General features: G+C 38.3%; 2 protein-coding genes across 3 annotated transcripts; one reads left to right on the top strand and one right to left on the bottom strand.

Annotated features, from left to right (window-relative positions):
- Positions 1–5,900: 5,900 nt before the first annotated feature.
- Positions 5,901–84,629, bottom strand: smchd1 (structural maintenance of chromosomes flexible hinge domain containing 1). The gene is made up of 49 exons (XM_077201894.1): positions 84,200–84,629; positions 84,033–84,108; positions 83,256–83,414; positions 75,919–76,001; positions 75,046–75,179; positions 74,050–74,164; positions 73,198–73,317; positions 72,946–73,112; positions 71,666–71,756; positions 71,325–71,541; positions 66,889–67,006; positions 66,400–66,583; positions 66,225–66,296; positions 65,470–65,592; positions 63,260–63,373; positions 60,499–60,605; positions 58,661–58,743; positions 58,393–58,500; positions 56,202–56,279; positions 55,897–56,016; positions 55,131–55,275; positions 53,807–53,900; positions 49,397–49,469; positions 49,175–49,314; positions 48,382–48,516; positions 47,125–47,358; positions 46,839–46,984; positions 46,654–46,739; positions 45,710–45,828; positions 44,012–44,173; positions 43,805–43,933; positions 43,157–43,236; positions 42,201–42,358; positions 42,000–42,115; positions 39,111–39,172; positions 37,273–37,360; positions 37,050–37,181; positions 26,691–26,837; positions 25,942–26,068; positions 25,280–25,399; positions 25,004–25,089; positions 24,747–24,869; positions 21,996–22,177; positions 21,166–21,275; positions 19,580–19,650; positions 19,318–19,492; positions 17,253–17,411; positions 16,536–16,634; positions 5,901–6,107 (listed from the first exon to the last, which is right to left on the bottom strand). The coding sequence occupies exons 1-49, from the start codon at positions 84,368–84,370 to the stop codon at positions 6,100–6,102; spliced, it is 5,946 nt and encodes a 1,981-aa protein (XP_077058009.1). The 5' UTR covers positions 84,371–84,629; the 3' UTR covers positions 5,901–6,099.
- A 954-nt stretch (positions 84,630–85,583) lies between these two features.
- mettl4 (methyltransferase 4, N6-adenosine) lies at positions 85,584–94,844 on the top strand. Of its 2 annotated transcripts, none has more exons than XM_077201891.1 (8): positions 85,584–86,019; positions 86,142–86,207; positions 87,357–87,711; positions 89,913–89,982; positions 90,103–90,277; positions 92,730–92,836; positions 92,928–93,013; positions 94,138–94,844. In XM_077201891.1, the coding sequence occupies exons 1-8, from the start codon at positions 85,750–85,752 to the stop codon at positions 94,311–94,313; spliced, it is 1,305 nt and encodes a 434-aa protein (XP_077058006.1). In that variant the 5' UTR covers positions 85,584–85,749; the 3' UTR covers positions 94,314–94,844. The 2 variants fall into 2 exon arrangements, with proteins under 2 accessions (XP_077058006.1, XP_077058008.1); XM_077201893.1 differs by having other exon boundaries at positions 92,730–92,806; positions 94,138–94,440.
- Positions 94,845–122,453: the final 27,609 nt, after the last annotated feature.

Raw genomic sequence — 122,453 nt, 5'->3', positions numbered from 1 at the left:
AAAACCAAAACGTTTATTTTAGATTTTGGAATAGCACTCTAAACGAAGGTGGTTATATGAGGGGGAACATGTGTATAGACAAAAAAGTACAAATAAATAGCCTAAATAAAGTAGGTCATTGATGGCTGACGTTGATAAGTTTGGCCCCCTTCATTCATTCCCTATATATAGGCCTATATAGGGGTTAAAGTGGGCCGGAACGGTCCGGAACTGCGTTCCGACACCTCAGATAAATTAAATATAGATTAATTAATCACAACGAATCTCGCTGGTCCCGAGATGGACCGACTGACCGACCAACCTCCCTTCCTCCCCGCTGAACGCGAGTGATTATAAATGCGTGAAATGCACTCACGGTGGTTGAGCGCGCTAAAGTTAGTTTAATGTTCGATATTTCGCCGGACATTGTTTTCCCTTGCCACTGTTATATGGTCGACAGTCTTACAAAGATATCAATAGCAGGATTAGTTTTAATATTATGTAACCATTATCGACATTAAATATTCGTTCAAAATCACCGGTCCGTGCATTAATGCTGCATATTTATACCTGAGAAGGCTTTGACGCGTTTCCACAACGCATGCCTAATGCCTGGCTCACACTACAGGAGTTTTAAAATCCTAATCGATTTTGAAATCTGCTTGCACCACACACTTAAGGAGAATCTTTGCAGATTTTCTTCCCTCAAATCTTAAACATGCTCACACTACAAGATTTGAAAATCGTGGCGCATCACACACTACAAAATGTTAATAAGATTATCATGCCAGATATGATTCCACCATGATCACGTGATCTCACGCAACAGATCGGAAGCGGAAAAGTGGATGTAAACTAAATATCTGTCCTTCAGATCAAGTCATATTTGAAAAATATGCCGTGACCAAGGAAAGCGAAATCTTTAAAAAAAAAAAAATCATCCTTTTAACATTTAAGGATATTTCTAATGAATGGCGTCATCTCTATGAGGTGACTTGTCAGCTTCAGCGTTGCCTTGCCCATGCGCCGGAATGGGCAGCTGAGCCTTATAAAGAGGAGCTCAAAGTTAAAATTAAATGTTAAAATAATTAACAGCTTGTTTCATTACTTATATATTAGAATGAATCCGAATTTCTTGTTATGACTCACTCAAAGGCAGTATCTTGCCGCCACCTAGTGGCCTAACTGTGTAACTGGACTGAGTGACAGCCTGTCTATAACACGCAGAGACGAGCAATGACGATACTGGTGAAATATCAGCAGAAAGCCTCTCGTTTGGTGAGATTACAGGATCGGAACTAACTGTTATATAACAATGATCTAACAAGCTTGTGTCAGGTTTATGTTCTGTTATACTATGTGGACCCTTATTTTGACACTGTATCTTCCGTTTACTCCACTTTCTTTTGTTTCGGTTTCATTACTGAACATGTACTAGTCTTCGTGCCTGCCGACAACAGTGTAACACTTTTATTTAGCAATAAATAAATAAATAAAGATAATAAATAAAGATAATACCGCATATCCTTTTTTACAGTCTATGTGCATATCACGCTGATGAGTCACTCAAAATTACCTCATTCCTTCACCACGACAGCCCTACTTGTTTCTTATTGGCTATTGTGACAGTACTGACGTAATCACCATCTTGCTCATCCCGATAAATATCAAACATGTTTGATATGATCGGGGCGACCCCGATTTGTGTGAGAGCAGATCGGGAGGTGCAAGATTCGATCTGTGAACGCCTCACATTACCAGATAATCTGCGCCGAACATCGGAACCGATCGAGGTCCTCGACAAGATATTTTCTCCGATTCTCAGGAGGGGGAAATCGGGCATAAATCGGCCTAAAACTCCTGTAGTGTGAGCCAGGCATAAGGGAACGTCTGCCAATTCTGTCAAGTTATTGGTAAAGAAACAAAAGAGGTTCGTACCACGACGTAGCCTACTTGGAATTCCACCAACAGCGTTAAACGTAGCCTATAATTTGTATTATTTAAAATTACTTTTCAAATTCCAAAGCTTGTAGAAGGTTCCTATTGGCAATGCTGATCTGTAGCCTTGAATAAATTAACTTATCTAAGAAAATGATTCATAAAACCCTCAGTTGAGACTATGTTTACTTTCTTCACTGACACAGACGAAAATGAAAAGACTATCAGTCAAAGTTCAGCTTTAGGAGGGGAAGAAATACGGCAGGATAAGGAGACTGAGAGAAAAAGAAAGATTAAGATGAGAGAGCAGGTATTGACAAATAATCGAATGTACACTGACATGGTTTTAAAGCTATTTATTATCCATGTTTTTGGCCTTCAAAAGTAATAATAGGTCAGAGAAATCAAAATTTTCTCGGGGGATGTCCCCGACCCCCTAACTACCTCAGATTTAAATGCACATGGCTGTGGGGGGTAATGTGGGCTGATGTGGCTACAATGCCAGGGCTAAATTTTTGGCCCAGTGTTCAGCAATTTTAATATAATATCGTCATCATATCAGTGTTGATAGACCAAAATAAAACCATTAAAATATCAAGTAAATAAGTATTGTGATATGTGGTGCCACAGTGACACTCTTGTCCCAAAAAGTATTGCTATATCACGATACTCAATATGTTGTCCCACGGTGAGTCATTTTTCCCTGTTGCACCTACACAAAATTTGAGGGTTCCCCCACCTAGTAGGGAGGTTAAGTGACCTTTGACTTCATGTCATGATGCAAAGGCCCCCCTTTGGTATGGAAGTACCTTAGGGCCAAAGAAATACATTTATCCTAAGACACAAGTGAGATCACATTTTGTATCTTATATACACAAATTTTTTAAAAAATGGCCGCCGACCATACTTGAGAGGCCCATATCTTTGCTTCTGTTATAGCTATAATGACAAATTTGGTATCAACGGGTACATTTTTGTGGTCAAGGAGTCCAATAAAATAGGTTCCAAGACTAAAAAACAAAAATGTTGTCCTTAAAATGACAATTGGAGGTGAAGTATGCAATTTTTTATTAAAAAACGCATGCCAAACACACAGTCCATTCACAACTTAATAATTTCTTCGTTTAGGTCTGCTTCGCATGCGCCCTTTACAGCACTGACTGAAGACGCGGGTCCTGCGTCGAGCATGGGCATTCGGTCGTTTACGTCTCAAGGTAACTCAGAACTGTGTCACAGCTCTGGAGCCCTGGAAGGCGGTCGACTGGTATCAGACAGGTGTAAACCTGGGAGTAATCTCTAAACTGATAGTGGTTTCTACAGACGCCTCCAATTCGGGCTGGGGCGCCCTCTATGAGGGCAGACCGACTTTTGGCCTGTGGTCAAGCCAAGAAAAGAGCTTGCACATACACTGTCTAGAGATGAAGGCGGTCGAGAACACCTTGCGGTTCTTCCTTCCCCTTCTAAAGGGCCACCATGTCCTTGTCCGCACGGACAACATGTCGGTGGTTTCCTACATAAATCGGCAGGGCAGTCTGAGATCACGGAACCTTCATGCACCGGCAGAACGCATCCTTGTATGGGTTCAGCGCAACCTACTCTCGCTGAGAGCGGTGAATGTGCCAGGCCATCTTAATGTGCGCCCACACGGCCACTTACGTCACGTGCAGTGCCTCGATAGGTTGCAGCAGTTGCCGCATAGCATCCAATAGGTGCGGGAGCTGCCTCGCCTAGGTCTGCTAGCTGCAGCAAGTGTGTTTTAAATTAATAAAAATTATAAGGATAATTTTTGGCTTCAGTATTCTCGAGAAAAGAGGTTTTCCCTCTAAGGTTTTTTTTCCTTGAAACCTTTTAAACTTGAAACCAATTTTATTGGATTCCATGACCCCAAAAATTTACACTTTGAAACCAAATTTGTCATTATAGCGATAACAGAAGCAAAGATATGGGCTCTAGAGTATTTTCGGCACATTGGCGGCCATTTTTGACAAAACATGTTTATTTCTGATATAAAGTGTGATCTCACTTGTGTCTTCGGATAAATTGATTTGTATGACCCTAAGGTACTTCCATACCAAAGGAGACCTTTGCATCATGACTTGAAGTCAAAGGCCTATTTTTTGGGCTTAACCTCCCTACTAACCTACCAAATCCCACTTTAAACACTGTGTGTATATATATGATAGATAGATACATACACACACAAAATTGCATACTGTATAGTAGGTTTGTAGCTACTTTGAGACCATTAAAAAAGTATAGTGTGTGCAGTATGCACGAAATTCGGACATACTACATCCGCCATTTTGTCATTATCATGTGCAAATTCGCTGAATGTTTTGTTGAAAGTTATTATTTCCATTATTTTACAAGTTGTTGTGTTTTGTGGACGCGCAATCTACCACCAGATTCACACTACTGAGTGAGCACGCGCGTTTCATTTCAACACCAACATTACACTAGTCTGTCCACGGGCGCGGAGCAGAGCGAGTGTTTTCAATTCAATTTCAAACTGCCTCGCAACGCTCATGTATGTGTGAATCCACTACAGTATGGCGCATCAGCCTTGCACGTTCACGATGCACTTTGCGAAAAAGTTGCAGAAAGAGGCAGTGTGTAAACGAGTGAGGTTTTTAAATTTTATTTTCAGTTCAAACCCTCACAAAACCATATACCTATAGAGATGTTATTGCAAGACCAGTCTAAAACCTTGGCATGTTTGCATTTCATTTTTCAATTGTCTAGATTTAGTTTTTTTTTTTATTATAATATTTTGCAGCATGCTTTGTTTACATTTCTATCATATTTTGAACTGAAACAGAAAGTTTATTATATTATGCCTGAAACAGTTGGGTTCACTAGTTCTAAAATGTTTAATGTTGCATACTTGCATTGCAGCAGGTTATCTATAACATTTGGGTTCACAAGTTATAATTTATAGTGTACATTACAAAAAGTGGTAACCTGATTTTGTACGAATTTTTTCTACTTGAGCTAACATTGACGTAAATTTCTGTTGTCAAATAACTTTATTAATATTAATATAAGTTTAATAATGTCTTTTGAGTAAAGTAAAGTAATAATAATAATAACTGAATGTAAATTTTCACATGAAACTTTTTATTTATCTATTCTTAGCGGTTATTGGGGGGGGGGGGGGGGCTACGTAGATGTCAGTGCCGAAAGTTGTGTTGATGTCAGAACCCAACGTCAAACTGACGCCAACATCCGACGTCATACAGACAGATTTTAGTTGGAAATGAAAATTCCACCAAAGAGTCATGGGATAGTAAAGTGTCCATCGAAAGCACATTTCAGAATCTCACCGGAAGTAGTCCATTATATAGTACGGAGGTATGCATATTCTGACACAGCATCAGTCCACTTTAACTAGTACAGAATAAGGCAGTTGCTAATAAGTGGCTAAATGGGACTAAAGATGTTTTCGGGGACATTAAACATCATACTGAACAAGTAAACTCGTCAACTTACTAGTTCACTTTCACAGCCTCATTGTGTTTAACTCATGCTTTCAGGGAAAAACTTTTTTAAATACTGAAAGAGTTGTTAATGGTGGTGATGTTGAAGTCATGCGACTGCAGTATAGCCTACATTTAGCTTCTTTGAGAATCAAACTTTAGTTGATCAGAGCCAATAGAAAAAGCTACAGAAGCCAATAAAAAATCCTATTGTTTTTTTTCTCAAGGTAACCACCGTAATGCTAACTTCCGGGTTGGCCTATAAGAACTCATCATCACTGCAACACTCTATAGACATTAAATAGAGCATGCATTGAAATGCTAGTGTACACTGTATTTATATGTGTTCGTGTGCGTGCGTGTGCGTGTGCGTGTGTGTGTGTGTGTGTGTGTGTGTGTGTAAAAACCAAAGTATACATTAGGCTTGAGTCACAGGAAAAACATGGCTTCAGTATAGGTGGGATTGCTGGAAGGTTTGTTGAATAAAAAAAGGATGACAGGACGATGTTACTGAGAAAAAACATTTTTTCCTCAAAGAATGATACAAAATATATTACATTTTACTTTCTGCTTAAATCCTGGAATTTAAAACAATGTGTAATGAGTGTAAAAGTAAAAAAAAAAAGGATTTACAAAAGAACACAAAACAATCTTTGATACTCTGAATAAACTCAAAAAGCATTGCTTCAGCTGTCAGTTTGTTGCATCATGAATCTGCGGGGGGGAAAACAACAACAAACTATTAACTTCAGTGAAAAAGCAACAGACAAGACAGAAAAAAAACTATTGCGCCCATTTCACATAATTTGTTTGCAGTATAGAGTCCCTCACCTTCCGGTGGACCACCATGGGACCTTATTTTGGAAAAATATTGTATGGTAGTCAATGGCGAGAGACAACAAATATTTGGATCCCGTTTGAATTACCCTGAATTACACATATGATGTTTGTCAATTTAAAAGATACATTTTAAAGTCGCAGTTTGATGTAAAACTGTTGAGGTATAAGACTGAAAATACGTAATTACAAAGACTAAACCCAAAAAGCGCGCATGTGACGTCATACCTTTTCTCTCAATGAATGAAGCTTACTTTACTGAAGCTAACGTCTGTCATTTTTTCTATAGTCTAACGTTATAATCGTAACGTTACGCCGTCATACCTGCGTTTTGTACCAGACTGCACACATACGAGCTTGGTGACGTACATAGTGCGAGACTAGAGATTCATTGAGCGATTTTCACATAAAACTAAATGTTACTCTTCTGTTTTATGACAAACTGTGACTTTCTTGACTTTCATAATTATCTTTTAAATTGACAAACATCATGTGTAATTCAGGGCACAGTTCAGACGGAATAAAAAGACGAGTTGTGTCTCGCCATTGACTACCATACATATTTTTTTCCGAAATAAGGTCCCATGAGCCGGAAGCGGAGGGGAGGGAGTTAGGCTCTCTATGCGGTACGGAAGCAGCCATTGTGTTTTCACACAAGATGCGTTTGCAGTGGGTTCTGAATCAATAAAAAGAACTGCAAAAAAATAAAACTGTTTCATGGCACAAAAATAAAGTAAACAATATATACTTATACTGATATATATACCGATGTACTTACAAGCGAAATTGAAGGACTGTTGTGACAATTTCTAACAAAATAGGGCCAAAACGAAATTCGGTTGGAGTTAGAAACAGCTTGACAAAGCAAATTTTGTGGAAAAGTTTGGCTGGTAAACACCTTCAAACTACAATTTGTCCATGGTAATAACGTAATAGGTAGGTGTGGCTCTGAAACTCTGCCTTCTTTGACTTGTAAATCTCTGATTAGTTTCTTCTGTTCAGTCAAGGTCAAGTTTAGACAGAAGTAAAAACTTTTTTTTCCCATGTTTAACACTGTAAAGCTGCTTGCTTTAAACCATCCATTGTATAAAGTGCTATATAAATAAATGTGACATGACTTAATATCCACATCACTATGATCAGATGCTTTTTTTAACTGCCATTTTCTCACTGCAGACATTTTTGTGGTATTTTTATTTGTTTTTGAGAGGAAATCATGCAGCACATATTTACATTATAGCAGTGTGGATGTGTTTTTTAACCCCTTTTTTGTGACATAATAGTACTTAAATACACCAACAAAAAAAAGTGGGACCAAATAGAAGATGTAGGTGACATTAAGATAAAAGAAAAACTTTAGACCTACAGAATAACTTTAAACTACTAACCTATTTTCAACAAAAGAAAAAAATAAATAAAATGAATTAACAATAAATTAATAGCATTTAGTGTTATTGAACCATGTAAAACTATAGTATTTAGCGGTTCACATGAGTGGAATCCTATTCTGATCCATGCTGATGGTAGGATGTAGTTAGAGGAGGTGTTATAGTGAGCATGATGAGTCTGGACTTCATGGGAAGAGGTGATGGGGTGGAATGCCAGAAATCCTGTTGTTTATGGGGGCTGGGTACGTGTGGCTTGATGTCGCTGATTTGCATCCGCTAACTCCAGATCTGAAAGGTAGCTGAGGTTATAAATGTGTGCCCAGTTCTGGTTCCTAAGGCTGTTAACTTCAGGCACTGAGGGCAAAATAGTAAATACCATCGTCCTGTCACAGTACATGTGGTCGAGCTGCGGTTGTGGGGTGGGTTATAATAGCTGTTTGTCTGCTGGACTTGGTGATATAACTCTTCTCCTTTTCTGTCTGTCAACCTTTAGACATTAGTGCCAGCGCTTTGGGATGTTTGATGGGGGTATCTGCTATTTGTGCAGATAATGGAGGAATGGAGGTGCCCAGAGGTGGTGTGGGAGTAGAAGATATTTGACCTTCTGGTGTTGGTGTTGCATGCTTCTGTACAACAGTATTGTCAACTTAAATGGCATAATTCTGGTTCCACATCCTCCTGAGTTGTTCTCATGTGCACTGGTTTATCAATATATATATTTTAATTCCACAATAGAGATTACATTTTTGATCATAGACTGTCTTGGGCAAAGATGGTTGTCGAGTGGACCTTTGTTATTCAACCATCCAGATGGAGAGTGCTGTTGAGTACTGAATGCTGTCTCTATGGTCACTGCAGTATGCATCCTAATAATCATAATTACATCCTAAATCCTTCTGAGAACCAAAAGTGGCTGGATGAGATGGAAGAAAGAGGAAGAGTCCTACCACATGTGAGAAATTCTGGTGCTTTGCACATTTTCAGCTCCCCTGTAGGGCGAGTGTCCGGGCAAGACCACATGGTCTAAGACTTACTACCAACCTACTATACTACTTACTACCAACTACCATAAAACAATGTTGAATGTACAGGACTTTTTGAACTGTAAATAGCTTCACTGTGAAAAAAATATCTGTGGTATATTTTACTAAGATAATGAACACAGCCTAATTGAATCACTTGTGTCTTTCTTCCATTCCCCTGCTACTTCCAGGACTGGGTTGTGGTGTTAGCAGGCTAAGTACCCCCCACATGCCCTTTTCCATGGCAACTTCCCCAGCTCCCCCTGAAGGATCCAAAGGAGTTCCCAAGCCAGCAGAGATATAATCCCTCAAGCACATCCTAAATCTGCCTCTGGGTCTCTTGCTAGATGGACTTGCACAGAACACCTACACCTGGAATATCACAGACAAGGGACAGCCATGGTGGTGTCCAACACTCACTGGGAACTTGCTTGACTTTCTACCTTCTGCTTGACTATCTAGAATGATACAGCTCTTGCACTGGTTGCACAGGGACTGGAATGACATGCATAAGCGGCACCGGTACCCCATAAACCAATAGTGTCCCTATTCTGCCATGCAAAGGCAAAAAACCGTAACTTTGTTTTTGGTCGAAAATGAGTTATTGATATTTTTGGCACATTCAAGACCTCCTTTATCATGTGGATAAGTATCTTTAGTCAAATCCGTTGTTTTTTCAAGAAAATAATGGGTTGTCTTAACCGTAACTTTCAAAAGCCCATGAGAAACCAAGGCAGAACACGTAACACCAGTTACGGCTCTTTGGCTTTGTTTTGGAACGCTCACACTTGAGTTACGGTACTCTGCCTTTGTTTAGCCAGGCGTCAATATGAAGTTACTGTGCTATCATTCTATCAAATAATGTTACCTATCAGATTATACTGTGTTCTGCCTTTGTTTTACTCTCCATTAAAATTTTTAATTACGGTGTAGCCTGTGTACTTTGTACAGCTGCCATCAGACCCTGTAACTTCTGATGTCCTCAGAGCTTTGTCCTGCACTAATGCGGTCAGAACATTGAGTGTGCTCTGAACCCCCTCCATCGACAAACGTGCGATATCGATCGCGAAGGATATATGCAGAGATGACAGCAAAATGTTACACATGCCATAGCAGGTGAATACAACAAACAACTAAAGCCCCACCTCACCCAGTTCGGATACCGGACCTGGTTGAAACAATCATCCATCCAGCTGGCAGAGTGCCAAAACTTCACCGGCGCCTTCAGCAAGCCGACGCGGGACTAACATATCACACAGGGAGTGATAATAATGAAGCAACAAGGGTATATTGGTGCATACAACATAAGGAAGCAAGAAGTGCTGGTGCATACAACATCCGACCAGCTGTTACAAGCAGGTTATACATACAATCACAGCGTCCAGAATAAATTTGCGGGATGAACGAAGTGCACAAGCACAATTATAAACCAGACAGCTGAAACCACTGCATACTGAAAAGACACAGAACACAGAAGGTTGTGCTATACATGCATTGGTCGTCCAGGTAGTCCAGAACGCGCTCCCTACTAAGTCTCAAGGGGGAAAGCACTGCGTAGGCTACTTTTTGTGAATGGACGAGGAGCGTGACACCTTTGAACACGAATCTCGGTAAGCATCTGTGAAAGTATGCGTCTTTCAGATCCACCGCTATAAACCAGTCTCCGGGTCGGGTGCGCGTGGATCTGTTTTATCGTGATCATTTTGAACGCATGTTTAGCAAGTCTTATGCCACTCGGTACCACTTGAAGATACTCTTTACCGCTTTGGAGGTATTTTGTCATGTCTAATGTAGGCTATTAATAGGACCACCAGAATGCAACATAAGCACAGGATATCTATAAGTAGATGGCTATAAGTAATTAAAATCATACAAAATAAATGCCATGATCACTAGATTTTATACAGGTGTTGCTATAATGATTTTGTTAATGGTGATCAGCAACCAAATATTGACAATGTGGAAGTTACTGCCTTTTGCCTTGGCATGAATTCTCATTTTTGCTGACAATACAAAGGCAGAGTACAGTCACTTAAAAATAGTGGTCAAAAGTTAAGTTTGAGCTCAAGATTTTTTTATGTGGATAATTGTCATTACTTCTAATTGCCCGATTTTCAGTGTCCTACCTATAATTAATTTGGCGGGACAACTAAAAATCTTTAAAGTAATTTTTCTCAGTTCCACACTCTAGCGAGCTACCGTCTTTAGCCTTTGTAGGGCAGCATTGCTGTCTGCCTTGCTACTGGTTTGTGTCTGTAAGCTCCGTATAGCCTCTGTTTTGAATCTCTATTTACTGTCATTCCTTGTTGTTTTTATTTGCTAAATTTAACTTACTCCTCAACATATATTAGATATTGTCTAATATTGCCTGTCACATTAATCTGACATGGCTACCTTTTAAATAAACTGTTATCGCTAGCACAACACTCTAGTATCTCGCTAGCCTGTTAACCTGCCACCTGTGCTTGGCGTCTTTTTTTCTTGCACGCACTCGCACCTTTTACGAGTTTATCAAACAACTGTGGTGAGTAGAAACAGTCAACAAACACGGTGAGTAATGTCTTCCCCTGTTATTGTCACTTGCACTTCTTGTCACATGAAGCGCATTCTCTGTCAGCAATGAGGGATTTTAATGTGATAAATGCAGGGAGATAGTCAGGCTGACGGAGAAGATTTCTGAACTAGAGACACGCATCCAAACTTTAATCGAGGATAGTAAGAGTGCAAGGGCTTTAGATGCTGTTTTGGATGTGACTAGCTTAGTGAACTCTGTACGTAGTTCGGTTCCGCCTGTAAAGCCCGCGCAGCAGGGCAATTGGGTGAACGTGAGATGCTGTAGTCGCAGGACAAAACACCGCTTATCCGTTCCTATTACCTTAACAAATAGATTCTCCCCACTCAGTGAAACACCCACTGTGAATCCTGTTGAATGTGCCCTAGTTATTGGCGATTCTATTACACGGAACGTGAAAATAGAGACACCAGCCACTAGTCACGTTTACCGAGAGCCAGAGCGCCTGACATCAAAGCAAATTTAAAAGAGCTGGCTAATCGTAAATTCTCTAAGATTATTATTCACGTCGGCACTAATGATGTTCGACTTTGCCAGTCGGAGATCACCAAAATTAACGTTAAAGAGGTGTGTGAACTCGCAAGTACGATGTCAGCCACTGTAATTTGCTCTGGTCCCCTTCCTGTTCACCGGAGTGATGAGATAGTTAGTAGACTGTCCTCACTCAATGGCTGGCTGTCTAAGTGGTGTCCGCAAAATAATATAGAATTCATAGACAATTGGAAAAGTTTTTGGGGCAGATCTGACCTTAAAAGAGGTCATCCGTCCTGGGATGGTGCTGCTCCTCTCTCTAGTAATATGGCACATATTCTTAGAGCTCAAACATGAATTGGGGCTCAAATCAGGAAGCAGACAGACTGGCTAAACTGACCGTCTGCTAACTGTCTCACGTCACTGAGGTCAGATAAATCCCATCATATAGAGACTCTTTCACTTAGATATCATCACATAGAGACTGTGTCTGTTCCCCGAATTAGTAAATACAAAAAACTACAGGCCACCAGGGCACCATACAGACTTAATCAAAGAATTAGCTTATTTTCTATCAGAGTTAGTACTGGCTGCAGATGAAGTCCTAATTGTTGGTGATTTTAATATACATGTAGATAACAAAAAAGATGCATTGGGATTGGCATTTAATGACATTCTGGAGTTAGACGACACGTGTCAGGACCTACTCATTGTTGTAATCATACTCTAGATCTAATATTATCACATGGAATCAATAGGGTCTTCCGCACCGAAGGAACTTTTTTTATAGTTCCTAGAACTATTGGCGGAAATACCCGGATTTTGGTGTGTTCGCACCGCAGGAACTAGGAACTATTTTAGTTCTAGGAGCACTTTTGGAGGAACTAAATTAGCTCCTGCTTCAGAGTAGGGTCTAAACCAGCACTATAGGAACTATCTGTGACATAAGTGAGGAAAAATTTGATTCATTCATTGCTATATGAGAGGAAGAATTTCTTAATTCGTTAAATCATCTAACTTGACAACATGTATGTTAGACCCTATACCGACTAAGCTATTGAAAGAGATGCTTCCAGGGGTCATAGATTATCTTAATTTCATTAATTAATCTTTGTCATTAGGAATACTGTCTAACACTTGATGGCTGCTCAGTCAAGTCTTTGTCGTTGGTTAGGAACCTGGGTGTGCTCTTTGATACCAGTCTTTCATTTGAAAGTCACGTGTCTAGTATCTGTAAAACCGCATTTTTCTATTTTAAAAATATATCTAAATTACGTCATATGCTCTCAATGACAAATGCGGAACAATTAGTTAATGCGTTGACATGACATCAAGGCTAGATTATTGTAATGCTATTATGGGTGGTTGCCCTGCATGCTTAATAAACAAACTATAGCTGGTCCAAAACGCAGCAGCAAGAGTTCTTACCAGAACCAGGAAGTAAAACCATCATATCAGCCCGGTTCTGTCAACACTGCATTGGTTCCCTATTAAACATTGTATAAATTTTAAAATATAGCTGATTACTTACAAAGCATTAATTGGTTTAGCTCCCCAGTACTTGAGCGAGCTCTTAACGCATTATAGTCCTTCACGTCTATTGCGATCTCAAAATTCTTGCCAGTTGATAATACCTGGCGACGGTAGATCCTTTTCCTATTTAGGACGAAAATTTTGGAACAATCTTCCAAACATTGTCCGGGAAGCAGACACACTCTGTCAGTTCAAATCTAGACTAAAAACACATCTCTTTGACCTAGCATACACATAACACATTATAAACTCTTATAATTCAATGTTAGGCTGCATAGATTAGGTCAGCCGGAACCAGGAACACTTCCCATAAATCCTGATGTACTTGTTACATCATTAGAAGGATGGCGTCTACGCTAATATTAGCCTCTCAGTTTATACCGCAGTCAGCCGGATCCAGGCCGTATCCAGATCTGATGAAGGACCTGCGCCTGGACACAACGAAAACGCAGTCCTGAATGGTCAATTAGTCTCTCCCCTGTGAAGGCCTCCTTCCCTTCACTTTACCTCTGTACCGATAAAACGTTGTCGGGATAATTCCGGTTCACGTGGCTACGCGGAATCGATAAATAATTCTTTATTATAAATATTTAAGGCCAGACAAGTAGTTTGTTGAGGGTTGGTTTGTAAAGAATCTATTTCAGGGTTTCCGTTCTCCAGCCACCAGGCACTGTTTTGTGCGGATGAGTGGGCTGGAGCGCGTTGAGTGTTTTCTGTTTGAACAGTGTCGTGTTAACGGCCCCTAAGTTGATAAATAATGGTCTTTGCATCGGAAGTAAATCAATCTATCAAAATTAACTTTAGCTAGACAATAACTTTATTCTAGAGCTGCAGTAAAGCCAAAACAATCTATCTTGCTGTAATTTCCTATTATCACCGTAAAGCTGCTTTGAAACATTCTATATTTTTAAAAGCGTTATATAAATGAAAGCGACTTGACTTGACAAAACACCCCGAACATAGTCGTAAGCCTTTTTCAAATCCACAAAACACATGTAGTCTAGATAAGCAAACTCCCATGCCCAGGATGTTTGGAAGGGTAAAAAGCTAGTCCACAGTTCCACTTACAGGACAGAATCTGGTTTGTTATTCCTCCAGCCGAGGGTTGACGATTGGACGGATTCTCCTTTCCAGTATTCTGGCATAGGTTTTCCTACCCTTGGTAGGCTGAGAAGTGTGATCTCTTGATAATTGGAACATACCTTTAATCCCTTTTAAATATAGGAACCACCAGACCCATCTGACAATAGCCAGGTGCTGTCCATGATTCCCATGCAATGTTAAACAGGCATGTCAGCCAAGACAGCCTGACCACATCCAGGTCATTCAGTATTCCAGAACAAATCTAGTCCAGTTTTTGACTACCCTTATGCGGAGTTCACATTGCACAATTTTCAAAGTCATCAGAACACTGTTCTTTTCACACTGCATGACTTTACAATAGGAAGAATCGCCAACAACTCTGTCTGGTCCGCAAACTAGGTTTCACAACCCGTCACACACAAGAACTGATAAGTAAACAACGCAAGTTCACGCGTGTGTGAGACCGGAATTCTCACGCGAGACTGGAATTCTTATTAAAAATGGTAGCACGCAAGAAGCTTGCGATCCAAATTGTCTGTGAGCTGATTTTCAGCGAAAAGGAGAAAAAGAAAAAAGGATTATGGAGGAGGAAATGGTTGGGGAGACGCAGGGAGCAAGGATTGTGTGTTCTGCATAGAGAGTTGGAGGTAAATAAATAATTTTGCAATGTGCTGCTGGTCAAAAGTTTGTGCTTTGTTTCTGTTTGATATAATTGTAAAGCTGTGTACGCTAATTAATTCTGATATTCTGGTGTATAACTCCTCCCTGAACTTCCCGCTGCCCTATATTGCTCTCTAATTGGCTGTAGGTCATCGCTGATGTAATTTTCAATCAGAACACATTTCACACAGCAGGATTTTGAATTACAGACAGGTCCAGATTATTTAGCGTGCCAAATATCTCACAGGCGTCAGCTACGCATCGTTGCTTCTCTCAGATTCTCTCGTCGATTCTCTCAGAACTAAGATTTGATAATTTCGGCATTTGTGGGCGATTTCCGAAAACCTGTCGGCGAGGGAGAACCGGGGCTAAAATCGGGCAGTGTGAACTTGGCATTAGTGACTTCAGACTGGGAGATGGGCAATGACTTTCCCAAGTCCTCCAACCCTGGCTCTTCCTTTGAGGGCATGTACTCAGGGTTCTGAAGATCCTCAAAGTGTTGCTTCCACTTCCAGACTTATCACCAGGCGTGGTCAGCAAGATCCTGTTGCTCCCGGCACAGAGGGCAGAGATTCAAGATCATGTTTGTTAGCAGCTGTAATTACCTCGCACAGACAGGCACTGAAATTTTTTAAAAAAAGTTTAGTCTTTATGTTCAAACCGGAGTCGGACAATCATGGAGAGATTCAAGATGATGTAACAACATGTACAATGCAACAGGACGTTTCTGAATGGATAGTTGATGAATTGTTGTACTGTGGTTGATGTGGAGTTAACTATCTTCAAGTCATTGATTAGCATATTCTGTCATAATAATCTGTAAATCGCTCCATATATGCTCCATGAAGATGGAACCGTGTTGACTGATCCCGGGGGAGGGGTTTATGTAAATTTTAGGGTTAGTGATGTCACTAACCCATAAAGAAGCTTGTTGGAGTCCCTACCAACCATTTGTTGTAGTCCTTAAAAAGCAATTTCTGTAAAAGAAAATAACTCCCTTTGCTTTGAACTTGAACCGTAGTAACTTTGCAGATGTTGTTTATGCTCAAAGAGCAACATTACAATAGACTTTCATAGAAAATTTATGTTTAAACAATAATTATAAAATATGAAATTTTGCATTCATTACTTTTATATATATGTATATATTAAGTTGCTTAGGCAAGTGGCAAAACATTCAAACATGGTACTTCACTAACGTGAAAATGTAGTATCACAAACTTTTTAAAATTAATTCTTGCCAACCAGGCAAACTGCCTCCCATGCTTTTTTCTTGGCAAATTTTTGTAAAAGAAATACTGCAGGTCATAAATATTTTTTTCGCCCCACTTCCACATTGTGGAATGGTGACATGAATGTGTCATTCATGTCACCTTGTTTCTTAGGTAATAAATGGTGTATTATATTTCACAAGGAAAAAAACATTATATAGAAGCCATGGATCAACTGCAAACTGCAAACGCATCTTATGTAAAAGCACAATTAGCGTGCAGCTTCTGCACCACATAGTACTGCAAACACATCATGTGTGAAACAGGAGTTATAGAGCAAACACTTCAGATGACCATTGATTTACCCAGCTTGCAAGGTTTGCGACGGGTCCGTTTAGGAGGGACTGAGGGCTCAGACGTTTCAGGCTCGAGGCTTCGTTTCACTCTTTTTTCAGGAGTTCTGGCTGCAAACATACAGGCACACATTTCAGTTAACATTTGTCAGAATTCACCAATTATAGAAATGATTGAATATGTTAGAAGGTTAAGGAATCATTGCTATCCCCATTTGAAGGAATATGTATTGCCATTGCTAAGGCACAAAAAGCATAAAATAAGCTGAAAGTTCACACACTTGCAAATACATTGCATTCAGAAAGTATTCAGACCCTTCCATCTTGACCACTTATGCTAAAATACACATGAACAACATATTTTTCACACTTTTAATAAAGTAATAGTAAAGTATTCAGATCCCTTAATTTGTTTTTAAATTTTGGCAGGTTGCAGTCTCATCTAGTCAACAAAAGTAGAAATGTCCATCCAGCCACATCCAGTTAAGGGTCTGGGCTAATGTTGAGATCCCCTTCCAGATCACTGTGATATTGGCCAATAAACTTAACCCCAAGTTTCCAGAGTCAGACTTTTTCTTAAACCTGAATTTAATTATATCATATAAAAATAGACTGTTGTACTAAGGCTGTAGTTTCTTCCTGTAAACTCTCCATAATGAAGTATACAGTATTGCATTACAAGCATGCTGTGCATGAGAAATACCAATCTACAATGGTAAAAACACATACCAAGGGTTTGCTCAAGTTCTCTTAACTCTTCCTCTTGCTGCTTGAGCTCTTGTCGTTTCTGTTTCATCTGAGGACTCTGCAGGTACTGAAAATGATTTTTATACTCTTTTTCGACATCAGAGGCCTTCTGCATTGCACCACTGTACTGCTGTAATAACTCTGCAAATAAACATTCAAATATAAGAGACAGGGATTACATACAGTTTTCATCCATTTATATGAGACACATCATCTTCTCTCACATAAGCATTTTTTATCACAAGACACCACAGGTGAATAGGGTATTATAATTTTCTTAAATGTTGTTTAAATGTGCAAAGTATGCATCATCTAATTAAATATGCACCAATTAGCATACATTTCCAGAACTGAAATCTGAACATTGAATTATTTTAATTTTCTTGTCATAATAGATCAAGGTTTTCACAGAGGGGATTTTGAATATCTCAATCAATCTTTAACAATTATGGAAATTTTAGCGCATGTAAGTGCTACTGAAGTGGATATTTCTGGTTCAGTGCAGAAAAAAAATCTAATATTGAGAAAAGAGCCAACAAATAATAAAGACAAAAAAGATATGCATTGTAATTGAAATCGGTCAGAAATACTATAGATAAAGTTTAAGAAAATAAACACAAAGGAATAGTTCACTTATAAATGAAAATTCTGTCATCATTTACTCAACCTCAAGTTGTTTCAAACCTGTATGAAATTCTTTCTTCTGCTGAACACAAAGGAAGATATTTTGAAGAACGTCAGCAACCAGAAAGTTGATGTACATCATTGACTTGCATAGTATTTTTGTTTCCTACTATGGAAGTCAATGGGGTCCATCAACTGTTTGGTTACAGACATTCTTCAAAATATCATCCTTTGTTTTCAGCAGAAGAAAGAATTTCATACAGGTTTCAAACAACTTGAGGGCGAGTAAATGACGGAATTTAAATTTTTAAGTGAACTATTCCTTTAAATATGCATTTTGTATGTTTTCTTTCCACTAGTCTGAAACAAGATGTTTTATGGAAGCAAAATTGCCCCAAATCTCTAAACTGACCAGTTAATGAAAAAACAGTGGTTTTGCCTATAGTGTCTTGCCTTAAAGGGATAGATCACCCAAAAATGAAAATTCTGTCAGTATTTACTCACCCTCATGTTGTTCCAACCCCATAAGACCTTCGTTCATCTTCGGAACACGAATTAAGATATTTTTGATTAAATCTGCGAGCTGGATCACTCCTCCGTAGGCTTCAAGGGATTTTCCCTGACTCAAAAAGTTACTAAAGACATCTTTAAAATAGTCCAAGTGACTACAGTGGCTCAATCTCAAGTTTATTAAGCGAGGAAAATACTTTTTGTGCACAAAACACCCCAAAAATAACTACTTTATTTCAACTATTCATTTCCTTTTCTGTGGGCCTCAAGTCAGTTCACGTACACTTCAGCGCAGCGCTTCTGTGTTGTACGTCACACGCATCACACACATGACCACGGAGGGCCAATAGTGAGCCTACGTGTGACGTACAACACAGAAGCACTACGCTATTACACTACGTCAGCAGCTTAGGAGAATGACATGGAAGAGAAGAGATGGTTGAATAAAGTCATTATTTTGGGGGGGTTTTGCACATAAAACGTATTCACGTCGCTTGATAAACTTAAGATTGAGCCACTGTAGTCACTTGGACTATTTTAACGATGTCTTTAATAACTTTTCGGGGCTGGCAAGTTTCAATCCCTCAGAAGCCTATGGAGGAGTGATCCAGCTCTCAGATTTAATAAAAATATCTTAATTTGTATTCCGAAGATGAACGAAGGTCTTACGGGGTTGGAACAACATGAGGGTGAGTAATTACTGACAGAATTTTTATTTTTGGGTGAACTATCCCTTTAAGTACCATAAGAATAATATATGCATTCCAACATTATACTGAAACAATACAATAAAGATAAACAGAACTTTTTTTTTTGGTTAACTGTTACGTTTAATATGAGAGAGAAATACTAAGTACAGTAAAAATTGTTATAATTTCTTCCACTGCACCAAGAGAGAAAATATGTTAGTTACCTATCTGAAGGCATTTATGGTTGTACTCTTTGGGTAATGGTGCTCCAAAGACTTGCCCTCGAAGTTTCTCAATGGATGGAGCCTTGTTCTGCACACCACCAAACTTCCCGTTGCTGCGTATCCGCTCCCCTTGACGCGTCAAGATCGTGGGACACTGCATCTTATTTTGAACCACCTACCAAATATTCACGTTTATACACGCTGTGGTAAATATTTGAAGATTCTTCAACACAAACACAAACACATACACTCAGTCTCTTACCCCCCGACGATAGTGATTAGCAGAATCCAAATCATCAATTAATATGGTGTCTCCAAGAAGGGTTGCAAAAACTGAAAAGAGTCAGAACACATCAATAGCTTCACTTTTTAATTTTGTTTGCCCTGATCATACTTACAAGTTTTAGAAATAATGCATGCCAACTAGAGATGCGGGGATGGGCTATTATTTCACCCGCAACCGCATCACAAAACTCATCATCCGTCAGCCATCCATCCCCCACCAACGTTTTTGACCAATTATCAAAACCGAACCCGCCCGCCATCCGCTGATACAAGGCCCTACTGATTACAGCCGCGAGACTAGAAACCGCCCGCCCGCCACCCGCCCGAATTTAAATCAAAAAAAAAATTGTCACGTCATCCGCGGCTATAACCACCAACCGCGCATCTCTAATGCCAACATCTACAGGAAGCCAATTATTTTAGGCAAATATGATTGTTCAATCCACAATACACACACATGCGCACAACCATTAGATCATTTGATACTGCTAATATAGCCGCTATGCCAAGACATGACTTATATGGTTGTGAAGAAAGATTACAAATAAGAAAATTCCATTACATCATTCCATGACACATTAATATGGCAGTATTCTGGAAAGATTTAAGATTGAAAGTGCAATGTTCATGCATACAAAACCATACAAACTAAGAATGCATGCAGGGAGAGGGAGGTGTTAGAGTATGTTTTCATACTCAAACTCATATTCATGCTCTCAAACTCCAAATAGTATACCCATCCAAACATGTAATTCATGCTCTGATTATTTTCCCTCAAATTTGAATGAATCTATTAATTTGTTAGTTATTTTCGGGAAAATCTGTTTTGCATCCCTGTAGTGAGAATTCATCAGTATAACCAGGATCCAAGATTGATACCCCGTGAGCACAAAATGAGAGTGAACATTGGCTTTGGTTAGTAAATGAAACAGATGGAATTGTTTTGGAAGCGCAGCAGGGGGTCAGGGTATGACAGTTGCCATACTTTGGTTGCCTAGTAAATGCCAAAATATTTATTATAAATAAGAGAATTAGGTTTTAAATGATTACATTGGTTGTGAATTAAATAATTGTAATTAATAACTGAAGTAAATAAAGAACAATATATTTAGTTCAAAAGCCTATAACACCTATAACATCTATAACAACTCCATATGTAATGTTCAATCACGTGTGTAATTCTGGCATTCTGGCTGCAACTATCAACCGGGGCACAACACAGATAATAAGTACACAAATACTTCTAGTGAATTTAAAGGCCTTGTGTTGTGTGTTTCTTAATCTTATTTTCTCATGTGTACTTTTTGTGCCCTTGATGCTCTCTTCAGCACACTGTGGCAACTGGCAACCATTAACAGGAGAGCAGAGGCTTAGGTCAAGATTTTTGCTAAATGAAACTTTGCTTTTATTGTATAATCATAAGGTACTTGACTTTGTTATATTTTATTCATTCATTTATCAGCTGCCGCATATAATCTGCCATTTTATGTCTGAATCTGGCATTTTTGACTCTAAGTCTACCATTGTGTTGTATGCTGTTGTCAGTGAGTGTGAATGACTTGCCTTTATTGCAGCTTTCTACATGCTCAGGAAAAATGAGCAGATCTTTGACAAACACAGGATTTCCAACTGGACGGAAGAGAGGCGAGCCATTCCTGATGTGAGGCAATGGCCTAAGACACATGGGAAAAAAAAGCATACAAAAAGCAAATCGATATTGTTAATCCAGCCCTGGCATTGGTTGCTTAAATTTCAGAGCAGCAAATCAGCATTTTTTTTAATTTTTCCAAACTTTTGACCAGTAATGTATATACTGAATCACTTCTATCATTCAAAACTAAGGTTGCCCGTTAGTCGGTCCGGTTAGTCGCAGAAAAAAACGTCCACAGGAATTGGTAAAGCCACGCAGTCCTTGACAGACAGATCGTTAACACAGCTGGTCCATATGGTAATTATGTCAGGCAGAAAAATCCAAACCTTTACCTATCATTCATCAACCTCAAATATGACATCATTTGAAGCATGTAAGTAGTAGCCTAACATTATCCACTTTACATGGCCGTTCGCTCAAACGTTAACTTTAACCTTGATAAATGTGTGCTATTATTAGGCACATATCCGAGAGTTCGTGTGGAGTGTGGAAGCTAAATTAGTACCGCTCTTACTGCATGCCTAACTTAATGAGCCTTCCTCTCTAAAGGCATATCCACTATACTGTGGAGATGACGAGTAGGCATCGTCAACTTCATCTTTGCAGCTGACATTTACTCAGAAAACACAAGTTTATTAATTTATTGTTAAAATATTCAATCAGTCTCCCAGCTGTTTTCCCGACACATTCATTTTTATGAATCCAAGTATCTGGAAATATTTGAGAATGTATGTATGTGTACCTGTCATTTGGTCTCCAGAAGACAGTCTCGAGCGGTAAGACTTGTTGTCGTCCTTGTGTATCATCATAGATTTTCTTGGCAGCAGATGTTGTTTCAGTAACCACACAGTCCATGTCACCAAGGATATGCCAAGAGAACACCTTTGCTGCATCATCATCCTCCACCTGTGCCAGATGAGCTACCTACAAATCATTACACAAAAATCATGACATTAACTAAAATGTCTTTGACAGGTTGATCGAGTGGTTCTCAACTTTTCTGGATTAATGTCCAGGGCCAGATTTAGGCTTGGGGTGAATTTAGACTTTAGGCACAGATAATGTTCTTCTTTTTTTTTACGATTTGTGATTTTATTCAAATCTGAGGTGAGCTATGTGTTGATGAAGGGCTGTAAAATGCACCAACATGTCAAAAAGTAAAATTAGAAAAAGTAAGTACTTTACTTTTATTAGCTAAAAGTAACGGCTCAACGGGTTATACACTCACAACGGCTTCATTCTGCAGGAAAAAAATTATAATTCAGTAAATTTAAAAAATCAGTCTACCCTTCACTCAGTTCACTTGAACTACCAGTTGATGGATGATTGTATATGCCGCTATGAGACACCTGTACCATGGTTTTGATACTGTAAAACTATATATATATATATATATATACATATATATATAAAAAGAACAAAAAAGAAATTGTAGCATTTTATTTAAAGTGCAAATAAGATAAAAACCCTCATATCAGGGAGAGGTGTATAAATAAATAGAGAATAATCACCAGTAACCAAGAGAACGGTCAACGGAATAAAGTGCTTGGGAAAAAAATGTGTCATTGCTACGCACAAGTATGGAAGCTCATTTCCACCACATATAGTTTGAGATTTTTGTCATAATTTTGACTAAGTTATAATTATGACTTATTTCAACTTTTTATGTCAGTGATTACTTAGTATCAGTGTTGGGAGTAACGCGTTACAAAAGTAATGCATTACAGTAACATATTACGTTTTGCTGTAACGCAGTAGTGTAAGGCATTACTAATCAATTTTCAGTAATATTTTACTCGGTACATTTTCGGTAAGGCTTGCGTTACAACAGACTTTTAGTTTTAATTGTAAAACAAACAAACAAACAAAACAAAAAACAGCAATACCGCCAGACATTAACGAATGAAAGATGCAAGTAGACTAAATTACCTGTTCGTGATCAGTCAATAGCCGCGTGTGGTGTCCAAGTCTGTAATTAAAGACTAAATGGCAGCGTCTGATATATTTGTATAGCGATTTATTTTTTACAGGAGTGCCGTGAGGTATGATTTCGGCCTCTGTGCTCACGCTGGCCAGTGGAAAAGCGGCTAATGGTGAAGATGGCATGAAGAAGATTCGCGAGATGGACGTTCTGTGTTTTCTTTCTAAACAGTTAGTCTATGTTTATGTGGTATTTTTCATGTTTTCATCACGCAATCATGTTTTTGATGCCGTGGTGACGCGTTCATGTAAGGGCGGCGGCGCTGCTGCCAAATAAAGCACCTAAAAGCTGTCACAAAGAACTGGCAAAAGCAATGATTTTGAATATGTCAAATATAGCAAGGAGACATGTTGATTTTTTATTAATAAAGTCAGGATGAAGTTGACGATGCTGACTCGCGATCTTCGCAGTAGTGAATGCACCAGAGAGAAATGCACATTTCATTTCATAAGCAGAGAGCAGTCTGTTTTCTTTCGTTTTGAATTGTTCTGTTTACAAGTAGACATTTCAATATAGATATATTTTTCAGGCCCGTACAATTAATACAAAACGAAATTCACTTTAAAGAAAGGCTTCGTGTCTTCTGTGTAAGGTGTCTGTGAAAGTTTTAAAGCAGTCTTTTAGTGCCGCTTCAGAGCTGTCGCGTCCGTAACGGAGAACTGTCACGTCTGTAACATAGTTTTTTCCTCATAAATGCGAACACGAAAAATAAAATGAAATGAATATTTTATGTTCTGTGGAGAGCCAACCCTTCTTCATTAGATTTGCGCAGTGTAATTCACAGAATTACAAAAAAAAAATCGTTGCCTCCTAAAAGTTAAAGATTTTTTTTGTCACACATGACTATCGATTTCCCTAATATTAAATATAAAACGCATGTGTAGACTGATATTTTTCTAATGTGTGGACTCCTTTCTGGGAGGAGCCTATGGATAAACAGACGTTTCAATATTTTGGTATTAATGCATTTTCTGAGAATTTATATAATTATAGTACAAGTTTTGACTGCAAGTCTGCAAATGTCATGTCCATAACGCTGGAATTCCCAAATTTTAAATAATTTATCCTCAACTAGTTTTGTGGTGTAGGTCTACATATTTTATAATGTTAAGTTAACTTCAAATAATCCTAATAGTAATTTAAAGATGTGGTATCTGGACGGTATGGATAACGCTGGGAGTTGGAAGGGGTGTGTCGCCATTCTGCATCCTTACAGCCCTAGTCATTTTAGAATGTTAACTTCTACTTCTGTATAGTTATTTTGGTGAAAGTAACTCAAAAGTAATACAGGAGTAATGTAACGCATTACAATTCTGAGACAGTAATATTGTAAGGTAATGAATTACTTCTAAATAACAGTAACAAGTAATATATAATGTATTACAGTTTGGAAGTAACTTGCACAACACTGCTTAGTATGTCGTAATTAAAATTTTGATGTTATAATTATGCATAACATGTTAACAGGCCAGTCCTGGATGTGCACTTGTGATACAAAAATCGAACACACACCTTTCCCAGAACGTGCGGACTGCCTTTGAAAGGGTCAGGAATGCTACATTTCCGTCTAGGTTGATTCTCCATCTTGATCAAAATTGCTTTCTTTTCATTTATTACATTCTTTATTGCTGATACCTTGACAGATACGAAAACAAAAAGACAAACAAGCATCTATGACTATTGGAATAAAATGCATGCTTTTACACAGACCAAACATCAATGAAACAGTATTTGTGTTAGTGTTCATGTGTGTGCATGTTCAGACTCACAGTGGTTAGTTCTGAGATGTTTAAACCATTTTTCATGAGCTCTGGTTTAAGCTCATTTAGTTTGTGGGATGCATCTCGCACTTGACCTGTAGGAAAAAAAATCACATGAACTTGATCCTAAATTAACAAATAAATGAATAAATAAATGCATTAATACATAAAAAAACACATATACATATATAAACATGAATGAATGAATAGAATAAATTCTTAAATTAATGAATAAAATAAATGCATAACAGCATAAAAGAATGAATGAATGAATGAAGTGCCTACACTCAAGTTCAGATTTCAGTTGTTCATTGGTCTCAAAGAAGTCCCGGTACATCAAAACGGTTCTGGAAAGGTGATCTTTCTTCTTACTAAGATTCACAATGACTTCCTGATATTCTGCATCTGGAATAGATCAAAATATAATTCGTAGTAAGAATTTAACAGTTGTAGTTTCCCAAAATTGTGACTTTATGGTGGCATTTATAGGTGTTCAATTCGTAAATCCAATCACTCCAGCAAGACTTCACATCATAATGGGTACACAGTAAAATCTCATTGGTATGAAATGGTATAAACTGTGCAGGACAGTGGCCCTCCAGGGGCTAGATTGGACACCCCTGCTATATAGTCTACTATGTATATATAAGCAAATATATTGAAGGTATGCAAATAAAATTAGATATACTTACTTTTATATCCAACTCTACATATAAATCAGTGCACAGCTACATATTAAACATAAATGTTACTTGCCGTAAGAAACCTGTCAAACTTCATTTGACTATAGATTTAGTTCATTTTTTTAAATGTATTTAATATTGATTTATTATGATATGGACTGAATTTGATCGGTTACAGCAATATTGCAATTATAATGTCCAGCTCTTAACTGTCATACTCATTAGTAATGTAACGAATATTGGGGTCTTTGTCTGCTGACTAACCATTGCAGAATCTGAAAGGCAGGCTGTATGGAGAGATGGTAACGCTAGTCTGCTGAAACTCAGGATGGAACTGGAGAATGTACTCAGCTCCATCCTCACCAGGACTGTTCTCCAAAAGAACCAAATCCTACAGGACACAAACAATAACACACATTTACCAACAATGACCGGTGAACAGGATAGGTTTTTCTTTTAAACCAGAATTCATGTCAATAATCATCTTTAGGCTGCTTTAATAACCAGTTTTAAGAGAAGGGAGAAATCTGATAAGTGTAAATTTGTGTGTATGTGCAAACATTATTTAAAAGAGTCTACCATTTTAAGATTTGAGCTATAAAATGCTAAATAAAATTAAAAGACTTTATCTGTCCTGCTGTATTTAAAAATCAAATGTTACAATAAAATCACAATAATAAATTTGGTATTTCGAAAAGTTTTGAATACAAATTAAACATATATATGTATATATACATTACTTTTTTTCTTCCACAAATCAAGGCAAATCAAGGTGAATTTATCACCATTGATACAAGGTAAACGAAAACGAAAACTAAGTGTTTTAGTTCATTAAAATAAAGCTGAAATAAAATAAAAAAGAAAAAGCATTTTGCATAAAAAAACCAAAACTTGCTTACAAAACATAGAACAAACATTTGAAATATTGCCCTGGAAATTAACTGAAAAAAACAAACAAAAATTGTATAAAATAAAAAAGCTAATTCAATACAGTATATACACGAAACACTCACAGTAATGAGAGCCTCCCCGTTAGTAAGGCTGTATGACAAACTTTTTTCTCCTTTCTCAAACAAAGGAACCACCCTGTCTCCAGTGCCTTTAACTGTAACCACCACTTTTCCATCAATACCTTCACCAGCAGCGTTATCATATTGGTCCTGCAAAGTAAGAAGAAAAAACACAATTGTAGGCCTGTTGCACATTTTAGGGATGTCCCGATCAAGGTTTTCGTGCCCCTATCCGATCCGAGTCATTGAATACTGAGCATCTGCCAATACAGAGTCCCAATCCACTATTTTTTACTAGTGCTTGGTGCACACTTCAAGTACAAAAATGTTATTAAAATCAATCCAATGTATACAGGAATGAGTAGAGAGATTCTTTGAGGGTAACATGTAAAAAAGGTGCATTTATCAGTAAGGACTAATTCCAATATAACAATTACTACAGAGTAAAGTGCTATTAAACCATTTGAGTGCGATAAGACGCAAAAAAAAAGAGAACTCAAATCTGTACCGAAGTGTCGTCTGTGAAGCAGCTCTCTGTGAACAAACACTTGAAGGGTAAGCACATGCATCAGATAGCACGGCAGCACCACATTGAGTCTCAAAAACAAAACAAAAACATAATAATACTACATTTATTTTGTATAGCGCCTTTAAAAAGTTGCTTTCTCAAAGCGCTTTACAGGCAAACATAGCAACAGAGAGAACTACACACTTTAAATCTAAAAATAAACAAATAAAAATAATTATCAAGTAAAAGCAATCATAAATAAAATGTTTTGAGAAAAGATTTCAAAGTCACTAATGTATTTGCTTCCCTGATGTCGGCCGGGAGAGAATTCCAAATCTCAGGAGCATAGGAAGAAAATGTTCCATCACCCCTAGAACGAAGCCGTGTCTTGGGAACAACCAAGAGACCACTCTGAGAGGAAAGCAGGTTACGACGTGGTGTGTAAGGCATTAATAGATCAGTCAAGTACTGAGGAGCCAGATTATGCAATGCCAGCATAAGGATTTAAAATCAATGCGGTACCTGACAGGGAGCCAGTGCAAAGACTCCAAGACAGGGGTAATATGATCCCTAGCCCTGACCCCAGACAATATTCTAGCAGACGAATTTTATGGATATTGCAGTTTGTCAATTGATGATTTAGATACCCCAGCTAGAAGACCATTACAGTAGTCAACACGTGAAAAGACAAAAGAGTTTATCAACCTCTCAGCAACTGAGAAGGACAGCATAGGACGTAAACGTGCTATATTTCTGAGGTGATAAGGTCTTAACCGTATTCTGCACAAAAGGCTCAAATGACAGTGTGGCATCAAATATGACACCAAGATTTTTTAATTTGCTTTGAAACTCCAAGGCAACACCATCAACAGAGTGAGAGACCCAGCCTTTCGAAGTTGATGAGGAGAGCCAAGGAGCATAATTTCAGTTTTAGAGCCATTTAAAAACAGAAAATTATTAGACATCCAAATCTTGATCTCAGCAATACAGTTAGAAAGATGCACAACGTCCACTTGTTGACCCAGTCTTGAATGGATATAAATCTGCGCATCATCAGCATAAAAGTCATAGTTAAAGGGACTATGTGTAGTTTTTTAGGTATTTTATTATCTAAAATCATTATTTTTATTCATAAATGTGTTCTCAATGGTGTACAAATACTTCTGCCAATTATCTGACTTATCCTCGTAAACGAAGAATTTATTATCTTTATATACATGTGACGGGTAGGTCCAAAAACTATAATAGCAGAGAGGGTCAAAAAGTACTAGGCCAACGCGTTTCCACAACGCGTTTTCGTTCAGAGCCAGCGTCACGTAACTGAAAGCAGCAGAAACGGAGGAGCAGAGCAGTGAGAGGCGCTTGTCAGTGCCCCGGCAAGTTTACAAGGCTGCATTGCACTGTTATTATTCATAGTGTAACATTCGTGTGTTCGTTGTGTCATGTTGCAGTTTGTTTGAAATAACAAACCTGTTCACCCGAAGGAAAACTCGACGAAGTGCTATTAGAAGACATCCTGTCATAGTTTTTTGGTACATAACAGCTACCGTAGATGCAACACGCATTTGAAAAAGCGAGGCGCTGGAGAGCACAATTCGTTTGAATGCAAAATACAATTTCACCGCTAGATGGGAGAAGTTCCTACACAATGTCCCTTTAAGGTCAAGAGATCTTAATAATCTTTACAAAATTATTTTAAAATTCCCACTTTGTTGAGTATCCTTGTAAGCACAGACTTAAGTGAGTTAAAAAGTGTTAAATGACCATAAAGAGTAAAGAGAAAATAAGATTAGGGCGGCACAATATATAGTTTTAACATCAATATTGCGATGTACGCGATAATCACATTGCAGGATGTGCGATCGTAGTTGATCCATACGGGCCAGCAGCCCCCCTGTTTTGCTGTTTTGTGTGTGCGCACACAGCACGTGCACAATGAATTCCGTTCTCTTTATCTTCTTTTTGAGCTTGAACAGACATGTGCATGCAAAATTAAATCATAAGTCCCATCTCGACGAGTACCTCATAAACACAGTCTGTTATATTGACAAGTTGAGTGGGGGACGGAGGGGGGTGACTCTGGGACGCCAGAGTCACTGTCGAGCCCTCTTGAGGTGTCGTGGGCTAGTCGACGAAACACTGAGGACGGAAGGTGCCCACTTGAAGACCCTAGAGATGTTCCCTACTCCGCTCAATCCAGAGGGTTGTTATGGGGGGACCGCACTGTGGTTGCAGCCGTTGTGTGTGCTGACGAGCAAATACACTATTAACACCAGACAGAAGGAGATTCACGTCACCAGATGGAAAGAAGCGTAAATGGATGGAGAAGCATAGGTTACTGTAAAGCTACGTCTTAGTTGGTGCTTATCTTGGCGAAAGCAGAGTACAAATCAGCATGAAGTTTTAACATCTACTCTCGTGTAATGGAAATCATGAAGATCTGGATACGTCCAGTGACTGCGGTGAATAGTGCTGCTGGCAACAAGGGAAAGACCTTGTGACAGCCTGGAGAGACAGCTGACAGGAGGAAAGAGACCCCAATGGGGCTGGTAAGGGTAAGCTACCCTTGTCGGCAGTATCCAGCTCTGTGTTTACAGGATGCTGGAGACACCAGCCCAAGGCTTCTGAAAAATTAAAGAGGAAAATACCCCAAGAGTCTGCGAGAGCAGGGGCGGAAGATTACTCAATGGTGGACAACATGGTTAACGACTTAGGAATTGAAACGGATATGAGTATGGAGAGTACTTCACAAAAGACTAGTTCAGGTTCAGCAGTTAGCAAAGCCGTTGAACTCCAAGCTTGTGTCTGTGGCTGGAGCAAGGCGACAACGGTCAGGGGTTTGAAGATTCATCAAGGGAAAATGAAATGCTTGAGGGAGAAGGGACAAGGGCCTCACATTGATCAGTACTTCTTACGGAGTCAGTCAAGTCAGTCGAATGAAATCCAGCGACAGGAAGCAAACCACAGTTCGCAGGATATCAGCACCCCTGTCATAGAGGAGATGAGGGTTTGCACAGTTAGTGATGAACACATTGATTCTTGTGAACCCGGTCAGACTAACCAGCATAAGAGAGAAAAGAACCTCAACGGGCATAGGCCTGGAGTTAGATGGCCAAGAGCTAGTGAGAAAACTGCATGGGAAACGGTAAACACAGATCTATGCTTTGCATTGGAAAGATTAACTGGTACAGTTGAAAAGAAGCTGGATAAATTTGGGGACATCATTTACGCATATGGAAGTGAGAGGTTTGGTGTGGAAAAAAGGAAGGAAAAAGTACAAACTACTCCTGGATTGTCTAGACGGCAGCAGAAAATTGAAGGGTTAGTTAGAGAAAGGAGACAGCTGAGGAAGCAATGGAAAAGAGCGGAACAAAGTCAGAAGGAGGGACTCAATCTCTTACAAAGGGCCATAAAAGATAAGCTTGCAACATTACGCAGAGCTGAGCGCCTACGGAAACGCTACAAAAAGAAGGAACGTGCGAGGGCTAATTTCTATAAAGATCCATTCAAATTCATAAAGGAGTTATTCACCAGTGAGAAGAATGGCACTCTAAAAGCATCTAGGGTTGAGCTAGAGAGATATTTGGAGGAAACGCATACAGATGCAAAAAGGCATGAGCCTATGTCAATTCCGTCAGACATCCCACCTGTCAATCCACCAGAATACCAAATGGAGGTCTGACACCTAAGTGGAAAGAGATAGAGCAGGTTGTGAGAAAGGCAAGGGCTTCATCATCTCCAGGGCCTAATGGAGTTCCGTACAGAGTGTACAAGAGTGCTTCAGGAGTTCTAAGGATTCTGTGGAAATTGATAAAAGTGGCTTGGGAAAAGCAGGTTGTACCTAGATCATGGCGCCGAGCAGGGGGAGTCTTTATACCCAAAGAAAAAGATGCTACAAGCATCAGTCAGTTTCGCCCTATTTCACTATTAAACGTCGAAGGCAAAATTTTCTTCAGCATTATTGCTCAGAGATTGTCAACCTACCTATTAAAGAATGGCTTCATTGACACTTCAGTTCAAAAAGCGGGCATTTCAGGATTCTCAGGATGCTTAGAACATATCAGTGTTATCTGGCAACGAATACAATCAGCTAAAAAGGAGAGGAAGGAGCTCCACGTGACATTCCTGGATTTGGCTAATGCATATGGTTCAGTGCCACATGAGCTTCTTTGGGCATCATTTGATTTTTTCAGGGTACCGATGTCGATAACAAATTTAGTGAAAGCCTATTTTGGAGATTTGCAATTTAGTTTCTCAACTCCAGAATTCAGCACAACATGGCAATGCTTAGAGGTTGGAATAATGGCAGGATGCACCATTTCTCCACTGGCTTTTACCATGGCAATGGAAGTAATCATTAGGGCATCAAAATGGGTAGTAGGAGGAGAGCGCTTGGCTTCTGGGATGCGACTACCACCAATCAGAGCATACATGGATGACATGACAACCATGACTACAACGGTAGCCTGCACTAATCGGTTATTGGGGAAGTTAACAGATAATATTGAATGGGCACGAATGCAATTTAAGCCCTCTAAATCAAGGAGCATCTCAATAGTTAAAGGCAAGGTAGTAGATAAAATATTCTTCATTAATGGTGAGGCAATACCAACAGTTTCTCAGAAGCCAGTGAAGAGTCTAGGGAGATGGTACGATGGGGATCTAAAGGACACAGTTCGAGTGGGAGAAGTTAGACGACAAGCAGTGGAAGGGTTGAAGAGCATAAACAGCTGTGCTCTACCAGGCAAACTAAAACTCTGGTGCTTTCAGTTTGGTCAACTGCCAAGGTTGCTGTGGCCACTGACTGTGTACGAGGTTTCTTTGACAACAGTGGATAAGCTGGAAGCGTTAATAAGTTCATACATCAGGAAATGGTTGAGAGTTCCACGCTGCCTCAGCAGAGTGGGACTTTATAGTAAAGGAGTATTGCAGCTGCCAGTCTCTGCTTTAACCGAGGAGTTTAAGTGTGCCAAGGTCAGACTGGAAATCACTTTAGCAGAGTCACGCGACAAATGTGTAAGGGAGGCAGCCCCTGTGGTAAAAACTGGTAGAAAGTGGTCAGCAAAGAAATCTGTAGTAGAGGCAAAGGCTGACCTTCAAATTGGGGATATCGTGGGACAGGTACAGCATGGAAGAGGGGGTTTTGGGCTCAGTTTAGCTCCTCCTAAATGGCACAAGGCAGGCCCAGCTCAAAGGAGGAAGCTGGTAGTCAACGAGGTGCGAAAGCAGGAGGAGAGGATGAGATGTATAAAGCCCATTTCCCAGGCCAAGCAGGGAGAGTGGATGAGATGGGAGTGTGGAACAACAAAAAATGGGCTGGCAAGACCTTTGGTCAATGGAAGAGAGTAGGATCAGTTTCCTTATTAGGTCAACATATGATGTTCTCCCATCACCGCAGAGCCTAAACCTCTGGGTAGGAGAGGATCCCTCTTGTCCTTTGTGTTCATCACCTGCCACATTAAGGCACATTTTGACAGGATGTAAGGTGGCTCTTAGCCAAGGTCGGTTTACTTGGCGCCATGACCAAGTATTGCGATGTTTGGCTTTAGCATTGGAAGGCAAGCGTAGTATGACCAATAAGTTGCCGCCTGTTCTAGCAAAACATTACACGCAGAAGACAATATTCCTCCGCCCAGGCGAGCAACCACCAAGAAAAGGTGCTAACACCAATTCTCGCCCAGGACAACTGGAAGCTGCTAGGGACTGGAAGATGCTGGCTGATCTTGATCAACGGCTTATTTTTCCACCTGAGATTGCCACCACTAACCTACGACCAGATATTGTTTTGTGGTCTGGATCAGCACGCATTGTTCAACTGATAGAGTTAACAGTGCCATGGGAGGATGCGGTAGATGAGAGCATATGAGAGGAAGAAATTGCGGTATGCTCATCTGGCCACTGAAGCAGAACAGCGAGGATGGAGAGTCCAGGTTTATCCAGTGGAAGTGGGTTGTCGAGGTTTTGTGGCACACTACAACCCGGTTCCTCAGAGACGTCGGATTCAGTGGTCAAGAGTTGCGTTGCACAGTAAAGAACTTATCTGAAGCAGCAGAAAGGAGCAGCAACTGACTGTGGTTGAGACGGAAAGATTCTAGCTGGCTGAGTACAGGCCGCCATGCTACGGTTTCGTAGAATTCTTGAAAACTTGAAGGGTGTTGGTTTATTTGTATAGGTTGTATAGTATTTACAGTCATTACGTTCCTGTGTATATTGCGTGAATGACGGGATGTTGGGCAGATATTGTGTTTTGCGGTAGGTGGTATGCCATACGGAACCGTTGCCACTGAAACTGCATATTAACGCACCAGTGGGGCTCGACAGCCTTAGTCAAACGGGTTGGCGCGTATGGTTGGGTTGCGGAGAGATTGTGAGATTGTGGTTAGGTCTCAGCAGCAAGAGGGAAGTAGAGGTCAGTAAGCTGGGCTGAGTTGAGTGGGGGACGGAGGGGGGTGACTCTGGGACGCCAGAGTCACTGTCGAGCCCTCTTGAGGTGTCGTGGGCTAGTCGACGAAACACTGAGGACGGAAGGTGCCCACTTGAAGACCCTAGAGATGTTCCCTACTCCGCTCAATCCAGAGGGTTGTTATGGGGGGACCGCACTGTGGTTGCAGCCGTTGTGTGTGCTGACGAGCAAATACACTATTAACACCAGACAGAAGGAGATTCACGTCACCAGATGGAAAGAAGCGTAAATGGATGGAGAAGCATAGGTTACTGTAAAGCTACGTCTTAGTTGGTGCTTATCTTGGCGAAAGCAGAGTACAAATCAGCATGAAGTTTTAACATCTACTCTCGTGTAATGGAAATTATGTTGTAAACACCGAGAAAGAAAACGGATGAGTATTATTATATTGGATTCATGCATTCGTCTTAAAAGTGACAGCAGCCTAATATACCCGCAGCTGTTTGTGTCACTAATGTTAATCAAACAACAAAAGAGAAAATGACTTTTGTAGCATTAACAAAGATAAATTGTAATAATTAATTAATTATATGAATTAAAACATTCCTAGGGGAACCATTAGTTTTTGGGGAACCACCCTGGTGGCTAGTTCCTAGAAACTACCCAGTGCGAAAGCCCCTAATATTTATTGCAGAAAAAAATATATTGTATTGTCAGTTATTTCTAATATTGTGCAGCCCTAAATGCGTGTCAGATCCGTGTCTTGTGTGTCAGATCTTAAAGTCACAGCAGCCTAAAAAACCTGCTGCTGTCTGTCATTAATATTTTAGCAGTGCAGGTAAAAATCTGACTTGCAGCCCTGAGAAAAAAAGGCACAGCTAAATGGGTAATTTATTACAATGTTATACTTTTTAAAGGTTAAAATTGATAGCTGTCAATTATACTGGAATGGTGAATCTGAATGGCTATAATTAATGGCTAAAAATCCATTTAATAGAGAAATAAGTATCAGCACTGGATTTGTGATACTATTCATAGTGCTTATAAAAAAGATGCCATTAAGGCGAGACACGGTAGGCAAAAACATCGTTTTTTTTTCACTGGTCAATTTTGAGATTTTAGGATATTTGTCTTCAATAACATGTCTTCTTTCAGACTTGTGGTGAAAAAAAGTCAGAAATACACATTTAGGTCTTTATTTTACTACACTTTGCCTGTTTGCGTCTGTAGATTTCTCATAAACTCATCAAAAGTTGTCGTTATAAATCATCCTTCTGCTCCGCGATCGCGATCTGCACTGTCATCAATAAAAGGGGGGATTTTACTCTAAATGCGCGATCTCATTGGCTGATGCTAATTCTTTAAAGCCCGTTTTCTCAAAATGACTTTTCTCTCTCACTCCAAGTCCGAAATCTCCACGTCAGTAGCACCTATATACACCAAACTTTCCAGTCTTGTACCTAGTTATATTATGAAGACATTTACAGAGGGATTTGTAAATATATTATTCTTAGCCTGATTTACATAACATTTTATTCCAAAAAACATGTCGAAAATCATTTTTTTAAGGCTATTGGCAGTATATTCTGATTTACAGGATAACAAAAGTAGATATCCATAAATCCCTCTGTAATTTTTTTCCCATCTAATATGTGAACACAATGAAAAAATAATTTTGAACCTGGCTTTATCCAATACTCAGATTTCGTTTTTTAAAATATATGCAGATTTGCGCATATTTAATTAGATAATGTCTAATTTGCATATTTAAACATTAAATTACAGAAAACTTGTAATACATTTTTTTCTCATCTTAATGTAGGTAATCAACTGGCAAAGTTTCATGGTGATATCTGCTAGTTAAAAAAAATACCCTATTCACATGTAGTGTCTCGCCTTAAACAAATATTTAAACTATACCATCTTTATGCTGTTTCTACATTATCTAGGTTAAATGGGAAAGCATTACAATATAAAATACATTAAAGCTTTAATGCAGGGGTGATAGTAGAAAAAAATCCTGAGCCTGAACTTTTTTCCCTGGGACAGATGCGTAATGGCGAGTTTATCCTCCGCTAATTTCTGGCACAAAGTGATGAGCGATTGTTCTTCTAGTCTTCTTATATTGTTGTCATATATTTTTTCATTATTTTTTGAGAATGCAAGACACACACAAACACATGCCTGGCATTCTGGCATTTTGACAGGAAAAATACCACAACCAAGAACAAAACAGTTCGTCAATTTTCATTTTACAATTATCATCTCTCTCTGTGCGCGCGGTCTGTGTTTGTGAGAGAGAGAGAGAGAGAGAGAGAGAGAGAGAGAGAGAGAGAGAGAGAGAGAGAGAGAGAGCGCAGCACTGATACAACGGTTTCTTATCCACAAGTAACGGGCTAGTTTTCATACAAAATTATTATGTAACATAATTAGGTACTTTAGTTATTATAACACAATAACGTGACACAAGCAGGCTACGGTTCTCAACACTGAGAAAGAATAAATAAATGCCTGTTTGCAGATTCGCGCTTATCAGTAAATTAATCCACAAATCACAGCACTTTCACGATCAGTAAGCCATAGCGATTTTAATTTTATTTAGATTTATTGTTCATCAATACTTAAGCTTTTTATAATTTGCATGGATGTAAGATGTGTTCATCTTATCTGAGTGACATGAATGACGGAGTATTTTAAGACAACTCATGCGATTGCGATCAGTCCGTGTGATAATAGAATCCAGAGTAAGTTAACTCAATACAATATTTAAACTTTCCACATCCACCTCAGCCCGTTTACCTCCAGGAGTCAGAAGTACTGTGACTACTGTAGCCTACTGTCCTCGCTCATGAACTCAGTCAGAGGCGGCCGCGGGAGTGGAAGAGGATCGAGCGGAATTCTTTATTGCTGTTGATTTTCAGTCTCTGTTTAATGATTGGCCTTACGCATCTGTCAATCATACCCGCTTGCTATTTGGGGAATGAACCCAGCGCTATGATTGGTCGAACTCTGCTTCTTTTGCTGTTGCTTTTTTTTTTTTTTGCAGACACGTCTGTACGCCGGAAATCCGGCGTGGCGCCGGAGCGCTATCAGGCCTGTTTAATGTTAGGTGCAATCAATCGTTTGCATCAATTTTGTAAGCAATCGATTAATTACAGAAAAAGGTGATAAGTAAAAAAAAAAAAAAAAAAAAACTTCAGCTCGGGACATCCCTAATTTATTTGGATCTAATTTTTATTAGTTAAGAATACAGAAATGCCAGAAAAAATGCATTGGAGAAATGCATTGCATGAAGAGGTCACTATTTTCAGATTTGCATTTGATTTGAAAGCAATAAGGAACAAGGGGCTTTGGGTTCCTGCAGGCAATAGGTGGTGTTGGGCATCACATGAAGTTCAACATGATCTGTTAACACATGCAAACACTAGCTCTAGAAGAGACTGAAACTCACCATGATCTTTAGATTCAAGCTGTCCACCAGTGTGCGATTAGCCCGAATGTTACTATTGGAGACAACAGGAGTTGAAGGTGGAGTCTCGGGGGCTAATTTCATTGCTTTATTGTGAACAACGTTTAGTTCAATCTAAGATAGAAACACAAATGAGTATCCTACAACAAGAAACAGTAAAGTAGCATTTACAACAAACTGGATGAAATAAGTTTGATGTTCCCACCTGTTTGCTCCACAGAGGTTTGGTTTTGTCCAAAGCCAAAACAAATTGGACGACATACTTTCCTGCAAGTTCTGGAATCTGCTTATCCCTGAAAAAGATGGAAATAAAAACACATGGGTCAATGACAAAAATAAAAGATGTACAGTGCTGGTCAGAATTATTTGCCCCATTGGTCATATATGATCAAAGATGGCTGTAAAAAAATAAATCTGCAATGTTTATCCTTTTAATATTTTATTTAAAAAAACAAAAGAGAGAGCAAAAACCTAACCTTTTTTTGAAGTAAAATAACTGAAAGTGGTAGGAAAATCACATAATGAAATAAATGTTTTTCTCCAAAACACGTTGGGAACAATTATTTGCCCCTTTTTATTAAATATTTTTTCTAAGATAGCTGGATGGTTAGATAGCCTGGTGAGTTTGGAGAACAACTGACAAGAGATCAGAGACCATTCCTCCATACAGAATCTCTCCAGATCCTTCAGATTCCCAGATCTATGTTTGCGCTTCTTTTCAGTTCAGCCCACTCGTTTTCTATAGGGTTCAGGTCAGGGACTGGGACGGCCATTGCAGATGCTTGGTTTTGTCCTCAGTGACCCATTTTTGCTTTGATTTTGATGTTTGTTTTTGGATCACTGTCCTGTTGGAAGATCCAAAAATGGCCCATTATAAATTATGCCCACAGCATTAAAGATACAGCACAGTATTTCGTTTTACACATGAGGTACTTTTTTATCCCTGTATGAACCAAACACATATTAAGTGTTTGCTGCTAAAAACCTCTTTTTGTTTCATCTGTCCATAGAACATTTGAAAAGAAACTGAACCTACTGGAACTTCAAACGGGACGGGTTCTATGGTCAGATGAAACCGAAATTAGCTTTTTTAGCAGCAAACACTTAATATGGGATATGGGATAAAAAAGTACCCCATGTGTAAAATGAAATACTCGGCTGTATCTTTAATGCTGTGGGCCTAATTTTCTCTCAGAGGTCCTGGACATCTTGTTCAGATTCATGACATCATGGATTCAATCAAATACCAACAGATAAAAAAATCAAAACCTGACAACCTCTGCTCGAAATCTTATAATGGGCCGTGTTTGGATCTTTCAACAGGACTGTGATCCAAAAACAAACATCAAAATCAAAACAAAAATGGGTCACTGAGCACAAGCATCTGCAATGGCCATCCCAATCTCGGACCTGAACCCTATTGAAAACGAGTGGGCCGAACTGAAGAGAAGAAGCGCAAACATAGATCTGGGAATCTGAAGGATCTGGAGAGATTCTGTATGGAGGAATGGTCTCTGATCTCTTGTCAGTTGTTCTCCAAACTCATCAGGCATTATAGGAGAAGACTCAGAGCTGTTATCTTGGAAAAAGTATTTAATAAAAGGGGGCAAATAATTGTTCCCAACGTTCCCGATTAAATATCAAAAGGATATATAAATTTATTTTTTACAGCCATCTTTGATCATATTTACCAAGAGGGCAAATAATTCTGACCAGCACTGTACATTACAATTTTGTATACACTTTGTATATAATCTATCTATCTATCTATCTATCTATCTATCTATCTATCTATCTATCTATCTATCTATCTATCTATCTATCTATCTCTCCCACCGTCACTCTATCAATCATCTATACCTCTCCAATCATCCATTCATCCATAATGTCTCTCTATCTAAAGGTTTTTCAAATATTATTACTAATGATTAAAAACAAACCTGTTTCAATGTGTTTAAGAAATAAAAGACATAGAATACTTTGAATTTCTTATTTCAGACTTTTAATGAGATGTAATATGTACATATCAGTTGTATACATTACCTGAAGCAGAAACACTCATCTTTTTCAGTGTCCTTGCGTTTACTACACTTCAGAGCAGAGGCCTAAGTTAAAACATAAAACAATCCGATTTACTCAAACTTTCAAAATCTCATTTCTTATTATGCATTCTCCTTCTAGGCATGCTATTACAATTTAGTCTGTTTGAATTTGTTGATAAAACAACACAATTTGAAAGTTGAGACTTCATAATAAAAGTAACAAAGCGTATTGTGATTATTGAATGGCAGGCGTGCTACCAATGTTTAGTAAACTTAGCTAAAAGATAGATCTTGAGATTTAAGACTCCATATCAGTATTGATTAAAATTAAGAAATCAATATTGTCAACCCAGTCCACACAGCTGACACGTTTAACTGTTGTAGTTTATTTGGAAGCCAAACTTTCAGTGCATCCTTACTATATTGCCTGATCAAAAATGCCAGTGGCTTTATCCTGTCACGCATGTAAACAGTTCTTCAATGTTGATAATAGTATATATTCAGTCAGATATACAAACTATAGTAAATGATGTAGCATCTTTATAACCTATAATAAAAACGGTTCAGACATTGATGACTAAGATATGCAATCTGAACAAAGATATGGTCAAAAGATTGTTGAGCTTCACAAAATAAAAATTGTATTTCTATATTTCTGCTGGAGGTCCTGGACATCTTGTTCAGATTCATGGCATCATGGATTCTATCAAATACCAACAGACATCTTATAATGGGCCGTGGTTGAATCTTCCATCAGGACAATAATCCAAAACAAACACCAAATTCAAAAATTGGGTCGGGGCACTGAGCACAAAATTAAGGTTCCGCCATGGGCATCCATGGTCCAACATGGACTTTGAATTTGAAGGATCTGGAGAGATTATGTATGGAGGAATGGTCTCTGACCTCTTGTCAGGTGTTCTCCAAACTCACCACGCATTATAGGGGAAGACTCAGAGCCGTTATCTTGGCAAAAGGAGGTTGCAAAAAATATTGAATAAAAGGGTGCCATTATTGTGGCCAATGTGTATTAGAGAAATATTTAATAATTAATTTTTTTACTTCACTGAAAGGTTACATTTTTGTGATTCCTTTTAGATAAAAAGTCAAAAGGATAAAATTAAAATAAAAATGTACACAAAAAAAATCAGACCTCCGTGGTTCACTGTCAAAATCAACCGACTATAGGAAATGATTGGGTAAGTCTCTTAACTCAGAGCATTTTTTTAAAAATATGTGCGGAATAATCTCTATATATAAGAGAACACATAGTAATGAAATAGTGAGTCTATAAAACAGTGGAAAAGATTTAAACACTATTACAGATGTTGTACTGCATTTCATTATAGCAAAAATGACACTTCAAAATGATTAAGATACCTATGAAAAAACAATTAAATAATGTCTAAACATTATATCTGGTTGGTAGACTATTTTATTGTGATAATGAACAGGCTGCGATGTCAAGTTATGCTAGAATATGTTGTGTGTGCACGTGAGGCACCGGAGCGATCAGAGGAATTTTTGTCCTTCTGAGGAACCTGTTACTCCGTAATTTATGGTCATACGGATAGAAGCAAGAAATTATCCGAAACAAGCATGATGCCGTTTTCTGCCATCTCGGTTTCCTTTCCATGAACTTTGGACCCCATCACAATGAACCGAAGCTGAGCTAAATTTTTCCTTTCGTCCTTGTTAATCTGTATTTAAGTAAAAATAGCATATCTTTTGAGTATAGGCCTATATATTAGTTTTATACATTTTGTTTTATTCTATTTTCACCGTTCACAGAAGTGTTTTAAATGTGTCATGTGACGTTGTGTGAATCCATGTTTTACTATCCAGCAATTTTCGCTGGTTTCTAAACACACAACAAGCTGCATATTAACTGCTATTAATTTTCACTGAAATGTAGGCCAAATTTTTTGACAGTTGGTGACATATACAGTATATCCTCTGAAAAACTAACGCCACTGCATTGCGACTTATGATACCAATGAGCGCAGGCATTTCACTCACGTTGGATAGGCTATGCGGCAATATCACATTTGCACAGTCTGTACTACTTGAATTCGTGATTGGTTGACTGGCAAATTAAAATATTTAAATGAATGATAAAATAACGTTATTAACCGGTTAATGGCCATTTCAAATAAGCGTTTCTGTTCAGAACGATTCAATTTGATTTTGTTTCGGTTTCTGGTTATATCTTCCTGTCAAATTTTCATTTGTTTCTCATTGTTTTTGTTTTCTTTCATTGAACAGGTTCAGAGCCCTGACTGCTGCTACATTTTAAACTTGAAGTTTCAAGTACAACGTTTACATTTGGCATTTTATATAGTACTATTTTATGTTGGGCCTGTAAACATTTGTTATTGAAAAGTCTTTTATATTAAATTCATATTCATATATATTTCTACATTCTTAAACATTTGCCCAGAAGTTCTAAATAAAGGGAGAATTTTTTTTTTGAGTATAGACTTATAGTATATAATTTAAAATGTAGAAAATAAATAGTCTTTTCCATGTGATAAATATATATACTGTAAACTATTAATTGATTGAATTTACAGAAAAGGTACTATATCGTGATATATATCATTTTTGGGATATGAGAGGACTTATATCGTGATATGCGATTTTGGTAATATCACAGAGCCCCACCCAAAAGTGCATAATTTTATGGTTATTACTCCAATAACATGTTATTAAGCAACAAAAAAAGTTACAAACTTAATGTCCTGTTTAAAAAACCGCAAGCAGCCAAGGTGTGACCAATTTTTAAAAAGCTTTGGATGGTTATGAACAATATTGTGATTTTTTTTTGTTTTAAATACACCCTTATAGTTTCAGTAAAGTGTCCAAATAAAGACAAAACAGAGTCACTCACTGTAGCAGGTGGAGAGGACCTTGATGCTATGCCTTTCCAGAGTAGCATTGATAGGTTTGCTGGGCAGATGTTTCTCACTGGCTCACCCTCTTCAGACATCACAACCACTGTAAATGCTTCAGAGAGTGGAAAAATGTGATTCACATACAGTAGTACTCTTTACTAATTTTACAATATAGTCTTTACTGTGTATCCACACACCTGGAAAGACGTCTCCTGCACATAAGGTGGCAGCGCTGTCATATTCAATGCAGAGTTTAACAGGTTTGTTGGGATCAGGAATCACGTTTAGTCTAATTACTGGCCCGGGTATATCTTTCCTGCCAAAACATCCACTGAAGTCCAAATGATGATCCCCTCTATAAAAAAAAAGAGGGTGAGAGAAAGAGACAGTAAAAGAGAGAAGGACAACAGTGTATTTTCTTTTAGCATTTGCAGTATTTAAAATAGCATGTAAAAATAAATAAATCAAATGGAATAGTTTATTGAGCCTTTAGACAAACTGTTAAAAAAACAAAAAGTTTGCAGGTGTTTTGTTGTTGTTGAGTTTTGATACACCAGGCTTTTATGGCTCAGAGTACAATATAGGATAATGTCTCTTAACCGGTGGGTCGCAACCCAAAAATCGAATCACTGATATAGGAGAAAAGGGATCTTATACTCATAAGAAATGAACTTCAATTTCATTCTGAGGCCCAAACTGAACAAAAACTATGCAATTTGGTGCAGATGCTGATATTTATCCGTCCAAAAAGTAAGATGAAATCCTTATAGTTTGTAATAAAAATCAGTGAGATCAGTATAGCAATGAGATTAGTATAGCAGACTACTTACATAAAATGCACATAAATATCAGTTGCCATTCTATATCTTCCAATAATATAATATATTTAAATGCTTAGTTTTTTGATCAAACCTCTTTTATATTTAAAACATATAATCCAATGCAATACAATGATTAAGAGATGAACAAATGTTCCTAAAATGCCTGATGTATATTTAATACTCATGATTTAAAAAAAAAAACTAAAAGTAAAAATAATGAAGTACAAGTTGCTTGTGTTCAGTAAATGTTGTGTAACCTTTTCAGGTTATCATCATGTTAGAAGCTGTAGACATTTGTAAAGTAGAATTCATAGAGCTAAATATGAACTTACTTTGGACCACTTATACTTTCTAATATGAAGCAAGCTTTTCCTTCTGAATCTACAGGCTGAGACGTCACTGAGGACTTTATCTAAAAGAGAAAAATAAAAATGATTCAAAAATTGTATCACCTAAATACAGTAATGACATTGCATCCAAGTTGATCAGTAGGGAATGAGCTCTTAAGACTTATGTTAAGATACAAACTAACAGTTTAGATTTTCAGTTTTTTTTCATGTGAAGCCATGATGCAGAAATGCAAATAGACAGACTACAGGTCCAAAAATGAGAAAGTGATGGTAATTTTATGTTTCACGTTCATTTAATTAGGAAATCACAGGTTTCAGTGATCAGACATAGTGAATTATATGTCAGTGACCACAGATCACACGCATATTTTTTTTTTTTCGCATTGACTTTTTACTTTGGGGCCTGTTTTTTCAACATAGTCTTTCTAAAGCATTTGTTTTTTGATTGTTAATTAGAGAAAATATTCTAGTTGTCAACAGAGGTCATACAATTTTGTATCTTTTGGCATTTTTGTAATATTGCACAGGAACTCACCTCTGTTGTTTACTGTATGTTCAGAAAAAAAGTACTTCCCAAGAACAGTCAAAATTAAATGTGTCAACACAAATCTACCCTTCCCTCAACTGTACCTTTAACTCTGAGTACAGAGTCTTCATCACAACCTCAACCCGCTGATCTGGTGAAGGATTTCCCCATTTATCACACAGCTGCATGACCAATGGTGTGTCCAAGCCATGGCCATTTATGACCTGAAAAGGCTAAAGAGACAAGTTTTATATTATATAAATATTCTGACCCATGAATTTATCTTATTGCGTTTCAAATGTGTGACATACTATCTCTGGCTTCTCCAGTAGAATTATCTTTGCCGGATGTCCCGCAGTAACTTCAATTCGCACAAAATCCATCATGTCCTGATACTTAAAACACAACTCTTTTGGGCCAAGAGATCCTGCGATGAACCGGACACCGCATACGGACAATTTTCCAATACTGGCCTGAAAAAAAGGCATACAAATAAATAAGATGAAAACACTAAATGCTAAAATAAAAAAACATTTTTGCAAGAAAAATCTGTTTTTTTTTATTTTGCTTTTGATATATGGGAATGGGAGAAAGTGCAGCAGACAACATGGAGGAATAAAGGTGATGATACACAGGGCAACTTTTTGAGCAATGTTGCTGGGCAATCTTGCCTAGCGATTGTTGCTAGGGCACTTTCCCATTGAAAATGGGCAAAACATTTTTATCTGGATAATTTAGATCGGTCTTGGGCCCAGTGTCTCACCTGGTTTCCGTTTACGGCAACATTGCCCAGCAACATTGCTCAAAAAGTTGCCCTGTATATCATCACCTTAAGTCTCGCCTTCTAAATAAAAGAGCCAATCGCTGATTGGTCACTGCAGCTGCCGTTAGAAGCTTCCGGTTGCTATAGAAACAGTCAGTGTTTTGAGACTTGTATTTAGGAACGCATGCACGCATTAGCTGCTCCAGCCTGAAAAATACGCTTTTTAACACTACCTGAGCATAAGAAACAACATTTATGGGACAGATTCAAGTCAGATTCGGTTGCTGATTTGAAATATGTTATTTAATTGTGAGTTCAGCCAACAGTTTTTGAAATTTCAGGATTTCTCTATTCAAATAGATAGAACTTGGTCTTGGATGCCTGAAATAGTTGCCCGGAGGAGTTGCAAATAAGGCCGCCGAGTGAACAGACTTTCCTTGAAAGGGACTTTGTTTATTCAGGATTAATGTATTATTAATTTTACAAAAAATGTAATGTAAGTTTCATAAATTGAGTTTTATTTTTCTCCCAACTTCCGTGTTTTTCGTTTGACTATTACTGGATTCTGTTTTAATGATTTAACTAAATTTTAATAATTAAAAACCATGTATAATCAATTGAGTTCATAAAACTTTAACAATTTAATAATTTGTTGCATTTTTTTACAATGAATAATAAATGTAATGTTTCCTTTTTTTATTATTCTGTTGTCGGTTTTATTTTTTTCTGCATTTCTAATTTAAAACAAATTTATTGTCACAAATGTTGGCAATCAAATAAATGAATAAAACTTTTTTTTTATTCATTCATCAACAAGATTGTAGTAGCCTACACAAAGTGATTGGTTGGCAGAATGCAAATCAAACAATTTATGTCATATAGAAGGTCCTATGACTAAACTATAGGTCAAATATATAATTAATTTTAAAACTATAAACAAAGGTGACCTCTGCCAAAAAGTGTTTACAGTTTCATTACTGTATGTGGCGTAACTCAGAGGTTCTCTGTGCTACAGGATACAAATACAAATATTTAATAAAATTTTACAATTAGAAAAATAATAATAAAGTTGTAATAAAACAATTATCAGGCAAAGTGACTTATGACACTGCGAAATTCACTGGCCAAATTGAACATTTACCAGCATTTGGTTGCTGCTAATTTCAAACCCTGTATTACACATACAAACAACAATAATTTTTAGTAATAAAAATGTTCATTTGTTTGTGCCTGTGGTTGTGTTTACCTGCCATTCTACGGCCAGAGCTTCTTTATCCAGGTCATTCGCAGACACACTCAAAGTCTTCACACTTTCAGCATTTAGACAGTCTGTTTTATTCCCGTACTGATCAATCACTTCTACATCTGAGAGGGAAATATAAGTTTAATCTTTTTATCACAAAACTGCTGAGTGATCTACACATGAAGTGTCTGTTAAGCAACACACATTTAGTTTCAATAGAAATTACATTAAAGTACACTTTATTTTATCATAGATGCATGTCAGTACATTCGGCAGTAAACAAGACAATAGAATTATGAAATTACATATAAAGATGTACTTAACTACTTAAGTGGGTCAAAAAGCACTCTAAAGTTCAAATGATTAAACTATAATGCATTTTCATTTAAGTACAATTAACATGCAATCAAATGTCTGAGAACATAATTGACACATTGACAGTTTAGATTAAGAATATACTTAAGTGTGAACAATGTAAAGTATATTAATTTCTTGATATGCACTCGTTTTTTAAAGTATGCTAAAATGTACTTCTTTTTTACAAGGCTAAAGAAGCAGTCTTTTCAAAAACATGAATTTCTTTTATCTGTGTATCATAGAAGAACCAGTTTTGATCAATGTACTCTTCTCCATTCAATTACAATTAACCAAGTCTGAAGCTTTAGCAAAACCCAAAACCAACATAAAATGATCAGGACACTTTCATAACAGTAGACCATACAACTTGAGTGCTATATCACAAGTTGCCTGAAGTCATACAATAGATTTGTGTGACAAATTAGCACTAGGCAACCGTTCTAAAGATTGAGGTCAGTAAGATTTGTTAATGTTTCTGAAAGTAGTCTTTTATATTACATGTTTCTACCAGGCGATAGAGGTTATTACGGCGGTCTAACCAAATCAAATTATTATTAATAATTATGACAAAACCTATAGATGGAACTTACCTATGTTTCCTGACATAATTTCACCCATTTTGACAGACGACTCACTGAGGTTGACCCGCAAACGCTCAGGCTCATCTGGACGAGGCCTTTGGAGAGACACACATACAGTATAGAGATATGCTTCTGCAAGAATATTTAGGTATATAAGGGAAAACAGACATACAAGGCACATGTGTGTAGCTTACAGAATTAAAAATGACATGTTGACCGTGTGCTGGTCGTGGAAAGACACATTGTAGTAATATTCTCTCTGTGCTTGAGATGGGACACATATATCTGGCAGTTTTCCCTGAGAGAGTTCTTCTGCGTTTAACTTCGCGGTCCAATTCACCTGCAAGACAAGCACAAAGACACACACATCTACACACTACTGAGTACAATAGTATGTAAGTACAAACAGATCCAGTCTCTAGAAATAAACCTGAATGAAACGAAATACAAATAGCATACTGTATATTATCAAACTCACACCTTAATCTTGCTGGTAAGTTTTGGCAGAAGAGGAACCAGTCTATTGCCCTCATCGTACAGTCTGAAGTGCAGGTTTCCTAGTGTGTCTCCTGCCGTCCAATCAATGCGCTCTGAATTTTGCAGCACCATGACATCATCAGAGCCTTCTTCCTGTCTGTAGACCTCCAAACGAGATATTTGTGTGCTGGGCAAGATGCGCAGTTGACGTTCCACACACACCACTGTTCTATGGTTCTATGTGCACATAAATATAATCATGTGAATATCAAGTTCAACGGTTTAAGCAGATTAAACCATTAATATACTTTACTATAAGCACGGAAAACAATTCTGAGAAAGAATTGAAAAATTATTTTGAACAATATACACTATTCACCAAACAAATTAAAAAAAAATTTATTGACATTGTCAAAAAAATAAATAAACTGACACAAAAAGAGGCAAGCATCATTATCTCATTATGTTTATAATAGAGCTCTGCGATTAATTGAAAATGAGATTCGATTTTAGCTTCCAATAAATGAAAATACGACAATCGAAATAAAACAAATATTGTGCTCTATTCCGCTCCCCCTTAAAAGCCCAAACTTAATGTGCAAATCAGTAAAATCATGTAAGGTGTATTTCATAAAATGGGACATGCTCATTATTAAATGCATAAAAGAGTACTTGCGCTGTTCCTCAAGCGGCTTTCTGTGCACGCGCAAAGCGGAACATGGATAAGCAAAATGAATTTTGAGCTTCGGTTGCGCAATGTCAAAATGCAGGGCTTGGCAAGCATTCACGTAAACCCAGTCGGTTATGTCTTAAGTTGAACATAAACAGCTGAGAGAAAACAGAATGTGTAACAGTATATTGGATATGTGCATTCGGTCCTAAAGTGGCAGCGGCCTAATAAGCCTGCTGCTGTCTTTGTCCTTAAATGTTAATTCAACAAAAAGAAAATAAGAAAATCACTCACTGCTCCTGAATGACTTTAGTAGCTTTAATAAGAATCAAAGCAAGTTTAATTCTTGCAGTGCTGGCTATGCCGTGTTTTATTTGATTTATTTAGTAAGCTGAATATTTGTAGACTTGCATCAAAAACTTAAAGCTCTTTTTGTTTCATTCATATTTTTTCTATTGTATTTTTCCTGTTGTTTGTACTTTGCTTTTTTGTTTGTTTTTTATTTTATTACTGACTGTCAACTTATTTTCAATAATTTGATAGCAATAATTTAATTTTAATAATAATCATTTTTTATTCAAGCAACTTACAGGAATGTTGAACTTAGCAGTAAGCATTTGTTCAGTGTTTACGGTCTTCAGCGATAGTGGTTTGGTCAGCATGAGTCCAGAACCAGTGTTACTGCAGTCCACCACATCCGCAGGCAGATCAGGGGCTCCCAGCAACTACAAACACAAGATAGCCATAGCAAGATAGCCGTTTTCATAAATATAAGCATGATAGCGCTATATAAATGAAGGTCACTGACTTGACTGCAAATGTGATATTGATTTTTTGCAAATGTGATATTGATTTTTTTATAAATGTTCAACAAACAAGAAGTTTATATTAACTGTTCCCCACCACTGACAGAACTTTCCAAGTGTGTCAGACTGAATCCCGCAGTACTACAAAGCAAAGCACGTCCCTACTAATTACAGCCCTACAACGAAACAGCCATTCGGGATGTCGTCAGATTCCCTCCCTCTGAAATCGCTGATGTCTCACTAGTACTGCTTTTCTTCTACTTCACTTTCCTCACTTTTTAAGCTTCACTATCTCCACCTAGTGATAATGCATACAGCTCAAATAACAGATCACCAGCGTCATCTTGTTTGTTTTCCTCAGTTTTTTAAAGAATTTTAATTATGAAATTTTATGGAAAGGGTATGTTTAGGGTTCCCCCCAACCCTAAACATACCCTTTCCATAAAATTTCATAATTAAAATTCTTTAAAAAACTGAGGAAAACAAACAAGATGACGATTTTTAGCTATATTTAATTACCATGAGTCTGCATTAATTTGATAGTATAATTTATTCTATGTTTGTTCATGAGTTCTACCTGGCAGCGGACCACGAGTTTAGGATGAGTGGTGATATTTTGGTACTCATCGTGAACTTCCACTCTTAAGTTTGCTGGAGTCCTATTCTCGACAGAGAGCACTTCTTCATCCGGAAACACTACCAGAGTGTGCGGCGGGCCTGGAAGATAAATTTCATCTTGATTTTACATTCTGATTTACAGGTCTTCTTTCTCTTGTTGTTTCTGTGTTTTTGGTCATACCGGGTTGCAGAAGAATTTGAAGAGACTGGTTGTTCTCCTTCAGTCCTGGGATGTGCACCTTCACTGTGTACATCTGTTAACAACACACATACACAAACACTCAAATATCACATGGAAATTTTTAAAGTACTAAAGCAGAGATAGTCTGGTGTAACTGTAAAATCAGTTTCTATCACATTCTTTTATGCAGCCCATATTGATTTTTGAATGAAAGAAGTCCCGTAAGGCTGCATTTGTTTGATCAAAAATGCAATATAAACAGTAATATTGTAAAAATATTAAAAGAAGTTTTCGAGTTTAATATATTTACACGTAATTTAATCCTGTGATGCTGAGCTGTATTTAGCTGCATCATTACTCCATTGATCGTTCTGTAATCTTACTAATATGCTGAATTTGTACTGTGAAACTTCCACAGTAGAGCTGGTTTTGCATACTGTCAAAATAGTTTTTAATGTAGGTCCGACTACATGTCCCTCAAGTTAGAAACATTTGTTCTTGTTTAACACAATGCTAGGGAGATTCACCCCAAGGTCAGACATTGCAGGGCTCAGAGAAGCATAAAAAAACAACTGTACTGAAGCAATGTTGTAAAGAACAGTGGGCCAAAATTTCTCCACAACGATGTGAAAGACAGATTAAGTCATATAGAAAATGGTTAATTACTGCTAAAGGTGGTTCTACAGTTTGTCAAACATGGCTTCTCCATTTTGGCATTATTTTTGTTAAATAAATGACGACACTTGTTTAATATGGCATGCGTTGTATTAACCTAATTTTAAGACCAGATGTTTTATTATTATGTACTGATACGTAAAACCAAAGAATTCGAAAGGTTGTACTTTCTTTTTCATGTGACTATTACATATAAACAAGTCTAGCTAAAATCATCCAAATAAGATTTTTAAAATAGAAGCTCTTGAACTTAAAATCTTTCTGGGATCTCTTGTGGATTACTTCTTGTTTTTAAGTGACACTGGGTGTTGAATTTCATAAGCCCCAGAGCCAATGTGGACTATTCAACAGGGACTCATTTTATACCACATCATTTGTCTTATGTACCCATTTAATCTTTATTTATTGCATTATGGGGGATGTGCATTGATTGTATGAATTTCAGCCGTTTGCTGAATATAATGCTGTTACTGATGAGATTCAGGTGTTTTGTCAAGTCAAATGTATGGAAGGTCTCTTGTACAAAGCCTAAAAGAACACTGTGGTAGCAGTGGCACAGCCCTCAAATTTCATATTATTTTCTATATTAAAAAACGTTTTTGTTGCTTAATATTTAACATTGACAGTAAGAACCGTTTCTGACTTGAGCACATTAGACTGATTTCTGAAGGGTCATGTGCCACTGGCACTGAAGACTGCAGTAATGATGCTAAAAACTCATCACAAGAATAAATTACATTTTAAAATATATTAAAATGATCAAATATAGTTGTTGTTTTTTATTTGTAGTTATTTCAAAATATTATTGTATTTTTGAATCAAATAAATGCAGTCTTGGTGCACATAAGAGTCTACTGTCCAAACTTTTGACCAGTAATGTACACTCCTTCCTCTCTCCTCATTCTCCAAAACCCCTTCATTCATCTGTTTAGCAATAATATGCGTATTATATATGTACATAGAATACATTCTTGACCATTCTTGACACTTAACAGTAATAACAGTAGATTGACCCCTTTCCTCTTGATTAACAAACATAGATACCTTCTTTTGTTGTGGCGTCTGCTGGCTCTAAATAATTTATTATAGGGACGCTCCGATCGATCGGCCGGAGATCGGTATCGGCCGATATTCACATTTTATGACTCGATCGGTACTCACTAAACTTGGCCGATCTCACAAACCGATCACAATTTGATGAAGTCAAAACGTGAGAAGGTGCATGATGCGTGGGGACTTAAAGGATTTGGCAGTCATGTCATCGCCGGTGTGGAATTACTATGATGTGTCGAGAAACAATGAAAAAAATGAGCTATTTGCCATGTCTGTTTCAAAGGAATCTCACGTGGAGGAGAATTGTCCTCCAGAGACATCGCCTTTCTGAAGAGTTGCTTCGCTCGCTCAGTCCACACAGCGCCGCTCACTCAGAACGCCCGCAGTGACGTGCTGGTTAGGAAATATGTGAAATAAATTGGGCTGCCCGTGCACGACTAAAGTTTTTTTCTAGTTGACTAGTAGTAGTTCATTTAAGCCATTAGTCTAATCTCATATTTATATTAATTTAATTACTTAAATATACTGTATATGGGAGAAAATACTAAACCATAATGAGCGTTATCGTAATATTGCATATTCCGCATATCAAGCGCATGCATAAAGCTTGCAATAAAGAACCAGCAAAAGTAATGTTTAAGCAGCATGGTACATTTGAATTGTTTATTAATAAACTAGTGTTTTCTGAGTGCAAAGATACAGTTGGCGATGTTGACGCCATCTTCGCATGTAGTGAACGCGCCTATAGAGAGAAATGCACACTTCATACGGATCAGCCTACATAAGCAGAGAGTAGCCCATTTCTTATCGATTTATTTAAAAAAAAAAAAAAAAAGCATTTCAAGCTTTCTATATGTTCTACGGTCTGTGAGGCAAAGTATCTTATACGCTGAGTTGATCGGTTCATTTATGAGACGTGCTCAAGTTCACGCGCGGGCGCCTCCGTATCCTATATTGTCTGCTATATTTCGCTTCTTATTTATTAAATCCAGCCAATTGTTTGATGAAACATTGATTGAAATTAAGATACAATTTTTACAAAACGAAATTCACTTTAAAGAAAGGCTTTCTACAAAACAAAACTTAATTAAGTGGTCGAAATCATGTCTGACCCACTCGTCTCCTGATATATTGGGCATCTTATGATCCTATCTTACCCATCTCATGCGGTTTCTTTTTCATATAATCAACATAGATGAAACTAAAAAAAGAAAATTATATTATATAAAACAAATATGAAATATTTACGTTTTTTAAGTTATATTTAAACGTCAGATCACTCCGCTTTTCTCGTGTGTGGCCTGTAAATGCATGTGTGCGTGCATATGGGGGAGGGGTGCGATTTTCGAATAATACCCAGCCATCTTCGAATATTATTTTTGCTTGAAATGCCCATCCCTTCTAATGAGTAGCATCAAATTACTCCAATTTGTTCTTTTAGGAGTTTAATTTTTTTATTTATTTAATTTTTGTCCTGCTCAGACTTGTATTGGACAAGGTTTAAGTTAGATCAGACTTCTCTATTTTAGGTGATTAAATGTTTGTTGTCCTCCACAGTTTACTATTGGACAATGTTTAATTAAACCTTGTGGGCTGCATCAGACTGCTCCATTTTGTTTGTATTTATCTTTGTCTTATATTAAGTATATTAAGCATCGGTATCTGGATCAGTATCGGCCGATCACCATGACAAGAAATCGGCTATCGGTATCGGCTGCAAAAATCCTGATCGGAGCATCCCTAATTTATTATTAATTTATATGGTTTTCCATAAGCTCTTTCCCAAGGCGCTGCCAGTACATTTCATACATGCCACTACTTTTGACCATTTTTGGCTGTGACTCAAGTCTGTTTAGGCCCCAACCAATTTATAATAAAGGCCTCAGCTCACCATACGTTTTAGCATGTGTGCACAATCCTCTTTCTCTTACAAGCCTCTTCAAACACACAGTCAATCACATGACTCAATAGTAGAATAACTTAACATAAATGGCTATATTCACATCGACTATGCTTGATTAATTTGATTATTTGCACATGCTTTAGGTCCTGTCAGTTTAAACATTCAAGCGATCGCATGAAGACACGATAGAGAACTCAATTCTGAACTCATGCGCTGTTTTCTGTGCACACACACCGAATTCTGTACTCTTTCTCGACTAATTGTACTTGAATGGACACATGCAAAATGATGTCAAAATGTCACGTCTTGGCGAGTGTCCTCGTAAACACAGTCACTTATGGCTTACTTGACAGTGACAGCAGCCTAATATACAAGTGTTAAGCTGGAACTGAGCTGTCAGGACTCAGAGAAAGGCTACTCTCTGAGAAAAAATATCCTGTAAGTTTCAAAATTTAAAACTTCCTAGTTAGTACAACAGTATTTATTGAAACCAAGCTGCCAGAACGACGTCATGCGCCAACCACCTATGTGTGCACCTAAACTTGAATTTCTCTGTCCAGGTAACACAAAGAAAGTGTAAACATTGTTCATTTACATGTACTACAAACATTGCAAATGTTACATTGCAGGCTGAAGATCAGAAACTCACTTTAACTTATACACTTCATACAAACAGATAATATTGGATGAGTCAATGTTTCGATGCCAAATTGGTCGTGAATCTCTAACAGAGTAAATTCTTCGCCCAGAATGATAAAATAATATAAAACACTGCTAACCTTGTTTTGACGACTGATCTTTCCCATGACCCTCACATTTTTGATGACAGAAGTGGTCCCGAATGCGATCCCTTCATAACTCAAATTTAGTGAACTAAAGAGAAAGACATTTTATCATCAGAAAAACACAGGGAAATGTCTATTTCAAGATAGAAAATGATCTGTAGCCAGCAACCTACAAACACACATTCAAGCCGGGTGCACACTGTGCGATTTTGGCTGCGATTTGGCCGTCTGAGACAAATTTAGCAAATCCTAAAAGAATCCTCTGATCCTAAAATCTAAAGTCTTTGAACGTTAGTTTGACACGTTCACAGACAGCCGATTAATGACTGTTGCGATCAAATTTTATCTCCGACGAAATTCTGGCAGTGTCAGAAGATTTGACTCACAGTATTGCAGTGTGGCTTCCCCTAAGACGACCGTCAAATTGTCTGCGTTTTTCACAACTAGCCATGACCAAAATTAACATTTCTATCCCACGTGTAAGTCAGCTCACTGTGAACGTATGTGTCATTGATTGATGATGTAAAACTTTAAAGTTTTTTGGTGCGTCCGTTTTTAACGCTTCTTGACTGTCGTACAGTCAAACATTTATGACAACAGATCTTACAGTGTGACATGCCTTACAGCGATGATCATTTTCGTACAGTCTGACAAGCAACAAACGTGAAGGACGGATCGCACAGTGTGCACCCGGCTTTACACGCATGTATACAGTATGTATATTTATAAAAAGGATAGTTCCGTTTTTATTCAAGTATGAGTGACCCCTGCTGGTGCTATGCTGTATAATGGTATAAGTGCTATATATATATATATATATATATATATACACACACACACACATTATATATATTTTAATCAATATTTAATAAATTACAAATAAATTAGAATTCAAATCTTTAAAATAAACATGCTTATACTTTATTTGTGAAAAATACTGTAATAGCATTATCAGGATGTGAGTTAAATTTAGCTTTCACTCCGGACAGAAATCTCTCAGATTTCAGAAAAAATACCTTCATTTGTGTTTGGAAGATAAACGAAAATTGTATAGGTTTGAAATGACATGAGGGTGAGTACATGATGACAGAATTTACATTTTTGGGTGAAGTATACTTTATAAATACAATAAGCTGATTCATGGATAAAACTAACTCTGTATCACGAGTATGTATCGTTACACACCTATTATTTTGTGAATAAAAGTTCCATTGATCATTTGTCGGTTCCTGCCTCCTCTTTTTCTGAACTATGAACATTGTTACAAGGACATTTCTAAAGTATGTACTCCAGCATGTGTGTATCTACTTTGACCTACCTACATTCCAGCTGGGGTTTAATGTTACAGGGTGGCTGAGTGGGATATTCAAACTCATCCTTAAAGTCTAGAGGAATACTAAAGGGAACTCCCATAAGGACAGGAGAAGAAACGATGCCTAGCCTAAAAGATACTGCTTCACCTTCTGTTGGAGAAACACAGAGACAAGAGACAAAGATTTAACATGGAATCTGACAGGAATTATTTTATTTATTTCATTCCAATGTTATTTTAATTATAATTTGGATACTATTGTAATTTTCATTCAAAATATTAAAAAAATATATGTCTATATTTTTTATAAAATTTTCCTTCAGTTTGAGTTTGAGTTATTTTAGTACATCAAGTTCAAATGAAAATGAGAAATGTTTATTTGATAACGAACTAAAAAAATAAGTATTTTTTACATTTTATTTGTTTCAGTTCATGTGTATTTTATTACTAGAAACAAAAATGTTTTTATGATTTTATGCTGTAGTTAACTAATAACCATGCTTTACTCATATAACAGAATATTTAATAATTTAGCTATTTAAATGATGATCAAAAATGAAAATTCATTAACCGTTAATCACATCATTAACAACTTATTTTCTTTTTTTCATTCAAATTTTTTAAAACAGCTATTTTCCATAAAACGACAGTTCATAGTTATCATAATAAAAAAAAAATTATATAAATTTCTCCTAACAACAAAAAATTATCCCTCTAATAACCCGGGAGCAATCTTATAACCAAGTGTAAACAGGGCCAATGTGTGTTTTACCTGTAATCGAGAAATTGAGGGTGTAATTGGGTAGTCTTTTTCCAGCCCATTCATCAGATTGGTTGTCACTCAGAATAGTCTGCAGATGCAATGTGTACATCCCAAGCTTACTGAGATTCTCTGGAAGAGAAAACACTCACTTAATGCATTAACTAATATTAACTGACAATGAGGAATACATTTGTTGCCATATTTATTCATCTTTCTTAGTAAAAATTTAATAACATGCACATGGTCATAAATTTAGGGGAGTGGACTGAAAAGTCCACGTGACTGAACATATGTGATGATTCATTGATTTTTACCCATGGTCTTGAACCAGTATTCCCATTTGGATGAATGCACACCAGTGTAAGTGTTAGTCTCGACATCTCCTTTAGGAGCTAAAGGAAGAAAAGGATGCAAGCCCATTAAAAAACTGTACTTCAGTAGCATATTCTACATGAACATTACAAAAGAATAACAACAATTTACATTTCATTGGATTTACATAGTTATATACAACATAATGATGCAGTCTTTTAAAAAAAAAAAATCGATGTGCTTTTATGTGATCAATTAAGCGGCATTCTGCAGGTGCACTATGAGACTATGACAGGAGTGTCCAATCCTGTTCCGAGAGGGCCACTGTCCTGCAGAGTTTTCTTCTTAGTGGATGCATAAGACGCTCATATTTAAAGGGATAGTTCACCAAAAAATGAAAATTCTGTCAGTAATAATTACTCACCCTCATGTTGTTCCAACCCCCGTAAGACCTTCGTTCATCTTCGGAACACGAATTAAGATATTTTTGATTAAATCTGAGAGCTGGATCACTCCTCCATAGGCTTCTAAGGGATTGAAACTTGCCGGCCTCGAAAAGTTATTAAAGACCGTTAAAATAGTCCCAAGTGACTACAGTGGATCAATATTAAGTTTATCAAGCGACGAGAATACTTTTTGTGCGCAAAAACAAACAAAAAACCGACTTTCTTTCAACTATTCATTTCCTTCTCTGTGGGCCTCTAGTCAGTTAGTGTAATAGCGTAGAGCTACGTCACACGTAGGCTCACTATTGGTCGACGCTGGTCATGTGGGTGATGCGTGTGACGTACAACCTATGCGTATAACGCGTGATTTTTTCCCCCCAAACCACTTCAGTGGAAATCCCGCCCTGCAGCCGATTCTAAAGTTTTCATTGGTCATGTCAATCACTGTACTGATTGCCTACACCAAACACTGATCCCTGAACCTACCCGTCACTGTAACCTAAACCAATGAAATCGGCTGCAGGGAGGCATTTCCGCTGAAGTGGTTTGGGAAAAAAAAATCACGTGCGTACAACACAGAAGCTCTACGCTATTACACTAGTGAACTGACTCGAGGCCCATAGAGAAGGAAATGAAGTTGAAATAAAGTCGTTATTTTTGTTTTTTTGCGCACAAAAAGTATTCTCGTCGCTTGATAAACTTAAGATTGAGCCACTGTAGTCACTTGGACTATTTTAACGATGTCTTTAATAACTTTTCGGGGAACAAGTTTCAATCCCTCAAGAAGCCTATGGACTAGTATGGAGGAGTGATCCAGCTCTCAGATTTCATCAAAAATATCTTAATTTGTGTTCCGAAGATGAACGAAGGTCTTACGGGGTTGGAACAACATGAGGGTGAGTAAATACTGACAGAATTTTCATTTTTGGGTGAACTATCCCTTTAATATTAAATGCATGGACTCTGTTTTTGATTTTGCATACCTTGTGACAAAAAATTAAGAAATTACTGTCACTATGAGGCATTACTTGACCCAGAGGGAAATGGCTGCCTGAATTCGCTGCTCCACTCAAACTTCCAAAAATGTACATTCTCTTCCCCTGAATTCTCACTTCGTGACAAATACAATACACCTTCTGACAAAGAATTTCCTATTTTTGGCTCGACTCATTCGCAAAAGGCTAAAGAGAAGGACAAGAAGACGGCTACTCATCACACGCATATTCGGCTGATGCTAACGCTAACTCAGCCTATTCGCCCATGGATATGTCGTCGATTTTATCAGAAATAAAGGCCAATGGATCATGCATCAATGGTATCAATTGCTAACTTGAAATCTTGTCTTCAGAATTTGTTCACTGCCCTCACTGAGAGAGTAACGGGCACCAAAACCCACCTAGAAGAAGCTGAATGGAGGATCGCGTCGGTCGAAGACTCAACCTACGAGCAGCTGGCCAACTTGAGGATTAATGTTTTTCAGCTTTAATGTTTATAAATGTCTTCATCAGCTTTTCCATATATACTGGCCCTGATAATCATCAAAAATACTTATCGCTTGCTCCATTTCTGTAAATCCATTTTTATGAATGAATGAATGAATCTCTACCCGTTGCTCTAGTCTTCCTCAACATGCGCTTGCTCCACCTGCTGGTCAGACGACTAACAGCAGATGGAGATCATGTATCGGCACTTTATTACTTTTCCTGTAGTTTCCAAACAATAATAAAAAATAATAAATGTGACTCACAGTGCCAGATGACTTTCAGTTCAACTTTCAGTTTCTTAGAATTGCCGGCCACAGGCAGTCGAGACATCGATTCTCCATTTTTGTTCAATATCTCCACTTTAATCGGACCTGGACAAGAACAGATTTATACTAAAAACTTAGTGCTGTTGGTAAAAGATAAGAGCATGGGCTAGTGAGAGTATGTTTTGAGTTTTATGAAGTAAAGGTTATTACCTGTGGTTAATCTGTGCGTGTAATAAAGTGTTAGTATGTGTGTGAGTTTGTTTACCCATGGGTGTCCCAGCTGGACGAGCATCTCTCTCAGCCCAAGCGTTTCCCTCAGGCCATGTAACCCTCAACCGGTCTGGAAGTCTGATGATAAGAAAAAGTAATTAAATCACAATTTAATTACTCAAAAGAGCCAGATTTACTAAACAGGACAATCTATCAAGAGCAGCCCAAATTAACGTAGGGTCCCAAACAAGCAGAGCCGATGGAAATGCGGGTGATCTACAAACTACGGTGGCCGAGAGGTGCAAAACAAATCACAATTATAAAAACAAAATAACAAGTCAGAAAACACAACGACAATTCAGAAAACAAAATAACATTTCAGAAAACACAATAACAATTCAGAAAACACATTGACAATTCAGAAAACAAAATAACAATTCAGAAAACAAAATAACAATTCAGAAAACACAACGACATTTCAAAGAAAACGGAAAAGGTAGGTACATTTTGAGAATTGCAAACTTGTCGCTGATTGGACGAGACACCTGTCAATCAAGCTTTACGGGAATTAAGAAATTTGTGATCAACTTTGTTTTGCTAAATGCGAAAATGGAACACATTAAACATTACTTTGAAGAAGGACAGTCATATGCACTGATTGTGGACATGCTGGTGAAATACCACGGTATTAAAACTATTTACAAGATTACTAAAAAATATTTACATGCGCTTCGTGAGGCACACACGCAAGGTCTCTCGCTCTCTGTCTCTACCTCTCTGCCGTGCGCTACACGGTTTAAAGCTCGCGAGCTCTAGATTCTCTAGAGCTCCGAGTTTTTAACTAATTTGCGGGCAACAGGGAGCCGCTATCAATATGCGGGGAACTTCCGGGAGACTTAGGATGTCTGCATATCACTCCATGGGACCGAACTATCTTTGGCATGTTGATGGGTGCGATAAACTTAAGCCACTTGAGCACAAGCTCATTTTAATGTCGTGGTATGTCACCAGCATGTTCACAATCACGGCATATGAATGTCCTTCTTCAAAGTAATGTTTAATGTGTGTTCCATTTTGATCACAAATTTCTTACTTCCTGTAAAGCTTGATTGACAGGTGTCTCGTCCAATCAGCGACAAGTTTGCCATTCTCAAAATGTACCTACCTTTTCCGTTTTCTATGAAATGTCGTTGTGTTTTCTGAATTGTTATTGTGTTTTCTGAATTGTCGTTGTGTTTTCTGAATTGTTATTGTGTTTTCTGAATTGTTATTTTGTTTTCTGAATTGTCAATGTGTTTTCTCAATTGTTATTGTGTTTTCTGAATTGTCGTTGTGTTTTCTGAATTGTTATTTTGTTTTTATAATTGTGATTTGTTTTGCACCTCTCGGCCACCGTAACAAACACCACAGGCGCAGCAAATTACAAATAACATGGCTTGGCGAATGATATGTCCAAATAACGTCTTTCTCTAGCATTCAAAATAAATGAACACGAGGAGAAATTCTCTCCCTTCTCTCACACGCTCTCTGTTCTCTGCGATTCTTCCGACAGCAACTATCGCAGCATGACAAGCGCAAAATCGGTTAAGACATGTTTTTTTGGGACGTTAAATAATGGTACAAATACCAGTAAATTGACTAGCGCAAACCTTAGTAAATCACAAAATTGTATTTTTTACGTAAAAAGAGTAAAAAAATAAAATAAAATTGTAAATGGTTTAACATTGCATTCTATGTATTTTTTCTGTAAAAACCTGTCCAATTGTTTTTGGAAGTAAAAACTATGAATTACCAAATAATATATGGTAAAAAAAAAAATTCTTATAATTCAACAATCCTCATTGACTGTTCTTTACAGTTAAGGTGAAATACAGAATAAATGTCAGGTCTTACTTTGTGAGCTCATTATCAATGTGTTCCTTAATGGCTGCGGCTGTGGCCAGTCTGTCGATCTTAAAGATGGGAATGATTCTTTGCTCATCATACAACTCCTTTGGTTCCTACAGAAACACATCACAGAGACTTATACAAAAGCAAAAAAGCCACAAAAGATCCAAAATGTTCTGAGCTTTTACAAGTACAAAACACATATGGCGCTTTTCCACTGCATGGTACGGTACGGCACGGTGCGATACGGCACGCTTTGGTGCTTTTCCACTGCATGGTACGGTACGGCACGGTTCGATACGGCACGCTTTGGCGCTTTTCCACTGCAAGGTACGGTACAGCACGGTTCGATACGGCACGCTTTGGCGCTTTTCCACTGCATGGTACGGTACGGCTCGGCTAGGTACGGCTCACTTGTGGCGCTTTTCAACTGTGTGGTACGGTACGGTACGGCTCGCTTCGGCTCGCTTTAAATGGTACCACCTCTGTTGAAGTTCCAAGCGTACCGTGCCGATACTAAAATTTGACGTGAAAACACTGTAGATCACTGATTGGACAGACAGACAGAATCGTCACTACCAGCGTCATTGTATTTGCGAGACATCAAACCCGCTGGATTTAAATAGCCAGTAACAGCCATCGCTGTAGCACCTGTTTTATAACTGCTTGCTTGAAGAAAAAAAACTTCCAAAAAAGAAAGGGCTGAATCGTGGTCAGTGGACGAGAAGCGCAGACATTCCTCTCGTTGGTTGACGAGGAGCAGATAAACTATAACGATCAGTCATAATCCCACCCACTTTGAAGCGGTACTAACTGCAGTGGAAAAGCAACCGAGCTAAAGCGAACCGTACCGTGCCGCGCCGAGTCGTACCACACAGTGGAAAATCGAAGCGAGCCGAACCGTACTGAGCCGCACCGTGCCGTACCATGCAGTGGAAAAGCGCCAATAGTACACATTCATGTGGATGGATGAGTTCGAACAGCAGTGAAGGACCTCCAACTCACCTTTCAATTAACCACTGTACTAAAACAAGGGTTTAAACTTTGCTGGCTATGTGCAGCTTTGAATAATTGTCCAACTGGAGAAACGCATGCATACAGTATACACCAAATGAGAGCAACTCTGTCCTGCAGTGTTTAGTCAAGACTTTAACTCTTTTGTCTAGGGGTGTCACGATTCTCCAAATCCTCGATTCGATTACATTTTCGATTCTAAGGTCACGGTTAGATTCGATTCTCGATTTTTTTTTTTAAGCACAGGTTGCTGTTGCTCCAAAAAGCTGACATCAGTTCATCGCAATCTCACACATCTGTTATTATCAGTGAAGCTGACTGCACAATGAATCTTTCATAATATATAGCCTACACTTTGTTTGTTATAATTAGAGGATTTGCCAGCTTACAGAATTCAGCACTGAACAAAAAGTCCGTTTTGAGTGGTGAGGAGAGTCTATCTTAAATGCTTCTGATTGGTCATTGCGTTCAAGAAATCAACACATATGTCTGTGATTGGCTAAATCGCTCAACGCTGCAAACATGTTATAAATAGAAACTCTGGCCTGTAAATCGTTTCTATTTTGTTTTAGTTGTTCTTGTTGCTTTTCTGCAACAGATGAAAAAAATGTATTAGTTTTTATATGTTTTATTCATATATATTTCTAGTTTGCGGGAGTCCGCAAATCTTTTTATTCTCCCGCACACACAGAGTGAGTGCATTACCGCCCGCGCTCGCACTCGGCCATCAAATCTAGTCCCGCGCCGCACTCTATTGCGTTGGGAGTGCACGTCTATAGATCAAGAGCCCGGCCCGAGGATAGTGACGGGAAATATCGGCCAAGTTCGGGCTCGGGCATAGAATCCAAGTTAGAGGACTCACAGCCTTTCAACACGTTTTTTTTTTTCCCGCGCCGTGATGAGTCGTTCATGAACATCTGTCGCCTCTGTCACGCGACAAATGAACAAAAGACTCGGAAGGTCAAGTATTAATGTTCCCTGTAAATTACTTTTGACTGCATTATAATGATTTCTTAATTCAGAATATGATCAAGATTTCGTTGGATGTGTTCGGGGAATTTGCCTGTTAAAAGTATAACATTTAAAGCCCCTGAAATGACTAGAAAAAAGATTAGTTAATTTTGATGAACGAGATTGAACAATAGAGTCAGTAAAACGATCCGAACTTTCCATCACATGCGCGACATGGAGGCGTGGCAGTATCGACGATTCCATTTTTTATTTCGATTTTTGAGTTTGTGAATTAATTTCGATCGATTTCGTTTTAAAATCGAAATCATTACACCCTTACTTTTGTCATACATTCATCTATCTATTTGATTTGATTCGGAAACACAAAAACAAAATTGACAAGAACTGCAATAATATTGTCTAAGCCATTTTAGGATGTCTTTTAACTACAAAAATTATTATTAAAATGCTGATCGCAGGATCTAAGAATGAAGGTTACCAAAGCACTGCCAACCATTTACAAGATCAAATTGCTTGACGTTCCTGTGACCGACCCAAGCGATTAAAGTTCTGGAAGAGACATCCATTGGACAGACAAAACAAAATGATGGCCTATGAAATCAGTTTTACTCAATTCACTCCTTAAGATTAATAAAAGATACTTTGTTAATATTGCGGTTACAATTCTCCTTTACAAAACATCTGCTTTTGTGGTCCAAGGAAGAAAAAAAATACAGGTTTGGATGGGCATGAGGGTGAATGGATGAATGGACAAAGAAAATTAATTAATATCCTTCCTCACCAGTGCAATTTGGGCATGTCCTCCAGTGGCGTACACATCACCTTCAACGTGTCCGTGAAGCAAGAACTGAACTATAGAGCCAAAGAAGATGGGCTGAGTTTTCACTGATTTCACCTGAAAATGTGAAAGAAACACATTTGAGAACACAAGAAATACAACCTCTAATTCATAAAAATGTAAAAAATGGCCTGACTAATACACATATGTTCATGTTATTAATTGTTTACTGACACTAATAAAGATGCGGTAACACTTTACAATAAGGTCTCATTTATTAACATTAGTTAATGTATTAACTAACATGTTTTAACAATGAGCAATACATTTGTTATAGTATTTATTAATCTTTGTTAATGTTAGTTAATAAAAATACTGTACTTCATTGTTTGTTCATTTTAGTTCACAGTGCTTTAACTAATGTTAACAAATACAACTTTTGATTTTATGAATGTATTAGTAAAAGTTGAAATTAACATTAGGATTAATAAATGCAGTAGAAGTGTTGTTCATTGATAGTTCATGTTAACTAAAGTAGTTAGCCAATGAAAACTTCTTGTAAAGTGTAACCAAATATACTAATTTTACACTTAAACACAAAGTATGTCTTACAAGCCCTGACTCATAAAGGGTGTTCATTAAGCTTTTTTACTTCATAGGGAATAAACATAACAGAAATGACACAAAACGCTTAAGTAGCTGAACAATCTGGCTTTGTGAAACACCTAAAAAAAAATTAAAGTCCCCCTGTAGTCAATAATTTTATCCCTTAAAATTCATCTTTGATCACCAAAATTACATATTTAAAAGGTTTTTCCTGTGAAAAAAATGAGTCATGCCTTAAAATAACTTGAATGTAACTCTACACACTTGCTTCATTCAGTATACGCAGAGCCATGAATATGCAAATGAGCCCCGCCTCCACTCACACAGGCTTGTCTACAAGAAGTCGATGATTCAGAATGTTAATGCATTTTATCTATCACTTGCTACAACGTCGGACACATGCCGGTAATTAATATGATTAGCCTTTCAAGTTTCAAGTTTGTATTTATATAGCACATTTAAAAACACCAAACAGGGCTGACCAAAGTGCTGAACAATACACAAGATAAAAAAATGTTTTTTTTTAAACAAGGACAAACCACATATTCATGACAGAACCTCACAATGAATTAAAAGCTAAAAAAAAAAATAGGTTTTAAGAGAGGATTTAAAAATGTAAAGGGTTAGGGTTAGGGTTAGGGCTCTGATGTAAACCGGAAGGCTGTTCCGCAGCCTAGGGCCAGCAATCACAAAGGCTCTGTCCCCTCTATTCTTTAACCGTGATCTGGGGACAGACAGAAGTCTCCGATCACCAGACCTCAGGTTTCGTATGGGATTGTGTGGGCAGAGTAGCTCAGACAAATAGCTTGGTGCCAGGTTATTTACGGATTTAAAAACAAATAAAATAATTTTAAACTTGATTCTAAAATGCAGAGGTAGCCAATGCAGTGATTTTAAAATAGGACAAACAAAATTGAATTTGCGTTTTCTTTTGAGGAACTTTGCAGCAGCTTATGTATGGTTGTCTTTTTAAACTTGGCCCACAATGGGGCAGTGTAGAGTGGAGTGCAGTAGGCTTGAAAGAGCCTTATCTTAACATGGTCTGAACACATATAGAGTTTTCTTGCTAACATGTTAGCTTGAGCATAAAGCATACGACACTGCCTATACCTGTCATCATCATCAGACAATTGATCAGTGAGGAAGTGCCCCAAGTATTTTGTTTTATTACAAATACTTAGCACTTTACCTGACAGATAAAAAACTGGAAAGTTGAGGTATTTATCCTCTTTTGCTCTGCATATCATGACAACACTCTTCTTAGCATTATACTGCAAATCATATTTGAGCCCATAATCAGAACATATATTCAGCAACTGTTGAATTCCAGCACAGTAGAATTTACTCAGCAATGATGTTGACTTATGAAATAACCAAAATAATGATATATATATATATATATATATATATATATATATATGGGATTTAAGAATCAAAATGGATATCGATTTCCAGAAATCAATATTTTCACCCCAGCCCTAAAAGTAACGTGACATAACTTTACTTTTTAGGGAGTAATGTAATATTGTAACAAATTACGAAGTGTCACTCCCCTACACTGGTGATGTATATGACTGTGTGAAAATGTTAAAACTACTAGATCTTACTAATTGTCCTTTTTTGTAAGTCTTGCCGTCCCACTTAATGATTTTGAATTGAGCCCAGGGTGACTGAAGCCGTTTCGGGACATCCTCACGTGTCATCACACCTTGAAATCCTTCAAACATCACCTGCAAACACACACACACACACACACACACACACACACACACACACACACACACACACACACACACACACACACACACACACACACACACACACACACACACACACACACACACACACACACACACACACACACACACAAAATCAATCAATTGTTGCCATCTAAATGTCAGAACAAAACAATACAGTGACACAAACCTTGTATTTGGGCTAAAATTTTATATTCTCAAACTGAATATTATTATAATTACTAAAGTTAAATTAAATACATTAAGGGAGTAACTGAGTATAATTCATTTTTGTTACAACTATGGAAGCATCAATTTTTTTTGTATCTGTATTTACTGAGAACATAGGCTTATGTTCAATATGACTATAACAATAATAATAATAAAAAATATTAAATGACTTCTAAAGCCACTTTTTTAAATGTCTTGTATTTAAAGCTTTCATCAGTCACAATAAATATAATGCCTTTAATTTGGGTGATTTTCTCACCAAATATTTAATATTTATAATGCAAAAGCACATTAAGCATGTTCAATGGAACCATACATAAAGCACTGATAGAGCAGTTACATTGTTTTTTCTTTGCATACTTTTCATACTTGGCCTCACACTAGCAGACACATACCTGCTTATCATAGCGCTCATGACAGTCTTTTAACCAGCTAGTAAACTCCCTCTCAATCTTCACTCGCTGCTCCTGGAGAAAACAGATCAGAATGTGTATACTGGGCTTTGAATCATGTGCATGCAAGCAGGGTTAAACCATGTGTCTTTCAGAGTTCAGGAGTGTGTTTCTGTACCTGGCCATTGTTCACTCTGGTAAAAATGGTGTCTTTGTCACAGAGTTGAAGCTCCAGGTCCATAAAGGTAAGTTTGTTGGTGCTGACTTGGAATCGGTCATTGGCGAAGAGAACTCCTGAAATCCGGTTATAACACTCAAAAGGCACCGCACCTGCTTTCTTTGGCCTTTTACACCACTCAAACCTAACACACATACAAATTGTTATTCATGTTAGGTGAAATTGAACATAAAAAAGGATAATTGTTCAAAATATTGTTATCTTTCTAATAGGTTTTTTGTAGCATTTCAATGTCATAGATATTTCTGTAAAGAACGTGTACTTGTTTGTAAACGTGTTCTTTGTACAAGTAAAATGGGCCAAAACGAGAGATTAAACTGACACAAAGATTATGAAACGCCCATAAGACCTATTTAGCACTCCAGAAATGTAAGTTAAAATATGACCAATGAATTTAAGAATAAAGAATAAGAAAGAAAAAAAACTTACTCTGAGACAGATGTGTAGGGGATGAGCCGTCCATTCCAAAAGCACTCAAAGATTGGCCGTTTGCCACGGCCTTCGGGATTCAAAACTACACAATCTTCATCTTCATCCTCTATAGGGCCTAAAATACAACCACACAGACCGATATAGAAAAAAATATCTTGGTATGCTATGGAAGTAAAAAATGCCAAATGTTTTTGAAACAAAAAGCCTGTTGAATTGTACTACTTGAAAAAAATATGCATTGCATTAACCCTGCTTGTATTTTAATGCATTGTATTTTTAGGGTTTGCAGATTTATGGCTGTTCCTCTGATAATCTAGACATTGAAAGTGTAAATGAAAACTTACTGTCCCGAATAACCAGAAAACATTTAAAGAGGCCATATTATGCCCTTTTACAAAGACATGATTTTGTTTTTGGGGTCTACTAGAATAGGTTTTGAATGGGTGGATTCTGGAATATATATCCTTTGACTGATTTGTTATGAGTGATTTGTAATCAAGTTATTAATTAATATTTAACCTGTCAAATATTAAATGATTTGAATAACTTTTACAAGCTTATGAGATTTACCTAGTTATAGAATTACATGACTATTCACTGAAACGGGGTACTCGCTCTTTGCTTGTGAGAGAAGCACCCAACACATGTTAAAACATATATCTACTCTTCTAGCTGATCCTGACAGCCGAGGTCACAGGGGTCACTCAGCTCTGTCTCCTACGTGACCAATTCTTAGTTAAAGTATTTACTTTACTTTTCAACTTTAATCATGTGTGATTTTAAATCATGTGTGAGTTCAACTTTAAAAATGTGTGTGTGTGTGTGTGTGTGTGTGTGTGTGTGTGTGTGTGTGTGTGTGTGTGTGTGTGTGTGTGTGTGTGTGTGTGTGAAATTTTCAACATTTCAAACACATTTTCATGAGTAAAATTTCAATAATCCATATTCACCTTTCATATTTCACTTCCAAAATATTCAAACTGATTAAAAATACAACCTATAAAATTCAACAGGCGGTTTTCGGTCCATTTTATTTCGCTTTGCAAATTCGCTTCCACAAATTCAGTGGTTCAAATTTGACAGTAAATTCAACGTTGACGTCCAGGAACTGCAGGAAAAGCAGTAGATTACCGAGCATAATCTCCATCTGCTGTTAGTCATCCTCACCAGCAGGGGGTGCAAGCGCGTGTTGTTGACGAAGACCAGAGCAACAGTTAGAGCAAGCCGTTCATTCATAAAAACTCATACAACAATTGAGCATGCATTAAGTTTTTTGTGATGATTATCTGGGTCAGTATATATGCGGAAAAGATGATAAAGGCACAAAAGCTGTTTTTATGTTTCATTCATTAACTTCATTGTTACAGTCAAACTAGAATCATTATTATAGCATCTCTTTCATCACTGTCATTAGTGTGGAATAGACAGTTTATTATCTATTTCTGCATTATTATTGGCATTTTTCTATGGTACACATTACAGAGTAAAGCCCTTTTCGCACGGGATTAGTATTATCTGGGAACCTCGTGTGATTTAGAAATTCCCCCTCCACATGAATTTCGTGTGGCGCATTCGCACGGGATAAGCGAAGCCTGTGATTTTACTCAAATTTACTGACTTATCTCCCGGATATGATGTCAATAAGCTATTGCTTGGAAATGTCTTGTTGTTATAGGTCCAGCTGTATGCTATATTATAAACAGAAGAATGTTTCTTACTGCAAGCTGCTATACATCTCCATCTAATCATTATTTTTGTTTTGCTCTTCTGATGATTTTCAGCTTTCTCTTTCTGCAAATTGTATAGTTGTATGGTGTATACAGCGATATTACCCAGCATCCAAAATACTATCAAAACACTCGAGCCTCCATTCTTCGAGAAAGATGGATAAAAAAGCGCACATAAAACAAAAACCTTGAAAAAAATTATATACTACCCCGCCAAATCACAGAGATGCTGATTCGCACGGGACTAATATTATCACAGGACCTTGGTGATCGGCGAAATATGGTAGGTCATTTGCGGGGGTATTTTTACTTTACAAATTACAGACATGGCCGATTCGTGCGGGATTAAGATCACAGACAACCTCAACAATTATTACAAATGACTAGAGGTCACCAAGTAATACTTATCCCGTGCGAATAGGGCTTTAGTCTATATATGCGCACCAGTAAACTGTTTATTGAAGAGGTGTGCTAATACTTTTTGAAACAACAGGAGTTACAATTTACACCTGGCAGATAGATGAAACGGATGAAAAAACAAAGACAAAATGTTTATGCCTATGTTACTCCAAGATTACAATGGCCGCAGATTTATGGCTGTTCCTCTGATAATCTAGACATTGAAAGTGTAAATGAAAACTTACTGTCCCGAATAACCAGAAAACATTTAAAGAGGCCATATTATGCCCTTTTACAAAGACATGATTTTGTTTTTGGGGTCTACTAGAATAGGTTTTGAATGGGTGGATTCTGGAATATATATCCTTTGACTGATTTGTTACGAGTGATTTGTAATCAAGTTATTAATTAATATTTAACCTGTCAAATATTAAATGATTTGAATAACTTTTACAAGCTTATGAGATTTACCTAGTTATAGAATTACATGACTATTCACTGAAACGGGGTACTCGCTCTTTGCTTGTGAGAGAAGCACCCAACACATGTTAAAACATATATCTACTCTTCTAGCTGATCCTGACAGCCGAGGTCACAGGGGTCACTCAGCCCTAGCCCTGTCTCCTACGTGACCAATTCTTAGTTAAAGCATTTACTTTACTTTTCAACTTTAATCATGTGTGATTTTAAATCATGTGTGAGTTCAACTTTAAAAATGTGTGTGTGTGTGTGTGTACCCTTTTGTTACATGACCTGATGTATGTGTGTGTGTGTGTGTGTGTGTGTGTGTGTGTGTGTGTGTGTGTGTGTGTGTGTGTGTGTGTGTGTGTGTGTGTGTGTGTGTGTGTGTGTGTGTGTGTGTGTGTGTGTGTGTGTGTGTGTGTGTGTGTGTGTGTGTACCCTTTTGTTACATGACCTGATGTATGAGGTGAGCAACTGGGCTGAAATGACCATGTGACAGACAGACTGGAGCCTAGAAACTCAGATTCGTGAACACAGTGGGCCACTTTGTGTCTAAACCAGTTACTTGGTTGTCATCTGGAAAATCAATGGAGATATGCTTATGAGCGGCCTACGAACTCCTTGCTGAGTGTTAAAGCTGACTTTTGGTGATGAATCTGCAAACTATCCTTTAGTTAAAAAAAAAAAAACTACTAAAAAATGATTGCATCTCTGACTGCTGGTCTTCATTCGTCATACATCTGGTCCTCAGGTCTTAGCTGTAAATTTGATTTCATGCTGTTTACACCCGGTTTTACTTAATTTTCCACTCGCACACAGTTGTGTCCCCCCAGCTTTCAAAGTATGGATGAGTTTGACACATGTGCAGTACATTTTCCTTTTCTATACTCTACAAGACTTCAGAGGGCAGCACAGAGTCATGTCATTTACAGGACATTTCCTCGGAAGGATAGAAGAAGAAAAGTAGCGGATCTGCCACTGCATGCAACTAATGCGTATGATATTCTGCTTTATTTACTGTTCTTGAAACAGCATGTTTGTGGACCATCCTGATGATGATGAAATTTACATCACATGGAAAGTGCGTGGAACTCAGACAGCCGAAGTATGCTTTGGGCTTTTAGTTTCTGTGTCTATGAAGCCCCTCCTTCTGAAAAGCACAGTGTGCACTGATTGGTGCACACTGGAACAGTGGAACAGTGTGCTGTGATTGGTTACCTTCTTCGAGTGAGTTTGGGAAATGTAACGCCCCTTACAGTAACCGTGAGTTTCAAAAAACTACTAACGCAATTGAACCAGAGAAACATGAGAACATGAACATGAGAAATACTGTGACGTGTACGTTCCCGGAAGACAACTCAAGACTACAATCGAGGTGTTTCAGGCAGTTCAGATACAGTGCTTAATAATAGTAATAGTCCCTTTGGATTGACTTGTATTTTGTGCTTTGTATTTTTGCAGACCTTTTTCATGCTCAAACAGCAACATTACACACTAACAGAAAAAGAAACAAAAAGTTGTAAAGTTTAAAGTTGTAATTTTGTTTTGTTTTTGCGCACAAAAAGTATTCTCGTCGCTTCATGAAATTAAGGTTGAACCACTGGAGTCACATTGACGATGTTTTAACGATGTCTTTACTACCTTTCTGGGCCTTGAAAGTGATAATTAAATTGCTGTTTAAGGAAGGATCAGAAAGCTCTCGGATTTCATTAAAAATATTTGTGGTCTGAAGATGAACGGGTTTGGAAAGACCTGAGGGTGAGTAATTAATTAATCAATTAACATTAAATAAAATGTTTGGGTGAAGTAACCCTTTAAACTTAAATTCATGTCACTCATTCACAATACCTGCTGAGGCAGCATATGGATCCACTGGGTATGTTTCTTGATCGTAGAGGAACGGGTGATATCGGATCAATCCCTCCACTAAGGAATCTCTAGGGCCGGTGGCTTTAAACTCAAAAGTAGAAGCACTGGAGCTGACATACAGAGTCTGCATGTCATTATCCACCTCCCTCAGATTCACCACACGGGGAACTCGAGTGGAACGCTCAAATAAACTGATCTGAAAAAACAGAGAGACAGAGAGAGCTTCAGAAAAAAAAAACAGGGTCCTTCTGATGCATAAAAGAAACTCAAAAACTGATTGATCAATGCATTTGGTGCCAGAAATACATAAGCATCTATACCTGAATGTCAATGTTGGAGAAATGGCCAGTTTCTCTCATTTGTCTCGTGTCTTTTCCATCAGCTCCGTGTATATAATAATGGTAAGTATGCCTGAAATAAAACAAACAGTATTAAATGGCCCATGGCTTGCCTTCAAAATAAATGGTAGCTTTTATCAAGACTCGACAATAATGACTGCCTGACGGCATAAATGATGCTAGGGACAGTTGACAGAATTTTCACTTGCCCGATCGGGCCAGTGATGTGGATCGTCACGAAAGTTTATCATTTGCATTTGTTTTTCAAGAGCAAGACGACGCAAGTTCTCGTTCACATTTTGTTGCACTTAAAAGGACATTTTCACACAAAATAATGTCAAAATGCCCATATTGCCTAGTATCCTTGTAAATCTATGTCCTAAATGAACGTAAATCATTGAGAAATAAAACAGTTGTGTAACAGTATACTGGATCCGTGCAGCTCTTAAAGTGACAGCTGCCTAATAAACCAGCTACTGTCTGTTTTTAATGTTAATCAAACAACAACAGACAAAGAAATCTCAAAGCACAAAATGAACAAAACAAATTATACAAATGTTAATTTACAATATTGTTCCATTTGTTGACATAAGTTAACTACATAAATTACATGAACAATGAAAATACTTTATTAATATTAGTTCAATTTCAATTGAATACTATTTCAATTTCAACATTTGCTAATACATTAATAAAATCAAAAGTTACTAACAATGAACAGCTGCATTTTAATTAACATATCTTAACAAAGATTAATAAATGCTCTATGCTAGATAACGTTAATTAATGCATTAACTAACGTTAACTAATTGGACCTGGTTGCAAAGTGTTACCAAATAAATAAAAATAAATGCTAGCTCTAGAAGCACCATGTATTGCCATCAGCAGACGACCGAGTACTATTGTGTGTACATCACTTTTAATACACACGTTCACACGGATCTGATAAAACGACTAAAAACGCAGTATTATGCATGGCAGGCCAGTAGTTGGCGATGTCACTTTGTAAAGAAACACTAAGTGTACACAGACTGAACATTTAATATGCAAGCTGTCACCGTTTTCACAAATTTGTGTTTTTGTAGTTTACACGGAGACAATGATGGTATTGTTTTTAAAAACTTGCGTTTTCAGGCCCCCAAAACGCCACTTTCATGTAAATGAATGGCCAGAACGGATAAATTTTTTTTAATTAATAATGGTGTGGTTTAAATGCACCCTAAAGGAGGAGTTTGTGTATGTGCTTTCGTTTTGGGACGTACGCTAACTCTCTAGTCCACAGAGTGAAATACTGTTTGAGGTAGGTGACGTGTTCTGGATGGATTCCAGTGATGACAACTGCAGTGAAACTCTCCTTCCCTTCTTCTTCAATCACAATAGACTGCAGAAACTGCTCATTGCTGACATTCACATGTGAGCAATCCCCAGGCTGCAAAAGAAAACAACACACACACACACTTAAAAACAAAATCCAGAAGCCAACAATGACATGAGATGACTTGTATTTCCCTCACCTTCCTGTTTCTAATGAAGCCAGAGTAAATATCTTCCTTTTTTAACTCCTTGCGCTCGAAGTCGTCTTTAGACATGACAAATTCATGAACATCTGGAGAGCCTGCAGGTTTACTGATCATCTGAAACACACATTACAAGAATATCTCACAGAAAAAATATTTTTTTACATGTGACAAAAGGGTTATTAATCTTTACCTCTGCCACAAAGCCATTGTATGGTTTCTGAAGGCCTGGAAATCAATGACGAGTCTACTTAAAACTACTATGCAACTTCTATAGTGCCCTTTTTTGGTGTTCCTTTTTGGATGTTGACAGCCATAGGAGGCACTGTGAACATTTTTTTTATGTAAAGAGATGCATAAGCATAAGAGTTTAGAGACTAAAATGAGGGCGAGTAAAATAATGAGGTCAACTAATTCACCATGTAAACAATAAAAAAACACAATTAACCAATCATTTGTAAAATCACTACCCGTTTTAAACACCCCATGGTTTGTTCAAGTTCAGCCTGAGCTTACTGACTGTCCATGCAAACTCTCACAAACAATTTATAAAACTTAGCATAAAACTTTTATTTTTCACTGTAACTTTGCCTAGTTGATTTTAACTGAAGCATTCACAATAATGCAAAACTCATACGTGGACAGTCAGTGGGCTTGAACTAAACAAAACTTGAACACATGACATATGTGGATCAGACCAACCTGGTTTATGGACCATTTTAACAAAAATCTTTAATTTGCCATTGCTTAATGAACATATCTGTTCTGCTTTATTGAAAAGGGATGTAACAAATCTACTGTATTAATTTCCAATTATGATACTTGTTGAAAAAATGCATGCAAACATACTCTGACAGATTGGCCGATGTAAAACACAGCCTGTTTGCCTCCGACTCCAAAATATGAGATGTCACTGTTCAGACTGCGTGGAACTGGACTTGGTCGCACATAACCGGGTTTTTCGCTATGTCCACAACAAAGAGGAGAAAAAAAGATGATGGTTATCAAGAAAAGCTTTATAAGACAATTAGTATTTGAATCTATGTCCGCCGTTACACTACATGGCTCAAGTGACCCAATTCCGATTTTTTCCTCTAATGCGCATTGATCGGATATGACCCATGAACGTGTAGGCAGGAAAAAAGCACATGGATTCCAATATTCACAGATTGATTTCAGGCCTTATTCCTATGGGGAAATACATCTGATATTAATCGGATACACGCATTTGCGTCTGCCATGTAAGCGGTCAGATTTGATAAACCAATGGTGGCGAATGACGTCAATTCAGGTGGACACAAACCACAGCAGTGATTATTACTTCATTCACCCAAGTTGCAACAAGGGCTCTCCTATGTTTTCTCCCCCTTAAGAGACCAATGTTTTGCTGACCTTTAAAGATGGGTTGGAAAGCAAAAGCTTGTATTATCATTTCGTTTGCGTCCATTGCAAAGTTCGTCATTTTTACTTCCTATTCAGCCTAAGCTTTTCCAGGTCAGTACGTCTATCTTTGGTTGTTTAGTCCAGTGAATAGTATAAATGCAGATATCGAATTTGGGTCACTTTTAAAAGAATATGTAAGGAGGTAATCCAAAAAAAATCGGATTTAGTCAACAAATCGGAACTGGGCTTCAAGACCTGCAGTGTAAATGCGGCCTATAGTAGGCATCATACAATGAGCACAGGTCAGCTGGATATTATTTCAAATATGAAGAGGGCATTTTGGATGCAAATAACCTTGTTTAACATTATAAGTACCAGCATGAATAGAATTATGAGTAGTTTTGGAGTAGCTCACATATCATGATAAAATAAGACAAAATGCAGGTTTTATGAAGAGCCCACCTGTGAAACATGTCATTTTCTCGTATAAACTTTGACAGACGGTAAACGGCCCAGTTGTTCAGCTGTTTAGATGTCATTCCACATCCATTATCTAACACCACAACAGCAGGTCCTCCCTGAGACTCATCGAAAAGCTGAAAAACACAAAGAGAACAAAACATCTGGATCATGGAAACTAATAGTAGGCCAAAGTGCAATAAGTGCCACAAAAAGTACATTACGGCATTTGTGAATGAATGGAATACTATTTTTCTCAGATAACAATAAAATGTGTTATATCTGATATTTTAATGTGGTACTGAAGAGAAAATGCAGGCAAATGCATTAGCATGACCAGCAGCCTGGCTGTTTTAAAATAAATAGCTAAATATTTTTTTTCTAAACCACAGGCAGAAAAGTTACTCTTTTATAAGAGCTCTTGTTTGTTTTGGCTAAATAAAAAATAAAACATTTAAATTCTTTCCAGCATAAAAAAAAAATATTAATAAGATGTTAGAGCAAAAAGGTCTTAAAATGGATGCCGAGGTTGCTTTGTTTCTGTTCGATATGTGAGTAACATTGGTTTTGCTAGATTCACAGAACAAAGATATGCTGTTGTTGTTGTTGAATAACAGCTGATTCATCCATACTTGAGCAAGCTGTCTGATGCGGCAGCTTTAGTTGTTGCCTGTGTTGCATTTTGTTCATTATTTTGGGAGCGGAAAAATGAAGGGTGTGTTTCTTTTGGTTGGGGTGTGTTTGTTTGGGTGTCGATTTGAAATACCAACAGTTTTTGAATGACTTCCAGTCTCACCTTTATAATGTATGCCACTGGCACTGAGACAGTTCACTAGGGTTTGTAATAAAGAGTGAGGGTCAGTGTTGAATTCTCACCAATCTGATTTCAATTCTCCTGATTCCCGTGTTTTTTCCTGTCGCTGACAGCGCGTTATCAATGAGCTCAGCAAAAGCATAGGCTGCAACACAAAAAGAGAAACACAGCACACATTAAACTGGCACCATGTACATTAGTGTCATGCCGATAGACAATAATATTGTGTATCGACGATAGCCAGAGATATCATCAAAAGCATCAGCTATAGGCAATATCGAGACGATTTGGCATTTCCAATTAATGTATTAAATTATTGTTAGGCTACAACTATTATCACAATTAATATTAGAATGCATTTGTCCCGCCATAATTTCATAGGAAATCACCGCATACACGCTCTGCAAGGATAATAAAACCTTAGGTAGATTAGCTTACTCCTCATTAAAAATGTTTTAAAAGCATTTAGCCCTTCTATTACTGTAATCATAATTAATTCTCTAATTACTGGGCAGGTTCCATTGACCCTTAAGACAGCGCCAATCACACCAGTTCCTAAAAAGCCTGGGTGTGATGCTGATACTTTGCAACTACAGGCCTATATAGCAAATCTACCTTTTCTGGAAAAGGTCTTCAAACAGGTTGTGGTTGGTCAGTTACAGAAATATCGGTCTACAAATAATCTTTTAGAACAATTTCAGTCTGGATTTAGATCAGGACACAGAATCGCTCTTGTACGGGTCACGAATTACCTTCTCACCTTTCTGACCTGACACGGGTGCTTGCAGAATTTTTGTTTTGTTTTAGACATTAGCGCTGCATTTGACACTGTATGTCATTCCATCCTCCTTAAAAGGATACGTGGGTGGTGTTGTGTTTGATTGGTTTAAATCCAAATCTCCCAGACAGTTTCCAGTTTGGGAAAAAAAATAAATGTGAACCAACATTGGTACAGCAGGTTGTCCCACAGGGGTCTGTGCTAGGGCCCATTCTGTTTAGCATATATATGTAGCCTCTAGGAGAAATCATTCGAAAGTTTGGTCTGGGGTTTCATTATGCTGACGATACACAGATTTATGTCAGTTACGCACCCTGACCTTACCTCTACAATTACAGGTCCAGATTCATTGGTGTGCAATGAATCTAAAATATATGAATGTTTATTTTTTATCATTACATTATGGAAAATAATGAACTTTATCACAATATGCTAATTTTTTGAGAAGGACCTGTACACTTTTCACAAATTGTTTTGATGAAATAAAGCTTGGATGCAAGATAATTATCTAGAAATCAATGAGTCAAAAACTGAAATTCTAGGGTAAGTGTACCTCTTAAGCCCACCAAAATCTAAGTCTAGGTTTTTTTCATAGATACTGACATAGTTTATAAGAAAAATTATTTATTAAAATGCAAGATTTGTCTCTAATTTGAAAATTTATTCATTAGTTGATGTATATTTTAGAATATAAAATTAAGATAATTTAGGAATAAAGTCAGAAGTCTGGCATGGGCTTAATTGGTACTTTGGCACCATTTAAGCCCGCATGTGTTCCAAATAAGCCCACATCATCATTGATTCACAAAACAATTGATTGATTTAAAAAAAAGTAAAACATCAATATATTTATTCAGTGAGAGGGAAGTATTAAAAAAATTCCTTTTGCTAATGTTTGATTAGAGCTCTGGGTGGGATGGGTAGGTGCTAGTGGCCGGTGGTCTGGAGCCTAAAGTCGGCTTGACTGGAGTTGGAGTTGGAGTCAAGCTGGAAGTTTGACCGGGTGTATCTCGGGAAGGAAGCCGAGTTGGGGCTCCAGACTCCGGGGTTTCAGGGGGTCTCCTAGTGGGCCCCCCACACCGGGAGTATGCAGCCTTAGGTGGACTTGACTCTGGAGTTATGTTCGAACAAATTTCCACAGGAAGTAACCATATCTCGGAAAGAGATTAGAGTTAGGGCTCAATACTCCTGGCATAGGGGGCCCACTGGGTGACCTCTCCATGCCCGGAGTCCAGAGCCCCAAGTCCCGAGTTTTGCCCGGTCAAAGCTGGACAGGAAGTGGCGGTATCTTGGAGCCGGACGGTCATAGGGGCTCAGGACTGTGGGGAATGTTGGGTCCCTCTGGGACCTCTCCATGCCTGGAATCTCAAGCCTTAACTCGGCTTGGCTCCCGAATAATGAAATAAAGGACTTTAGGACAAAACGGACTCTATCTCATTTGAATGAATGTGTGTAATTTGTAGGCCTATCTAAATATAGTTGCAAAATAAGGTAGTAAGTAAGGTAAGGTTAAAAGGTTAGTAAGGTAAAACACACAAAGAAATGTTATCATTAAACACTTTCAGAAAATCTATCAAAGTTTGCAATTAGAGGGATTCCTCTGTGAAACACATAAGGTGGGCTTAAATGGTTCCACAGTGAGTAATGGTGAAAAAAGACAATGGTTTTCCTTTAAAAATGTAAGATATGTTTACAAATACATGCATGGAGCTTAAATATACTGTGGACTTAGTATTATAATACTTTTTATTGTGCCCACATTAAAAAATGTTAATTTCTTTTCATTAGCTTGTATTGGCTATAGTTTGCATGCATTTTGTGGCACTGTACCATTTAAGCACATCTTTTAAAAAAGTTAATTTATGAAAATAATCTTCTCTACAAAACAATTTATGATGTATTTATTTGTAAATTAATGTAAAATGAATCACAAAACATTTAGTGTTTGCAGTTCACATGCTTAATTCTTTGGCAGTCTATCTTTCTGTAAGGCTAATGGTTTGACCTAGAGATTAGCTTTGAACGCAAGCTAATAAAACTCATCTTTCCATTTAAAGGAAAATGATGTAAAATTATAAAGTACTATTTGTTCATACACAAAAAACTATACATTTATCTCTCATTTGACATAATATCAATGTAGTTACCAAAGAAATGGCTGAAAATTGCAGAAATGTGTTGATTTCTAAAGGGTCCCGAAACATCAAAATTTTGGGGTGACTTTGTGTGAGGTCCCCTGAGACAGCTTGCACATGGGTGGGGCTAACTCAACATTGCCAAATGTGATTGGTATGCAATAAAAAATGCCAGGAAAGTAACAAATCACTGGATTGGTTAAAATAATGAGCACTTTTTTTAATTTGACTTCAGAGTTGAAAATGGGGTTAAAAGGGTACATGGGCTTAATGGGTACACTTACCCCTTGTTAGAATGCAGATGGCTCTGAATTAGGGTTGGGATAAACGATTATTTTTTTAACGATTAATCTAGCGATTATTTTTTCGATGCATCGATTAATGTAACGATTCATTTTTCCGGTCCGATTCGATTTGATTCGATTATCGATTATCTCCCCATTAATTGACTAATAGCAATTTATACATGTTGATTTACATATCTGAATGAAAAAAACATGAATTCCTTAACATTGCAATATATGTTTATTGCTCTTAAAATTCCAAAATAAAAGACTATACAAGTGCAAAGTAATGCATTCTTAGTCAGAGGTAGCATTCAATAAAACCTTGAAGCCTTGAAAACACATAGGCCTAGTTTACTGAAAAAAGTGCAATCTGTCACGACACATTAAAGAGCCACAAAATAGTAGGGCTATTTATGGTTTAATTTTCTTTGACTGACAAAATTTGAAATTTGAGACTATGAAATGTTACCTTCTTGGTCCTGTCTGTCAGCGCGTTGTCAGTGTCCTCTATGTATTTTTCACGACATTAATAGCGCATACTTGCAGCAGTCGCTTAGAGCTTATAGCTCGTGTGAATTGCACGTATAAACTGAAGTTAAGGAACAACCTCGAACCATCAGGAAACGCCACATAGGTCACTGCATTTCACTGCGCTTCGTGACATTTTCTCCTTTTGCGCGAAGACGCCATTCGCCGGAGATGTGTTAAAAGATAGCGGAGTGCATTCATGATTATTAGGTTGCCGGTATAATAATCATCATGGCGCCGGTGAGTGAGTCATTTACTCTTTAAAATAAAATACTTTATTTTACTCATTTAAGACTGCTATTATGAGGACACTCGACAAAACGGACAATTTGGCATAATTTGTGTGTATTATGGTTCGTTCAAGCCTGAAAGAGAACTCGATACTGACGCACATTTTTATGTGGGTTGTGTGTGTGTACTTAGAGGAACGAGTGCATGCCACCTTGCACTTCTGATAGTCTGAGGAGCCACTCGTGTTGCTACTACTCTCCGGCGCCGCCATCTTTGTTTTGAGTCTGACGAATCGACGCGCATATTTTGCGTTGACGTTTTTTTTGTCCCAGCCCTTCTCTGCATAAACTTAATTTCAATTTGTTAACGGATTCAACTCAGTATCTCCATTGTTTCAAGTGCACAATCTAGGCATTATTTTTGATGCGCAGTTGACATTCAATGCCCATTTTAAAATGATCTGGAAAACTGGAAATATTGCCAGACTTAGACCCTCTCGCCTTGCCCATGGCGGGAAGGCTTGTTCATGCCTTTATTGTGTCTAGGCTTGATAATGGCAATGCATTTCACTCTGGTCTTCCTGATAGATCCATTAAGGCTGCCCGTCATGATTGAAGCGGTGGGCAGAGCTGTCTGCACTCAGACTGGGTCTATGAACCACAATACGGATAACATCATGGAGAAGCTCACAGCTTTGCAAAGGCAAATGGATCATTTCAGAGACCAAAATGGAACAGGAGAATAGCCTGTGTAAATTGGAATGCGGCTACTCGCCCCAAGACCAAACAATCCCAATCTTATCTGTTTCGGCACCCCCCAACCAGCACAGGCCTTGGCCAAGGCCGCTGTTGGAACAACAACTCCCCCGGAAGAGCACTGCAGTGAGCCGCTCTTGCGTTACTTTCCCGACTCCCCAGACACCTGGGACCTCATTTATAACCATTGCGTACGCACAAAACAGGCCCTGAAAGAGGCTTACGCCACTTGCGACGCACAAGTTGTGATTTATAATAACAAACTTGACAGGAAAATTTGCGCACCTGAACGCAAACTTTGGTTTGGTGACACCGATGGTTGGCTGGAATTACATGTCTTTTTCGTCACTTTTAGACAGAAAATCTAGAGAAAATTATACATATAGAACGATAAAACAAATATAATTTCACTCACCAAGCCTATCACATGAAGCAAATATCCATCCCTTCTTAAATGTCCGCACCAGCGAGCGCGTTGGGCCGTTTAGTGAAACTGACGTATATAGCCTATCTAAAACCATAAATCTTCATTATAAGTCCTAATCATAAATACAGTGCATGTTCACAATAACAGTTTAAATAAATAAAATAATGATTTAAACTTTGTTTTACTTCTGATGTAAACATTTAGATTAAATAATTAGGCCTACATGAAATCATTACTGAGAAGTTAAAACATTTTTTATATTCAATAAATAGAAATATTTGTTGTGGATGCAATGCTTTCGAACACTTTTCCTCTGGCATGCTGTTTTAATGTTTAACTACAGAGATAATTGCTTATCATGATAATAGCAGATTGCCTGAGAAAATAGTTTTGTGCAAATAATGCACAACAAGGTCTATCTGTTTCCATTAAAAACATAAATCAATTAAAAATACTCCTTGGCCAGTGGAAAAGACTGAGAAAACTTTCTCCGAAATGTATTTTACACTATTTGATTTATTTATTCAAAAACAAGGCAAGGATAGGCTACTAAATGATTTTTATTAATGTAACTAATGTAACAGCACATCCGCATTTCATATTTTCCTAATGTCTTGTACCGTTAAACATGTTATAACGTAGATGAATAATCATATGCAAATGATACGCAGATGAGGATATGCATAGTAAAACTAGGCGTTGTAAGCTCCATATATGATTGTTTCGGGGAGGAGACGCATGTGCGCACAATCTTCCGCTAACTGGGATTTATTAAGGGAATTCTGCGCAGGTTCTGGCGTACGCACGGTTTTATAAGTCTGAATATATTTTCGTATGCCATTTTTGGCTTTCTGGCACACGTACACTTTTAGTACGGATCCTAAGCACAGTTTTATAAATGAGGCCCCTGGTGATTGTTGACTTGATCAAGGTTTTCTCCATGGCAACTTGCTGTGTATCGCTATGACAATCCTGCGGACTGAGGCACCTAGATTATGGTGCTGGCTTAGCGACACTCCAGGCCTACACACAGATGAACTCTTACATATATATACAGATATGCATCCGCCCCACACCCCGTCCCTCGCCTTCGCCACTTTGTACCCCCAGTCTGACAGGCGGGTCTGTGACCAGCGCCGAGAACGGCTGCAGGACCGGATGGCTGCTTGCCTATGCTGGACTACCTCCATCACCCACTCCCCACCCCTGTTGAAAGTCTTATTCATGTTGTAGAGTGTACTGATTATGTGCTAATGTTGCTGAAGGTGTTTTTTTCCTGTTCCCACACTATACTCCTTACAGGAGCATAGTCTGGGGGTTGCCTTTTTTTTCTCCTCACCTCTCCTCATGTCATGCTGTATTTTTTCCTTAATTCCCTGTCTTCCTGTCCTGTCTACCCTGTTGTCATATTGTATGTTTGTATGGACAGGTTGATGGCCAATTACGCTGGTACTTGTGACTAAGTGACAATAAAGAGTTTACTTACTACTAAGAAACTGCAATATATTTAGAATTCAGCCCTCCGGGTACTGACTCATACAACTCTCTGCCAGCATATCTCTCCAGTACATTATTACTTACACTAGCTTCCCATAAAGGCATGTATCGATTTTAAAACTCTTGATTTTAACATATATCCTTGCAACCATGGGACAGCCCCTGCATATCTCTGTAACCTAGCTATAATACTCCAAAGTCTATGGTGGGTCAAGCATTCTCTGTTTCAGCTTCATGGTTATAAGCAAGCTTTATTTTAAACACTGAACTTTAAAAACAACTTGTTTAACACAATATACTTCTCTTCCCATTTTTTTAGTACGCATGGGCCACAAGAGAAATATTTAAAAAATAAGGACAGTTATATACCGTTATCAGCATAGATGCATCTCTAGTTATCTCTGAGAGAATATACGCTGCAGCGTCAGTGGCCGAACACTCAGCTTTTACTTTTACTTTCTGTATAATTGACTGTAGTTCCTGTATGAGACTTCTTTACCGGTATAACTCTCACTTAGAATTTGCCCATTGCTTGTGTTATATCCACTGGCTCGCTTCATGGTTTAAAACTGAAATATTTCCAATACTGAGACATGACATTTTTCTTTATCATCAACTTGATCTTTTTAGCCCGCAAAATGATGGAAAATTGTTCACATTTTGTGCGTGTCGTTTTCTGATAATAAAAGAAATAATCAAATATATTAATAAATAAAAAAGTAAATTAAGGATAGAATAAATGAGCAGACAAGCAAACTTACGCAACGCTTTCTGTCCTTCACTAGCGTAGTACTCGTACATGCCACATTGCACTAGAGTATGATAGTGCGGCAGATACTCAATCCGCTCTTGAATCGCCATAGGCAGCTCCTGATTCACTGACTTCAACAGTTGCAAGGTTTTCCCATTAACCAGCTCCTCTGTTACATCAAAACAAACAAATCCATATCATAAAAAGTCATTTTTTAAAACCAACTATTTTTACATTTTTATATGAAAAACTGTAAACAACTAAATTAACATGTCAATAATAATTGAAAATATACTTTTTTTATTATTAAATAAACATTTTCAGTTTTGCAATACATTTTTGAAAAATATACTGTATATTTAAAAAATGAACAAAAAATGAACATGTGTAAATAAAATAACACTTGATTTACTTTTTACATTTTTTAAATAAAACAAAAACGACACTGAAAAACTGCAAACAAAATGAAAATAAGTCAAATACAATATTTAATTAAAAAACTTAAAATATTTTCTTGACAAATCAGATATTTTCTTTACTTTTTACAGTTTTGCAATAAAATAAATTATATTTAAATGAAAATAAATATAATATTGATTTAAAAACTTTAAGAGCTCTTACGGTTTACAAACTTTAAGAGCTCTTACGGTTTACATGTGTAAATACAATACCTTTTTTTACCGTTTTGACACGCAAAAATATATAACGTTACATTTAAAAACTGCAACCACTAAAATGACAACAGGCAGGTGAATAAATATAATGTAATAGCTTTCAGAGCTCTTACTGTAAAGTTTTTCGTCAATCTCTTTTCGGTCCGTCGTGCTAATAACGAAAGTCTCGTTTGTCGACAGTGAAAACTCCTAAAATGAAAAGAAAACCCAGTCACTGCTCATGTACCTGTTAACAAGGTTTATGACAGAGATGTCATGCTACTGCGAGCAGTTGTTTTACCTGTCTCAGAGCCTGAAGAAAGCCATTGTAATCCATGTTCGCGATGTCTAGCGTCCTCCCCGGCGCTGCGCTGCTGTCCGGGCGACAGTCATAAACACAAACCGATTTCGATGTCTTTTCCTCCCGGTCTCTCTCCGCTCCGGCCTCGGTCATGTTCGTTTCGTCACACATTACTGCGTAGCCAGAAAACTCTGATACAGAAACAAACAGAAACTCATCGCTTTCTCACTGACATGTTTATCTTGAGGTTTGGATTTGTTCTGTCGTTCACCAGGCTAATATATATGCTAATATACACGTGTAACGAGGAATTTTGACGGAGGATAAAAACTTAAAGATTTCGCGCCAGGAACATCGCCCAAATTCCTAGTTCGTACGGTTCGTACTGCATGCAGCATCATTCGTCACTTCTTCTTAATTATTTTATGGCGATTAGCAAAAAAGCTTTTGATGCATGATCGCCTCCTACCGGGATGGAGGATAAAGAAGAAGAAGAACAAGAAGAAGAATGTTGTTGTTATTATTATACAATTATTTTATATATAAATGTATACAATTATAATAATAATAAATATGTAAACATTCATAACGAATTCTTCTTAATAGCTTAATATTTTGTATTCCGGAAATTAGTTTTTAAGAAAGTTATTAATAATATAATTTTTGTCTTAAAATTTTTCAAAAGACAAAACTTCAGAAGACTTTGAATTCCTGAAAAAAATGCTCTTAAACATAAAAAATAACCTCTTACATGCAGTTAGAATGTAGCATTCAATGTGTCTTAAATGAATTTATTGGGTTGTTTCAAATATTAAATATTATGGCCAAATGTATTGGAGGTGACTTTCCATTCCTTATTAGTGTCCGGAGTTGATCACAATTTGTGGACTTCTGCTTGTCCACTCGTCTTTGAGGATTGACCACTGGTTCACTTGGGGAGTTGCCTAAAATCATGCTTTTCAAAAAATATAATTATGACATATAAAATTAATATAAAATATAAAAGTCATAATTATAACTTAGTGTGTGACTTTAGATGAAAAGTTGACATGTAAAAGTCATAATCATAGCAATAAGATTTTAATTATGTCTTAAAAAGTCGAAATTATGACATACAAGGTCAACATTATTATGACACTTAGTGTGTCATAATTTTGACTAATAATTTAACTTTAAAACGTGTGTCATGACTCATAATTTCGGCATGTCGTAACTTAGACTTTTTAATCTCATAATTATGACTTAATATGTCATACTTTTCATGTCATAATTATTAGTTTTTTTATGTCATAATTGAGATTTACAAAAGCATGATTTTCCCCCAGTTCTAGTTTGAAGTTGATTCTCCACACACGTCCAGTCGGTGGCAGTAATGCGCCGAAACGAAAGCAAGCTTGCCAACCGCAATTAAACAACATTAAAAGAAGAAGCAGCAGCAGCATTTTGTTTATGTATGCTCATGCTGATATGAGATGAAACCTTTTTATTTGTTTATTTTAACAGTATATGGATAAAACCGTTTGGAATAATTTCGACAGTCATTATACTAAATGTCTATTGTGTGTGGTAACTCTTGGGGCTGGCTGTTGGACTCTTGCACTCACATAGATGAGGGTTTGCAGCGCTGTGTTTGTTATAAAAGTGCTGGGCTTGAAAAGCCGACATACTTCAAAAACTGTTTCAAGAGGGAATATTTTAATATATTGAAGCCCCGCGTTCAGATTCGACAAAACACAGGTATCTTTACAAGCAGTATTCCGTTACACACGGCAAAAAATAGCAATGGTGACGAACTTGCAACTGATCTTCAAACACGAAAGGTATGCAACGACACAAAGCAAGACAGCCGCATATTTATTGTTGCTGTTATTATTTTAGTAGATATACTGTGTTCGATTATAAGGTCTTTGGAGATTTCTGACAGTTTGTTTTTTATTTGCAGAAACGAAAAAGAAAGCAGCGTGATCTCAATACAGGGGAGTTAGATGCCCATATTTATCATGGAAAGGTGACATGCTTTAATAAATACCTCGTGTCAACAAAACGTAAAAGGAATCTGGACAGACTTTTATTGTATTTTCATAACAATGTCATCATTTGGAACTAATCCTAATGGGATCAAATTTGGCAATCTTGTTTCATTATTATATATTTAACCAAAACCCATAAAGACACTCACCTAGCAAATAAATATAAGCCTAGTAGACAATAGGATAAAAATGACAAATTATTTTCACGGGTTTTTTTTTTTTTTGCCTCAAAAGTGTATTTTGCACGGAAACTGTACGCACTGTACAAAGATCTTTTTTATATAATCTGAGGGCTTTTTGTCTCTCCATTGACAACTATGCAACTACCACTTTCAAGCCCCAGAAAGGTAGTAAAGACATCATTAAAGTAATCCATGTGATCAAAGTATTTTAACCTCAGTTTTATGAAGTGACCCGAGTGATTTGCTTGATGGAGATTAATATTTTTTTTAATAAAGTGCTAAATTATGTTTTTTTGTGCAAACAAAACACTCATTTTTTATAAAACTGAGGAGGTTAAACCACTGGAGTCACATGTATTACTTTTATGATGTCTTTACTGTACCTTTCTGGAGCTTGAAAGTGGTAGTTGTGTAGACTGTCAATGGAGGGACAGAAAGCTTTTTAGATTTCATCAAGAAAATCTTCATTTGTGTTCCAAAGATGCACGAAAATCTTATGGGTTTGGAATGACATTAGGCCAGGGTCGGTAATTAATGACAGATTTCTTTTTCTTCTTTTTTTTGGTAAGCTTTCAGAATTTCACCCTCCCTAACTTACTTTCATAACCTATTGCATTAATGACCTAAACATTTGACTTTTGAAACTAACATTTAAAAGACATTTGATTCCTTGCTCGGTTTTCCTTGCTCATATTAACCACCTCATCAGGTCCTCAGTTTTTCATCTTCGCCATATTCCTTGTCTTGTTTTATAAATGTTGTAAATCTTTCATCTACTCAGTGCGTACTAAAATGGATCCTTTAGGACTGATTCCAAATTATGTTAGAAATTCCAATAGAATTCCATCAGGATTTGGATTTTGCTTGCCATTCTAGCATACAGATGTCCTCTCTCACACACACACTCTTTTTGTGCATGCTTTGTTTTGATTTTTTTCTTCTCAGGTCAGGTCAGTAGTTCTGGAGGGCTGTCAGGCTCTTCTGGAAGCTGGACGTAAGTGTGGATACTTGACCGAAGCTTTGAACGCACCAGCCTCTGAATCCCTGCCAACACACGAGTGCCAGCTTGCTGCCTTATGTGACATGGCCAAACAGCTCCCGTTAACAGACAAGTCTGTGGCACCAGTGCAGACGCTGCGCGGTTATGGTCTGGAACCACCTCTTGACCTATTCTCATACATCACAGAAAACCCATTCGACTGTGCTTATGAGGTCACGTTGATGAGGGAGAAGTATCTATTGCCCCCCCGCAGCCGATTCCTGTTGTCTGACATCACACATATGCATCCACTTGTCAACAGTGAGTTTTAATTTACTATTCTATTACATAATAGAGTATTTTATGTAGAGCAGCTAAATGGCTTAAAGCTTTCAAGACCAGTGTTATTTTAGTATTATTTATATACTATTATAGTAATTATTAATATTTTGAAATAGTTTTTGTATATGTTACGGTTTAATTTGTATAAGTTCAAAGTAAAAATAATTCAATTCAATTCAATAATTCAATCAATAGCGCCATCCAGCGGTAAATTATTCCCAGATAACAACCGCTCAAAGCAGATAACGCAGGCTCATCCGGGTCACTGAAGTCAACAGTGCTATACGCCTGCTAGGAACGTTTTTTCTTCGTGGAAGTTTTGTATTTGGTGAGCTAATAAATTATTAAAACTCAGTCAAATCAATATTTTGTGTAGTTATTTAATTATGCCATCCAGTATCGTGGACTCGCTCTCTTTTGTTTCATACAAACGCAGCTGCTGCCATTTTGTGACTCTTGTTTTGTACACTGTTGGATTATGAGATACAAACGGGTACGAATTTAAAACAGTTTAAACTGAAATCAATATATCTTATCCCCATAATTATTTATGTGGTGAAATGCTGAATAAGTGGTATGACTGTATACCGTATCTCTTAAATATCCGTCTAGTTTGAACTTGAAGCGTTGCGTTTAAACCACTAATAAAATATTTCAACCTCAGATCAATTTTTCGTGGCAAGTACCCGTGTAATAGCGGGATAATGTACATTATCATAAAGGGAAAAGGCCTTTCATATTTCCTGAACACTTCAATAAAAATGTAGACTAGTGTCAGTGTAATGTGTACTTAGTAAATTTACCCAGTTTATTTCGTTCTTTATTTAAAGGTGCAGTGTGTATTTTTTAGCGACATCTAGCGGTTCGGTTGCGAGTTGCACTAAGGGCTCAGCCCACTGCTCACCCCTCCCTTTTGAAGAAGCTACGGTGGCTAAAACGGGACAAACATCGTCGTCTGAGACAGCAGAGAATAGCCAGAGTAAGCCAAGAGTGTGTAACATTGTCACTGTTTCTGTACCACAGTCCATTATAAACCACATGGATAAAGTTTACAAAGCCATAGTCAGGTGAGGATCAAGGGTCTTAATATATAATATAATAATAGTAATCAGCTGATTGTCTCACAAACGTAACCAGTAAATTTCTACCCACATAGCAAACCCTTAATACAGCTAGGGAGAAGAACCATATGAAACTTTATGCGACTATATATTTTTTTCTAACAGGGTAGTAAAAGTTTAGCTGGCTAATATGAGCTGTTACTGTGGCTGAGCTGGTTAAAGCGTAAAGCCTTGTTTATACTGGATGCGTCCGCATGAGCCCAAAGGTGCGCGCGGCAAAAATGGCATGATTGTAACAGCGCGCGCGCCTCCGCATCCCCTAGACACCACTTACTACACACAATAGGCTTTTTTTTCTCTGATTTTGGAAACTCGATCGACTTAAAATGCTTCCAAGATCGACGGGTTGGTGATTCCTGTAACGTTACTGTTTTACGGTCAATGACAAGTGTACTAATCAGGTGTCTCACGAACGTAACCAGCACATTTATCCCCACATAGCAAAGCCATAACACAGCGAGGGAGAAGAACTAAGTTACATGAAACAATCCAACTACATATTTTACACCACTGACAAGGGAAAAGTGACTACTCACGGTGTTTATGGCTAGCTTCTAGCTTTCTGCGGCTTCTCTTTCAAGATAGTGACGAAACGCGCTCTGTAGCGCTGTTTGTTCGCGTTCGGCTACGGTAGAAACATGACGTCACAATATGTCGACCTTCATAGAAGGGGATTCCCGCGCCTATGTAGATATAAAACCCTCATTCTAAGGTAATAAAAACATTACGGTTTATTAAGTAAGTTCTTTATACACCACTGAACACATAGTTATGGATGTCATATTGCATTTCTGTTAATAGATACTCAAAATTATTACTCATTGCACCTTTAAGATTAAGACCCTCATCATCCTGTCAGGGGGTTATTTTGAGAGAACCACCGTCTGGATGTACATTATCCCTTATTTAATGCATTAAGCAAAGTAACTTATGGGAACTTATTGCAAAGTGTTATCAATTTTAGTTTGTTTTAGTAATTTTGTTACACTACTTTAGATGCTTCCAATTTTGCATCATTTTGTTTACTGAGTTTTGCATATTGCTACATTTTGACTACAGGTGGAGACAAGTTTGACCTTATAATCCTTGATCCACCATGGGAAAACAAATCTGTCAAAAGAAGCAACAGGTAAGGTGACTCCACATAGACATGCATGCATACCTGTTCATGTGGCTATGAAATGATTCATTCTCTGCCTGCAATAAGAAACTGTCCCAGCCTGAAATCATATCATGGTATGATTGACAGATACAGTTCTCTGCCATCTTCTCAGCTCAAGCAGCTTCCTGTGCCAGCACTGGCTGCTCCAGAATGTTTGGTGGTTACGTGGGTAACTAACCGGGCAAAGCATCTGCGTTTCGTCAAAGAAGAGCTCTACCCATACTGGGCAGTTGAAGTGCTAGCAGAGTGGCTCTGGGTCAAGGTATACACAGAACACAACTCCACAAGAAGAGGAAAAGTACCCTCAAACACTCATTAGAGGAAGAAACACCATTAACCCTCTGGTATTCCTCACTTATGATACCCTGAGGTCAAAATAGACTCAAGACAATAAGCATATTTAAGAAAAATGTATGTATCAAAAATATTTTTTCTTTTATTATTTTGTATTTTGAGGGGAATTTTGTTGTACTAGACAACATTCACCCCTAAATGATGCACAATGTATATCTATAATATTTGTAAAATAAATGTTACAAATATTAGAAAATATTTTGCAATATTTTCAATTAATTTAGTGATTAAGTTAAAAATATAACAGATATTAATATATAATATTATATAGGGATGTGTATTCCGTTGTTGCTTATAATAGTAATTTCAGACAATTACTTTAATTAGATTTTGCGTCTTTGTGGACCATTTCACCTTTTCTAATCATTTCCACACACACGTACGCATTAATATATCAATTGCCAAAAAAAAGTCAGCAAGTTTCAAACCATTGTGAAGTAAAAAATAAAACTTTTTTTGGTCTACCTTGATTGAAGACCACCAGATGGTTAAAGGGACAGTTCACCCAAAATTCTGGCATCATTTACTCATTCTCATGTTGTTCCAAACCTGGATCACATTTGTTCATCTTCAAAACACAAATCAGGTTATTTTTAATAAAACCTGAGAGATTTCTATCTATCCATTTAAAGTTCATTCAAAATGTTGACGCTTCAAAAAGGTTCATAAAGTGATTGAGTATTTTAATCTGAGTCTTCTGAAGTAACTAATGGGTTTTCATAAAGTAACAACACAACTTAGTAATTAATTACATGATTTAAAGGGGCATTCGGCAACTATTTCAGCTTAATAAAACCGTTTAGAAATCATTTGGATGGTTTAATAACCTGTTCCGTTGAGAATGGTGACTTTCCCCGCTCTCCCCACCGTTCCTAGGCGGAAAACCAACCTTGCAACATGAGGACTAACGTTCCGGTAGTTGGAAATAGGAAGTCTTGTGAGAAGTGAGAACGAGCGAGAAACACAAACTGATTTACGGCAATTCGACATAAATGCACACACCGCCCTCAATGTGTGTGATGTATTACCCACCTCGGTAGACATAGCTCCACACGATAAAGTTGGCCGGCTCCGATAATAACAAATGCACATGAGCAGCGGTAGAAAGGGGGAGGAGGGCCCGCAAGTAGAGCTGGGCGGTATATCGAGTTTGTACAATATAGCCTATCGATATTTTTTTTTCCCACGATATGGAATGAGGCAATACCATTTATATCGATACAGTAGTTTGATACGAGCACATCTGAAAAATAGTGGAGTACGCAGTGTGAGCTCCTGCAGTGAAAGAACAGTACAATTTGTCCTAAACATGACACAAGCTTATTAAGCGCTTCGAAATAACTGGTAAGATAGTTAACAAGTTTAAAGCAGCTTGCCCTGTCAGATGCTCGGACAGATAGCCTATTGTTAGTGACTGAAAGATAAATACTGGCGCTGTTTAATGCGTTTGAGACGTGGTGCTTTCCTCAGTGCTTAACTTACATTTCACAGGTATATTCTCCATCTGTAAATGTTCAAACAAATCAAACAAATATGTCCATTTCACTGTCAGGAGAGGACAAATGAATCTCCGCTAAAATTCAAGCTTCCGTTAATGAGCGCCGCGCGCCAAACAGACGAGCACAGTAGAAGAGTAGCGCAATAATTCTGACTAAAATACATATTACTAAAATATTTGTTGGAGACAATAAATGTGCCATATGTGGAATTTTAAACCTACAAGTATATTTTTATGAAAGTGGCCATTATAATGGGGTAATCAAATGCAGGCTAATATAATTAGTTTGTGCGTTTGTTTTTATTTTCATTTTTAGTTTAGCCTTTAGTCATTTTTAAAACAAAAGCATTATTTTTGTTTTTAGTTTGTAAAGTTACAAAGTTACAATGTAATGTGATTTTAACCACCTTTTTGCACATAATGTATGGCATAGCCTACATTACATTTCCCTATTTGTTTCCATATCCTTCAATATCCTTGTTTGGATATCATTGAGCAGGATGTGAAATAACATTTTTTTTAAATAAATACATTTTCTTTATCCAAATAGAAAAACGTAGAAAAAAGTACCGAGATATATATCGTATATCGCCATTTAACCAAAAAATACTGAGATATGATTTTTTGGCCATATCGCCCAGCCCTAGCCGCAAGTGAGTTTTTTTTACGACATTGTTGTGAAATATACGCCCTACAACTGTAGGGGGAGCTCGTTGACAAAACATGTGACAACAAAAGTGAAGATCAGCGAAGAAATAGCTAGAGTTGCCGAATGCCCCTTTAAGGAGGATTGCAATAATGTAACATGTTACTTTTGAAAGTAAAAGTCACCAACACTGCTCAGCATGTGATGAATCTCCAGGTGACCCGAACAGGGGAGTTTGTGTTTCCTCTGGATTCGCAGCATAAGAAGCCTTATGAAGTGCTGGTGCTCGGCAGGTATCGCTCTCGCACTGACCACACAGTGAGGTAACGTGTGTGTATGTTTCACATTGGAGTCTTCTTTCCTTCCATATTTTTGTACTGTAATCTCCAAAGCTTCCAATATTGTGTGTTGCAGGTCTTTAGCAGTGGATGAGCTTCCAGAGCAACGGCTTCTGATCAGCGTCCCCTCAGTACTGCACTCTCACAAGCCTTCGTTGTCAGGTGCAAATCTGTGCCTCTGCAATATAAGCTCGTTTGTGGTTCATATATCAGATTATACTTCATTTTGGTCTCTACCTGCCTATCCTTTTGAAAAGATAGCACTTTTTGTACTCCCAAAAATAATGCACTTGTAAAAAAAAGAGAGACTTAATTGATCTGCATGTTAATTGCAATCAAATGGAAATTAATTATATTTTAAATTATTAAATGTTAGCTGAACTTCAAAGGGCTTTTTGAAAGTAGGACTTAAGTACATATTTATTTCTAATTTTATAATTAATTGTATTGTTATTTAAATATGTATACTGATGAATGTACAAATACATGTCATGTATTTAAATAGAATTGTAATTACACATTTGTAATGAACTTGCACTTTAATACATATACGTAGGCCTTGTTTCACAGACAGGGCTTAGATTAAGCCAGGATTAGGCTTTAGTTCAATTGGGACAAATAAGATGCTTTTTTAAACATGCATCTTGAGACAAAACAGTGGCACTAATATATTTTAAGATCTGTCAATGCAAGTTGCTTTCAGTTCAAAAAATAGGCTTAACCCTTGTCTGTGAAAATGGGGTTCAAATAATATTTATTAACATTTATTAGTAATTATATTAACTTTAAATGTAATATTGAATAACACACTACAGTTGAAATTATAATAAAGTACTTTTACATGTGCTTTAGTAGGCTATGTAAGACAACACTTCTTTTTTAAAGCATGACAAAGAATTATCAAAACATGACTTAACTTTTAATTTGGCATTCTTACAAACTGCATTTTTTAAGTGTACTTAAGTTTGTTTAGAAACAGTGAATCAGTGATGAAAGTGTACTCTCTTTAAATACTCTTAAGTGGCCTTTTATTTCATTACTGTTATATTATCTCCAAGTACAGTTTCTTAACAATATTCTTTTAAGATTTGAAGTTCAAGTGTACATTCAACACAATTAAGCGCACTTCTTTTTCACACAGGTGTGTCTTCTGCGTGGAAAACCCCCAGTTGTTTTGTTATAGTTATTATCAGTGCACTTGTCTGTAGTTCACTATGGTGTGTTTTGTCCTGCTGAGGGTCCGGGTTTATAGCTTTCGTGCTAATTCTTTCTCTTTTGTACTACAGCTGTGCTAAAGCCGTACATCAGCCACAAGCCCAAGTGTTTAGAGTTGTTTGCCCGAAGTCTCCAGTGTGACTGGACCAGCTGGGGAAACGAAGTCATCAAGTTCCAGCACAGCAGCTATTTTACCAGAGAGAGAGCCGAGGATCCGGCCGGGACATCCCAAACACTTACACAGTAGCTCATGGACTTTTTTACAAGAATACAAGAAACTAGTATAAGAAAGTTTGTATTATATACATGGATATGAATTTTCAGTTCACCATGTAAAATGCAGTACAATTGTGTTTTCATTTGAATAGTGTATTTTATACCAACCAGCAACAACAATATTTTTGTATAAAATTTATGGTCAGTACATCATAAAGTGCATCAGTACTTGTTAGTATTTTACATACATTTTAGCAATTCGTTATGGAGCTCCACAATACAGATTTTTCCTTTCTGCGAGCCTTTTCTGGCCAGTAATTGGGATTGTACTTGGCCTTTCAATAATGTCTGTTTTTAGAAAAAAAATTTAGGTATGTGTGTCAGAAATGTTATGGTATTTTCAGGAATAGTAAAAGTTTGTAAACAATGGACCTGCCCTTTGTGCCCTAACTGTTTGACTTCCATCGTCTCATGATGGTTGCATACATTATGGATCAAAATGTTAACTGTGAAACTTCTTTAACTAATATTTGCCATTAAACTTTGTGAAAACACCATGTAATTATTTTTGTGCTGTGGTTGTTTCAATAATGTTTCCACTATTTACTGTAGTTCTATTCTGTGTTTTATGATTTTGTTTGTATACTTAAAAAGTCTCATTACACCAGTCTTGGTTATAGGCTGTGACATTTTATGGTACATTTTAGAGTAAAGGATTCCTTAAATTTGATTGAATTATAAATATTTTTGATAAATTAATTCACTTTTAATTTAGCAGGTTCCTTGGGATTACAATCTACAATAACGTCTCTTGATCTTTTGAGTTTGTCGTGACTCAAAAGTCAAGGTACAGGTTTGTCACCATATTTTGAGAATTACTTTTTTTATATAAAATTGTTTTCTAATCATTGTTTTGATACTGGGGAAACAAAAAATGTATAGGGGAACAAATGCATTAGCCTTCTTTCCTATTTTGTTTTTGGGCATTTTTTTTTAATTGTGACCAAAGCCCATTCATAAGGTTCATCCACATTCCCTATGAGCCGTGCATGATGATATATTTAACAAGCATCTCTTCCATTATTAAAATCCATCATGCCCATATTCTCAAAAACAATAAACAAAGCAATGCGAAAGTGAAAGGTAAATGTTTGTGTTTCTAAGACCTGACATTCTGTCAATTGATGTGGAGACAGGTGGACATGGAATTGCAAGTTTAATTGAAATAAAAAAATATGCTGTCAACATGATTGACAGGAGAAGAAAATACAAGCTGACTTCACAATCATTGATGCATGACTGAAATCCATTGCTTGACACTTCCACCTGAAATAACCCTTATCAATGAGAACAGGCTTTTTGTGTCTGCTTCCCCTTTTCATTAAAAGAATTGATAAAATTTTCCATTTCGATGTCAGTTAGGGTTGTAAGATAGCACAATGTGAATAAAATAATACCATAAAACATGTAACTCCTGGAAAACAATATCAACAAGCAATATTAATGTCCTATTGCCCGTTCCATTGCATTATGATTGCAAGCAGTATCAATCATGTACACAGTGCTGGTCAGAATTATTTGCATCCTTGGTAAATATGATCAAAGATGGCTGTAAAAAATAAATCTGCATTGTTAATCCTTTTGATATTTTTTTAAAAAACGTTTGCAAAATCGAACCCTTCATTGAAGTAAAGAATTGAAAGTGGGGGGGGAAATCACATTATGAAATAAATGTTTTTCTCCAAAACACGTTGGGAACAATTATTTGCCCCCTTTTTGCAACCTCCTTTTTCAAAGATAACAGCTCCAGTCCAGGACCTCTGGCAAAAAATTATGCCCACAGCATTAAAGATACAGCAGAGTATTTCATTTTACACATGGGGTACATGGACAGATGAAACAAAAAAAGAGCTTTTTTTAGCAACACTTAATATGGGTTTGGCTCATACAGGGATAAAAAAAAAAAGAAATACCCCAAAATGAAATACATTACTCGGCTGTATCTTTAATGCTGTGGGCCTAATGTTCTCTCAGAGGTCCTGGACATCTTGTTCAGATACATGACATCATGGATTTGATCAAATACCAACAGATAAAAAAATCAAAACCTGACAACCTCTGCTAGAAATCTTATAATGGGCCATGTTTGGATCTTCCAACAGGACTCTGATCCAAACATCAAAATCAAAACAAAAATGGGTCACTGAGGACAAAACCAAGCATCTTCAATGGCCGTCCCAGTCCCTGACCTGAACCCTATAGAAAACGAGTGGGCCGAACTGAAAAGGAGAAGCGCCAACATAGATCTGGGAATCTGAAGGATCTGGAGAGATCCGGTATGGAGGAATGGTCTCTGATCTCTTGTCAGTTGTTCTCCAAACTCATCAGGCATTATAGGAGAAGACTCAGAGCTGTTATCTTGGGAAAAGTTTTTAATAAAAGGAGGCAAATAATTGTTCCCAACATGTTTTGGAGAAAAACATTTATGTCATAATGTGATTTTCCCTCCACTTTCAATTCTTTTACTTCAATAAAAGGTTAGATTTGTGCATTTTTTTAATAAAATATCAAAAGGATAAACAATGCAGATTTATACAGCCATCTTTATTATTTAGTACATTTAGGATTAGAAGTAGGCTACACTACAATTGCACATTCAAAGCACTTCTTTTTCACAGGGGTTGTCCTCTAAAAGTTCTTAAAACTTCTTTCAAATAACCATGAACATTTAAATACAATAAAACAATACACAATATAACAGATATCAAACAGATTAAAGAGCAAAAGAACACAATAAAAAAGAACATTTTCAACCAATATCTATCTTTTCCAGGCAGATTTTTACATTTTTGTACATTCAGTTATTTTTGGTCTTGTGGGTTATGTGTTAATTGTTATGTGAAATAGCTTTTTCAGGGGAGTCCTAAATAAAAAAAATATTTTTAAATTATCAGTATTTTGCAGATTCCCAAGTGTAAACTGTAAATGTTTTAAACGCCATTCAGTCCAAATCCTGCATTGGGTGGTGTGTCACCGAAATAAAGTGTACATGATCTATATGTGTGCAGTTTTTGGAGAAATGAAGATGACAGGGAGACCTTTATTAAATTTGTTTTGCGACTGAGATGTGTGACTTGTGGGTGTGTATCTATCCACAGTGGCAACAGGGGTCCTTTCTCACTATGCAGAAGGGCAAATGTCCCAGAATGCCTCTCAGCGAGACAGGCTTGTCACTCCTGTTGACCTCCAACCCCATGGAGCTCTTTCGGCTGACAGAATCCAACACATCAGACGCCTCTTGCTTCCAAACACTATTTGACGTGCCCCTATGGAGGTCAAGAATACATTTTCTCTCAGAATGTCTTAGTCACTTTGAAGCAAAATAATTGCAGTGAGGACATGAAGAGAATAAATGACACACAAAGAAAAGCTTTGTGAAAATTTGACCTACTGAATTGACCAAAATTCATCTATAGGGTGGTGGACTATAATCCCTGTTTGAGGTCACACCTTGTAATAGGTAGTTTATAGGAATACTTCAAATGATTGAACACTTATCAAAACTAGCTGATCATCACATCCTTTAATTCGATACAAGGTCTCTCCCATGCCGATCACATTTTTATGATGCAAAGACGCGAGTGTGTTTACACCGTGAAAGTCATGGCACATTTAAAATTTCTCAGTCTCTACCGTCCGTGCTGGAGTGAAAAAATATCACGGTTACATAGTACTGATTTACATTACAAAAACCGGTTAAAAAGATGAACTTTAGTGATCCCTTGTGAAAAGAAGTGCACTTTAATATACTTTTAAAAGGAGTAGGCGATAAGTTTAAGTACTTGTTAATAATATACTTCACAAGGATAAATTTCAGTGCAAACTGAATGCAATGTTTTCAGACAGCATGTTAAAGGGTTAGTTCACCCAAAAATGAAAATTCTGTCAGTATTTACTAACCCTCGTGTTGTTCCAACCCCGTAAGACCTTCGTTCATCTTCGGAACACGAATTAAGATATTTTTGATGAAATCTGAGAGCTGGATCACGGATTGAAACTTGCCGGCCTCGAAAAGGTATTAAAGACATCCTTAAAATAGTCCAAGTGGCTACAGTGGCTCAATCTTAAGTTTATCAAGCGACGAGAATACTTTTTGTGCGCAAAAACAAACATAAATAATGACTTTATTTCAACTATTCATTTCCTTCTCTTTGGGCCTCTAGTCAGTTAAACTAGTGTAATTGCGTAGAGCTACGTCACACGTAGGCTCACTATTGGCCGACGCTGGTCATGTGTGTGATGCGTGTGACGTACAACAACAGATCATACGCTGTTAAACTAGTAACCTGACTAGAGGCCCAGAGAGAAGGAAATGAATAGGTGAAATAAAGTCGTTATTTTTGTTTTTTTGCGCACAAAAAGTATTCTCGTCGTTTGATAAACTTAAGGGGAAAAAAGATCTTAATTTGTATTCCGAAGATGAACGAAGGTCTTACGGGGTTCGAACAACATGAGGGTGAGTAAATACTGACAGAATTTTCATTTTTGGGTGAACTATCCCTTTAAGTGCAATTAAAAGAAAATGCATTATAGTTGAGGACCCAGTTATGTACTTAAGTACATCTTGTGTCTATACTTTCAGAATTACTTCTATTCTCTTATGGTGAAATATGGTTAAAGTGAACTGTTAAATGTACAGACAAACATTGATGTTAAACTAAAATATGCTTTATTGTCAATTCTATTGAAACTTGTATGTCATGTATTAGGCTATTTTCTAATTATGAAGTTGCAATTTAATTAGGGATGTGCCGATAAAAACATTTCGTCCGATACCGATAACTCTTTATATTTGAAAGCCCATAACCGATATATTGGCCGATAAATCTAAAACCAAATTTTGATCAAATTTATGAGGGCCGTAATACAAAAACAAAAGTCTCACCATTAAAAGACATGTCCCAAGCACACAATTATAATGTTCTCAGTATAATTTTATGTAGCTGATATGACAGCACATTGCACTTAACTGTGTTTTACTTTTTTGAAGTGAATCCAATCATTCAATCATATTTCAAGCAATTCTAAACCATCATGGCGAGTAGTGTGCATCTGAAGTGTCTCAGCTGAAGGACATAATCCATTATTTATCGGCTTTAATATTTTCTTATTGGGCCAATAACGATAACATTAAAAATGAACATATATGGTGGCCGATATATCATGCATCCCTAAATTTAATACATTTAAAATAGGCCTATATGTGATCTTTAAATGTATTATTGAATAATATGTTAGTCAATGCATTAAAATATCACATTCAACTTAAGTTAACTCAACTAATTTGCTCCAATTAAAGTCAACTCAAATACTTTTTTTTCCATCTAATGAGTAATAGGTAGTATTTTGAACTTTTGAAAGATTGTTCAGCATTTAGCAATTCAGGCGGTTACAATCATTGTTCTTTCCTCTTCTTTCATTCTGTTTGATTTTCAAAGCTGTCTACATGATATGAACATTATTTGCCTCTTAAAAACAAGAGTCAAACATTTTACCCCTGCAAACAAACGTTGCAGTGAGATGCACATATACCTCAACCCAACACAAATCTCAATAGTGATTAACAAATGTTAATTCAAAAACAATATGAACTCTGAAACATATGACAGCTTGTGACAATGACAGCTGCAGCATTCGCCAGTAAATGCAAAGCAATGATCATTTTTTAAATAATAGTTTAAAAGTTAAGGACAACATTTGGACAAAATTTTGATCTAAATAAGGTCAACAAAACAACTTTTATTAGTAACATGTTTAGAGTGTTCTTGTGACTCATCCTACTAAATAATCTTCTTTAAGCATTTTTTTTTCAAGTTGGATTTTTTTACAGTATTGAATGTATGACAGAAATAAAGCCCCCCTATAGTCAATAATTTTATCCCTTAAAACTCATCTTTGATCACCAAAATAAAAAATCTAAATGTTTTTTTCCTCGTCATGCCTTAAAATAGCTTGAATGTTACACCCTTGCCTCATTTATGCAAATTAGCCCCGCCTCCACTCACTCACACCACCTCAGAGATCCGCTCGTTGACGATCACTTTTAATTTGACATTAAACAGCAAAAGAACACAATTATAAATAAGAATAATAAAGAATCAGAACATTTTCAACCAATATCTTTTCTGGCCATCATGTTTTAGTCCAGATCATAATGTAAAAGGTGTTGCTTGTTGATATCATATGAAACAAATCAGTCCTAATAAAAATCACTCATAAAACTCATGTCAAATATAATTTCAAGCACGCACAGAGAAGAGAAATCTGCTTTGATGTTACATTCCAGCACCAATTCAATAATTCAGTCACAAAACACAGCAAACCTTGTGGTTATGCGTGTTGATCAGGACATGTGCTTCCCACTGGAGTACCAGATGCCTCAGAGTGAGGAAAGCAGTCAATATTTTATCTGCATCTGTCTGCCAAAACATTTGCGTACACGCATATATAAGCCAGGATTTGTTCTTAATGTTTAATGTTTCTTTCCTGTTTTAATTCACATATTACGGTGAAAGGAAATACAGAGGAAGTTCATGCTCAAATACATGTAAACACACATACAAAATCAAGTCTTTTTACAATACACATCATATCAAAGCAGTTTTACAGAAAGTCATATTGTTACTGTATGTATATACAGTAGTGTATTTTATGTTAGACTGGAAAAAGTATCCTGATATAACCATTTTTGTGGATATTTGTGTAGGTCATTTATGTGCTAGAATGTGATAAGATAGCCTACACTAAAAAATATGTCTGTGAAGAGCAAAAGGAGTTTCTGTGTTTACCATATTTAAAAATGAAATCTGTTTATAATAAAAAACAATCATATCTCTTCAGAAGACTAAACCACTCGATTCATGTGATTACTTTTACAATACCTTATTGCACTTTTTGGGAAAGTTATGGGTTTGGAACAAAATGAGGTGAGTAAATGATGACAGAATTTTCATTTTGGTGAACTATATCTCTTTCTATTTCATGGTCACACTAGACTTCACATTCACTTTCACTGCTGCACACCATATGGTGAAAAAGCAATACACTTTAGCATAAAAAAAGAGTGCTTATAAAAATAAGAATAAAATAATAAGTTCTTTAAAAGAATGAACTAAAGTGCAAGCTGGATGTTAATAATACTCAAATGAGAATGTTTAAATCTATAAATGCAATAAGTTGAAATTTAAAGTTCTTTTTTTGACCCAGAGAAGTAGAACCAAGTAGAACTTAAGTACATTTTTATGTTATTTCATAATACCTTCTTTTGTGTTTGAAATATGTTAAGTACTGTTAAATATTTATGGTAAACTAAAGAATGATTAAATGTAATTTGTTGCAAGTTGATTTCCATGATGTTAAAACTTCATGCTGATTTGTTCTCGGCTTTTGCCAAGATAAGCACCAACTAAGACATAGCTTTACAGTAACCTATGCTTCTCCATCCATTTACGCTTCTTTCCATATGGTGATGTAAATCTCCTTCGGTCTAGTGTTAACACGCTTCAGCACACACAACGGCTGCAACAACAGTGCGGTCCCCCCATGACAACCGTCTGGATTGAGCGGAGTAGGGGACATCTCTAGGGTTTTCAAGTGGGCACCTTCCGTCCTCAGTGTTTCGTCGACTAGCCCACGACACCTCAAGAGGGCTCGACAGTGACTCTGGCGTCCCAGAGTCACCCCCCTCCGTCCCCCACTCTACTCAGCCCAGCTTACTGACCTCTACATCCCTCCTGCTGCTGAGACCTAACCACAATCTCACAATCTCTCCGCAACCCAACCATACGCGCCAACCCGTTTGACTAAGGCTGTCGAGCCCCACTGGTGCGTTAATATTTAGTTTCAGTGGCAACGGTTCCGTATGGCATACCACCTACCGCAAAACACAATATCTGCCCAACCACCCGTCATTCAAGCAATATATACACAGGAACGTAATGACTGTAAATACTATACCACCTATACAAATAAACCAACAGACTCTTCAAGTTTTCAAGAATTCTACGAAACCGTAGCATGGCGGCCTGTACACAGCCAGCTAGAATCTTTCCGTCTCAACCACAGCCAGTTGCTGCTCCTTTCTGCTGCTTCAGATAAGTTCTTTACTGTGCGACGCAACTCTTGGCCACTGAATCCAACGTCTCTGAGGAGCCGGGTTGTAGAGTGTGCCACAAAACCCCGACAACCCACTTCCACTGGATAAACCTGGACTCTTCATCCTTGCTGTTCTGCTTCAGTGGCCAGATGAGCATACCGCAGTTTCTTCCTCTCATATGCTTCATCTACCGCATCCTCCCATGGCACTTTTAACTCTATCAGTTGAACAATGCGTGCTGATCCAGACCAAAAAACAATATCTGGTCGTAGGTTAGTGCTGGCAATCTCAGGTGGAAAAATAAGCCGTTGATCAAGATCAGCCAGCATCTTCCAGTCCCTAGCAGCTTCCAGTTGTCCTGGGCGAGAATTGGTGTTAGCCACTTTTCTTGGTGGTTGCTCGCCTGGGCGGAGGAATATTGTGTTCTGCGTGTAATGTTTTGCTACAACAGGCGGCAACTTATTGGTCATACTACGCTTGCCTTCCAATGCTAAAGCCAGCAATCGCAATACTTGGTCATGGCGCCAACTAAACCGACCTTGGCTAAGAGCCACCTTACATCCTGTCAAAATGTGCCTTAATGTGGCAGGTGATGAACACTAAGGACAAGAGGGATCATCTCCTACCCAGAGGTTTAGGTTCTGCGGTGATGGGAGAACATCATATGTTGACCTGATAAGGAAACTGATCCTACTCTCTTCCATTGACCAAAGGTCTTGCCAGCCCATTTTGGGTTGTTCCACACTCTCCCATCTCATCCACTCTCCCTGCTTGGCCTGGGAAATGGCCTTTATACATCTCATCCTCTCCTCCTGCTTTCGCACCTCGTTGACTACCACCTCCTTTGAGCTGGGCCTGCCTTGTGCCTTTTAGGAGGAGCTAAACTGAGCCCAAACCCCCTCTACCATGCTGTACCTGTCCCACGATATCCCCAATTTGAAGGTCAGCCTTTGCCTCTACTACAGATTTCTTTGCTGACCACTTTCTACCTGTTTTTACCACAGGGGCTGCCTTCCTTACACATTTGTCGCGTGACTCTGCTAAAGTCATTTCCAGTCTGACCTTAGCACACTTAAACTCCTCGGTTAAAGCAGAGACTGGCAGCTGCAATACTCCTTTACTATAAAGTCCCACTCTGCTGAGGCAGCGTGGAACTCCCAACCATTTCCTGATATATGAACTTATTAACGCTTCCAGCTTATCCACTGTTGTCAAAGAAACCTCGTACACAGTCAGTGGCCACAGCAACCTTGGCAGTAGACCAAACTGAAAGCACCAGAGTTTTAGTTTGCCTGGTAGAGCACAGCTGTTTATGCTCTTCAACCCTTCCACTGCTTTTCGTCTAACTTCTCCCACTCGAACTGTGTCCTTTAGATCCCCATCGTACCATCTCCCTAGACTCTTCACTGGCTTCTGAGAAACTGTTGGTATTGCCTCACCATTAATGAAGAATGTTTTATCTACTACCTTGCCTTTAATTATGGAGATGCTCCTTGATTTAGAGGGCTTGAATTGCATTCGTGCCCATTCAATATTATCTGTTAACTTCCCCAATAACCGATTAGTGCAGGCTACCGTTGTAGTCATGGTTGTCATGTCATCCATGTATGCTCTGATTGGTGGTAGTTGCATCCCAGAAGCCAAGCGCTCTCCTCCTACTACCCATCTTGATGCCCTAATGATTACTTCCATTGCCATGGTAAAAGACAGTGGAGAAATGGTGCATCCTGACATTGTTCCAACCTCTAAGCATTGCCTAGCGGTGCTCAATTTTGGAGTTGAGAAACTAAATTGCAAATCTCCAAAATAGGCTTTCACTAAATTTGTATTTGACATTGGTACTCTAAAAAAATCAAATGCTGCCCAAAGAAGCTCATGTGGCACTGAACCATATGCATTAGCCAAATCCAGGAATGTCACATGGAGCTCCTTCCTCTCCTTTTTAGCTGATTTAATTCGTTGGCAGATAACATTGATGTGTTCTAAGCATCCTGAGAACCCTGGAATGCCCGCTTTTTGAACTGAAGTGTCAATGAAGCCATTCTTTACTAGGTAGGTTGACAATCTCTGCGCAATAATGCTGAAGAAAATCTTACCTTCGACGTTTAATAGTTGTAGTTTAGGGCATCTAAAATATATTAACTTTAAATGTTATTAATTGTAATTTTAAAGATTATTAAAATCCAATGATTTAAAAGTCCATCCATCCATTCTTCAAACCTCTTGTCCTATGGGTAAATTAAAACGTTTAATTTGACACTGTACTTAGGGTGACTTAGTCATAAATGTGTGCCCTTTAAGTATTAGTTTATTTCATTAATATGATATTGTCTGCAAGTTCACTTATTTGCAAGTTGCACATACAATACAATTCAATTATAGCGCACTTCTTTTTCACAAGGGCAGCTCATGTATAGAAGTTTCCTCTGCAGATAAAGATAAAGAATAATTGGGAGTCTGTCAAATAGGACTTGTTCTTGTACTCAAGTGTTGCTCAACACATGAATAAGAAAGGACAGGCATTTTCTGAAGTTGAACTACACGTAACTTACTTCCACATACTTCCATGTGAAAAGCTCTTCCTTTTACAGCACGTCCTCCATGCAAGCCATCACATTTCACAACACCTCCAGGATCCCGTAAAAGAGGAAGTGTCTTTGTTTTAGTGCCAACCATGCCTTTTGAGTAAATTATGAATATGTTCCAGTTATTTCTACAAGACGACCAGGAAAAGCATCAGCACACAAGATAACAAAATGATGTGACCTATGAGAGATTTTACCGTAATAGGACTTTTCCATTGGCTTTTGGAATATTGCAGAAAACAAGCTCTGTGATTCTTACATGTTTTGTACATTATGATAATCTTCACGTTATATGAAGCATATGTGCCTGAATACAAAGGCAGAAGTAAAAAGCGAGCTAACTGTAGGCTATAAACGAACTACACTACGGTCACATGATTTCAATGTCACCATCACTTAAGCTTCCAACTCTTTCAGTCTTTTCCCTGAAAGTATAAATCATAATAGTTTGCAAGAGCGTGATTATAAACACAACGAGGCTGTAAAAGTGGACTAGTGAGATGAGTTTGATGAGAGCCCTGTGGTGACGTTTAATCAACCTCTGACGTCCCATTTAGCCACTTGTTATTCAAAACAAGAAAAAGCTTTAAAGAAATCACAAGGGGGTATTACTGATGTATTTTATGTTGTTGAATAAAACATGAACATATATTGAGCTTGTGGTCACCACAAACCTAATTTTAAAATGCATCATCCCTGCAGCACTAAGGGGTAACTGCAGCAGTCATTCTGCAGAAAGTCTTTCTTATTTATACTTTATTCATAATTTATCATAATAATAATATGTTTTATAAATAATTTATATACAGTAAGAACATCTCTCAAAAACAAGGGAACTATTACCAGGTTAACTGGTATACTGATGTCCTTTGTTGATTGGTGGTAGAGTGTAAATCAGAGCAGTAAGTATTTCTCCCAGCATGCAGCTGCTGATCCTATTTTTGTGTTTCAGTATCCCACAGTGAAATCATCTGCTCATTCTGAACAGTGTGTTAAATGCCATTAGCCAATTAGCCTCCTATAGCCTGAACTGTCACACAAACACAGTAGGGTTTAAACTCACCGTGAAATAAAAATGGACAATTCTTTTTAAAGGAATATTGCAGTATTTATTATAAATTATTTATCCATGCACATCATTATTATTTTTTAACCCTCTTGTGCTCTTCTGTCATTTTTGATTGAAAGATTTTTTATTTATTTTTATTTGTTTTAACTTTATCGGAATGGTATGAAACTTGGTAAAGGTTTTGGCACTTGCTATGTGAACAAAAAAAATTAAAAATCATGAACATGGTTCGAAAAGTTTAAATGGTCCTGAAACCAATAGTCACACTTGTGCTCCAAATTACCTCATTGGAAATTAATGGGAGACGAATTTCATCTAGTGAAAACTTTTGGTACTGCGGCCGAACAAAATCTTACTGAAAGCTTTTTTTCATATCAAACTCAAATTTGGAACACAATTTGTTTATCTTTATGGCCTTGATTTTCTTGCAGTTTTAGAGTAAAACATGTTTTTGAAAATATATATTTCATATTAAAAAAAAATTTGTGCATTGTTCATATAAATAAATGTCAAATTCTGCTACTTTTTTAAAGTTCACTTTTTTAAACTTTTTCTCTTCAGAATTTGCCAAGTGTCATCTTTGAAAAGAGATCAAACTTTAGCTTCTAGATTTAGCATTCAAGATTTACGACAGTTTAACTTGCTATGCTCAAAAAGTGAATAAATGGATTATTAAGTACTGTATTTATAATTTAGTGTCAAAAATCTTCTAAAAATACAAAATATTATGTAAAAAAAATAACATCGAGCTAAAATATAGTAGGCCTACAATTATTTAATTGAAATTATCATTTTAAAAAACTGTCATTTTTGACTGACACGCAAAGAGCACCAGAGGTTTAATTCATGTCCAAATTTAACCTCTCCACTCCCTCTTGCAGCAACTTGCAGTTCCCTTTCAAGAGGTCTCTCGTATTGTGTAAGTCAGCTTACGGTATGGGTAAAACTCCTTTTCTCGAGAATATTGAAGCCAAATTTTTGTCACATCCTTTGCGCTTCCTGTTTGGGCCGTGACCATGGGGAAGCTGCACTCTCTAAGGGCTGCTCGGAGTGTGATGAGATGGTGCTCTCCACCCTGCGGGCTCGTCTGGCCACCTTTGCCCATGACGAACCCTCGCCTCCCGCTCCCCCTTTTCCTTTGATCGAGCCATGCAAGAAAAAGCGCCGTGCACAGAGGATGCCAGAGCGGATGAATACAAGCGAGCACACGCCGGCCCAGTCCCCGCGTGCCTCCCTCTATTCCAGAGAAACCCCCTCGCCGGTCCTGTTTACACAGGCAGACCAGCGCCTCTCTCAGCGAGCGGCCGGTCTCGTTTCTTTTGGGGGATCAGACGAGGAACACAAGAAGGATGACAGAGTTTCTCTCGCTGGATCCGAATGCGAGGAGCGGGTGGGCTCCATGGGTCAACACAAACCAGCGCAAATTACGTGAGAATCAGCCTTGACGCAAAGCTTCTCCGTGTGCTGACTAAGGCCGTTAAAGACTTCGGGCTCGAGCGGTCTGCGCCCGAGACGCCCACGCGCAGCAGGCTAGACAAATGGTTCCTGCAGGGGCGCCGACAGGCCCCTCAGCAGACACCTGCTCCCTTCTTTCCAGAAGTGCACGACAAGCTAACGAAGTCGTGGAAAGCGGCACATTCAGCTCGTCTAAAGCCATTCATCTCCTCAACGCTCTCGACCGTCGACGGTGCTGCGGAGAAAGGATACGAAGCAATTCCTCCCCTCGAAGAAGCGGTGGCCACACACCTTTGCCCGTCCACCGCTATGGGATGGAAAGCTAAGGCGACCCACCCATCTAAGCCTTGCCGCGCCATTTCAGCGAGCCTGGCCTAGCCTACGCCTCCGCTGGCCAAGCTGATTCTCTGCTTGACCTGGCTCTGTGAGCCACCAAATCAACCACCCATGCTAAACCCGCCTCGACCCCCCTCTGTACCTATTTGGGACCTCTCCATGGTCCTGGAGGCCATGAAAGGGGCCCCTTTCGAGCTGCTTCAGTCTGCTGACCTGAAGCCTCTTTCACTCAAAACTGCTCTCTTGCTAGCAGTGGCATCAGTCAAGCGAGTGACTGATTTGCAAGCACTCTCAGTGAGCGCTTCCTGCCTTGAATTCGGGCCCAACGACTCCAGAGTTGTCCTGGCACAGGTATGTTCCTAAAGTGCTCTCTACTCCGTTCAGAGTGCAGGTCATTTCGCTGTCAGCTCTTCCCTCGTCAGAAGACGCGAATCTACTCTGCCCTGTGAGGGCTCTCAGAGTCTATTTGGAGCGTTCTGCCCCCTTCAGGCAGTCAGAACAGCTCTTCGTATGCTTCGGTGGCTGCACCAGAGGTTTCGCTATCACAAAGCAGAGACTGTCACGTTGAATAGTTGATGCTATCTCGCTGGCTTATGAGTCTAAGGGCCTCCAGTGTCCCATAGGCATCAAAGCTCATTCCACGAGAGGCATGGCCTCGTCAGTGGAATACCAATTGAAGATATTTGTGCGGCGCCCGGCTGGGCCTCACTGTCCACATTTATGAAGTTTTATAACATGGAAGTTCCCGCTTTACAAGCGAGGGTTCTTTCCGTATGAATAAAGTGTTTAAGCACATTTTCCACAACTATAAGGCCCGACGTCTGTCTGGTCCTGGGTGAACATGAACTACAGTTCTATATACCATATAAGAAGGAGCCTGGCCCTTTATAAGGCCCATTCCAATATTTTCTTTATATGAGGCTCATTATTGATCTGGCCTATATTAGGACTCATAACTTTACTCTTCTATGAGCCTCGGGCGCTTGGCCCTAGACTATATTATGGGGCGAAGTTGTTAAGCACGTACGGCGGTTTGAAAGGGGTTCCCATAGCGTAAGCTAACTTACGCAATACAAGAGACCTCTCCAAAGGGAAAGTCTCGGTTACTAACGTAACTTCGGTTTCCGAGAGTAGGTAACGAGTATTGCGTAACCCGCTGTGCTACTGTGCTTCGATCAGGGGATCACTTCAGTCGATTTAACCTGAATTCTATGGTGAAAATGGGGGCTTATATAGCTAAAAGCCACGCCCATACTGGCGGGCTCTGACCCGCTCTGCTGCTCCTAGTCGACTCGCCATAGGTTCGTGCAGTTGCCGCAACACAGCTAATGATGCTCAGCTATATGTCTGCTGTGCAGCTGCATTTTAAAAATTTGGCTTCAATATTCTCGAGAAAAGGAGTTTTCCCCATAGCGTAAATTAACTTACGCAATACTCGTTCCCTACTCTTAGGGAACCGAGGTTACGTTAGTAACCGAGACATTCTCTTCTCTGATGATGTGTTTACTGGCACGAGGGCGGGACAACCTGTCACATGAGATCCACCAATAGGAAACCACAACCATCCAATCAATTCCTCATGAACAAAATCAAAATCATTTTTTCTTGTTCGAGAAGCCAGTTTACTCCAAAACAGGGAAGAATATAATATCTCAACTTCCGTTTTATGGAGACTTTAAAAATTATGATATAAAGTTTTTTTTCGTAATATTTTTGTTCCATAGAAATGAATGGTGCATGATTGTTGCAATGCGTTGACCGTAATTTGCAGTAATAAGCTTTGATGTGGTTCTAAGAAACCTCATATTTTCAGTTTCATTTTATTATTCCATAGATATTCCATCAAGTGACCAGCCCATTATGGTATTGAACGCTTTTCAAATAGATCACATCATGTAAGTAATATGGTTTGTAATTGCTATTTTATTTCATGTCAAAGACACTGAGACAAGGAGAGGAAAAGAATCAAAAAGAAGACCTGAAACAAAACCTCAGTGAGAAAAAGTAAATCATGGTGAAAAATGTGAGGGAAAGAAACAAGTTAAGGGGCTGACAATTAGACGGGGGTGAAAGTGTAGCAGAAGAAAGAGTACTTCTCTTTGGATAAGGTCTCGGTCATTAGGGCTTCTTTCTTTCCTGCAAATGTTATACCATTGACATTTCCAGCAAGATGAGTCTTTTATTCCTCTATAATGACCTTCTAAAGGTTAATTATCCTGTTTAATCTCAAACCCTCGCCCTTTACTGTCCTGAGTCAGCTATCTTTTATAACAAAGCTTTGTTGACAGCTCTCTCCAAACCTTTAAATATATTTATGTCTAAACGCAAGTTACTGTCTGATAAATTATAAAAAAACCAATTGAGATGCATATTGCTTCTCATATCACTACGTAAACACTGATACTGAAAAGTACTAAACTTCTCAAAGAGGTATTTCTCTCTTTGTCTATGAACACTGATATAAGTTTGTTTGCTTATCATTGGGAGTCGTTTTATTACATCACTGCAAAGATTTTATTGAAGTGGACTTTCTGTGGCCATAAAAATATTGTCTCTACCATAACAGGATATTACATTTAGATATATTCAAAAATGGTTTTGTAGTTGTGTGTACACTAGATTTAATGTGATTTTTCTGAGTAAATATGTATAGCCAATCACAGATGTTATAAAGTGATTATTGAAAACTTTGTATTGCAGTATTGTAATATTGTGTTATAAATGTAAATACCAAACAAATCTCTTTTAGTCCTGACCCACAATTACTGTTTTATTGTTAAATGTTGTCCATGTTAATTTTAAAAGCCTTTGGTAAAGTAATATTTTAAAAACTTGCGTCATTCACAACTTTCCAATAATATAATTACAAAACTCTACGCATGAAGGTTAATGCACACACACCCACACACAGTATTTTTACACACACACAGTATGACCCAACTGATGTGACGCAGAACTATGTCAGTTGATTAAAAGGCTCTGTTACTTTCAATATGAGGAGATTCATTATAGTACTACATGGCCCATTAAAAGACAGAAAGAGATAGCTGATTAAGAATCCCAGTAGCCATTTGTACAGGGTGAACACTCCTTTTAGGCCTATAAAGTAGTGGACCAGATTTGGGCTGGTAAAAATGATCTAATCTGGGCCACACTTCAGCTGTTTATTTGGGCCAGATCTATGCCAAAGGACTGTGTACCTCTTGAACTTTCCTAATGAGCACATGAAAATATTTAAGAATACAAAAAATTTTAATAAATAAATAAACAACTTGTATCCATTTAGAGAGCAAGACATATAGGGTACTGAATCAGGAGACTATTCTTTATTTGCAGATATATCGCAGCAGTTCGGTAATGTGAAAGCTTGTTGGATAAAACCATTAAAAATATAATTGCGACTTTTTATCTCACAATTCTGACTTTATAACTCACAATTGTGAGTTTATATCTTGCAATTCTGACTTTATAACTCGCTATTGCAAGTTTATATCACGCAGCTCTGAGAAAAAAGTCACAAGTAGCCTACCTTTTTTTACTTTGGTGGAAACAATCTTCAATTGTAATGAAATGTTCTGTGAGTGGTGCTTAATGCTCTATCTATTGTGTAAAAAATAACGTAGATCTACGACCTATACTCTAAACCTAACCACGTGCCATTTTAGCTGCTTCAACGAGAGCTCTTTTAATCTCTTAATTTGTCTCCACGATTTACTAATACGTCAACACATTTCACTAATTTGTTCCCTCGTTTTAAGTAAGCCTATATTGTGTGCACGATACAATTAATTCCCTCATTTTACTAAATTGTGGCCATGTTATAATTCTTTCCCTTGTTTTAGTTCAATCAAAACAAGGGAATGAATTAGTAAATCATAGCCACTATTTGGAAATACATTTTTAATTTGTAGCCACGATGTGTTGTAGGCTATTTTTTTGTTGCAGGCGATATGCAGGGCTCATAGACTCGTACCCAAGAAAGAGCTCCACGTCGCCAAAATCTCACAACAACAATCACACACAACCTCAACAATCTCACATTGTAGGAGGGCATGTAAAAGTTAGTACAATTCCTCAATGTTTATAGTTAAATTAAAAAATACATATAGGCTAGTTACAAACTTCGCAGTAATTCAAATAGGCCCAATGTTTACTGCCATACCTGATAGAAAGTAGGAATAGCCATTTTTGTGTTCATCATAGTTGTTGTTTTGTTATTTGCTGCTTTGAAACTTTGCTGTGTTATATTTTTTGGCATGCTGTTTATGAACACTATTAAAAATCAAGATTCCAAAAGTGGGTTTTCACGGCGATGCCACAGAGGAACCATTTTTAGTTCCCCAAAGAACCTTTCAATGAACAGTCCTAAAAGGAATAGTTCACCCAAAAATGAAAATTACCCCATGATTTACTCACCCTCAAGTCATAGGTGTATATGACATTCTTCTTTCAGGAAATACAATTGGAGTTATATTAAAAGATATCCTGGCTCTTTCAAACTTTATAATGACAGTGAATGGGCGTTTCTGTTTTGAAGTCCATAAAAGTGCATCTATCCATGTTAAAAGTGCTCCACACATCTCCGCGGGGGTTAATAAAGGCCTTCTGAAGCAAAGCAATGCGTTCGTGTAAGAAAAATATCCACATTTAAAACTTTATCGACCAGTGGCGTAACTTTGTTTTAAAAAGTGGGTGGGACAAGCGTGTGTGTGTGTGGGAGGGGGGATGGTAGGGCCTATATAGTATAGAATATACAATAGTACATTGTGTTGAAATTGTCGTTTAATGAGATCTGATCCGACTATTATCTTTATGTACTTCAATGCTCCAGTGGCAGAACTTATGCCAAGCGTGCCAGAGGTTCTGGGTTCTGTTCTAATCCACACTAAGTATAGTTTTTTTTCCCCTCATTAAAACCGATTGTTTATTAGTGGTTGTATATCAAGCAGGGACACGTTTTTTGTGCATTATGTTTTGTGATTTCACCGTAACGAATAAAGAGTCTCTCTGCAACGGATTGAAGCGCGCGTCCGTATGATTCGTGAAGACTGTGCGTGAGTCACAACAGAACACTGTATCCGCGCCACTGATGGCAGAAGTAACGAGCACTTTGGTCACTTGATTTCAAAAACAACACATTTCAGATCGCCTCTAATTTAACAAACAAACGAAATGAATGTTCTACTAGAGTTAACTGGATATGTTTTATTTATTTGTATTGGTACATCCGTGCCGCGAGATGTTTCAAAAGTGGTGGGGACACAATCCACCCAGGCAAAAAGTGGTGGGGACATGTCCCACTCGTCCCCCCCGCAAATTACACCTATGTTATCGACTAAAATAACTAGCTTCCGGCAGACGGAAATTTTCAGACTTTACCATTTTTTCTTAGTAAAGAAACATTTAAAAAATCTAAAGAACTTTTTTCCAATATAAAGAACCTTTTGTGCAATGAAAAGTTTCCACTGATTTTGAAGGTTTTTTATGGAACCATTGATGCCAATAAAGGACCTTTATTTTTGTGAAGGCCCATCCAGGAACATTTCTCGGCCTCAGCCCTAGTGCCATACATATAGAGCTGGTAATGTGATCCAAACATCAAAATGTATTCGTTCACAAATCAAGCACTATATGGTAAAAGTGTTTGGAGGTCGTACCATAGTATTATTGTGCAAGCTGTGAAAAGAAGAGTGTGGCGAGCAGGATGAGGCTGAGGTTGAGGGCCGTGAGAACAGAGCGAGACTGGTGGCGTATCTCATATGGTCTGCCCCTGTAATCAAATGTGTGTGTTTATTGCCACTAGTGTTCATTTCAGCTGGAAATAACTGTAGCTAATTGGTCCTACTGGACAAGCTCAGTGAAAAGTGAGATCACACTGGCATTGAAGAGCCACAGCTCTAAAGCACAAGAGATATATGTAAGATGGTGCTCTCCGGATGATGAGTGCCGAGAGGAGGTCCTTATATGAATATTTCATAAGGATGTGCCAACTCTTGTAAATAAAAATTGAAGAGTTTGACAGTGACACCTTGTGCATTTACCCCATTGATCAATAGAACCCAACACCAATCCATCCACTTAGCTGCATTTGCACAGCTTACAAACACACACACACTGGTTGTGGAAATTAATAATTAAAATGCTCATTTAGCTGGTGATTAAAAAGAGTAGATAATGGAATAGGAGAGCGGAAAAAGAAGAAGTGGAGGATAAGAAAGAGACAAAGGAAGAGAAAAAAAGAAAAAGGATGCCGTCTGTCTTTATCTGAACAGACAAAAGTATAGTTAATGTGAAGGTCTCCAAATATCTCTCAATTTAAAATGTTTGCGTTGTCCATAATAGCATTTCAGCTGGCTTGCTGTGGTTGTGAGTTCAGCTCTCTTTCAATACGTTAAATATGTGCCAATATTAAAGTCACCATGAAATCAAAATGGCCAATTCTTGTTTTTTTATGGAATATTGCAATATTTATTACAAATGATGAATCCAACACATGCTCATTCGAAAAACATACTTTTAATCCTTTTTGCACACAATTATGATTACGGGGCAGATTATGGATTAATAAAGACTTGTTTTCACGCGGCTCCTTGCACAATTATGTTATGACCTCAAAACACTTTTTTACCATAGTGCGTGATTTGTACACGAATATATTTTGACGTTTGCATCACTTAACCAGCGCCATATGTTTGCATTTACTGATGTACTAAGCTTGCTCAGTAGCTCAGCTGGTATAGAATTGTACTTGTGATGCAGAGAGCTCGTGCACGAACCCTGTGAAAGACGAGTCACGATAAAAGAGCGCAAAGACAAGAGTTCTAATCAAGATAAAATGGCATGGTTAGGATTGCATTTTTATGTCACATTTGCTTTTGTTAACACTATCAGGTAGGTTTAGGGTTTAGTGTAGGTGTACGTTATTTTAAAATGGAGCATTAAGCTTTTAGCGCCTCTGACCAGACATTTCAATTCAGAACGAGAGTTACGTATGTAACTGCGGTTCTATGAGTTCTGGATGACCGCCAGAGGCAGTGCTTCACACTGGATACTATCTCTCGTTGCAATGCATAGGTCGAGTCTAATACAAACAATGTCCCTCGTGACCAGGATGACTCGGGGTGCTCCTCTATTTAACCCCGTGACTTCCTGCAGACTGTCCCTACGGAATCTTCTCGCCTGACTCCGAGTGACAGAAAGCTCTGGCGGTCATCCAGAACTCATAGAACCCCAGTTACATACGTAACTCTCGTTCTATTTCGTTCTTCCTGACCGCCAGAGGCAGTGCTTCACACTGGATGACTTATAACAAGAAGGTCACGAGGAGGTCCTACTCACCGTTAAGAGGAAGTTGAGGGTCCGGAGAGGACAGCTGTTCCAATATTACCGGAAGCAGCCACATTTACCCTGTAGTATCTGGCAAATGTATTTGTTGATGACCACGTAGCTGCTGCACAGATGTCACTTAGAAGAACCCCTTTTAATGCAGCCCAAGACGTTGATATTCCTCTTGTCGAATGGCAACTCACCCCCAAAGGCACTGGATATTTATTAGATGTGTAAGCGTGGGTGATAACCTCAACTACCCATTGCGACAATCTCTGCTTTGAGAGGGGCTGACCTCTTTTCGGGCCCCAGTAACAGAGAAAAAGTTGGTCTGATTTTCGAAAAACTTCCGTGGCTCTCAGATAGCCTCGGAGAGCTCTTACTGGGCACAGCAGTTTGCTTCCACTTTCTTCCAGCGCGTTTGACATTGGAGGATTAAACACTGCCAGCTCAATAGCCTGGTTTCTAAAAAGGGCAGAAAGCCGCTTGGGGAGAAATGCTGGGTTGGGCCATAACGTCACGATTGAGCCATCTGCGTTCCAACGCATACAGGATGCGTTAACTGATAACGCGTGGAGTTCACTCACCCGCTTAGTCGAAGCAATGGCCAAGAGAAATGCTGCCTTCAATGAGATCCACTTCAGATCGCTCTGCTCTAAAGGTTCAAACGGGGGCAATGTAAGAGACTTTAAGACTAGGCCCAGGTCCCATAAAGAAACCCTAATGGACTGAGGGGGGCGCAGTCGCTGAGCACCTCTAAGAAACTGAGTAACCAAAGCATGAGAACCCAATTGCTGACCATCTATTCGTACGTGATGTGCTGAAATTGCAGCCACATAAACTCTTAAAGTAGCAGCTGCTCTATTATTTTCTAATAGGGACTGCAGAAAACGTAAAACCAGAGGAACAGGGCAGTGCTCTGGTACCACTGCTTGCTCCGAACACCACTCAGAAAAAGCTTCCATCGATAGGCATAAGCACTCCTGGTGGAAGGTGCTCTAGAGTTCAATATGGTGTTCTGGACCTCAGGGCTACAGAGGCCCTCAGCCCTCAGAGGCCACACACAGAGCTTCAGGCGGTCTGGGTTCGGGTGCCAAATCTGACCCTCCAACTGCTGGAGGAGATCCTTTCTCCTGGGAAGGGTCCAAGGATCCCCGTCTAGGAGCCTGTACATCACTAGAAACCACGGTCTCCCCGGCCAGTTTGGCGCCACTAGCAGCAGCCTGTGGTGCTCTTGAAGAACCCTGTGAACAGTCACCCCGATCATCGGTATCGGGGGAAAGGCATAGAGCAACCGATCTGGCCAGGCGTGGTCTAGAGCATCTTGTCCCAGCGGACTGGACTCCTCCGCTAGAGAGAACCAGAGACGGCAGTGGGTCGTTGTCGCCGAGGCAAATAGGTCCACTTCTGCCCTGCCAAACCGCTGCCATATCATCTCTACCACTTCCGGGTTGAGCCTCTACTCCGTCGATGGAATTCTGAGGCGCGACAAGAAATCTGGAACCACGTTTGATACCCCTGGGATATGCATTGCTCTGATGCTTGCAAAGTGAGGGAAGGCCCAAGTCAGCAGTTCCTGTGATACTTGAAGGGATTGGCTGGACCTTGTGCCCCCTTGATGGTTGATGTGATAAACCACTGATTTGTTGTCCGACCTGACGAGGATATGTCTGCCCTTCAAAAACGGAGTGAGGTGCTTCAGAGCTCGCAGAACTGCACGAAGTTCCAGGGTATTTATATTCTCGCCTTTTTCTCGAGGACCCAACTGTCCTCTGACTGCTCTTTGTTGCCAGACTGCCCCCCAGCCAGTAAGGGACGCATCGGTCTGGACTATCTCCCTCCGAGAGGGAATCATGCCCAGAACACCCTTGGTCAGATACAATCTGCTCCTCCAAGACTTCAGGGCTAGAAGGCATTGATGTGTCACCTTGATCAACCTGTTCCTGTGCCAACTGGGGTTCAAGTGGAGACTGTTCACCCATATTTGAAAGGGGCGTAGTGAAAGGAGGCCCAATGGTATGAAGGCCGCTGCTGCCGCCAACATACCTGTGAGCCTGAGGAAGCACCTGAATGGAAGTCTGGCCTGCCTCCGAAACCGTTGAAGCAGGAGTAGTATATTGTCCACTCGTTGTTCTGATGGAGTGGCTTTCATTGACCGTGAGTCCAGCGTGAGACCTAGGAACCTCACAGACTGACTTGGAATTAATCGGCTCTTGCTGAAATTCACAGAAAGGCCCAGTCGAGTAATATGTGCGAGCAGCTGTGTGATTTCTAACACTGCCTGCTCCTGAGAGTGGGAGCAAAGGAGCCAGTCGTCCAAGTATGGAAGCACCTGTAGCCCTGTGGCTTGGATTGGAGCCAGTGCGGCCGCTATGCATCTGGTGAAGACTCGTGGCGACAGAGAAATGCCGAATGGGAGGACACGGAATTGATAGACCTGGTCCTGGAATGCAAATCGGAGGAACGGCCTGTGTTGAGGAGCAATTGGAACATGGGAGTAAGCATCCTTTAGGTCTACCGTAGTAAACCAGTGCTGCTGCTTGACCGCCTGAAGAACATCGGTTATGCGCAACATACGAAATGGTAAGACCTTCAGAAACTTGTTGAGGCCGCGAAGGTCGAGTATGGGCCTTACACCGCCATCTTTCTTTGGAATGATGAAGTAAATGGAGAAGAACCCACCTAGCCGTTCTGACCAATCTACTGGTTCGATGGCACCTTTCTCCAGGAGTTGTGCTACTTCTTGTCTTAAGGCAAGTGAACTGTTGGGGTCTGAGACTACAGTCATCCTGTCCCCTTTGAAGGCGGGTGGCCGCCGTCGGAACTGCAGCTTGTACCCTTGGGTTAGTGTTGCTATAACCCATGGGTCGGAAGTTGTTGCTTCCCAGTAACTGAGCTGCTGATAAGAAAACTGTCCGACGGCCGGCCGCAGACCTTCAGGACCTACGTCCATGGCCTCTATCATCCCTGGTGGGCCGTTGGCCAGGTGCTCTACCCCTAGGGGCCTGAAATACTTGCTGACCCCGAGCCTGGGGCCGCTGAGCAGAATTCCCTACTCGCGGTGATCTCGGAGGCTGGCCCCTGTGAACATCACCTGAGCGTGTTGAAAACCGTAGAGCGTGGTAGTTCATACCCCCTAGAAGGCTGACGGTAATTTAAGTGAGCCTGTGGAACTCTCCTCAGGTCAGCAAACTGCTGCCTGGTCTGATTCACCTGGACACTACGCTCCAGTGTCTCCTGTGCAGCTGGCCCAAAGAGTTGCCCTGGAACTACTGGAAGGTCCCTTAGTGTTCTCCGACATGCCTCAGACAGAGGTGATTGTGCAAGCCAGACTTGGCAGCGTGCTTGTGTGAGCGTTGACATCAGCCTTCCCAGCTCTCTTGTCATGAATGCTATTGCCTGAAGGGAGGCATCACTTAAGTTTTGGTTAAAAGGATCACTCCCACTCCCTGATGATTGAAGGGATTGAGACAGGGCCAACATGAGATGGGAGAGAGAATTGCCAATGCGACCCATTCGTGCTGCTGTGTTATATGCCTGGATAAGATGGTCATCTGTAATTCTACATTGAGGCCGGGGGCACCGAACATTAGGCCTCAATACCTCCTCTGGGGAAAGAACAAAAGAGGCAATAAGTGGATCAACCTTAGGCATCTGACCCAAGCCATAAGTGTCTGCATCCTGCATCGCAGCCAATGCCCTGCTTGCACTAGTGGGGTGCGTAAGCGACCTAGGGTTAGCCCAGCATCTTTGCAACTCCTCGATATAATCCTTTGATGGTGGAATTGTAAGAGGAGAGGGTTGCGCTGAACCTCTGAAAAAAGCACTAGAAGAGGTTACCACAGCAGGGGCTGTGTCAAGACCCAAGCGAGCCAATGCAGCCTGAAGCGCCTGCTTCACTAGCTCTTGCTCTGACTGTGGACCTTCTGCAGATCCATGACCAGCTTCCTGGGAGCCATCATGGGAGAATTGGGATTGATGATCAGATAAAACCTGCACCTCTCCATCAACATCATCATAGAATTGGCTCTGAGAAGCCACCATTGAAAGGATATCCTCCTCCCCAATGGGCGACTCCATAGCAGGGGCTTCGACTGAAGATACTAGTCTCTCGCCCGGTTGCAACTTCATAAGCAAAGCCTTAATCTGAGCAAACTCAGCCGTCAGCACATCCACCTTCTTCCCTAAAGGGTCTTCCTTGGGTCTTTTACCAGCGGAAGCACTGGTTGATTCAGTATTTTTACGCTTACTTGTTGTTTTACGTGGTGGGGGTGGAGGTAGCGACTCCCCCAAAAGCCCTTCCACCATGGTTATCCTCGAAGTCCTCCTCTCCCAAGACATGACGCTACAGTTCATGCAGGCATCTTCCGTGAGGCTCTGTTTAAGGTGTTCTAGGCCTAAACAGGAAGGGCAGCAGTCATGCCCATCATCTGCCTGGAGAACAGCCATGCACAATGTGCAAGTATGAGGTAACTTTTCCATTCTGGTTTTGGAAGATATTTGGTAGGTCGAGCGGAATCACTCTGACTGTAACTGTCCTAAGCAAGCCTTGCCAGAAAACTTACTAGAGAATAAATTCAATACAATATATTACACACACCCAATTATTGAAGTGTACATGTAAATATACAAAAAAAAATAATAATAATAATAATATATATATTATCCTATAATTATTGTGTTTATATTGTTATATATATATATATATATATATATATATATATATATATATATATATATATATATATACACAAGGGGCACCCCTTTTTTTTTTTTTTACAGCAATGCTAGACTCATTCAATAACACAATAGATGAGTATGCAGCTATTGTAGCTCAGATACCAATCGCTATACAGAGTGCACACCCTCCAAGCGTGGTCTTACTAACTTACCTACAGCTGCAAGTTATTATGGCCCTTCCAACGAGCGAAAACACTCTGTCTAGCGACCAACACAATGCCAGGAAAACGAGAACGAACCCCAGCATCAATGTAAACAAACTCACCAGCCGTGTTGCTTATTTCGTAATCAATGAATCCGTTGCAGCCTCTGGAGGACGCGCAGTCGCGAGACACCAACAAATGTTTTCTGTTGCGAAGCTGTGAAGAACGGATTCGAGTTTTTTTTTTCTTTTTCTACATAATCTACGACCTGCATACGTGCACGCGAGAAGATTATAGGGACAGTCTGCAGGAAGTCACGGGGTTAAATAGAGGAGCACCCCGAGTCATCCTGGTCACGAGGGACATTGTTTGTATTAGACTCGACCTATGCATTGCAATGAGAGATAGTATCCAGTGTGAAGCACTGCCTCTGGCGGTCAGGAAGAACGAAATAGAACTGCGTGATGCGTACAAACTCCAACGTAATAAAACGTTGCCACGCTTTTAGCGCCACGTTTTGCAAAAATGTTGCCACAGGTATGTTTTTTCTAATGAGCCTGGGCTGGATTAATCCATGGACATCATTATTTGAAAAAATAAATCATGTGCCTCGTAATTTTTAATCAAATTAACTTCCCCTCCCTCTTGCAGCGACATCGCACTATAATGACATGTTTCCTGATGCGGGGTGGGAACACCTGTCACTCTCATGAGATCAACCAATAGCAAACTACAACTATCATATCAATTTGTCCTACCCTGCATTTTTTATTGTTCAAGAAGCACTCCGATATACATCACTATAGGTAAGAAAAGACTATTGCAACTTGTGTTCATTCCGGCTTTAAAAACAGAATTCTAAATTAAAACCCTGAATGGTTAGATCAAACTGGATTAAGATCATACTTATTCTTTAAACTTAGAATAATGATGTCTTAACACTTAGTTCAGTACTCTTGGTTCTGTTGGTCCGGACCAAAAAAGAAAATGATTCATTAAGGCCTGATTCAGTAATCGTTCACACTGTGATTTTAAAGACCAAACGAAAACTGGCTTTTATGATGTATATTATGCGACAGTTCTTACAGAACATCCTAAACAATACTGTGTGCTGGCTAAATGTTCTGTACGTACGTAAATATACATGTATTTTTACCAGCTGTAAACTCATGAAGAGCATATAAAATATGTAAAGGAGTTAAAACAGTGGCATTTCTCTATCGCACACAAACAAAGATCTGCTTCAAGAAGACGGCGGTATGATACCTGTATTGTAATGGGCAAGTCAAGTAAGTCAAGTCAACCTCATTTATATAGCGCTTTTAACAATGGAGATTATTTCAAAGCAGCTTTACAAAGATAAACATATAATTTAAGGTAACAGAGATTGGTTTGGTTCTCTTACGAGAGGTTCTCTCATATTGCGTAAGTATAGCTTACGCTACGGGAAAGATTCATCTTTTCGAGATATTGAAGCCAAAAAATTATCCTTAATTTTTGTATCCATTGTCAACGCAGTGCAGCAGCTAGCAGACCTAGAGCAGGCTGTCTAGCGTGCTCATAGGCTGCCCTGCGGGAACTGCAGCAGCCTACCACTGAACCCGACGTGACGTCACGTCCAATGAAGGCGCTCGCGCCTTCACAGCGTCAAAGCCCGCCAATATGGGCGTGGCTTAGCGTATATAAGCAGGGTTCGTAGGCTGAATTCTCTGATTTTCATCTCTTCAGCGAAGCTCTTCGCATCGCTGGATCTAGAGAAGCCGCTACCGCCGTCGAAACAGCGACAAGCCAGCTAAGGACAGTGCCTGAGGAAGCCAGCTATCTTCGCCACCTTCAGCCTTCCGTGCCAGCTACGCTATTCGGCGACGTATCCTTTCTATCTCTAGCTTCTAAAGCACTAAAAGAGCGCAAGACGTCTTTTTCAAGATGTCTCGCTCTACTTGTGGCTCGTGCAAACCCCGCTCAGCGTCGGAGACCGCCACGTTATCTGCGCTCTCTGCCTGGGACCGGAACACGCTGCTCTTTTGAATTGAATTGAATTGCTCTTGCCCTCTCTTCCGGAGGATGTGGATACGGTTTTTACTGGGACTCATAAATGGATGCTGGCGCGCACGGCGTTGACAAGGGGTTCCCGTAGCGTAAGCTATACTTACGCAATATGAGAGAACCTCTCGTAAGAGAACGTACTTGGTTACCTAACGTAACCTCGGTTCTCTCTAGATGAGGGAACGAGTATTGCATAACCTGCCGTGCTTGCGCCATGAGCGTTTTTCGTTTCAGTCGATGAAAACCAGAGAGTTCAGCCTACGAACCCTGCTTATATACGCTAAGCCACGCCCATATTGGCGGGCTTTGACGCTGT

This window comes from Siphateles boraxobius, unplaced genomic scaffold (genome assembly GCF_051911475.1).
Source record: "Siphateles boraxobius isolate OS27281-9 unplaced genomic scaffold, OSU_SipBor_1 48, whole genome shotgun sequence".
In the NCBI taxonomy this organism is placed as follows: Eukaryota; Metazoa; Chordata; class Actinopteri; order Cypriniformes; family Leuciscidae; genus Siphateles; species Siphateles boraxobius.
The sequence above is the reverse complement of the archived record's forward strand: the minus strand, read 5'-3'. Positions and strand labels throughout refer to the sequence as shown.

What these genes read in the sequence shown, in the direction of transcription:
- smchd1 (XM_077201894.1), bottom strand. Translation starts at nt 84,370, where the DNA reads ATGTGTGACGAAACGAACATGACCGAGGCCGGAGCGGAGAGAGACCGG. An exon ending in TGCAGGAGACGTCTTTCCAG is followed by an intron (nt 42,116 to 42,200) that starts GTGTGTGGATAC and finishes CACTCTCTGAAG; the next exon opens with CATTTACAGTGGTTGTGATG. An exon ending in GGTCCTCTCCACCTGCTACA is followed by an intron (nt 39,173 to 41,999) that starts GTGAGTGACTCT and finishes GTTTTAACTTAG; the next exon opens with GCCTCTGCTCTGAAGTGTAG.
- mettl4 (XM_077201891.1), top strand. Translation starts at nt 85,750, where the DNA reads ATGTCTATTGTGTGTGGTAACTCTTGGGGCTGGCTGTTGGACTCTTGC. An exon ending in CAGAGTGGCTCTGGGTCAAG is followed by an intron (nt 90,278 to 92,729) that starts GTATACACAGAA and finishes ATGAATCTCCAG; the next exon opens with GTGACCCGAACAGGGGAGTT. An exon ending in CGCACTGACCACACAGTGAG is followed by an intron (nt 92,837 to 92,927) that starts GTAACGTGTGTG and finishes TGTGTGTTGCAG; the next exon opens with GTCTTTAGCAGTGGATGAGC.